Below are 144,179 nucleotides of genomic sequence, written 5' to 3'. Positions count from 1 at the left end.
GCCAGTTGGAATGATTTTCACACTTAAATTATCAACAAAATGAGTCACCTCTGTTATTCTGCAGTCATGCACCGTACCTGCACAGGTGTGTGTATGGTCTGGCACACACTCTCCCTCCCAGCCATGCGAGGCAAACAGACTTATGCTTTGAGAATGAAAGGATATGGATTGCAGACCATTTTCAGACACCAACTCCTAGGCCGTGTTGTTTGCTTCAGGTAGAAGAAGACAACAGGTGCCAGTGAGGGATATGGCAAAGCCTCACCACCTCCTTCGACCGAAGCTGCTTCCTCGGCCACTGGGCCTTCTGTGCTTTCCCTCCTCTCTGTTTCCTCATGAGCTTCATCGTCAGCTCCTTGCTCTCCTCCACCAGACAGATCATTCAGTCGGATGAAGGTCCTGGGAAGAGAAGATGTAGCATCTCCCTCCCTTGCTGTGTTTTCCTCAGAAATATTTCCTTCATCCTCGGCCATCATTCACCTCCTTGAAAGATGATGGTGTGAATTAAAAAATAAATAAACATAAATGATTTGGCAAATGACTTGGTGTTGGTGCATCTAGTATTATGCAACTCGTGTAAAAGTCTTTCCTTGAGGGAAAACAATACTTGACAATAGATGAACTTTTTAACTAAATGGGAAACAGATTGTTTTTTGTTCTGTGTTTAATATATGAAGTGTTTTCCTGTTAATATAATCTGTAACTACGACATTTCTCTGACTTGCAAACATTAGTGGGAGTATTCTTTAAGCCTATATGTAACCTGTTATAATAATCGGAGGGTTTTCAGTGTGAGAAGCAGCAGCAAACAATTCAGTCATTATTTTATAATAACCACTGCCAGTAAGTTAATGGAACCTCACTGAGAAAAATGCTGGTAAACAAAGACATTTGTGTACACTCAATGCAAGTCGACAGTCGGTCGTTTATAAAGTGCAGCAATAAGCAATCCTTAAACAAGAAGTCCAACAATGTTACACTGAACCAACACACAGATCTTAACGCTGTGTGTTTTTTACATATATACCAGTGATATAAACCAGTGCTCATACTAATGATGAATGAACAAGACGGGCACCGCGCGCCTCGCACACAACCGGGTGTCAAATGGCGCAACGTTTTCTTACCTGTAAGGCTAAATGCTTCTGGTATTAACCCCAGACGAAACTCACTCATCGCATGATCATTTCCAATGACAGGAAAAAAAAAAAAGTAGCCCGAAGACAGAAAGCTGGCGAAAGTCAGGCTCGCGCGCGGAGCTTCCAGGTGATGCTTGGAGCGCAGGCGCGTTTCCGAGCGTCGCGCGACAGCCACATGCCCTCTAAAGTGCGCAGAGCTCAGCGATGCCTCAGCGCGAGAAGCTAGTCTTCAGCAGAACGCCGAGAACCCGACAAAGAAGACAGCAACTCCTCGGGAAATATTGAGAAAACGACGAGGAAAGCAACTGTCCGAAAACTGTTGGTTCCTCCAGTGCGAGATCCACTGTTTCTCCGCCGAGCGCGCGCGCTTTCATGGAACATCAGGTAAAACTGACACTAAGTTTTGAATTTTTCTTTCTTTTTTGTAAAAAAAAAAAAAATTATTTGTTCTCCTGAAACATCGATGTCCTACAATCCAAAGTGTGCACTATGTTTAAAAAATACATACATCTTTATGTGCGGATATCAATTTTAAGAGGCTACACATAGCCCTCTAAAGTGTGGCGACGCAAACGGAAAAAGGGGGGTAAAATGCTTGTTTTCTTGTTGTCCATTATTGCGAAAATACGCACAAAACTAAATCTCAACGTTCCCTCCGAGTCGGCAACAACGGTCTAGAGCACGAAAGCGCCCATCCAAACGCATTCACAGCTGGATTTGGGTTCAGTTTTTAGTCCCCGCCCCTTCAGTAGCGCGTCAGCCAAGCAAAAGCCCCCAAAAATCAGCGTGCGCTTTAATGGGTTGAAGTAAGTGTCAGTCAAAACTCGAGTCGCAGAGGGAAGGAAACACATCTGGAATTGTATTGTTTACCGTTAGCCAATAAAAAGCGGGGAATTCTAATTGGACTTGGACACACTTTTATGATTGGACAACGCTTATTATATATGCAAGGGAGTCCCTGTATCTACACAGAGGGAAATTAAATAAGTGTGACTGGAACACTAAAATGTTGTGTCTTTACTTTCTGGGGTGAAAGGCTCAGCTGAACGGTATGAGAAGTTATTATGCAACACAGAAATTTATTATATAAGCTACAGTTAATTTTTTGTACCAAATTAGATGAATAAATTGCATACAGATGTGCACTTGATTGTACTGACATGTACAATATATGTTACATATTTTACTGTATATATTGCGTGTATATATAATGTATGTATAATGTACTGACAGGGAATTAAAAAAAAAAAAACCCTCAACAGCAAAAACTCACTGTTTGGAATGTTATTTGATGCAGTCAAGCAGTCTACTGTCTTTGGGCATCTGGTGAAAATATGTCGTGACAGCACACATACCATAATAACACAAGGGAAAAGAGAGGTAATCCCAACAAACAAGTCTGATGGAGCTGGAATAAACAGAATATTCCAAACATACCAAAACATACCCTGAAAGCTAAATGAACAGAAACAGTTTTATGATTCATTTCACACCGGCACTGAAACTTTCAAGTTGATGGAGCATGACACTGTACTTACCAGTAGAGCAGGACCACCACACTGAGGTTTTACCACACTGCCACCTATGGTGAAAGACATATATGCAAGTATAATAGGGAAAGAAATGATTAAAAAAGAATCATATATATTGAAGAAAGAGAAAGAGGTGAGCTGTGGTTGGAAATTATGTCTTTTGTTACAGAATAAAACATCATAAAACATCACAGTACTTCAGACTGCAGAAGCAATGTGAAATATAAGCTATGGACATTCTTTCCCTCAACTGAACTGAAAAGTTAATGCTCATTGTAATTATCTGCAATTTAATATGACTTGAAAGGCACATTCCAGTTTGGCTGTTAATCACCTATTGTACTTTCAACAAAAACACAGGGATGTATTCTTTATAAATACTGCATTAAATGGAAGGGAATTATAATAAGGCAAATATCCACTTAAATATTCCTGCATTTCTTTGCCAATGGTTGCTCAACATGTTCAAGCACTTTATCTGTATAGAACAAGACATTATTATTACCAGCGATATTTAATATACTGTAAATGACAGGCTGTGACTGCACAAAACATTGACTTTATTCTGTGCAAACTGATGCAACATATTTAAAATGACTCTCAGGAACATTACACATCTTAGAACCATGATTAATATTCTTATTATTATCAAATGACTAAGTCAGTATGCATTTACCACGGCCAGTGTCACGTGGCTGAGTCAGGATCAACAAAAATACAGCCATAAAACATAAACATACTCATGCCATCTGTATTGGACAGCTGATGGTGTCGCCCATCTGCACGATTTGTTCTAAGATGAGCTATATAGTAGTCAGCCAATACAAATCAATTCTGGCACAAAACAGATCTCTAACAATCTGTAAAAATGTTTCCATTTCAGAATCGCAAGTCCTGTTTTTATGCCTGGCTGTTTGTTGACATTTAAATAAGTGAGCAGTACTATTGCCTGCTGTATATAAGGTGATTTTTTTTTTTTTTTTTGCTTTTAGTAAAGCAATTAATTATTAGATTCTGCTATAGCCAGAGTTCAACATATAGTTATCCAGTTGGTGTATCTAAATTTTTCTGTGTTGTATCTTTGGAGTCTGAGCACAGTGACCCAAAGGTCCAGTCTAAAAGCCAAAGAGCCTTTTAGGGATCTCCTGATTACCGTGCCATGCTACAGGGAACTGCAGTGGTAGACTCATTCTCTGAAAAGAGCAGATAAGAGCATGATCCAAAGGCAATAGCTATAGGTCACCTGGAGGTGGATTTAGTCATGCAACTGCATTGGATACACTTACTCCAAAGTAACACAGCAGCAAATAAGATTTACTTTAGCTTCGGGGTCTGCTATTAGATATTGAAGAACATAATCTAAGTATTGAACGTGAAACTTTTTATTCTTCCTACTATAATGCATGTTGCTCTTGGGTTGTAGTTGTTGTTTTTTTGTTTTGCTGTTGTTGGGGTTTTTTTTGCATGCATTGTACAGTTTTAAAAAATTAAAAGTCCCAGAAAGGTTTTTTAGAGCAATGTTTTGCTGGTTCCCTAAATAAATATTTTAGGTTGCTTTCAGGTCATAACTGTTTATTGTTGCCACAAAATTTCTTACATATAATTGTAACATTTATGGTGGGAATCGTTTTTTGTCTGGCACCAACAAAAATATTTAAAGATCCATCAATCAAATGTTCATAAGGGGTTAAAAAACTCTTCTATGGCATCTTTTTTTTTAAAGAATCTTTTGTGGCACCAAGTGTATGCTTTCATGTATTGTATTTTTAAAAGGGGTTTTAGCTTAAGTATGATTTAAACGAGATGCACTTTAATTAATTGAATTAATTTAAAAATCCATGATTTATTAGCCATAGTTAAAAGTACCCAGAAAAAATATACCATAATGCAAACTATAGTAGTTTAAAGACATTTTACTAAGTTTTATAATACACACACACACACACACACACACATATATATATATATATATATATATATATATATATATATATATATATATATATATATATATATATATATATATATACACACACACACACACACACACACACACACACATATAATTAAAGGATTCAATGTAGAACCTTGCAACAATGCATTTCCTTTTCAAATGTTCCAAGCAGAACCGATTTAGTAAGCTAGAACAGTTAGACATTCATGAACCCATAAGGAACCAATTTTTACAAGACTGTACTTTACTAGATTTACTCTAAATCAACTACATCTACAACTTTTTTCAGCATTGTTCCACAACTATATTTGTTTGGTGCATCACCTTGGAGGCGGGATGCCCTGTGTTGTATGATTTCCTCTGTTAATTAGGATGATATGTTTGAGAACAAACAGTCTGGCAGAGTTTTGGTTGTGGCACAGAAAGGAAGAAACAGAGCAGAGGCGCCTCAAAGCACCATCTTTCATCTTTCTTTGTGAGTTTCCTCCAGATCCCTTTAGTCAATGCTCTGTGAATCCACTCCTCTGTGGAATATGGTAGGCTACGCTGCTGCGGTTAAATCCTCCTCTCAGGGGTAGGAAACATCACAGAGCCACGCTCAGAAGGCAGGAATTCACTGTGCAAACAACCGTGAACAGCAACATCTATTTAGTTAATATATGAAATTATTTAGAATTTCCAATATATTTCACATTTTAGATGCTCCAGATGGTCATATTATCCTTACAGAGACAGCTTCATTTCAGAGCCTTCACTCTTCGAATAAAAGGTTAAATGTAGAATGCTTAAGCGCGCTTTGTTTTCCCTCTTTGGGGAACTCTTAAACGTTTTGCGTAGGACTCAAAAACAGTGTTTCAAGTGCTCCACATTTGGTAAGCTAAGAATCCTTAACTAATCCTAAACGAGAAGAGCCCTTGAGAATCCTTTTTTTCTTTCTAAAAGCCTACAGGAGAGTCAAAGGTTATTCTGCTTGTTGGCATTCTAGCCACAGTTGTTATTAAACAATACGTTGCTACTACATTACTCAACATAATAGCCTATAAATATCTAAATATAGATTTTAAAAATGTACAGCCAAGAAGATTAGCCTTTTAAGAAACATGGCAGTTACATCACACATTGTTCATTAATTTCTCTTTACTTCAGGATCGTTCAATTATGCAAGATGCTGTGAATAATAGACATCAGTGGACGTTTCTTTGGAAGCAAGGAGGTGTGGTGACACCAGACAGTGTTGGTGCCTTATTGCTCCAGGGTTCAGTGCTGAGTTCAGGATACTGTCTGTGCAGTTTTTTTTAAGGATGTCCTTAATGGTGTCTGCATAGGTCACTCTGGGTACTCCAGTTTTCTCCCACCTCCTTAAAACCTGGGTAGACTGGCTACTGAAACTACCCCTAGATATGAGTCATTGTTCAATATCCTGTGATGTACTTGTGTCCCATCCAGGGTGTATTCCTGAACTTGTGTAGATGTTCCTGGAATGGTCTCAGGATCCAACATCAACCTGAACACCCTGAACTTAGCACATTTGCCTAGCACCACATGTTTGAGTGTTCAAATCACGCCTCCGCCCTGTGTTCCTGAAACTTGCATGTATTCAGCAAGCATTGCATTCAGGAGTTTCCTCCAGGTACTCTGATTTCCTCCACCAGTCCAAAGACCTGTGGTATAGGCTGATTGACATTTCCAATTGAGACCCCATCCAGGGTGCCCCCCGCCTTGTGCCCCGAGTTCCCTGGGATAGGCTCCAGGCTCCCCAGCGACCGTGTGTAGGATAAGTGGTATGGAAAATGGATGGATGTATAGATGATTATGTTATTGTAATTCTGGCCTTACAGTGACACAATCCTACCTTTATCTTCAATGTACCCTTTGGAACAATCCGATGTAACAATCGGAATACCACCACAATAAAAATGACGAGTAAGTGGGGTTTATGGATCATCATTTGTGTGCCCATGTATGTAGCCACCCCTCATAATGGAAGTAAGAACAAATAGATCCAGGGAATACTGCAAAGTAACATAATAAACATGTTATTGAAATATTTTATGCAAAATGATGGCTGGTCACTAAAGCCTTTGTCATTTCCATTCATAAAGAAAAAAAATGTGTCTACTCTTCATGGCACATTATTAAGGGATGCAGATAAGTGTAACCCTTCTACTTAAAATATCCTGAACAAAGCAAGCAGTCTATGAGAAAAAGCCATTTTCAGGGAGCAAGAAGAAAAAGACTTCCTGTCTCACAGGGACATAAGCTCACCTTAACTAGATAAGAATTTTTTACAGGCTTGTCAGAGTCACATTAAGTCACCATTAAACAGATCACCTTGAACAAAGCACCGGACTGACCAAACCATCAGGGTCTTACACAGGGACATGGCCAGGATTAATTAATCATTCTTGCATTCTACCTTTTTTTTTGTTTGTTTGTTTTTTTTGGTTTTTTTTGACACACATTATTCTATGTATTATTATTATTTTTTAAAATCGACACAGTATCAATGGGTTTTGTCTGCTGAATGATTAACATTGCATTGAAGTTAAATTAAACAATTGTTCATTGTTATGGCAGTTTAATGTATTTAAGTTATTCATAAAAATAATTATATAATTATTTTAATGCTTTAAACAGTCACTATTACAGTCATTATTTTCACTACTATCAGCAAATATATTTCCCATTTTTACTCAACTGTAGCCAGACATTAGCAGCAACTGAACAATCTGCTCTTTAACCAAATGCAATTAATAATAATAATTACAAAAAAAAAATCATAACCCAGCTTCACAATTTAATATAGCCTACTTGCGTTTTTTGTCTTTGTAACATGGAACCTCCTACCCACCTACTCCACACGTCATTATATTATGTACTGGAATTACAAATGTGGATAGGAAGTAGCATTTCTTTGGTTGTGGATTGTGGGTCTTTTTTTCTGGGATATTTATATTTTCAGGTGACCCTGAAAAGGATAAGCGGTATAGAAGATGGATGGATGGATGGATGGATAATATAATAACAGAAATTTAAAGTATTGTTTAATTTCCACACATGAAAACTGGTATGTGCTATGATATAAAGAATAATGAAATTATTTCAGTTAGCTTCTTGGTTTCAGTTCTACTTAGGCTGCTTTAATATTAGATATTTTGAAATGAACACAAAAAGAGGGTTTTAAAAAAACACTACAAGGAAAAGAATGTTGAGTAAAAAAAAAGAAGACTTTTTTTTCCAAAGGTGGCTGTGTAATTTCCTTATAGCATGTCTTTTAATAAAATATGCTTTACTTATTACTATACTAGACTGATAACATTATTAATAATCTCTTATTGTCATTATTAATTTATATATACAGTATATTATAATGTTCTCTCATTATCAGATTACTTTAACACAAAGGATTAATCATCCTGATTCCTGATTAATATTACTTATAGCTCTCTTTGGTCTTTCTGTTCTGCATTTCTCTTTCTCTGCAAAGGAAAACCAACGAAAGAAAAAAATACAAATTAAGTTTCCAAATCAATGGATGCATTTTTTTTGTTTGTTTTGTTTTGTCTGCAAATGTACAAGAAAATATAGGGAATTATTTAATGGTGCTTTGGTCTTTAACAATTTTCATTCATTCTCTCTTTCATTTATTTATTCATTTTCAGCAACCAGATTATCACTGTCAGGGTTGCTGTGGATTCAGCACCTATCCCGGGAACACTGGGCATGAGATGGGCATAATACACCCTGAATTTAATGCCAGTCCATCACATGGCATCATACGCACATATTCACACACATTCACACCTGGGGGCAATTCTGCATAGCTAATTCACCTCAAACATGTTTTTGGGAGGTGGAAGGAAACCGGAGAACCAAGAAACTCGTCACAAACTCCATACAGACTGTAACCTGTAACCAAATTATTTTTCCTTCAGAAAATCACATTTGTCTCCTGCTTCGCTGCTAATATGATGTCACATCTGTCTTCTGCAACTAGCAACTCAAACCCATTGTACTGAGCTCTGAACATGTATAGAGACTGTGATAGGCAGTGGGCTGTTCTGACCTTTGCCCCTTTGACTCTGCCTCTATCCTAACTCAGTGAGAAGGACAGGGCTCTATTGGTACTCAGCTGTGGATTTCTAAATGAGAGGAGAGAGGCCAACCCTGCTCCTTTTATAATCTTTCACTATATATATATATATATATATATATATATATATATATATATATATATATATATATATATATACTGTACAGATGGAGCTATGTTTTGTTTTTTTACCATTGTTCACCCCTAGCAAATAATTGTGCTGTTGGTCCCAATTGCATCTGTCACAGATCATGCACATCCTAAAGAGAATACATGCTCACACTAACTTCAGTTCTGCTGAATAGATATTTAATTATTTACATAAACATTACATGGCATTCAGACTGTGCTGTGAACAGGTGTGTCTGGTAAATTATGGGTAGGGGTGCTGTGTCTTTACTAGGGAGGTTTTCTTTTGATCATTTCTTTTCATAATGAATGTTAGGAGTAGCAGTAGGTGTAAAGTTGTTGTTGTTTTTTTTATGGCTATTTGTCATGATAGTTGTTCATGAGGCCCTTGTTTGTCCTGAGCAGTTAATCTGCCCATTGTTCTTCATAAAAATTCTCCAGGTCCTGCACATTCTTTGGTTTGCCAGCATCTTCTGCATATTTGACCCCTTTCCAACAGTAGCTATATGATGTTGAGATACATCTTTTCACACTGAGGACAACTGAGGGACTTGTACACAACTATTACATAAGGTGCAAATATTCACTGATGCTCAAGAATGCACCACGATACATTAAGAGCCAGGGGGTGTAAACTTTTGAACAAGAGTATTTGTGTAAATTATGGCCTCAACTGTAGGGGAATGCTATATATCCACTTACAACAGGCACAGACGAAGGAAAATTCAGGTAAAACATTCTCCTCTCTTTTACATAAGGTCTTGAATGTGTTTTTCGAATAAACAGATTAAATTAATATATTAATAAATTAATTAAATTAGTATAATATTGGTGCATTTAGTTTGATTTTGTGCTATACTGTAGCTGTGCTTACATGTTTAGCTCTTCTCAATAAAATTTGATTTGTTCTCACAAAATGATATATGATGTGTGAACATTTAAAACTAAAATTGCAGATAATTTTGTTTTTTGTGCCTGTGTGTGTGTGTGTGTGTGTGTGTGTGTGTGTGTGTGTGTGTGTGTGTGTGTGTGTGTGTGTGTGTGTGTGTGTGTGTGTGTGTGTGTGTGGTCTGTCTTGTAGTACATTCACAAAGTATGTTGCAACCCTTGACGTTACACATTTACAGTGGCCTTGTGTTAACCATGCAAAGAATCAAAGCAGATACAGAATATTAGAATGTTGAAAAAACAGAGGGAAGCACTTCCTCCCTTAGGAAAAGTTTAATGGTCAGGAAATTCATTCTTACACAGTCAAAACATAGCATTTTACACTGAATTAACCAAAAAATGAACAGAAAGTCTGACGTCTTTTGTGCAGTCTGCTGACCATAAGCTTCAAAATCCTATCACCTCAATGTTCTTTGGATTTCTGTGTATGTGCACATAGATACACTAGATTCCTGATAGGAAAACAAGCTTATGAACACCGTGACAAAGCAAGATATAGTCACAAATGAAAAACATTCACAGAATCATGTTTAGCAGAAGTTAGTAGAGTTTTGGTTAAAATAGTTAGGGGTGAAAAGAGTTAAATGTGGTTAGTCATATGCAATGATACCTCCCTATGACAAATTAAAATTGTCATAAAATCATTTAGTTTAGGCCTTGTATGAGTAATAGCCCTATGTCATCAAAGTCAGTATTAATTTTTACTGAAAGCTTAAACAACTCCTACTTGCTTTCTTCTTGATCACTAATGTCCATCAATCCCTGCACCTTCAGGCGTGTTGGTCTCCTAATCTCTTAATGTGACGATACAGACTCAGTCAGATAAAGAGTCATATACAGTCTCATATACAGAATCAGTTAGATAAAGAGTCATACAGAGTCATATACAGACTCAGTTAGATAAAGAGTCATATACAGAGTAATACAAAGATGCAATTAGATACAGAGTCATATACAGTCAGATACAGAGGCATATACAGACTCAATTAGATACAGAGACATAGACAAACTCAATCGGATGAAGAGTCATATACAGAGTCAAATACAGACTTGCTTATATAAAGAGTCATATACAGACTCAGTTAGATACAGAGACATATACAGACAGATACAGTTTGATAAACTCATAAACAACACAACAGTCTTTAAAATGGTATGAAAAACAAAATAGAAAAAAACCCATCCTGTGTGCTGAGGGTCTGCAGGCTGAAACACCTTGTTGACGAGAGAGCTCAGAGGAGAAGGTGTACAGATGTTCCTATTAAAGTGGACAGTATATTTCTATACATGGAAATTGTACATTAACACACATTTATTCTAGCACCAACAGAAGAAGCAATTATTTCAGTGTACAAAATAGCATGATCCTCTATACATATGGCATAAAAAACTGACTCTGAACACTGTGTTTTCTTCCCTGCTATATTACGCACAGTCAATAATAACTGCCTTCAGTCATTATTGTTCACTTGCTGACTGATGTTTCATAACAGTATCACTATACATTAAATATTCAGGATTCTAACTTCAATTTAGTTCCATTTAAATTTTTCATGCCGATTTTTCGACTCGGTTACAGTGGTGGAAGAGAATGCGTGTGTCAGCCCTTCATTCTTTCTTGCTTGTCTGTTCTTTTCGAGCTGCCGTGCCCATCTGTTCTCATTCTGCTGGACCACAAGCCAGCCGCGGTCACTAGGCTTGCGTGACTGTGTGGTTCTATGCGTGGGCCTGCCTTTATGTAAATTGTTGTATGATTTATCAAAGTGCACTGATTGAAATCACCATGCAGGAATGTAAATTGGAAGCAGTTCAGAGAACTGGGACCAGGCTGAGCAGATGTTATAGGTGCTGCATATAATCTGCATTACACACACGCACATACACCTGCTCTGTCACATCATCTGCCAGCTTCGTCTCACTGTCACAGTAGTGAAATTAAGGCCATAAAAAATTATTTTTATGTTGTTTTGTGTGTGTGTGTGGTCTGTCTTCTAGTGCATGACGCTACACATTTACAGTTGCCTTGTGGTTAACATGCAAAGTATCAAAGCAGATAGGTGCAAGTAAAGTATCAAAGCAGATACAGAACATTAGAATGTTAATGAAACATCAAAAAAATAAACACAAAAAAGCATCAACTTTCTCACTCCCATTGGGAAATGTTTATTGGTCAGGAAATTCATGCTTACACAGAGTGATAGCTTAGCACTAAATTAACCAAAAAATGAACTGAAACATATCTTTTGTACAGTCTGTGACAATAAGCTTCAAAATCTTATAATTTCAATGCTCTTTGCATTTCTATCCATGTGCACATACATACACTGGATTCCTGACAGGAAAACAAGTTTATGAACACAGACATGATGAGCTTTTCAAAGCAAGATATAATCATGAAGCAGAAGTTAGTAGAGTTTTGTTTAAAATAGTTTGAGGTGAATGAACATGGTTGGACATTTGCAATGTCAGTCAAATGGCTTCTTTCAGACAAAGTAGGTGGAGCTTGGCAATGTTTAGTGATGAAAAGTACCAGATAGACTCTGTACTGAAAGCTGAAATGAGTCCTGAATATTCAATAATTCCATAAATTGTGTTGTAAATCATTATATACATTATATATTCATTATCATAGTTTGATAAATGCACAAATTTTGTGGTTAATATAAGGAGTTTGTGGTGATCTTTCTCACAAAACTGCACTCATCTACTGTAGATATTCAGTATGTAAATCAACACTGAGGGTAATCCATTATTATTCTCAACATAAGCCTGTCAAAACTGAAAGATTAAGGAAGTCTAATGTAACCTGTTTGGTTACTGGTTAGCCAGAGAATATAAATTGATTTTCAAAGCTTAACTGTGTCACGTAATAAGCAGATCATAGTCATCAGTCATCCCTCATGCAACACTAAGCAGGAAATCTTCTTGAGGAAGTTATAGCTTGTCTTAATAGGTGACACAATCAATCATTTGAAATACAAAAGCAAGATCATATCTAGCTCATCTAACACACTAGCATATCTTTGTGAATCTAAAAAAAGAATCTTGTATATGTGGTTGACTTTGGCACTGCCTCTAAATCAGGAAGAACACTAGTGAGAAATTGTGACCACTTGTGAAAATGCATTGCATCCACAGCTTAATCTCTAACACTTCTCTAGGCTCTGATGTTATCGATAAAGATAATTCTCTTTGCGTCTAACTTGGTGAAGTAGCTGGCAGGCAAAGGTTCAGACAAAAGTGATATGAGAAGTGAAGTGTTTCCAAAAGAAGTGATTTTCTCCCTGAGATTACTGCACTCGATTAGCTCGAGCCGTTTTTAACCATATCTTCAGATCCCGTCTCACAGACAAGCCGGTTCTCTGGGGAGTCGAACACATGCACGCATTTCGGCTATACATCCAACGAGAAGGAATGAGTCATAACATTTGCTAACAATAATGAGTTTCGCCAGATTAAAGTCTCTGAAATGATTTCAATCACATTCATGCAGGAGCAAGGTTTTAATTTCAGCAACATAATGACTAGAGCACATGCAAGAAGAATGTCTGGCCTTCTCTTTGCACAAAGCGTTAGATAAGGTCTTCATTTCTGGGTTCTGCTGTATGGAGCAGGTTTTGGAGTATACAGTTATACGACCTTGAGGTGAACAGATCCATGTCATCTGCTCAACCTTCCTGAGCCAGACCAGGCAGATGGTGCTGCATGTTGACATTTGGGCATCAATATTCTTGCCGAGTTTTGATTAACTTCTCATTTCTCCCATTTACATGTGTCCAGAAATGTCAACAAATGTCAAGGAAATGTCAAGGGCTAGTGTGGCCAGGCCATTGTTGTAGTATAACAAGCTCTCTGACCACTATTTGACTGTGTGTCAGTGGTCTGGAATCCCCTCAGACAATAATGTCCTCATCTAATTAAAGTGGTGCAAAAATTACAACAAAGTGATACATAAGCGACAGCATTAATATTATGTAAATGGTCTGCACTTATATAGTGTTTTACACTGTGTCTCATTCACCCATTCACACACACCAGTGGTAGCTCTGCAATGTGCTAGCTTGCCATCAGAAGCAATTTGGCGTTCAGTGTCTTGCCCAAGGACACTTCGGTATGTGGAGTCGTGTGGGCCAGGAATCGAACTGCCTACCCTACGATTAGTGGACAAAATGACTCATATTTCATATTGAAGATTCTGCTGTATTTCTAGGTCCCTATTTAAATGTAAGCAAATTTGTGTTATTGATATTTTAACTGTACAAATGGTCTGATTTTCTTCATGCCTAATATCTTCTATTGAAGCATGTGTTCAAATGACACTCTGATGGATTTGATCTAAAATGGATAATAAGGTTTTGCACAAACTTCTGGAGTCCATGGCAGCTCAATTGCTCACTGTAATTAAAGTAAAAAGGGGATATACCAAATACTAAGAAATTCTGAAATTTATGTAAATATTTCAAAGATTCTATGTTTCACTCATGTTTTTGTCAGTAAGATAATTTGTAATGAAAATTGTTGTATTAATTTAACAACAATTACAATACTTCCTTTTTTATTTTTTTGCATTCGGATAATTGGAAGTCAGATCTTTTTTTTTTTTTTTTTTTACATCACTCAGCTCACCTTGTAACTTAACTGCTTTAAAGTGTACAAATTTCACAATAATACTGTCACAGACAAAAATATTGATTTACATAGTATGGGCTCACAATAATAGAAATAGTTTAGCAGCCCACCACTAGTGGTGTTGACTGACATTGCAAATGTCCAACCATGTTTACTCACCTCGAGCTATTTTAAACAAAACTCTACTAACTTCTGCTTTGTGACTATATCTTGCTTTGAAAAGCTCATCATGTCTGTGTTCATACGCTACAAGGTAAACATGCTATGTGTGATTTACAGATTTACAGAATTACAGTAATAAATCATATTTTAAACCCAAGGAGCTAATAATTGTTAAACAGTCCCTCCGGTGAAAAGGTCAGGAGGTGTACTTGCAAATGATATCCACAGAACTGCAAGGTGTGTGCAAAAACTGAAATAGAAATGTGTCAGTGGGAAACAGGGTCAAGCTCTGTATGTAGTCTGCCGACAAGTGTGCTGGCTTATAAACAATGACAGTGTACATGTGTAGTGTGCCCAGAACTCCAGTGCTACATATGAAGGGGAGCATTGCTTTTACATATATAAAATGATGAACTAGACCCTTTATTCACCAAAATCTCCCACTGCTCTAGATAGCAAGGGCAGCAGATTCAAAACCTGCTCCGGAGACTCAATAAATTCTACAAACAAAGCTGCAAACAAATCAAGGCACATCTGCTACATGACTAATATAACACATTCTTATGGTATTTGTTTTTTGTTTGTTTGTTTGTTTTTTGCATACATTAGTGCTAGAAATAAAAAAATATGGAAATGTACCTAATGAATTCTAAATGACAAAAAATTATCTACTGAAAAGCTTACAGTGTGAAAGGTAATAAACCTGATATACAATGATAGCATTCTCATTTAATTTCCAGTGCATCTGGAATGGGACACACTTGATATAGCATCTACTAATAAAGCATTTGCTCATCTCATCTTCCAATTTGATTGTTGTTCTTTGACACAGTGCAAAATAAATAGCAATTAAATCATGATCAAAAGCGATACAACTAAATGAATCAGGATGCCACCAACCATGATGATGAGAAAACCATCCAACCAAAAAGACTGGCTAAGTGCCTTTAGTATGTAATTGTATGTAACTATTATTGTGGGTTTTCTTTCTCTGTATCTTTGTCTTGTGTATTATTATATTGATTACTTCTGGGAGCTGTGATGCACAGTCTTTTTGCTATGCTTTGTTTAGTTAATATTTTATGTGTAGTTTTTGATCAGACTGGATTACTTTTTGTCCTTGGAAGACTTTCATTTATATAAATACAGTGAACAGGTAAGAGATGTAGACCTGACCATTTGTCTCAGTTGTGAGACACTTTGGCTTTGATCTGCACTTTGATACTATTTCACTAGTGAGATAATATCTGATACTGCCATAGAGATGAAAAGACAAATATGGAGAAAACACAGAAAGCTAGGAAGGATACAAACACAGCCATGATGAAAAGCATACAAGACTTCTACTACCATCAAGCCTCTCACCAACTTGCATTCTTTGAATAACAAAGTGGATGTGTTCTGCATATACACAAGGTATTGTTCTGAGTTTTGAAAGACATCACTAATGTGTTTCATAGAGAATTTTGTCATGTTCCACTCTACATGACTCCTTGACTGAAAATAAACAGGGATGCCCAAATCCAGCCTGGTAATTTTCTGTTCAGGGACACCTGATTCACTTCCCTCATTAAATACTAGCTTTAGTAGGTGTGTTAGAACAGAAAAGTCACCAGACCCTGGATCTGGGAATCCTTGCATTAATGTATGTGCACTGACATAGACAGACAGAAATGAAACTCTCAGGCCATACTACTTGCCAAGAGTGTTGGGCTGCATTATGTTATTTGTAGTGTCTCCAAGCGTGTAAATCTACCGAGACAGCTTTTTGTTTTGCTAACTGCATCCAGCCTGAGGCCCTGGCTATTGTGCTGGAAGATTTAAATCAGTGTAATCAATCATACACGTTGCCTGGATTTTGTCAAGTTGTTAACGGCTACAATACTGGACAAGTGCTTTGTTAATCTTTAAGGAGAATGTGGCTCTCAGATAGGACCACCTATTGTCAGCTCAGATCACTATGTGGTGTACTTGAGACCAATAATATATGAAGAAATTGAAGAGTAAACACAATAGAAACAGGATGGAAAGGATGAGCATAAGGTGTGAGAGATTTAAGTGGACATACTGGGTAGTGGTTCATGAAGGATCCTTATAAGATATAATCATGTTATAGCTGACTGCTTGTGCCTAGATGTTCAATCAAATAAATTCAAATCTATTTGAAAAAGAAGACTTCTATATGTATGGACTTCTGTGTATATGCATTAAGCACATAATGAACTTGCATTATGCAGGGACACGAATCTGGCCTGTGCTATAATCTGCATAACACCATCCATCTACTGTTGCAGTTTCTTAAATCCAGCTTTGCATGAAGAGTGTCATAGCTACATATTGTATATTATTTATCATAGACGACTCTTGAGAGAAACGTCTAACATATAGGATTTGGCCACTGCCATGCATCCCAATTGGATTAATTTGGTCCAGAGTGTACCTCCATTTCAGCATGTGAAATAGTAATGCTCAAAGCAAACAGTACAACTAAACAATTAATTCACCTGAACAGAATCAGTTAACTTGATTCACTGAATATTTTCAATAACTTTAGTCACGGCAGACACAAGCATCTAAAGGTAGCCTGCTGCCTTAAATTTACAGTTGTTTTTGAACAGAAGGACGCTATGATCTAGTGCATCCTCATCCTGTGCACCAGAGACCTGTGGCAGATGGCGCAGTGTGTTTGTACCAAGCTTCCTTTATCATCTGCATTAACATTTCCAAGGATCTAAAGCACTTCACTGTTACATCTCATTGCTTGGTTAGCATTTCCTGCAAGATTTCTGTACCCATCCTGCCTGCACTTATGGGTATTATCTTTTTAAGAGCCAAGACCAACTGTGCTCTGGTTTAGGGATAAATCCCATATTTGCTATGGCATCATAGACTCTGTGAACCAATACACTTATACTAGTGTTATGCATTTATATATGGCTGCACGTCACACGGATTTATGCACAAGAATTCATCAGTCTGTACCACTACTGAGACCATCAGTGTCTATACTGGAGGCATTAATGTCAAATATAGTGCTTCTGCATCTACTACTGCAGTCTGTACGTGTTCCCTCTTCTTAGGCTGCAGCTACAATGTAGTTTTGAGTGTGCATGAGGGCTTTATAATGAATTCGATACATTGTTGATAGCCCGGTCACATTTGGCTTCACATCAAGAGTTGGATTAGGCCTTCGAACAACTGTTACAAGTGGAAGCTCTGGCTTCAGATCATAAGGCCAGCCAACAGGGCACTCATTACTGGTGCTGAACTACATGCCTGCATTATAATCTGATCATCAAGGTCTGTCACTATATATGAGGACGTAATATGAAGGAAAACATCCACAAGTTCTTAGGTTTCTCACTACATTATGTACCATTTGCTTACAAACAGGTGACAAATTAGGGAAAAACCAGTGGCTGGTATGCTGTGGGCAGCATTTTGCTACATGGCTTTAGTTCATTTGTCGTTTCAGAGGGAAGGGTTCACTGGAAATCAATACACAGTTATTCTGATTGATCACCTTTGTCCTGTGATGATGCATTTATATCCTGATGGGAGTGGTCTATTCCAGGATGTCAATTTCCCCATTCACAGGGCACGATGGCTCACTGAGGTAGTTGATGCATATGAAAATGATATAAATCAAATGCTCTGACCTTTGCAGTCATCAGATCTCAAACAAAGGAAACAATTAGGGAAGATTTTAGACTGACGTGAGACAATGCTTTCTACCACCAACATCGAAGCCAATTGGGGGACTATCTTGTGGAGGAATGGTGTTCATCCCTCTTTTACAGATCCAGAGGCTTGTATAATCTGTGCCAAGGTGCGTTTAAGCTGTTCTGGCAGGTTATCGTGGCCCAACACCTTATTAGGACACGTTATATTAGTTTGATTTAGCTATCATTTGTAATCTGTGTATATTGTATGTATGCAAGGAAAACAACTGTTCCAGATCATTTTAGTGTATACGCAATGTACAAACTTTGCATGAATACTGGTTGCCAAACTGCCAGCTCTCAAAGACACAGGTGATACTCAGATAAACTCAGACATTATGGTCATCCCATGTTATAGTTTCCACAGATGTCTAACCTTAAAACATATTTTAGACCTACTGCCCTGAACTGCATTTTAATAATTTAAGAGTTGGTGAACAAATTAACCAAGCTTTTTCCTATACAAAATTTGGAGATGTTGGTTCTACATTAACCTTGTATGTGTTTGTTTTGTTTTAGCTAAATAAAACAGCAGACTTATTCAGGCTCAGGTCCACCGAAACTGGACAGTTGAAAATTGGAAAAAGATCAAATAATTGTTTTTCTAATTGTCAACTGTCTAATTTCAGTGCACCTGTGACACTGAAACAACCTTTCCATAGTCAAAGTCACTGAGAGCACATTTGATTCCCAATCTGATGTTTGATGTGAACATTACCATTAACGGGCGGCTGTGGCTCAGGTGGTAGAGCAGGTCGTCCACTAATCGTAGGGTTGGCAGTTCGATTCCCGGCCCACATGACTCTACATGCTGACGTGTCCTTGGGCAGGACACTGAACCCCAAGTTGCTCCTGATGGCAACTTAGCGCCTTGCATGGCAGCTCTGCTACGGTCAGTGTGAGTGAATGGGTGAATGAGACATGCTTTGGATAAAAGAGCTATATAAGTGCGCCATCTACATTAATTGAAACTTGTATGTGCATGATTTTGTTACATGACTGGCTGATTGGACAGCTGCATGAATGAGCAGGGGTACATGTTTTCCTTTTAGAATATTTGTTGTACTCCCTCTCCCACCATCTTTTTTAAATACAGTTTACTGGTATATTGGGGAACAGTCTAGTACAATAGTCTCTCTGTTCATCTTAGAAGCTAACAGATTAGATCATTGAGAATATGCTCAAAAATTGTAAATTGACTGTTAGAGTTGACAGTCAGCCCACACTAAGGACATATTGCGATACTAGAAGTATTTATTTGAATTCAACATGCATATTAGAATTTCAGTCAAGATGGTGTTTTTATAAAATCTTATTTTATGTCTAAAAGATTTATGCAGACTGTTACTCTTGCGTCAGTACGATTATTCAAACATCAGGGGATTTAGAAGGAGAAATATAACTTTGATTATGTCATTGAGGAGTTAAAGGGTATTATGTTCCTGGATGTGTAAAAATAATAATTAAATATTACATATTATTATAATTACAGATTAATAATTATACTGTATAAACATTTGTGGACATTATTCTTGAAGATTTTATGCACTTACTGCAGCAAAACAAAACTACATTACAAACAGTAATTTGTAGCCAATCTTGCACTGACAGAGCTCTGTCAGTTTAATTTTTCATCTTCAGTAGCCGCTTCATCCTGATCAGGGACGTGGTGGATCCGAAGCCTATCTTGGGAACACTGCGCAGGAAGCATGGATACATTCTGGATGGGATGTCAGTCCATCACAATGGACAATGCACACATATTCATATATTTATCACACCTAGGAGCAATTCACCTACCAGCATGTTTTTGACAGTGGGAGGAAACCAGAGAACCAGGAGGAAACCCACAAAGATGTAAGGAGAACATGTAAAACTCTGCACAGAGAGTAACCTGAGCTCAGGATTGAACCAGGGACCCTGGAACTGTAAGGCAGCAATGCTACCCACTATCCATATTTGCTTTATTCTTACTACAACTATATAGTACGTATTTTCCATTAGATGAACTGTACTTGCTGAATAACAGACGTTACTGCATATTATACTAAAAACTAAATAACATATGTTGAGATTTCTAAGCTCGTAAAGATTTTAAGATCTTCAAATGTCATAAATAATTGGAAAAATCTAATTGTTTTAACCATGATATATCCCACTGTCCTTCCTTTAAGGTTTAAAATGTCCCCTTTAAGATCAGTTTCTAATTAAGGACAGCCGCCCCACGCATGGAGCTAGCATCAAGAAGTTAAAACTAATGGATGACAAGAAATTAAAACAATTGTTTAGCTGCACCTGATTTGCAGAATCATGTAATACAACATAGGTGGCCATAAAATGCTGACTGGGTTAAGTGTCAACTATGATTTGTGTGCACATAACCCTACTCGACCATCCAATCAGCGACTAGTTATTCACATGTACAGCATTAAGCAGTTGGGACCGTGCTAAAATGATAGATAGCTCCCCTCTGGGTGCTAAGAAATGTCACATCTTATACAGGCAGCTCAGTGAAGTGAATTTACCACTTAAGCACAGTCCCTCGTGTTTGTGCTCTCCTCTTTTCCTCTGACCTTCTCCAATTTTGAATATTGATGGGTAAGTCCTGCCCTCTGCAGCAGTATCAGCTCCATCAGCTCCATCTCTGAATAAGGCAACTGAGAATACTAAAATCAGATCAGTGTTGCAGGGTAAAACACGCACTCCACCTGCTGTAGTTTCCTGACATTGGGTCAGCAACAATGGGGCCAGAGGGAAATGAGCTGCCCCAGAGCATTTAGCTGGTTACAGAGGAAACCACATTACTGGTACTTTAACACATTACAAGTTGTGTAATGGTCAGCAAGTACATACATGACTTAGAGGAAACTCTGAGGAAAATTTTCCAGAAAAGCATTGGAGAGCATTCTTCCTTCAGACTTCTGATTTCTCCATTCTGGGTATTCTTTATGTAAATCACAAAAATGACAAAATAATATGTCATGTACAATACGCCTCTGATGTTAACCATATTATGGTGATAAGATGTAAGGTAGTGGGCCTCAGGGTTCACAAATAAGCTTGTCTCAAGGGGTTTGGACACATGTGGGCAATCAAAAATACCTAGAGTAGTGACACTGACATTAAATTCAAAGTGACTTTTCTCTATTGATCCTAGCCATTAGCTGGTTAGCTACATGCAGTGGAGTGTGATCTTGTACCAAAGAACAAGACAGAAGGATGGCTAATTGCATTTCCTGGGAAGAACAGATCTGGTATAGAAACATTCCTCTGTGAATGTTCGGGTAGCTTAATGGACCAGCAAAAACTAACTCTGAGGTAGAGCAGTACATGAAAATGACTCAGGCGATTAAACCTTTGAATGGTCATATTAAATGGTACTGAAACTCTTCAGGGCACACGGTGGCTTAGCGGTTAGCACGTTTGCCTCACACCTCTCTGTGTGTGCGGAGTTTGCATGTTCTCCCCGTTCTGCGTCGTTTCCTCCGGCTACTCCGGTTTCCTCCCCCAGTCCAAAGACATGCATGGTAGGCGGACTGGCATTTCCAAAGTGTCCATAGTGTATGAATGGGTGAGTGAATGTATATATGTGATTGTGCCCTGTCCAGGGTGTACCCTGACTTGTGCCTGGGATAGGCTCCAGGTTTCCCTATGACCCTGAGAAGGATAAGCGGTATAGAAGATGGATGGATGGATGGATGAAACTCTTTGAAGCATTGTCAGCAGTGCATTACTTTTCTCCAGTCATTGTGTAACCTTCCCATAAAAAAGCAATTCACAAGAGGGTTTATACATGCAACGTTTTGGTTAAAATGTGTCTGATCTAAAGTTTCTTTCATGACTCAGAGGTCATAAAACATGATGCCCATTTGTTTGTGAGAGAGTTACCTTCCCGCTCATATGATCAATAGAGAATGGATCTATAAGCAACATGGCATGAGCAGTGGGTTCCACTGCCTCCTTATGGGTATCTGACCCTACCGATCATCAGCCAATATCCCACAAGACACACACAGGAAGAAATCAATGGCTGCCTAAGCTCCTGAGCAGTCCTCCAGCCTGCTTTAGTCAAAGTCTCATGAAGGCTTGGCGCTGCTGGAAACATTCCTTTTATAAGACTGACTCACTCATTAACAAGTCTTCAAAAAGTCAGAATGCTGACGAATAAGAAAGGTTCTTGTGTTGTCAGAGTGACAAAATAAATAGCATTACAAGAACATATAGCATTTTGAGAAAGGAAAGATACATCTAGCACCCTATAAGAAATTTTTAGATTGTCCTTCTGGGGGACAAATTCTTTTGAGAACCATATAAAAGAGTGGGTGAGTTTCATTTCTTTAATCGCACATGTTAGTTTTCTTTCCTCCCATAATTGATCCTGTTTCTAAGGTTACATTTATGGCATTTGGCAGATGCCCTTATCCAGACTTACGTTTATCTAATTTATACAACTGTGCAATTGAGGGTTAAGGGTCAAAGGGCCCAACAGTGGTAGCTTGGCTGGGGCAAGAACTCCTGTTCAGTAACCCAGAGCCTTTAACCACTGAGCCACCACTGCCCCTAAGGATACAATGAAAGGCTACAGGTACAAAGAATTGACAGCAAATTGACCATGGTGAGTAGAAAAGCATCCCAGAACAAACATGCCATCATCAGGTTCCACTCCTGGTCAGCTGGGCAGGTGAAGATTGGACAACCCTTGGTTTTGATAAGGCTGTGTAGCCTCAGATTCCTGTTATTGTCTGAGAGATGTGGAACACTGATGTGGTGTTCTGCTGTTTCAGACCATCCAAGTGCTAGATCCAAGTTGCTGTGCTCAAGGTTTGATTTACTTTGCATTATGAAATTCTTTTCCGTTCTCCACAGTTGTAAAGAGTAGTTATTTGTTACTGTAGCTTTCCAGTCAGTTCGAACCACTTTGGCCATTCTCCTCTGACCTCTCTCATCAACAATGTGTTTCCACATGCCGTTCACTGGAAGATTTTGTTTCTGTACTATTTTGTATAAATCCTAGTGAGTGAAATATGATTGGCTGATGTACAGGAGTTCCAAATAAAGTATATATGTATACACTATATTCTATATATAGTGTCCTCTACTAATATTGGCACCCTTGGTAAATATGAGCAAAGAAGGCTGTGAAAAATTGTCTTTATTGTTTAACCTTTTGATTTTTTGTTAAAAGAAATCACTTCAATCAAAAGATGGATATCAAAGAACTTCAACAAAACACAGGTTTATCAAAAAACAATATATTTGTTAAATGTAGGTATGTAACAGTTATTGGCACCCTTTTAGTCAATACTTTTTGCTATCTCCCTTTGCCTTTGAAACCCTCCAAACAACTTGTGGTGATGTGGATTTTGGATTGTAATTATGGAGACTTTCTGACCCCAAGACGCAACTAACTTATGCAATTCTCCAGCTGTGATCCTTGGAGATTTTTTGGCCACTCGAACCGTCCTTTTCACAGTGCGTTGAGACTATTCAATTTTCCAAGTTGATTTATAACATTTCCAGACTGGAACTGCTTACTTATTGCCCTGATGGTAGAAATGGGCATTTTCAATGCTGTTGCTATATGCATATAGCCACTTCCCCTTTTGTGAAACTGAACAACTTTTGCTGCACATCACAGCTATATTCCTTGGTCTTACCCATTGTTATGAATGACAAAAGGAATTTGGCATATGTGTTACCTCATATTTATACCCCTGCGAAACAGGAAGTCATGGTTGAACAATTTCCTGTTCGTAGTCACCCAGTTGTACAAAAAAAATGCCAAATATCAATGAGATATACTTCAATATACTTAAATGGAAATATACTTCAATATTTTTTCACATATGAATTCATAGGGTTGCCAATAATTGTTGCACACCTATATTTAACAAAGATATTGTATTTTATAAACCTGTATTGTGTTTGCAATTGTTTGAAATCCATGAGAGCAGAGTATTTGTATGATTTTTTATGATTCTCCTATTTACCAAGGGTCCAAATATTAATGGAGGGCACTGTATGGTTAGACAGTTCCGTGATCTACATTGCTTCATCCTGCAATGGTCAATCAGCACAGAATTTGGCTCAGAAATGGTGCAAGAAAAAAAATAACCATAACCAACATCCAAAGGCTATTTTCAGCAAGGCTGTACAATAAACACATGGGAAGCATAGATATCATTCTGCATTTGAAGGTATTTGTAGACTGTGCATTTATTAGACACACAAAAGAGGAAGACCTAGTGGGACCAAACCGCCTAAAAAACGCAGAGCAGTGTCCAAGGCACCTCCTGAGCTCAGGTTTGGCCATGGAAACCTCTAGTCCCAGCTCACTGAAGCAAAAAATGAAAACAGATGCCATGGTGCTGATCGCACAAGGAAAATACATCTGCATCTAGCTTGAAATATTTTTTAAAAAGTGGAGTGTTGTTGCACCTCCATCTGTGCTCTTTTCCCCATGTGCAATTTTATTCATGATGTTAACAGCATAGTGTTTATAATTGAAGCTAACAATCCTTGGGAACATGTTTCCAGCCTATTACGTCTACCTTTTATAAGCACCCCCCTGCAGTCATCAAACTTCTGACTCAAGTCTGACTGGAATAGTTAGTTTGCTAAACATGGGTGAATTAGTGACAAGTCAGGCCTTGCATCTAAAAAGGGAGCATAATTAGTGAAAGCTTTAAGCAAAAACAATAGAATAAGGTAAGACACACACAGCTCCTTCCTGTACTTTCAGCTTTGCTCTGCGTGGCTAGTGTCCTGCTAAATGTGCTACTGACAATATCATAGCTAATATTTGTGGTTAAGATGCTAATGCTAATTATTAATTGCTGAGTAACAAAATATAAAATATGTAATCATTTTAAATTATTACACAATCTGCATTTTCACTGGCTATTTTTTCATAGCTGTGGAATTTAATATTCTTTCACAGGAGCTCCAAGGAGTAAACAGGCATCCCATGCTCAGTCTCTCAGTGCTGCTGCATTCCCACACTTGGATGTTGGAATGACCCCAGGTACACAGGGCCTCATGTGGCCTTATTATACAGGCAGCTGCTAAAGATAAGGATGCACTGATCTAAAACCCACTCACAGTAATGATCTCCAAGGGGACCTGTGCTTCCACAGCTCCAAGGCTGGGTGGAAGATGATGGATCTTGGACTTTCCTGGCAGAGATTGGTTACTCGATTTAGGGATGTTGACTCAAGTCACACTTGACTCACGACTCAAACTTAAACACTAAAGGGAAAAAAATAATGCATTAGGAAAATAAAGACAACAAACGAATAAAAATGCTCTTTTTACCTGACATTTGCAGCTTTGTCTGTCAGTTCTGTAATTGCCACACACAGTAATTTGTTACAGTATTATTAGCGTACAGCTCAAAGTGGTAAATAATTGCAACACTGGAAAAAAAATTAAGTGCAGCACAGTGTTGTTAGCTGAGATGTTTTATTAATATATATTTGTTAATAGTGCAGTTAAAGTCACTAAAATGTAAGTAAGCAAACCCGTACAGTCTATGCTTAGTTACAGAAGATTAGAAAAGATAACTAAAATATGTAACTAAAACTATATTCAGAATGTGCTCTGAAGGGGGTTTTGTTTATCCTCATTCAATAAATTGGGTAAATGCATTATTAGAAAGCTAAGTTTGACACAGATACTAAAGTGGTCGTTATTATTACGATGTCTTTCTGGATACACACACTACAAGTTGGAACTGTTATTGTTGTATCTCTTCCCAGGACAGTGTGGGAAGCATTTCAATGAATCGTGATAGAAATAGATTACTATATTGAATCATAATAAAGATGTGACTATAGAAGACTGTTTGTTGAATGTCCAAAATATTCATATCTATCTATCTATCTATCTATCTATCTATATTTATAAATATACGTGCACACACACACACACAAACACACACACACACACACATACACACAAAGAGTAATGTAAAGAAATAAGTGCACCTCATGGAAACTGTCTGATTTTTTAAACATATTTGGAGCAAACATTTTTGAAACTATTAAAAAAATTGATACACTCTATCACCTGACACACAAAATTGACATTTTGTAGTAATTACAAAAGTACATACACCCCTACATTTATCACACCTTCAAATCCATAAAATTAGAATCAGGTGTTCAAGATTGGGTGCCAGTGATTAGAACCTGCTTATGGAGTGCATATCTTATTTAAACTCTTCTCATATCTAGTGTCTGGTGTTCAATTTGCTATTGAGGTGTGTGGTGTCATCATGCCAAGATCTAAAAAGTTCTGTAAGGCCTTCAGAAAAAGGTTGTGGATGCCTATGAGTCTGGAAAGGGATTTAAAAAGATCTCCAAATTATTTGAAATTCATCATTCCACTGTAAGGAAAATAATCGACAAATGGCACAGATTTCAAACGACTGCCAATTTGTCCAAGACTGGCCATCCCAGTAAATTCAGTTCAAGAGCAGGCCATCTGATGCAAAAAGAAGTCTCCAAGAACCCCAAAATTTCATCACAGGATCTGCAAGTACGTCTTTCAACTGTTGGTGTTGAAAGATGCACAAACTTTGCAAGATTAGAGTTTGCCAATGAACATATAGCAATGGGCAAAGACCAGGCCTTTTGGAATATTGTGTTCCGGACCGACGAATTAAAGATACAGTTGTTTGGTCACAGCAACAGCAGACATGCTTGGTGCAGACCAAAACAGCTTTTCAGGAGAAACACCTCATACCCACTGTGAAGCACGGTGGTGGAAATGTTAGGGTTTGGGGTTGCTTTGCTGCCTCAGGGACTGGATAGTTTGCATGCATTGATTCAACGATGAATTCTGCATCATATCAAAGAGTGCTTGAACATAATTTGAGGCCATCTGTCCAAAAGTTGAGGGGGGGTTGAAATGGGCCATACATGCAAGAAAATCCTCAAACATCTTGCAACTGAAAGCATATTGCATGGAAGAGTGGTCAAAAATTCCACCAAGTCTGGTGGACAAGTTATTTCTGCTAAAGGGGGCAATACTAGCTTCTGAGGCCAAGGGTGCACTTACTTTGCTATTGATATTTCTGTTGAATAAATGATTGAAAAAGACAGTTTTCCTAGTGGTTTTGTTCAAATATATCGACTTCATTAATAGGCACTGTTTAAAGATGATAAAATGTTTACTTGCCCAAATCTGTCAAAGAAGCCTATCATTTCCATGAAATTCAAGAAGATTTGACCTTTTCACACTAGGTACATTTGCTGCAGTCTGAATGCGAAACTCTTCTGTGTGCAGCAACATTTCCCTGGCACTCATGGTACAAGTTTTGTGGAATTTAATGATGTTGTCATCAGCTAAAACACATGCACAGGTTACTTTACTTCCTGAACAAGTATGGACCCGAGTACAAGTTGCGTTTAGGTTCACAGGAATATCAGCACAGTTCCAGTGCAACTGAACTCAGACCACCTCCTACACTTAGGCCCTGTTTACACTAGTGCGTTTTCATTTTTAAAACAGCGTTTTAAAATGAAAACGATCCTCGTACGCACTGGCGTTTCCGCTGTGTTTCAGAAACGATCTCCGTCCACACTACACGACTGAATACGCATGCCACATGACGTTCATGCTCACTGGGCATACAAGTGTAAATGGGAAGCTGGATGCTAGTCACCGGCAGGCACAAAAAATGGTGTTCCATGTAGGGCTTACGCCGATTGAAATGAGAAACGTTTGCTGTAATCATAGCTCGCCTCTTGCGCATGTAGGCAGCTGCAGTATTATAAAATACAGAATTTAACTGCACAATGGCTGTTAAGAATGACAACAAGGCTAGCAAAGCTTGCGGTTCAGTCTCCGTGTTGTTGTGTACAAGATCAAGGTAGTGTGATGGTCATATGGTAGGGGCTTGATGAATCAAGGAAGGATACGCAATGATCCAGAAGAGCCAATCAAGGGACGAATGTGGGCAGCCATGCCTTCGTTTTCAAAAGTCTTCATTTTGGTCTGTTTACAATGAAACGCGAGGCCAGAATTTTCAACCTAAAACTGGGTCTTCGGCGTTTCCAAAAGTCTCCGTTTTCAAGGGTCGAAAACACTGGAGTGTAACAACAAGCATAACCGTGGCAAAAGTTATGCATTTAAAAATAGAACACGCTAGTGTAAACAGAACCTTAGTGTCGGGTTCGGTGTTGCTATGCGCTTCCTGGTCCATATTCACATTACCATTTTTTCTTGCAAACCGTGCCCTGTTTCAGACTAAACTGCCACTGTGAAAGCCCCCTTAGACTCAGAGACTTGGTCTTGACTCAGGCTTGCATCTCAGTGACTTGAGACTTGACTCGGACACTTGTTCCAGGTTGAAGGGACAGATTAAAAGTAGAATCATATACTAAATATGTGTTTCCATGCCATGCTTTATTAAAACAGTGAACCCATTTCTTTATAAAAAGGAAAAAGTAGATAAACTTAGGGATAAAAAGAATGTATTACAAAGTGTGGTCTATGTTCCCCCTTATCCTCTGTGGAATATATTTAGAGTGACATTTTCAGTGTTTTATACATTTCTAAAGGAATGGGCATCAATGAAAGCACTGCACTTTATCAAACCAGCTGAGGAACTGTGCTAGAAAAAAACTGATGTGGAAGATGTGAGTAAAGCTGAGCTGTACTGACTCTTGATGAGCATTGACTGAAAAGACGACAGGACAGAACTAGAACACAGCCCCTCCTTACCTGCTTCCTTTGTGGAAGCTTGCTTGCCAGCTCACATTTACTGGGAAACGTGGCTCCCAGCGGATTCTGAGATGCCAGGGAGGGAGTTGGCAGTGACAATCAGCACCCACTGATGGCAAATTTGTCTGGTTCTACTCTCTGTGCTATTATTCATGGGTAGGGCAGATTTTCTGCCTGCCTCTTGTTCTGTTTCTATGGAGAAAAGATTGTGGCAGAGACATAATGCCAGAGTTTTATTCATTGTTTTCTATGTCCTTGCATTTGTTTACTCACAGCTGTTGCTGTCTGACATTCACATCACACTAAAGCCCTAAGCTCATATTAACCACATGAAGTCCAGATCAGACATCAGATGAGAAAAATTATGAGAATGGCCTTAATATAGAGAAAGAATGAGATTGAACAAAATACTTAATTCTGTCTTTCCATATTACACAACACTTGCGTCAGTGCAAAGAAACTGGAACTGTATCAGAGTAATGTGAGTTATGCTCCTGAGGCACCTTTTAAATTATGAATCCCAGCCATACTAATAGAATGTCTTCATGTTAAATTCTATCCATCAATAGATAATAAGCAGCAGGCACACACAAAACACAGAATGCATGCTAGAAGAATGCTATTCAGTGAGATTTTTCAGTATTCTTTCAAGCTAGACCTCAGTTTATGCATGCATTGTATCATTCACTGCTTTAAATATTGATCGCGAAATCTTGTGTGGAAGAGTAGAATGGGATTGAACAAGAGTTGGATCAGGTTTATTGTACAGACAGGTCGAATACAACATGCTGGTGTATTAAGAGCATTTAGCTGATATATTCCCTGTCACACTCAATGCATTTACTTGGTTTGGTTATTAAATCTCAGAGCACTTTCTGCTAATAATTGGGTATAGGGTATGTTTACGTGTGAGAAGGCAATAGAGAGCAGTTTTTCTAATGAACCCATTTTTTCATTATAATCTCAGTATTTCGCCACTGTTTCTTGACCGGTGTCCTTATGACACACGTGAAAAAAAAAGTGACTGTCCCCACCAGCGACAACCTATAATGCCACTTCAGCTGATCATTCATTAATCTAGCAGGAGTCTCCTGAGCTCCTGTGGGCATGTGACAGGCAAGGCGCAGGTGAAGTCCTGGCACACATACGCTGTGGCTTTACCCTCTTGCTGAATCAATGAGTAGAGGACAGGCAGCTTCTCGTAGAGGAAACCTTCTGTATTACCGTCTGCCAGTATCAAAACCTGGAGAGAGCATAAGAGATGAACAGCACTAAGAAAAGGCTTACACATAGATTTCATTAGTTAGAAATAAGAGGGGTTAGACATAATGACTGTTATGTAATATAAACTGAATACGCCTGTGGTTGGTAATAAACCATGATAGACCATAGCAAAGGAGGGCTGTGATCACAACGGTAGTTCCATCAAGCTGAGTGCACACTACACATGGTTCAGAATGTCAGTATCATTGACCCACTCACACTATAGGACCTACAATAAAGCAATTGAAATTTGGTGGATGCAGGGGTGTGCATACTACACGGGCGTTCGCGCACAAGGCCCACACACTATAGTGTGCTGCAGGCGTGTGCGCTGAATGCCCATATTCCAATTTCTCACAAGAATAAACGTGAGAACATTCCATAATGTAACTTACGAAAAATTTGGAGGAAGGATTGGCTGGGGAGATGCAGGCCACATGGATTGCAGAGGTATAGTACAAAAAGTATACTAAACATAATAAGACAAAATAAAACAGAAGAACTTTGTTTCCTATTGGATTTTCACTGGCTTTTGCTGAGCTGGTAGTCAACAAAAATTAGTCAACGGCTGGGAAATCATGGCTAAAATAGTGCAGAGTGAGTGCACTAGGCCTTAGTGGATCCTCTGTAGTTGTCAATGTAAAACAACTAGTGAAGACACTACTACAGAGATGAACATGACCGGTCTTTAACTATCCATGCATATAAGAAAAATATTTGAGTTTTAACTAGACAACATACAGTCACTGTATAACAATGTGGCCTTTGTAGCGTTGGTGTGCTAAACAACACAATATGAAATCCAACCGTTCATAATTCAGTTTTATTGATTCTCAAGGTTTGGGCTCTGTCTGTGGCTTCACTTCCCACCATTTTTATTGAGAGAGAAAAGCCTGAAATAACTCAATCAAGGATGAAGCCAGTCAGGGGGCTGACTTCCAGTCAATGCTTTGCTGCAGGTCCAGTTAGCACAGCAGCAGGGATGGCCAGTGGGGTAGTCACACTGAGCTTTCACTCCTATAACAGAAGGGAAAACTTATTGGCATTCACCTTCCACCCAATACAAAAGCAGCAGGAGGGAAACAAGCATGCTTAGGCACAGAGAGGAAGTTGGAGCTATCCAAAACAGTGACTGGAGGGAAATCTATTTTTTCAGTAAAAAACAGATCCACTTATGGAAACATATTGCAGAATATGACAGGGGTTACTTCAGAGAAAATGCTGTGAGTTGAAGCATCTAGTCAGCTATAAAGCAACAAATCCATTTGCCTTCTCTTCATCTCTCTTGGCCAAGAAAAGAAATTCCATATTGTGATCTTTTGACAGTCATGGTAACAACTCAACCTTGTAAAAGCTGTTTTTTTCCCCAGTTACCCAAGCAACAAAGCTTGTGCCTTGTGTTAAGGATTTTCACTTTATTGCAACTCAGAGGTCATGGAGAATTCTATGACCTCTTAGCAGCGGGAAGAAGCTTCATGTCAGAAGTGTGGGGACATCACATGGGCTGTCAGGAGCCAGAATCGGAGTGTAATGACACTCCACCAAGGCGACACGTCAAAAAAAAAAACACACAAAAAAAAACATGCAGACCAAACACAGAACGTGTGGAGACACTCTAGGGTTACAGAAGAGGACCTTTTCCCAAACATCTCAGAGATCGGCATAATCTCAGAGATGTGCATAGACGGTCAAAAGCCATGTCTCACACAAGCCCTTGTTTTAATATATGCTGGGTGTATGTACCTCTGTCAGTGATTCACCAAATGATTAAAAAAAAGAAGTTACGGGAAGAACTTGAGTCAGAAGAAACAATTCTGTAATCCTCTAAATGTAAACAATTCCAAACAAATATAATTCAATTAGTTCTAAATCTTAGTTCTCTTACCAACCAGAAGCCCACCGAACAAATGCAATAATAACCACCAGTTGAATTGCCTTATGACTCATTCAGTTTTCCATTACTGATGGAGAACTGGAATCTACCCCATTCTTACACCTCACTCCCTGTCTAACCTCTCACTAATGCTGATCTTTTAAAGTGATTCCCATCTCCAAACTGTCACGATCTCCACACAAAACACCTAGTAGTGCCCCTCAATTCCCTTATCTAACCCATGATTTCCATCACTACAATCACACTGCGATATCCATCTTAAAGTCTGTCAGCTCATTCTCCTGCACGCGCACACACACACACACACACACACACACACACACATACAGACACCGTCGATTAGTCTGGGGAATTTCATCAGGTTTGTCTCCTAGCAGACTAGAACTGCTTTAGAGAGCTTGAAGCTGTCAGCACACACAGGTGGAGCACATGGCCATTACTCATTTCATTATCTGCTGTTAGTTTACTTCTGAGTGCATGAGGCATGGAGCATGTCAACCGCTTTCCACTGTCTCCATTAACCTCTCCAGGGATAGAAGGCTAATGTGTAATTATTTGGGTAACTTTAACATGGATTGCATTAGATATAAGGATATATTATATAAAATACAGTAATATAGACTCACCGGCTACTTTAATAGCCACACCTGTACACCTACTCATTCATGCAATTATCCAATAAACCAATCATTTGGCAGCAGTACAATGCATAAAATCATGCAGATACAGGTCAAGAACTTCAGCTAATGTTCACATCAAACATCAGAATGGGGGAGACATATGATCTCAAAAAAGACCAGGCATGTTTTTCCAATCTTCTGTCCAGTTTTGAGCCTGTGCCCACTGTAGACTCTTGTAGATTCTTGTTCTTGGCTGACAGAAGTGTAACCTGATGTCTTCTTGATTGTAGCCCATCCATCTCAATGTGTGATGTGTTGTGCATTCTGAGATGCTTTTCTGCTCAGCATGGTTGTAAACAGTGGTTATTTGAGTTACAATTGTCTTCCTGTCAGCTCAAACAGTCTGGTAGTTCTCCTTTGATCTACCTCATCAACAAGGAATTTTCATTTTCAACTACTGCTCATTGGATGTTTTTTGTTTGTTTGTTTTTGTTCACAGCATTCTGTATAGACTCTAGAGACTGTACTGGGTGAAAATCAGAGGAGATCAGTTTCTGGAATTTCAGTTTCAGTTTCTGAAATACTAATATTGGCCCATCTAGCACCAACAATCATGCCATGGTCTAAGGCACAAAGATCAAATTTATTCTTCATCAGGTATTTCCTCAGGTAAAATAAAATTTCTCTTTAATTAAAGAGGGCTTTGTATCTTTTTCTTTTATGCCTGACATGCAGCACAATTTCCCTAAACGTTGTTCATCCCAGACAGCCATACTGAATTCCACAGAGTCTAAAAATGTGGAAATATTAAAAATCAACACAAAACACAAAAGGTTGTTTAAGGGGTTCTTTAGATAGTTAAGGGGGCCTGGCAACATAAAAGGGTATTATTTGGGACCCTTGATAGATCTCCTGAACTGGCACAGAATACCATAACATACTGTATTTAGAAAAGGTCGTCCATGTCCTGGCTGCTTTTCAGTGTTTGCAGACACTTTAGCTACTCTATTCTCTTTACTACTTTACTACTCTATTCTCTCCAGGGTTTCTTCTTAATTGCTGACTAGATTTCATACAGCATTCGCATTCGCGACCCGAGACACAGGTCATGATGAGGGTACCTTGGTCCAGCTGGGTGAAGACCTCACTCCTGGGCAAAGACGGGAGTTATCACAGATGGTGGGTCAATTCAAGTATGTGTTCTCTACCTCCCCAGGGATGACGCAACTGGTTCACCACGAAATCAAGACCCAGCCGGGAGTGGTGGTGCGACAGCAACCCTATTGTGTCCCAGAGGGCCACCGCCAGGCTATCGAGGAGGAGATCGGTGGAATTCTGCGAGACAATATCATCAAGGAATCCAATAGCCCCTGGACCAGCCCCATCATAGTCGTACCGAAACCCGATGGAAGAATGTGGCTATGCAATGACTTCCGGAAGCTGAACCAGGTCTCAGAATTTGACAGCTATCCCCTCCCCTGAGTGGACGACCTAGTGGAGCGACTGGGGAGGGCCCGATTCATATACACCCTGGACCTAACCAAGGGATACTGGCAAGTGGCCCTGGCCCCAGAGGCAAGACCGAAGACAGCCTTCAGCATGGCAAACGGCCACTGGCAATACCGGGTACTCCCCTTCGGGCTCCACGGGGTGCCCGCAATGTTCCAGCAACTAATGGACATTGTCCTGCTTCCACATCGTTCCTTCGCAGCTGCCTACCTGGACGATGTGGTTATCCACTCCTCCACGTGGTCGGACCACCTATTCCACCTGGGGGAGGTCCTGAAGGAGCTCTGGAAAGCCGGGCTGACAGCCAACCCCAAAAAGTGCCACTTGGGACTAACAGAGGCATAGTACCTCGGGTACCATATCGGCTGGGGCCTACTAAAGCCCCAGATGAAGAAAATTGAGGCAGTAAAACACTATCCATGGCCTACATCAAAAAAACAGGGGTGCCTTTTTGGGGTTGGCAGGGTACTATCACTGATTTGTGCCTAGCTTCTCCTCTGTAGCTTCCCCTCTCTCAGATCTCACGAAAAAGGGCCAGTCAGACCGGGTGAAGTGGTCAGCTGAAGCGGAAAGGGTCTTCCAAGCCCTGACAGACACCCTCACCAGCGCTCCAGTGCTACGCAACCCAGACTTCACCCTTCCATACACTGTGCACACAGATGCCTCCGAAACCAGGCTGGGCGCAGTTCTCTCACAGACTTTCGACGGAGAGGAACACCCGGTCCTCTACATCAGTCGGAAGTTGTCCCCCGCTGAGAAGAAATATGCAACCGTGGAAAGAGAGGCCCTGGTGATAAAATGGGCCATCGAAGAACTATGATATTACCTGGCCGGTTGGCACTTCGTCCTGGTGACAGACCACACCCCACTACAGTGGATGGCCAAGGCCAAAGAAACTAACGCCAGGGTAACCCGATGGTTCCTGGCATTACAGGACTTCTCTTTCCAGGTCCAGCACCGGGCGGGAACCCACCATGGGAATGCAGATAGGCTTTCGCGATGGGATGCACTGTGGGCCCGACACGCAGCAGCAGTAGGCTCGGAGCTGAGGGCGGATACTGTCATGAGAGACCGACAGCCGGCGCACAAGAAACTAAAATCGCTCCTCCTGCGACTGCCGCGGTGGTGCTGAAGAGACAGCCCTGCTTCAACACCACCAATGTTTTGGACAGTCGGAAAGCACATGGCGGTGGGGCGGAGCCGCCGACACACCCTTGGCTGATGAATGGCGCGTGGCACGGGAAAATTCCACCATCCAGCAGACGAGGGGAGAGTATAAAAGGCCGCTCTTCTGCTCGAAAGGAGAGACACCTCTCACATGACATGTGCGCGTGGCTTCCTGTCAGTTATAAGTGTTGTTGGCATTGCGTGTGCTTTACTAATCGGTGTTGTGTGTGTTTGTTTTCTTTCAGACGACTCAGACCCGAGCGAAGCCTCCTCTCCCTGGCTTCAAACGCGGCGTTGCCTGACGGCCAAGAAGAACCCCCGTTTCTCCAGAAAGCCTCGGCGCGACACCGGCAACCCCGCAAATGACTGACCCCTCACCAAACGCTTTCACACCCACACGCGAGCACACACATACACACTCGCACTCCCTCACACCCTCCAGACCGTCCTAACTAAAGATCTCAGTTGGCAGCGCTAAAACGGCCCGTGTGTCTGTGTCTGTGCTCCACCCACCGCTGGCTAGTTTCCCTACACATTGTAGACACTTGTCTGAAAAATGCAATGCAGTCAATGGTTTTCTTGAAAAAACAGCTTAACTTGATAAATCATTTTTATATTTCCAATGGGTTATATTGTACATCACTATATTTATAGAGGATTTTAAGAATGTCTGATTTAACAGCTTCCTCTTCCTGTCACTAAGTATGAATTGTTATGATGTGAATTTTAAAATAGGAGATAACACTATGAACAGATATCAACATGAATTACATAATTAAAACAGATACATCTGGATATTCTGTGTCTTTTTTGTATAAGAGTCAATCATCTATAAAATGCTGAGTAGTACTACTTGTGTCACTCTTAGTGAATCAGTCAAACAGAGCATGAATATTAACAGCAGTGTTTCTGGTTTAGTAAATCTTTGTTGAGTTGTTTCAGAGTCTGTAAGCCCTGCTTGGAGCATGGCTGTGTTTGATTGCCCTCACCCTTTCTCTTGCTAACACTGGTTGTGCTCAGGATTCCTCCCTAAACCTCTCTGGCTACTGTCATGTCTCTAAAGTCTTGTTAGAGAATCACATCCATTCATCTCTATAATTATTAGTTTAACACTCTTTGCATCCTTAAAAGTCAAGCCTGCAAGTCAAGTCCTATGCGCCTGGTTTATGCCCAACAAAGCCACAAAATTAAAAAGAAACACATTAGTCTTCTAGTGAAAAACCTTTGAAACCCTATGACTGCGCTCAGTAGATATTAATAAAATAGTTATAATGGATACTTTTCTAACAGAGTTGACATTGTTCTGTTTTCTCTTTCTTGGCTTAGAGCAGTGACACCAGGAGTGTATGAAGCATAGCCAGCAGGTTTATTTGTTCAATTTTGATCAAGTTTGTACAGCTATTGTTCTCTTTGACTCATCAGTTTATTGAATGGGTTTAATCCAAACCTCAATAACCCACAAACAAGTAATGTCAACATGAACCAAATGTGCTCCATCAGTGGAAAGTTCAGTAATATAAAGCTCTATAACTAAACTAGAAAAAATATTTACACATTTAATTAACGCTCATTAAAAACTAAATCTGTGGTCCGTGGAAATTATTTTACAGTTAAAGAGGTTCATGGCTCTAAATAGTTTGAGAACCCCTAGCCTAAAGGACATAAGCATTAGAAGTTTCAAATGCACAAAGCCTAACTTCAATGTGTGCTATTATAATATCAGGTCATAAATGAAAGCTTGTCCTGTCTGTCTCTGGACAAGTCAAATTACTGCAGCCAACAGCTGGCTGCCATTATCAGAGAGATAATAAGCAGAGCGTGCTGCTTCCAAAATATTCAACATATCAGAACCTTTCTCATGAGGTTTCGGCCATGTAATCACCATACACTCAGCCTGATCACAGCGTAGAGAGATTCGTCCCAGCAATTTTAATCAATCTTAATTTTCTACACTGTGATTTGTGATAAATTGATTTAGTGCTGGTTGGTCTGGATTCAAGAGTCTTGCTGAAAATCTGAATTAAATAAAAAAGCGCACTATATTAAACAGGCTGGGGATTCATACTGTAGTTCATTCCTCACAATTACACCCTACGCCTGAAAATGAATGAACAGATGATACAATAATTAGATTTAAATTAAAAAGCATTCTCAAATATGTCTGGTAATATATCAAGCAAAATCCACTTTCAGTTCTCTCCATCAAAAACATTTAGTCAATGTTCTAAAGGTTTAGCTTCATAAAACTTCAATACACTTGGGCCAAGAGTTCACCAGGGTTGAACAAGCAATTAGCACATGGAGGGAATTTTACACTCTTATCTGTGCTAACTCAATTAAGTCCATAGTAGTAATTAGGCCAAACATTTTAGTCTTTAAAATTACCATGAATGTGTATGCTGATTATAATTTAAGTAGACAAATTTTAATGTGTCAAAATGTAAATGCAGGGCTTCACAAAAGGAAAAGTCTAGCATGGGATGCCAGTTTAATAATGTTCATGGTCCAGTTCCTCAAAAGTATTGAACATTTCATCTAAACTGGTAGAGAGAGAGAGTTAAATGTGATGCTCGCTCTAACACTGAACAATAATCTTTGTGCTGCAATGCTTTTGGAATCAGCCCATTAAGTTCAAGTTTAGTCCATCATGCACATAATCCAAATGACAGTTTGGCAATGGAGTGCTTCAGAGAATGTGATATAAAAGGTCTCAGGTCACTGCTGCCCAGCTGTTTGTGTGGTGGAGAATCCAGTGGTATTCGAAATTCAGTTTGTGAGGAGAAATATCTACTACAGTCTCTGGGCTTCTGATTATAAAATTCAATTTCCTATTTTGCACATGGAAGCAGATCTCTATTGCTTTAGGAAGTGTGTGAGTTTTTAGATTTCAGAGATATTGTTGACATATAGCTCCCTTGTGAGGAAATATATGACAGAATTGAGATGATATGATAGAAATATAGTATGTATTGTTTAGAGAATTTCTCTAGCACTGTAGAAACTGGAGCCACTCCTTGCAGAACTCCTTCAGCTCAGGATTCCTTTATTAAAGTCAATGACTTCCATTACACTGGATTCGAGTACTGACTCTGCACATGAAAAGCATCAGTAATTGTATTTATCTTTCCTTGCTTATACCCTTCCAACATGGAATTAAATGAGGCTTCTATTTCTATTTACATACAGTATGCATTAAGTCTTGCTAGAGGTTTCTGTATTTTTTTTTTAACCCAAACAACAATTTTTATTACTATACAGATCATGTCATGCCACTGTGCTACACCAAAAGACACCAATATATAACAGCATTTTCCCAGGGTCTCTAAGAATAGCTCCATACCCAGAGGATTTAAGATAAGGATGATGATTTGCCTGCAGGTTCAGCTCAATAAGAGAAAGTCATCTATTTTTCAAAAGGGTCTTCCAACTGTGCAATCAACAGGGTGATGAGATTGACGGTCATATCTCAGTCAATTAAACAAACAATTCAGGCCCGGAACCCATCTGAGGCTTAGCCTCTGCAGAACAGGCACCTGTGTGGGCTGCCCGATTTCTTTATCATCACCTGGGCAGATGAAATTCTATTCAGTCTCCTTTTAACTAGCATCACTAACTCATTACTGCCGGCTTCCACAACCTTATGCTCAGCTGTGTCTAGGCAACAGTCTGAGGTCTCCCCATTATCAAAATCCAATGGAACCGTGAGACCTGTTAACATTCTGAGCACATGAGAATGCACAATTGAATTTAGGCCAAAATATAAATCTCTACATTTCACAAGAGTTTATCCGTGGACTGCATCTAAAAAAAAGACTGGGAGCCAGGTGAATCTCAGAAACATCTGTATCCTTCTAGATGGCAGATCTACTTGAGTCCATATGCACCCAAAACAAGTGAACAGATCCCTCCTGACTTACCATGCACTGCATTCAGAGCTGAGATAGGTGGGAATAGTGAGGAGGGTTTTTTTTTTGGCCATTTGAGGCCAATATGAAATAAATAAATATTATAACACTCACTATTAATTAATTAATTAATTAATAGCATCACCCTTTTTTCACACAGAGGACATCAGAGGAGACAGCATCTTAATTAGAAACATTACTTAAATTTATGATTTAACATTAAGTGAGAATAGCACAGGAGTGCTTGGTCAGCTTATCCTTTAAACTGCAGCCATGTTTCCTTAATAAAATAGCCTACATCTCTCTCTCTCTCTCTCTCTCTCTCTCTCTCTCACACACACACACACACACACACACACACACACACACACACAATCGCATAGCTACTTTTAGTTGTGAAAAAAATTATATGTCAGTGCACAGTGTGCCAAAACAAGTCATACTTCATAAGTTTGCAAATGCTGCGTGTAGTAGCATTATTGTTAAAACAAACTTGCCATTATTAATGTGATCATTTCAATTACGAGTATTCAATATTCTATATATTGGTAATAGTGTATACTAGGCATCTATTAGATTTTTATTTCAATGCTTTATTTGAATCTTCACAATAAAATATAGTATCATTATATTAATCTTTTTTTTTTCATTTTTAAATCATCTTCAGTCTGCATATTCTATCCTTGCTTTTTGGACTTAAAGGTAAGTTTTAAAGGTGGTGATCTAAATGCTAGTACTCAAGAAAAAGAGAGGTGTGAACTAATCTGAATGGGGAGCTCAGAAAATTATGCTTATTCGGTTTGTAGTCTTCATGCTGTTTGTGACCATTTAGATTATGTATACAACAAAATAATAACATCTTAAACGTATTCTTACCTTACAGTCAGAGTGTTTTGTAGTGACAAGACCAGTAGAGACAGACGAGGCTAATCAGAATGACGGCAACAGGACAGTGGAACAGGGGACAGCTCTGTGTTTCTGTCACTACAACACAACCAGCTTATAGGAGCTGACACTCTGTGTCCCACATAGTGAACACTGACAGCTATGAGTCAAGTCAAAACCAGGGTCTGATGTTAACAACCTGGAGACAGTGGCTGGCTGAGGACACATTAAATTCAGTGCAAGGCAAAACTGAAGTCGTTTTTAATCTGTCATGCTATATGACAGACATGCTATAAGTTCAGATCACTCGTAAAAACTCTTGTAGGGATCTCAGTGCAACAGGGCAAGACGCATTAACAATACAGCACACTACAAACTCAGTGTGAAGTCATTTACCATTCAAGTGACAAAATAAGTTAAACGGAACTCAGACTATGAAGACTTGTATGGCTTTTTAGATGAACGCTGGCATCTGCTATATAAATCCGCTACACAAAAACACTATAGATGTCAGTTTAAAATAAATAAATAAATCTTTGCACTCGTAGGCCAGAATTGCTGTGTATGTCGCAATGCATTCTGGGTAGTGATGTCAAATGTTTGCAACAGTATTGATTCTCCAGCGACCCTACAGCGATATCAATACATCTTCAGCCTTTTCAATTTGAACCCGAGCGTAACTTAAGTGAGGAGGTTAATATGGAAGACATTACTCAAAATGTACATCAAAATGAAGACGATCAGAGAGGTGAGGAGGCGAGAGTGGGGCAAAATCCATGGTGTCTCTGTAGCAACTACACGTCTATGCCAACCGAGTGCGTTTTTTGTTCAAGGTAAGCATATGGATTAAACTATGTTTTATGATAAAACATATTCTAAGATCATAATTTTAGAGATTATAAACCATCTCGCTGTCGTATAATTTATCCTGTTAAAATTCCGATGGCCAGCGTGCTGTCGCCATGTTATGAACAATTCTATTCTATCTACACAGCTGCTGTGTGTAAGAAGGTACATATTTCTTTGGAAAGCTAAGATTCTTGTGATTCAATTGATATAAATCGTTTTGAGATACAATCACAACAGCAGCTACAATCAATGCCTCTGTGAGACCACCGATATACAAACAAACACTTATGAAACGGAGGCACCTCACCTCATATGAAGTCTCATAGTAATCCACTGATCCAGAACATCCTGACAAAAACAGACTTGTTACACTGGCAAAGGTCCAAACAATCCAATTATATAAAATATTTAGTCCACCTTTCAAAAGACACCAAAACTATGCATGTACTCCAAATGGTTCAAGAACAGCTTTAATTTTACTTTGGGTATGCCTTGGCTAGGCGTTTTAGGCTAATTTTACAGGAGCCTTCCGTTATGAGAATATACAGAAAAAATGCACTAACAAGATCTTACTGGTTTGGTTATATTTACAGATATCCCCTGTATCACAGTACACAAGAGCTAGTTATAGCCAAAAGCACCACAGTGTGGCATTCTTTTCCTGCTCTGGGGGCTAGTAGCTAATGCTTTTGTGTGCTCAAGTGCAACCATTTTATGTCATCGACTGCGCACTGCGCATGTCACATAATGGCGGCCTCCGTAGGTTAAAATATGTACTGAATATCAAGGATTTTTAAGGTAATTAACATATTTCATGTGTTTCTAACAACATATTTTAATAGGAGCAGGAAATTACTACGTGTTAAGGCCTACAAGTCTTCATAGTCGGGGTTCCTTTTAATAAAGACACTGTCTGTTAAGTTACTACATTGTAAAAAGATAGGACAGGGATAAACACAAAAGCAGTGATGCCTAACTTCTGCTGATCATCTTCCTCACCACTGTAACTGTCTACTTTACATCTCTAATGCACTTCACTTCATCTATTTCCCTTAAATCTCTTTGTTTCACTAATAAAGAGGATGAATGTCTACTTAACAGTTTTACTGACATCAATATCGGTATTAGATTTCCCTGGCTTTCCAGCTTCAATCCCATGAGAAGGGTAAACAGATTAGAAATAAATGAACAAAAGCAACGCCCCTGGTGGGGATTCCCCCTCGAGTACATTAGGTAGCAGTAAAAGCCCAAAAGGCCAGGCTTATTCTGTGTGTGCATGAGTTTACTCTTCGTCAGAGCTATTGAGTGAGGGGCCTCATGTGCAGAGCAGGGGAAAAGGGCAGAAAGAGTGAAAATGAAAAAAATAGTATCTCTGAGCTATGATGACCTTTATATTAAAGAAAAAATGCACAAAGCCAGGCCTCTGGCTGCTTCCTACAGTAACCACAAGATATTTACTAATTATTCCCAAATCATTCTTCACATGTTGCACTGTGCAGCGATTGTCCCAACTCCGTCTTTACAGTGCGTGCATTAAATTTAACAACTTGACCTTTGTGCGTGATTACTTTTGCTCACTCATTAACATTAGTGCCCTGACTATGCATTAATTCATATAGCATTCTGATCAGTGAGTCATTCAGAAAGCAAAAAAGGGAGCAGCATTCTCATATAACATCACAAGCTTGTGAGCTCAGCGAAATGAAAAAGTGACAAATGTGCAACTTTGGAAAGAAAGCATGATGGCTACTGAAAGACACTCCCTGTTCAATATGCTTTTAAACCTAGCATGTGGTTGAGGGATGGCATCCAGGCCACTGCAGCCACAAGCTCCAGCCAGTAGGGACTCAATTAAAGTGGCATGAAAACTGGCCTGCCAGGGGCATAAAACGAGAAGCAACTAGCCAGGCTCCTGAAAGGTGAACTGCTCTATACCCACTCTCTTTCTCTCTACACAGACTCTATGGACCACCCTGAGCAGATTTCAGCGATGCTGATCTGTCCCACATATCCATGGGAAAGTACTTCATTTAAAAAATTTATATTACGTAAGTTTATATCTACTTTCATTCAAATACTTCCACCTCTGCTGTTGACAATTAAGAAACCTATCTGGGTTTTTCTCCTCAACCTTACAAAGAAAATAAAACAAAAACTCAAAGAAGGCTTACTTTATAGGGAAGAAATAGGGAGTTGACACAGGCAATGAGACTGGCTGTGTCCTCTGCATCAGGCTGGCCACAGATGATTATCTAAGAAAGAAAGGAGGAAAAACAAGAAAGAAAGAAATGGAAAGGGGTTAGGTCTGTCTCTTACAGTAATGAGGTGGGCAGGTGTGCTGAGGTTCAGACTGCCCTTGCCTGGACCTTCAGTTTGTTATGTGTCTCCCTCAGATGATTTCTTCTGTCCAGGTAAGCTCTGATGGGTTGATAAATCTTCACAAGTTTGAACTGTTTGGCAAAGGAGGAAACTTTGGAAGATCTACTTCATGGAAACTGATGTTGTGTATTTTCAGTTCAGTACTTTCTGTCACTAATTATTCACAAGCTGACTTTGACCCAGGATTCAGTAGGTAGTAGCTATACTGACAAGTTTAATTAACTGACAAGACATGTCACAAGCCTGTGGTAGAGAAGAAGAAAAAAAAAAAAAAAAAGAAAAAAAAAAAAAAAAGAGGAGAGAATCTTTTTATACTTGCACTTGTTTATATTGGCACCAAATTTTAGACACAGTTGACTGGGAACAGCCAACATCGTTTGCCACACCCCATGTCAGATTTCCTTTTTGAAGGAGTTTTATAATCCTTTCAATTTTTTCAATTGAGAACTCTTGTTGGAGCCATGTTTCATTTCAATTAGCCAAGTCCAACAGCTTGTTAAGGTTTTTAAGCATGCTTTCAAGGTCTTTAAGCACTCTCTTTTAACAGCAGACTAATTTGCAATTTTAGACTTGTGCTGGTATTTGTTTTAAAAATACATATTTCTTTTACAAATGTACTTCTCCTACAGTATAATACCCAATGAGGTTGGAGAATACATGGCAAGAGATCTGAGACCATTCCTCCATACAGAATCTCTCCACAAGTTATCTATGAGTTTCAAGTCAAGGGGCTGGAGTGGCCATTGCAGGACCTTGATTTTGTGGTCAGTAAACCATTTTTGTGTTGATTTTGATGTATGTTTTGAATCATTGTCCCAGCCCCAAAACATTAAAGAGCCACCACCATATTGAACCGTGAGCATGAGGTACTTTTCCATATGGCTACCTCTCTGTGTGTGCCAAAACCACCTCTGGTGTTTATTGCCAAAAAACTCTATTTTGGTTTCATCTGACCATAGAAACCGATCCCATTTGAAGTTCCAGTAGTGTATGGCAAAATGAAGACGCTTGAGTTTGTTTTTGGATGATAGTAGAGGCTTTTTTTCTTGAAACCCTTCCAAACAACTTGTGGTGATGTAGGTGACTTTGGATTGTAGTTTTGGAGACTTTTTCTGACCCCAAGACACAACTAACTTCTGCAGTTCTCCAGCTGTGATCCTTGGAGATTTTTTTTTTGAAAAAAAAAAACCTCCAAAAGACATTTGAACCATCTTCTGCACAGTGCATTGAGACAATATAGATACACATCATCTTCCAGATTGATTCATAACACTTTCAGTTGACAGGAATTTCATAATTATTGCCCTGATGGTAGAAATGGGCATTTTCAATGCTTTTACTATATTCTTATAGCCACTTCCCATTTTGCTGCACATCACAGCTATAATTATAATTATAATTAATTATTCCTTGGTCTTACCCACTGTTATGAATGACTAAGGGAATTTGGCTTATGTGTTACCTAATATTTATACCCCTGTGAAACAGGAAGTCATGGTTGGACAGTTTCCTCTTCTTAGTCACCAAACATTACAAAAATGTAAAATATCAATGGAATATACCAATATATTTTTCTCATATGAGAATAAGAGAAAAATAACTATAACAATATTTTTTTTTTTGATAAACCTGTGTTGTGTTTGCAATTGTTTGATATCCATGAGAGCATTTTTGTGCCACTCAGAACAGCTGTCTCATTGTAAGACCTTTATGGTTATACAGTTTTTAAATGTTACACGTTTTTAAATGTGTTTTATGTATTTGAAGGTTTATTGACATAAATAAACAACTGACCTTAGGCTTACATTGTAAGTGTGTAACAAGTCAAGTTTTTAAAAAAAATTTATTTATTTTTTAAATAAAATTATTTTCTCAATACGTGGAAACAGCTTTTATTGCTCTGTGGGTAATAAAGTTGTGATGCTGTATACATGCTCACTCAGGCCAACACCAGCTTCAGCACTTATTACCTGTTTAAACGTGTAATGATGTGCCATGAGGCCACGGACCATGTCAGGCAGGGCAATTGGCACCTTCAATAGCCTATCACAGAAGGCAGTCAGCAGTTGCTGAGAGCGCTGCATCCACTCTTGTCGGCCCGTCAGGTGGGAGAGGCGCAGCAGGTTCATTGCAGAGACAGAGTTTCCACTGGGTTCTGCACCATCCTGATCTGAACAGAAAGACATCACTATGAATAAACACACAGTAACCATGACAAATCCCAAACAGAAACTGGGCTATTTTCACAGTCTGATATAAATGTTCCTGTTTTGGGAAAGTAAGTGTCTTTGCACTGATGCATTATTCAAATTATCTTTTTGACCTTTGCCTATTTATCAGGCTGCACAGGGCTTAAAGTGCCTGATATTGCAGGTGAAGTGTTTGAACAGCCATGAGAATGGTTTTATCTCTTTTGTGTGATTGTGTGTGTGTTGTGTGATCTAACCTCATGCAGACAGATCTATGGATGAGCTGGTGGCACCTTGAACTGAGGTGATGACTGATACATAACACAGCACAGTGCCCAAGTGGATGCTACTATATTATTAACACACTCTCCATTTGAGACACGTTTTTTGTTTACGAATGTACAGTTGGAAAAAATTATAATAAGTAAATGGCAAATGGTCTGCACTTATATAGCACTTTTTTAACCTTAGCAGTTCTACAAAGTGCTTTACACTGTTTCTCATTCACACACACCAATGGTAGCAGAGCTGCCATGCAAGGCGCTAGCTTGACATCGGTATGGATGTAAGGACACGTCGGTATGTGGAGTCATATGGGCCGGGAATCAAACCGTCTACCTTACGATTAGTGAACAACCTGCTATACCACCTGAGCCACAGCTGTCCCACATGAAAAGTATAGTAAGTGTAAAATATGATTAGTTTACTCTAGAAATACTACTATCTGAATATACATAAAAGTGCCAATGAAACTATTTTTTGTTTTGTTTTGTGGTTTTTAGTTTATTTTGTAATATATAGTTTACTTTCAAGGAATAAGTGTCTGGAGCGTGTACCATCAGACAATTTGACTAATTTAGAATAAACTGTAATAAGTGCACTTATATTTTGTATGCTTTTATATTTACTTTTTGTCCAAATAAATCTAGTACATGGATAGTATATAAAAGAGAAAACCTTAAGCATTTGTTTAGTACTTTATTACTTTGAAAATGTATACTATATTTTTGTAAGGAGAATAACTAGTACACATTAACTGTGACCAACATAAAAACCCTCAACCAAGATGTGGCTCATACACAGGAATAAAACAAAACTGTATCTGAGTTACTGTATGTTCCCGGAATGAGAACAGAGGATTCTACATGATTGGGTTTGGACAGTGCATAAAATAGAGACTGGCATTTGCTCAGTGAAGTAATCCATCTTCCAGTGACAGTGTGGTGGAGGAACAATGTCCTGACACACTACTGCTCCACACAGCTCCTAATGGAACTTTACATGCTGGGATCACTACATAATGGCACAGTCACTCAGAAAAGGTGACAAATCCGTCTTACGTCCCCATTAATTTATCAGTGCCAGCAACAAAAGCATCAGACACCCCCTCCCTTCATCCATATCTCGCTGGTGTCAGTGTCATTTTTCACAGTGCCATTAGTCGCAGGCCAAGGCAAGGTGGCATGTCTGTGTGTTAGTGTCAGCATGTTCGTCCAATTCTTGTGACAAAATATGGAACTGAGTCATTCAGGACATCAGACCCAGGCTCTAATATACCCCAGCAATTTTTTTTTTTGTCTAAAAGCAGCTGAAGAAATATACTCATAGCATTTTTATTAAAAAAATAAATAAACAACAAAAAAAAACCTGAGGCACAACATGTACAAGAAATAGGAATTATTTAAATCAATTTAACATGAGAGAAAGATGAAAGCAAGAGAGAGCTCCAAAATAAGAGGTAAGAATGGGGGCATTAGAAAAGGTGGTAGCCGAGTACTGAAGGGTTCTCTGACTTTGCTAGCATGCTATCAGCAGTGGCATGATTGGAGTGCTATGCAGTGGAGTGATGTTGAACACTGAGTGACAGCAGGAGATCTGCATCACCCTGTCCAAATGACTCACTCCCTCATACTCCCACACCCACCCGCAGCAATCAGCCCATGTGAAAGACCACAGCCTATGCACATTACAGACTACACATCATGCAAGATATGTCATCAACAAAAGTCTTATTATATTGCTAACTTATTATGTCTCATATCCCCAAGAAAAATTCAATTAAAAAAAGTAATGTTAACCTAGTAGTCCTACTGTAATATTACAAATAACAAATAGAACAGATAAATTATAAATGCTCATAACAATTCAGCACAGGGCTCCGGAGGGTAAAGCAACTCGTTTTTACTATCATCAACAATCATCTCGGTTTGTTCCACTCCACTCTGTCTCTGTTATGCTGCATGGATGGTGTAATATACATTATATAAGAAGAAGTGTATCTAACCCTGTTTGAGGAACAGCATTATAAGAAAGAGTGTGAATTTTCTCACCCTGTTTGAGGGACAGGAGTATGGTGGGGTCTAAAGGGTCACTGCAAAAGTAGCCATTTCCCTGGGCATCCCAGAAGAGCTGGTCCTGCCTGTTCTGTAGCTTCTCAGCCCATTGAAGCCACTGAACTGTGTGTGTAGCTTCAAACAAATCCAGGAGACCACTCACCACGAAAGCGTAGTCATCCAGGAACCCAGAAATTGGCGAGGCACTGAAGAGAAGGTCAAGGAAAATTTACAAACATGTAGAAGACAAGTTAACAAGAAATTTCTGTCTGCAATTGTAGTTCTAATATCTTTATCTGTTAAGGACAAACATTTACAAATACATTATTCAACAATGTGTTCTGAACAGATACAAATACAGATACAAAGAGGATGTGCACATTTGTAGAAAGCTTCTTATCCACACGACATAACGTAAAAGTTGCATGAGATGGATATTTGTACTTTTATGCAGGTGAGAGTGAGCAGTTAGATATGAAGCTTGTGAAACAAATCTCACTTTCTTTAACATGAACGTGCAGCACTGCGGGATGCATTTACAGCATTTATTCATTCATTCACAAATAAAAATAATAACTGTGTGAGCAAGATCATTTATGAACTTCAGTGATGTAGCTGAGGTTGAAGAACTGAGACAGAATTCACAGGTCATGCTTATGGTATTAGCATTTCTACTTCTGAGTTCTTTTCCAGTGATTTTCAGTGTTTCTGAGGACAAAGTAATAGGGTTTTTAAAAATAATAATAATAATTATATATATATATATATATATATATATATATATATATATATATATATATATATATATATATATATATATATATTTTTTTTTTGAAATTCTGTTCAGGTTTAAATACGAATACAAATACAGATATGAATTTTTGTAACACTAAACTGATAGAGGTACAGGTGGTGACATTGTGTTACATCTCTATATATTACATATAGCAAAGTTGAGGAAAGAGTTTGGTTAGTGTGGACTCTTATGGACTGTCGTGTGTTTTACTTAACAGCATGGTCCTTTACTTAACAGCTCAGTTTCAGAGCCAGTGGTAATAAAGTGTATATTCAGGCTTAAATTGAATAGTTTTATGAAAAAACAATTTGAATTTAAAAGTTCTGAGATCATGAGGTTCTGAGATCAAAAAGATATGATAATGTTTAATATGATTCTTGCCCCAGTCTGACTATTTTGCTTGTTTGTTTCTGTAAAGAAAATGAAAATTCCTTGGAAGAAAGAGAAATGCCTGAATCGTTAAACTTTGTGAAGAAAAAGTAGAGCTTTGCAGCACAAGATCATTCACAGCTTCTTTGTTCTTGTGCATGCTGTTCTCCTGGACCATCTGTGCAGTCGTCTAAATTTCAAGTGTTGATCATTGCATTGGTCCTAATATGCTAAAAGTGTAATGTGATATAAATCTTGCTTTATATTGTTGAAGCAGACTCTAATGTGATGAGCACACATATCAACGCCATACCCGTTACCCATTTTGATATCAGTACAAATGAAAAGATATAAGATTAGCTTTCTTTTACATGGTCACTCATTCAAAGATAACGTTCATTATTACAGCTCCATAATTAAAGGCACCTTAAATGATTGAATAAAATATTTTAAACTGAAACGCAAATGAAGAAACAAAATCGTTCATATTAAGTTGTACTGTATGTGTACTGTCATTCTTAAAAAATATTTGAAATAAAACACAAGCAAATTCTTATCCTTGATAGACTCCAGGAACTTTGTTGATGTCATGTTCCCTGGGGTGTAAACCTGAACTTCAGAAAGCATTACTGACACGACAGTTATAAATCAAATATTCTGACCATACACACCATTGTCATGTTCGGTAAAAAAAAGGAGATTACATACCAGGAAAAGCAGCTGATACTCATGTGTTAGATGATTGATGCTTTTGGGATGTTTTGAAGCTAGGTCAAAATTTTAAGCCAAAACCCGGTTACCTCTACCAGGAGGTTAAGACTCAGCTACAGACGGACCAAGATAATGATTACAAACATACTGAATCAACACAGAAATGGAGACAGGACAGGAAATCAATATTTAACAATATCCATCTCTGTCTCCAGATCTGAATCCTATTAAAACATGTGGTCTAAATTGAAGAGGGCAATCCAACTGATGAATATAAAGGAGTTTGATAAGTTCTGCATGAAGGATGGGTGTATCATTTCTTTACTACCTTGTTAGATCTTGTTAGACAGTTCTTGAGAGGAAGGTTCACCAAACATCAATTGTGGACATGCCAATAATATTGAAACTAGTGTTTTCTAGACTGAAATGCTTATGGAAATCTTTTATGTTTCAAAATAACCATTTTCCCTTTAGGTTTCTTATGACCATCTGTGAAGCCTTCAGTCAGTATTACTAACTACCATTAATATGGAGAGAAGATGCCAAGCAATTTAGATATTCTTTTAAAAATAAAATAAAAAGGAAGAACAGAATTTCTATAAGAAAAATAATCGCAGTCCTGCAAATCTACTGGCAAATCTACCAAAATATTATCTGGCCAGTCTGACTATAGACTAAATTGAATTGAGTCCTTTGTTTTAAAACAAGACACAATTCAACAATTATGTCCAGATACAGTAAGAAAATACACTTCACATTTCTATGAAAAGAAACCTGTAACATTGGTACAAGTTCTTCTTTAGGAGGTTGAACTATACAAGGACATCTACAGGACTTTGATAGTGGTAAGAGCTGTAGAGGTGCACTTGAATCACAAAGCCAGATATCTAATAATATTCCTTGAAGCACTTTGTTGATTTAACTGAATATATCAGGAACCTTTCATCCGCAGTTCTCAAGCATGTCCACAGAGGTGGCACTGTAGCTAGCTGAGTGTGGGAGAAATTATACAGACTGAACTGAAGATAAAACTCTGTTATTAGGAAGTAAAGAGGAGGAGGTCTAGTACTTGGGTTACCTCCATTTGCTTTGTCACATACAAGTTATATTTAAACAACTTAGATTTATTTTACATCGATGAACAACGATGTATGAAAATCCTTTGCATCCAGTAATGAAATTCAAAATTCCATTAAATTGTAATCTACAAAAAAGTAAACAAAATAAATTTATATGCGAGGTTAGTCTCACTGCACAGTGAAGGAGAATATGCCTCAGGTTCTCTCTGTTCACAGGCAGGGCTCTGTGACCAACAGAAACCATGGTTTTTCTTGTAGTGTTTCTGTAGCTTACTCAAAGTGGATGTTGTTCCTTAACTGCAAAAAATTACACAAAGCCTTTCCAGTCAAGCTTTAACTAAGCATTTTATGCCATGATTGTCCATTCTTTTCTGCCTCTGGTGATGTAACTTCCTCAAAACACAAAAATTCTGTCTCTCCTATGGAAACTATAACCAATTATTCAAAGTCAATATACATACAGTACATGATTTTATATAATGTCTGAGGTAAGGTACATAAATGCAAATAAATATCATGGAGCATGTGGTAAATTCCTATTGATGCAATAACATGCTAAATAAAAGGAACAGATACAGTATGTCAAGAACGACTTACAACTTCCCATCACTGTATCTGATCCAAACATTACAGCCTATTATTACTGTCATAAATTGGACACTAATTTCATTCCACCCATACTATCAAGAAAAACTGCCTCCTGCCTATCAAATAATCACCTATTTGACTCTGGAGAATGGACTTTGATTTGCCACGTAAAATATTCACAAGGATGAGCAGAGAAGGGAAACGATTCCTTGCAAGGAAGAAATTAAGTGGAGCAGCTACACAATCAAAAAATGTGCTCCAGTGTCTCCTCTCATGTAATTTAATCACCTGCCTCTGCTTTCAGATTCAGAGAAGGAAAGTCTTCCAGCAGCAGAACAGGCCAAATTAAGAGCAGCTTGACATGCTGAGTTTCAGCTTCTGGACTCTAGAAACAAAGAGCAGTGTGTGTAGTGGCTCCTGAGAGCACAACAGCATGTTGATTGTTTCAACTGGATTTAAACTCTAAAGATACTTTTGATTTCTGTGATGCAATGACAATGAAAATCCGTAATGTACAAAAAAAAATTAAATACACAAGTGTTTTGTACATTAAGGGCCGTAGAGAGTTATATCAAAGATAATACAGCAGATATGAAGGGAACGTTCTCCGCGTCCAGACTTACGCAGGTACTTAACTTGATTTTCTGGGTTGCCCGTTTAGATTATTAAAATTACTTGCTTCCCTCTGAGATTGCCATGCATTTTTTTTTTTTAAAGTAGAACTCCTTCTGCGGAAGATTTCAATGGGATCCATTTAAAAGAAGCACTTGCCTTTTATTTTAATTCCAAACAAATCAAGCAATAGAAAATGCAGCGTAATAAAGCAGACCTCTGTTCATGGCTGTCAGTTTCAGCACAATGTCACATAAAAGCAGGAGACAATTTTTTAAACTGTTTTGACTTTTGAGAGACAATAAGTAGTCCAAATTCTACAGCATCCTGACACATTGAAAATATATTAAAGTTCATTGTCATGAGCAGTCCTAGTCCTGATAAATACATTCCTTTTCTATATCTACACATTTATCTCAATTTAGTGATATGGCATTCATCCACATGATTTGACTGCTGGTCTGTAATAGACCCAAAAAAGAGACTAAGATAAATTATTTTGTATGTAGATAAATGAATTTTTCATATCATGAACTAGATGAGTTCACCTCTGAGATCTCTAGTAAACACACAGACAGCACCAGTGAGACATTTATAGGAAACTTTTTGACTACTTTTGGACAATTTATATGATTATTTAGTTCATATTTCATAATATGAAGTATATATATTTAATATTACCCTCAAGTGGTACTCTGGCACTCTTGGCCAGTGTTAATACTGCATATGGGGGGGGACTCTTAAATTTAATGTCGGAATAGCAAATAACTTGGTCTCTGTTTTGGACAAACAGGCACAACTGCCTGAGTAGCTCCCATAATAAATAATAAATAATAATTAATCATTCTGAAGCCTGGCAAATCTGCTATTATCTCCTCACTACATGCACTTCATTCTGTATACCAATTTTGGAAAAGGCAAAATATAAACCACACATGGAATGGTAAATCAATGGTGTTCAAGTCTACACTCACTCACCACTTTATTAGGAACACCTGTACATCTGCACATTCATGCTATTATCTAATCAGCCAATCATGTATTAGCAACACAGTGCATAAAACCATGTAGATAGAGGTCAAGAGCTTCAGTTAATGTTTACATCAGACATGAGAATGGGGAAAAATGTGATCTCTGTGACTTTAATCATGGCATGGTTGTTGGTGCCAATTGGGCTGGTTTAAGTATTTCAAAAACTGCTGATAATTGGGTTCCACTCCTGTTAGCCTAGAACAAGAATTTGTGGGTGGACAGCTGAAGACTGTCAAAAGATCAGGTCTTTTTTTATTAATCTTCAGCTGTCCAGTTTGGGTGAGCCAGTGCCCATGATAGCCTCGAATTCCTGTTCTTGGCTCACAGGAGTGGAACCTGATGTGGTCTTCTGCTGTAGCTCATCCACCTCAAGTTTCAATGTTGTGTGCATGATGAGATGCTTTTCTGCTCACCACGGTTGTAAAGCGTGATTATATGAGTTACTATATCCTTCCTGGCAGCTCGAACCAATCTGGCCATTTTCCTCTGACCTCTCTTAACCAACAAGACATTTCCACCCACACAACTGTCGCCCACTCAATGTTTTTCTGTGCAAACTCTAGAGACTGTTGTGTGTGAAGATCCCAGGAGATCAGCAATTTCTGAGATACTCAAACCAGCCCATCTGGTACCAACAACCATGCCACAGTCAAAATCACCAAGTTCACACTTGTTCTTCATTCTGATGTTTGATGTGAACATTAACTGAAGACCTTTGCCTGTATTTGCATTATTTATTCTTTTTTTTTTTTTTTTTTTTTTGCATTGTGCTGCTGCTACATGATTGGTTGATTCAATAACTGCATGAATGTGCAGGTATACAGATGTTCCTAATTAAGTGGATGGTGGGTGTATATATTTACAATCCAATATGCTTAATTGCTATCAGGCAGTATTTTTATGAGCAATTTATTTATAACCTGGAATTACAAATTACATGTAGTCATATTTGCAACATTTGCTACTTGTTTGCATATAACCTTGTTTGGGGCTTCCTTGATGTATACCCTTAAACTAAGCACATCATTTTTTAAAAAAAACAACACACAATTTAAATGCATTAGAGACACAATATCTTCTTACTTTCATGCATTTTTGTACTATTGCCAAGTGTCTATGAAACACATGGACCTTTTTACTCTGAAAATCATGCTTATATATTTGAATAGGGTGCAGAAGAGAGTGCCTCTTCGCCTCTCCAGCTCTGCTTATATTCACTGAGAATGCCCATTATTCTTGAATGTTCATAAACAGACACCCAGTGTCCATAAAAATCAATTTGTTTACTTGAATAAGCTCCAAAATATGGCTGGCTCAAAATACCAGAATATGAAAAAGAAATATTCACCATTGAGAGCAGCAAGATGTTTCCGAGTAGTACATTTATACTACTGTGTAGTAACAGTAATCAGTTTAATCTTCAGACTCAGGGTGTAAATTAGTTAGCTTATAGCATGCTCAGCCAAGACATCTTTGAAATCAGTGCTATTTGTTGCTATTCCAAACAATAACAAAAATATGCTGATTCATTATTTATTGGCATGAAACCCTGAGAAAAACTGAATGATTACAATCGCACTGCCCCTTGTTCTCCTTGACTGTCCTGAGATAAAAGCAGGACACGAGTGTAAAGAGCTGGGAGAGTAGATGAAAAATGAATTTCAACTACAGGTTATGAAGTGTTTTGTGTTTGGGGAAGAAATGAAGGGATGTACTTAGTATACTAGCATACTACATAGTATGTCAAAACAGTATTGTTACTTCAGATAGTGGAGTACTATTTAGTAGGCACATGTTTCTCAAGGGAGTTCTAAGCTGATTGTAAGCAAGGCCTATTGCAGCAGTGTGTTAAATATATGTTTCTTGTAAAATATATTTTATTTCACATTTCCCCACTGTTTCCCCAAGTATTCCTACTCTAAAATGACCAAAATGCCAGGCTACAGGAAAATACAGTAATTTTATAATATAAATAAAATGTATTGTCAGTTGTATACCAAGACGTAGAGTTTAAACAAAACTGTGCATAATACAACCCCAATTCTGAAAGAGTTGTAAAATGTTAATAAAAACAAAGAGGAGTGATTTGTCAATGTACTTTGACTTGTATTTAAACAGAAAATGAATAAAGATAAGGTATTTGATGTTTTACCTAATCAACTGCATAGTTGTTTTTAAGGTAAACATTTATTTTGAAACTGATGCATGCAACACTTTCCAAAAAAGTTGGGACAGGGGCAATTTAGGACTAATAGTGATGTGACAAGTTGAAATAAGAAGGTGAGGAAATAATCTAATCATAGTATATAAGGAGCCTCCAAAAAAGGCCTAGTCCTTCAAGAGCAAGGATGGGTCGCTAATCTGCCACCAGATTTGTCAGCGAATAATCCAACACTTTGCGAACAACATTCCCCAGAGACAAATCGGTAGGATTTTGGGCATTTCAGCTTGGACACTGCACAATAAAATTAAAAGATTCAAGGAATCCGGTCAAATCTCGGTGTGTAAAGGGCAAGACTGAAAACTGAATGCGCGTGATCTCGGATCCCTCAGATGCCACGGTCTTAAAAACTGTCATGTGTCTGTAATGGATATCCTCACTTGGGCTCGGGAATACTTTGGTAAATCTTTGTCAGTCAACACCATTCGCCGCTGCATCCACAGATGCAAGTTAAGGCTTTACTATGCAAAGCAGAAGCTATACATCAACACTGTCAAGAAGCACCGCCGAATTCTCTGGGCTCGGTCTCATCTGAGATGGATGGTAGCACAGTGGAATCGTGTTTTGTGGTCCAATAAGTGAACATTTCAAATAGTTTTTGGAAAAACAGCCGTCATGTTCTCCGGACCAAAGAGGAGAAGGACCATCCAAGCTGTTATCAGCATCAGGTCCAGCATCTGTCATGGTATGGGGGTGTGTCAATGTCCACGGCATGGGCAACTTACACATCTGTGAGGGTACAATTAATGCAGAAAAATATGTACACATTTTGGAGAAACATATGCTGCCATCCAGAGCAGGACAATGCCAAACCACATTCTACCCAGATTACAAACACCTGGTTGAATAACAGACTGTGCGGGTGCTAGGAAGGCCTGCCTGCAGTCCTGACCTGTCTCCGATTGAGAATACATTATTGTTATATAATATATAATATTATGAAGCACAAAATAAGGCAACGAAGGCATTGTACAGTTGCATACGTATGGGGGAAAATTCCGCTTTCTAAACTTAACCAACTGGTGTCTTCAGCACCCAAACACTTAATAAGTGTTATTAAAAGAAAAGGTGATGTTACACAGTGTTAAACATTCGACTGTCCCAACTTTTTTAGAGTGTGTTGCAGTCATCAGATTTGAAATGAGTGTATATTTTCAAAAATAAACTAAATTCAGAAAGTAAAAACATCAAATAATGTGTTAATAATGTGTTTTCAATATAGTACAGTGTGAACTGAATTTTCAAATGACTCTTTGTTTGTTTTTTTGTATTTTCCATACTGTCCCATCTTTTTCAGAAATGGGGTTGTACATAGTTCACAGATCTCATTCCAAGATAATATTATGCCTTGTGTTAAGAAACCTCTTTTTTTAAAAAAAAAATTATTCTGTGAGCAGCATCATTATTATGTATATTAAATGTATCTTGATATTCAATACGTGAGGAAGCACGAGAAATCGTTCAAATTGAATTGACCAGTGTTGTCCATCATCTGATAACATTACTGAGCCCTGGTCTGGGACAAATGGCAAATTAAATAGATATAAATGTTATTTGTGTGTGCTCCTATGAAACTATTCAAAATCAGTGCTCTTACATAACCCTTTGAGGAGCATTAAGCTGAAGGCACAGAAAAACAAGGGAGAAATACTGAAAATAAAGTCAAGGCCCATGTGCATTTGTTTTCTACAAAATCTGGGTTATTTCTACCTCTACTAAGGCAATTATGAGTAGTGAGTGTAATTGGAAACAGTATGGAATGTGTGCTAGTTTTCTTGTATAAATGAAAACACATTTGGTGTGCTACAACCTGCACTCACTACATACTACCATAACAGATCAATACAAAAACGGTTCCTTTATAATGAGCATTAAACAGTTGGAGAAATGTCTGCTGTGATACACGTTCACAAACTGAATATAAATGAAACCATTTTTGCAAAAGTCATCCAATTGTGTAAAAGAACACAGCAGTCACATGCCTGTTTGCATCTACTTATTTCTGTAAGTGTGTAATCTAGTCTTGAGGGAGACTGAAGGAATGTTCCTTACGTTTGCTCGACCTCCATGTTGTCGCCTCGGTAACACGAGTGCAGCATGTGCTGTCCCTCTTCATCCCACAGGTGCTTTCGGAGAAACTGTGCAGTCTGTTCTGCTCTCTGAAGCAGAGTCTGGTCTCCTAATACTGCCCCCACTCGGGCAAATCCTGACAGCATCAGCCCTATTAAAATATGTAAAGCTAAATGATCCATTCTGCATATAGAGCCATATTCAGAGTTAAGCTCACACAGTGAGGGTTTATTACAGACATTTCACACTCCAATATTCAGACCTTACTTGTAACTACTTAGACTTAAGTGATTCTGAACTTAAACTTTTTATTGTATGTTTGGAAGGCCAGTCAATGCTCTATAAAAACCCACAAAAAGGTTTTAAGAGCATCTTAATCTAAGATGTTGTTTGTCCCAAAAATGTATTTATTTATTTATTTACGGATAAAAAATTGTTGAAATAAAATGAGCCATAATTGTATCAAATGTGTGCTGGGTCAGCTGGGTCCTACTTACTAAAAAAAAATCACTGCCATTATTTTATTATTCCACAACTCAGAATAGCTAATTAAGAGTGTGACAAAATAGCTTACAACCCACACATTACGATTTTCACCTTGACTGATTATCTTGCGGCTTCACAAGAGTAAGTGCTGGGGCACAATAAATAAATAAATAAATAAATTAGAATAATAAGATATGCCAGATCAAGTGCTATTTTATAGTGATTAATGTGATAATTACATCAAGGACTTTTTATGCAGCAATATACAGGCAATTTACCAGACACCAATTAAATTAATTTTATTTTATTAAGATTTATTCATTTTAATGTTTGCTATCTTCTCATTCATATATCACCATATTACACTTTTATTTCTAATTGTCCCTTGTTTTTATGTTATATCATATCACATTTGATAGCAAAGAAAAACAATATTTCCTTCTACAGTCCTCATTTTCTCTCCCTGATTTTTTTCAGGCTTAAAGGCAATGTCTAGATGCTAATGAAAAATCCCAGCTCGGACACTCAAGGAAAATTTGCCAACTTCAGATGCCTGAACTGAACTGCAGGCATATTTTTAATATTTTCAGAAAATCAGCTCCTGTTTAGCCCATCTCTGAACACTCTTAAATTCCCCCCCACATTAATCCTGATGTAAATTTTTAACTTTGTGACTCATAGAAGCTGATAAATAGCTCATCTGTAAATACCTTTGCATGCCTTTGCCTCATCTATAAATAAGCTTATTAAAATTTCTCTAGACCAATAATTGTAAAGACAAGGCTCAAAGAATTATCCCCAATGCTGAGGGACGCTTGATCTCTCACTGAAGCAACACTGGCACCAAAAACACAGAATCACTAACAATATACCCATCAGATCTTCATTTACTCACAGAAGTGGTTAAGAAGCCCTGGCATCATTGATTATTAAGTTCCTTTGGAGGTACAGATACAGTGATGGACAGTATTGTACCAAGGACTGCTGTCCTTGTTGATGTCTTATATTTCTTCAGTTAAAAAAAATCACTTCATTAATCACTATGGGAGCTGAAATCACACGCAGAGCTCTGAAAGGACCAGGATCCCCTGTAAAGGTTTGGATAGCCTTTCATTAACTCAGCATCTACACAGAACAGAATGTGCTGTAAAAAAAAATGTGGCACCGCATTAATCAATCTCAAGAAAATATACATAGTTGTGGTGACGTTAGGAAACATAATGGTGGAATCTTCCATTTAAAAAACATGACCAGTAACGTAAACAGGTTAGATTTCTGTTTTATTCATGCATCTGAGTCACTGTAAGTGAATATGGATAATTCTTTACAGCAATAGATATCACAATCAAACTTCAATAGCTAATTGCTGATATTCTTACAAGTATATTTTTTGGATCTTTTTCAAAAATGTACATTTATTTATGCAAATATGGCTTTATCTAATTAAATTTGCATACTTAATAAAACTAGAGTCTATTATTTGAATTTAAATGTGTGTTAGAATTAAAACGTGTATTTCACAGTGACAATAATTTCTCTTGGTATGTGATGTAAATCCAATGGTAATCAACATTTCTGATAATTAGTCATTTTTACTCATCTTTGACGATAAAAATCGTAAAAGTAATGAATATGTATGTATATATATATATATATATATATATATATATATCTATATATATATATATATATATATATATATATATATATATATGTATATATATGTGTGTGTGTGTGTATATATTCATTAATGAAGGTTACCTAGAATTATTTAGATTTCTGGGTCTGAATATAGGGGGGTAAAGATTTTGAGGAATATTTTTTTTAAAAATACAATGTGACTTCATATGTTCCCACTCTAGTAAATATGGTTTATAGGGTTTATAAGGGAAACTGAAATATATATCATGTATATTATGAAACAAGCTTTTCAGGCATGTATTACATGATGTGATTGCACCAAGTGGACGGTGCTTAAAGCCTTCTCTGAAGTTTTTAAGTTTTAGAATATGTGGTGGTTGCAAGTAGATGAAAACAATGAAATGAACACTTTTGATATTTTTTTTATATGTTTTTAAAAATCTGCAAAAATCTGAAAAAGGATTGAGATTACTAAAGTTGCTATACCTGAAGTGTCATGCCTTTACTAAATCTGGTTACCTTGATTAATCACAGCATAAGCCTCAGTAAATAGACTAAAATAGAAAATACTTAAGGAGCATATGGATCATACCATTCCATGAGGCCAACATCTTAGTGTCCAGGTGAGGTGGAGGCCGTGATCCGCGCACATCGGCCAGTTTGGCTCTGGCACTGGCCAGCACTTCAGTCAGCTTGTTCACACTCAGGCCAAAGTGCGCAGCAGTGAGCTCCACTGAATAACGCACGATCAGCACATTCTGACCCTGCAGCTCTCCATGTGGATCCTACAGGTACACAAAACCAAAAGACAAAAGTCCATATGATGCAGGCATATTACAAACTAGTAAACAAACCTGGAATATAACAATACAAACAAATATTAAGATTTTTTACAAACTGGCTCCCAAGTGGCACAACAGCAAAGCATTCCCCCTATTGTCAGGAGACTGCGAGTTTTAATCCCAAAGACGCCATAGACATCCATGGCCAGGAGCCAAGGAAGCAAAATCGACCATGCTCTCTGGTTGGGAAGATTGGAGTACTTTCTCTCTCCTGTCAATCACCGTGACACTAGACAACCGTGGGCGTTTATGCTTACCTTACTCTGCCCTGTGATGCAGCATGAGCAGCAGTTTAAAAAGATGTGGTTGGCTGTTTTCATGTGTCTTGGAGGGAGCACATTTTAGCCTTCACTCTCCCTGTTTGGTAGCTGTTTGAGGAGTGATTTTTAAAAATACTTTGACTTGTATTTAAACAAAAAATGTATAAAGACAAGGTATTTGATGTTTTACCTAATCAACTGCATAGGTTTTTGAAGACAAATGTTTATTTGGCCAAAGTGGGGTTGTAGAATGATCTAATTTATGAATGAGTCTAATGATGATTTTAGGGAAAAACATCCATCCATCCATTTTCTGTAACGCTTATCCTACACAGGGTCCCATGTAGCCTGTCCCAAGGGACTCGGGGCACGAGGCAGGAGGACACCCTGGACGAGGGTGCCAACCAATTGCGCGGCACAGTCGCGCACATGTTCACACACTACAGACAATTTAGAGATGCCAATCAGCCTACACCGCATGTCTTTGGACTGGGGGAGGAAACCAGAGTACCTAGAGGAAACCCCTGAAGCACAGGGAGAACATGCAACCTCCGCGCACACAGGGCAGAGGCGGGATTCGACCCCCCAACCCTTGAGGTGTGAGACAAACGTGCCCCCAGGGGGAGGAAAAAATCTAAATACACAGACAAGTAGACATATTCATAGGAAAGACTATATGAAAAGTATAGTTTGATGTAAGGAGGTACTGAATATGACATTTCCAAATAATTAACTAAAAAAACAAATTAATAAAATCTTTCTGCAAAATGATAACACATTTTGGAATTTTAACACAAACATTTATCAATAAATTAATAACCATGTGACTTTCTCTATACTGGTCCCATGTCAATAACCCATAACAGAGGTACTGAGATCCAATACTGTATATTGCACAGAAATCTGGGACTGGTAAAGAGTCACAGATTTCCTTGCTCTGTTCGAGGACCTCATCAATGTTGCATGTTTTCCAACATCAACTAGACATTTCACCCACAGTGATGAGTGATTTATGAGTATGTATGACTGTATGACTAATTAACTTAAACAGCTATTAATAATACCTCTGTCTCTGTAGTTGTGCCTGGTCACATGATTTTAAAATGATAATGCAATTAATGAACAGGCTGAATTGATGATTTAAAAATCGCTCATATAAACTTTTAAGAGATAAATCTTTTACATTTAGGATTATAGTATGTCTCTATAACTGAGTCCCCTGCACTATATAAACTCTTATGAGTAATATATATTTGTCTTGTGCTCATGTATTTATTTCAATGCATTTTATTTTCCTTTCTGTATCTAGGTTGATTTTTTTTTCTCACCACACATCATGCTGCAGAACTTTTTATAAATAAATTCTAAATCAACTTGACCTGCTCTGGCTGTACGTTGCCTTGGTCTTTAACACCGTAATGATGCATGAAGATGTCAGCTTGTGTTGCACCCCCAGTGGCCTCCACCACCGTGTTTGAGAGCAGCTCCCTGATCTCCGCAGCTGTCCACACACAGAACGCTCCCTCTCTCTTCTCGGTGGACTCAGCCGTGGGCAAAGAGTCTGCATCCTCAGCGCTGTAGAAGCCACCAGACTGCAGGGGGCAGCACAGTGTTGTAAAAGAAATTCAAGTTCTTTATTACATAATTCATGTTTAAAATACACGATTACCTATGTTAACACAAAAATATAAATTCATCTATATTATTCTTTCCAGAATAAATAACTATGGCAACATACATGTGGATTAATTATAGATCAATTATGCAGAGAGCTCTAGACAGTCCCAGGATGCCTTATTAATATAATCCTGAGAGACTGAGGTTCACAGTCAGTACGAGAAAAGGTTCTGCTGACCCTTGTGATGTAACCTTGTCTTTTTAGTGTCAATGCATGGAATCTGATCTATGCTACTAGAGCTCATGTAGAAATAATACACATTAGGGTGAGGAATTCTTCATAATAGAAATATACTGTATAAAACTAATTCAAAGGATTTTAATTGTCTTTCATTCACTGACAGTGGACCATTTATTATTACAAGTGCATGACCTCAAAATGTGTGAAGATTTTCCCCCATCTGCTTACTGTAACTCAGCAAGGCAATGGCAAGTAAGAACTAATAAGAAGAATGATGCCGCACCTGGTGGCTAAGATCTCTGGAGACGTAGTGCAACACATCGCGGGACATATCTGCGAATAAGCGCTCACCGGACACCTGTTTTAAAAAGCAGCAACAGTACCATCTGAATGCTGAGCTAAGTCAAAGGAGTTCCAAACTTTACAAAATCACTGGATCATCCATGAAAATAAATCTGCATTAACAAACAAACCCAAGATGATTAACTTAAAAGGTTATAACAAACATACATAGCATGATAAGAAAGGAATAAAACATAGTGGGATGTGCTGTTATAGGACAATAATCAACAACGAGGTTGCATGATGAAGTTGATTTTCCTATAACACATTTGGATTTTCTTAGATCACAACAACTTCCCAATGCTAACAACTGTTTATTTATTAAAGGAACAACTTCATGCTTTTTAACTATTTATAGGTACTTTTATTATTTTATTATTTATTTTTATTTTATTTAAAAATTTGTAGAAGTTCAAATTTATTTATTATTTTATTATTGTATTATTTTATTGTTGTAGAAGTTCCTTTTATCAATTGTTGTAACATCTTTATACCACAGTGCTGCTGAATTCTTGAATCAGAATGTGAATATTAATTTCCTGAAATAGCATGGCTCTGAGTGTAGTTCTGGCTGTAACATAAAAGATGCGCTCATTCTAAACATGTTATTGTTCCTATAGTAACAGCTCATTCACAGGACTTGTATGGTAGGCACTACACATAATCTAAAGCTAATAATAAACATGTTATTTAACAAAGAAAAACATGTAATAATTGAATGGTGAAGTCTCAGGTGTCAGCCCGTTGTAACAGTCAGTAAGTTTTCTGCCACAGAAGAGTCTTCAGGACAGAGGACTTTGCATTTTCCAGTTTCTCTGTAATATGAAAAGCTGCCTTTTTTGTTTTGCTTTGTTTTTTAAACTTCAACAAAGTAAAAAAGGAGAGGCTGGTGAGGGAATGACTGTTTACTGCTGCTATGATGTAAGTGATCACAGGAACCAACTTGCCTTGCAGACGTTCCACTAGTACGACAGGTCATTCATTAATAAATTAAAAATGCAAAATGGCAAAATGCTGTGGCAAAAGAGGAATAAAACACTTCTGGCCGTATTGTTATAGGAATATAATCCACTTCGCTTTGCATCAGGCAGTATTACAACTCCCCTTTGTGGATAATTTTCTTATAATAGCACACTTTAACCCTTCATGGTTTTTTTTCCTTATATAAACAGCCACTTCCAAACCATCCTCTTTTTTCTCTTTCTTGAAATTAGTAAGAGAAAAATAAAAAACAGTTTCTTATGATACCAAAACCAAATTTATGCTACTGCCATTGCTTCTGACAGTTACAAAACTGGAGCCTTTTTCCAAAAAATGCTAAACAAACAACTCCTCACAGGAGTGTTTCAACAATCACTCAATACACCAATCACAAATATCAACAATTACATGGTTTTCAAAACATTTTATGTGGAGTTTCTGGTAAACAGGTCCCTATGAAAGCTGTTACATAAAATGACGTATGTAGTTATTCAATAGAAACTATAACATTCTGTATTAGAACAAACACATTAATATAACGCTTGCAACCATCACTACTGTCAGAGCTGCTGTTACAGAAATGAACAGTGCTATGGTATAAAGAACAATTACATTGGTATTATATGGTACTAATCAATTACATTGATAGAATGGAAAACAGACTTAATGAATGAATGAATGAATGAATTCAATTCATTCATTCATTCATGTTCGTCATAAACACATACACATGCACAGACCCACCTGATATGCAGTGATGTAGGCCACTGCCAGCTGGGCCTGATCATACAGCATCTTCTCAAAGTGGGGCACATGCCAAGACGAGTCCGTAGAGTATCTGTGAAAACCCTGAGACAGACAGAAGAAAGGAAGGAAGACAGATCACAGGGCTTGATGCAGTTTTACGTTCTAGTTTTTTGCGCATTCATCACCGCAGGTTTGACAAAGCCTGTAAATTACCTGAGCCACGTGGTCATAAATTCCCCCTAAAGCCATCATTCGGAGGCTGTGGAGAGTCATCTGCAGTGCCTCTGCTCCCTCCGAGGAGGCACGATTTACAGACCAGTATGACATCAGGAACATTAGGTTCACTGGAACGCAGAAACAGTGCCACTGTGTATGTAATTGCAATCAGGATATCCATTAAAAACGCCACAGCCGGATTCACTTGGTGAAAACCCACTATATCTACATACCAAAACCATGTTAATCGACAGCAGCTCTTGGGGTTTGTATCTATTCACTTATGGATCTGAACAGCATCTGTTTACCTGGCGTGGGGAACTTGGGTGCATCATTGAATCCTCCATACTCCTCCTCATATGAGTGAGCCAGCTGTTGGAAACATCTGTGAGCCACATCTAGAGCTGAGGGTAGAGTTTCTTCTGCATGAGCAGAAATGGCTGTGGCCTTCTGCAGAGCATCCATCACCCGTTCCCCACTGGACTCAAGCACTTCTCTGTTTTCCTGCCACTGAAACAGGTACAAGCATAAATTTGGATGTCCACCGCAGATGCCTAACATCTATCTTCTCTTTGTTATGTTTACTTAAATCTGTAAATCTGACATGGTGCTACATGATTATTCTGCTGCTACTTGTGGTGTGTGCATAGTAAAATAATCAGTCATTTGCAGTTATTTCCTCAGCTTCGCACACTTATGTGTACTCGTCAACTCAGTGCTGCTTCTGCTGTGCTCACTGTGCAATTTACAGTATGCTGGACTATGCTTTTATGATTAAATATACACTATATATATATAACTGCAGAATAAATAACAGAGCACCACATAGTTATTTATAATTTTTTGTTTTTCTGAATCAGTGTAGTTTTGTTCAAGTCCTATGCCTATGTGATTTGGTCTGTGTGTGGTTATTTGCCCTGTATTGTCTTCATGTACTGTATATTTGTATATGGAAAGGATGCTAAATAATACTGTATACTACTCCTGACCTAACATTAGCTAACCGTTAAGCATGAAAAACAGACAGCTATGACTTGTCACTAAATGCAGCATACTACAGTAAGTGTGCAGTACACAATGGTCAATTTAATCTGTACCTGCTCCATAATACGCATAAGCACGGTTTTAAATCCAGGTCTCCTCCCCAGGTCTTTTGGAGGGAAGTATGTGCCCCCAATAAATGGTCTCAGATCTGGAGTAAGCCAAACACTCATTGGCCAGCCACCGCCTTGACTAGTCGCCTAATGAGGAAGAGAGGAAAAATTGGCACTTGACATCTCTGAAGTATATTTCACTTACACATAATACCAAGGGAATAAAAGGAATAAAACATTATAGGGCATGCTGTTATAGGAAAGTAATCAATAATGTGTGGTGTGATGCAGCCTGTTACCACCCTGAATTGATTATTTTCCTTTAAAAGCATGTCCTGAAGTGTTTAATTCTTCATAATGTTATTGTTAAATGTTAAAACACATACATTGTTTGATAAAACACATACATTTGCCAACAATTACATATTTTATTTCATTAACTAAACAATAATGTCACTTTTTAACCATTTATAAGTAATGTTATGAAATATCTATTATCCCATTGTCACTGTTGTTACAACATTTATGAACAGTTGTTCCCTCATCAGCCTCTTTTCTCTCTCTTGAAGTTAATAAAACAACAACAACAAAAATGCAGCTTCTCATGTTACAGACAAACTGAAAAGCAAAACCTACTGATTGCTACAAAATACTGACAGAATACTTCATCATATCAACAACAATACATATTTTTGTGAAACATATTTTTGTTTAAAAATATTTTTTTTAAACATTGATTATTGGTTTTAGATTAAGCTATAGAAATAATAACATTAGAAGAAGTGCATGAATATAAACCTGTGATTTGAACAGCAGTACTGTCTGAGGTGTGCTATTGTAATTAATCAACACCTTCTGACCAATTACAAATGGGAATTCAACAGTGCTGTGGTATAACGCCAAAAAAAAAAAAAAAAATTTAACCTCATTATACTTTCTTTCACTAGTTTTCTGGTGAGGTGGAGTAAACAAAATCAATATTGGGTTCAGAAAAATATTAAAGATGTCAAAGAATAGGTTACTTCAAAATATTACATTTAACATTCAATCAGTTTCTCATATTACACTGAGGGTAACACTTAGGTTTGTCATGCATATTACAAAGCATATTGTGGCTTTATTTGTTAGAATATCAGTATCATACTGCCCAGTACTACTACACTGTAAATTAGAACAGATTATTTCCAGAGTTAACCAAACCTGTACAAATGTCATGTAGACTTTGTCCACATCAGGTCTCTCCTCTCTGTCAACCTTTATACAAACAAAATTGTCACTGAGGATCTTGCCAATCTCCTCATCCTCAAATGACTCTCTCTCCATGACGTGGCACCAGTGACAAGTCGAGTAGCCCACTGTGACAACAAAAATACCCTGAATGTGAAAATGGACAAGATTACAGAAATGGTACACTACAGGGTGTCCCAACAGTCTCCACACATAGGGGAAATGAAAAAAATGTCATACTTATATATATATACCAAAACCACTACTGTGGTCATCACTATCCACTTGCAATAGGACCAGCTGGGTGGCAAAGACAGTGCTAGCAGTACCTGAAAAGTAATTGGAATCAAAAAATAACTACTGACCATACCAAAAGAGTTGAAAAGGAAAGTTTTGAGTGAGGAAAAGAAGGTTTCAATTCTGGCTTCACTGGCAGAGGGATACAGTCAGTGTTGAGTTGTTCCATCCTTAAAATTTCAAAGATGGCGGTTCATAAGCACAAGGTCAAGCAGTAGGCATTGGAGACAACAAAGCTACAGACTGGCAGAGAATCAAAACAACTCTCCACTGACTGGGGTGACCACGAACTCATTCGAATGCCACTCAACAACCGTAGGATGGCATCAAGTGACCTACAAAAAGAATGGCAAACGCCAGCTGGGGTAAAGTGCACGGCGAGGACAGTTCGAAACAGGCTCCTAGGAGCAGGGTTGAAATCGTGCAAAGCCAGAAAAAAAACCTTCATCAATGAGAAGCAAAGAAAAGCCAGGCTGAGGTTTGCAAAAGACCATAAGGATTGGACCGGAGAGGACTGGAGTAAGGTCAGCTTCTCTGTTAAGTCCAATTTTCAGCTTTGCCCAACACCTCGTCAAAGGGTGTGGTTAGACAGAGACCTGGAGAGGCCTAAAAGCCACAGTGTCTCGCACCCACTGTGACATTTGGTGGAGGATTGGTGATGATTTGTGGGTGCTTCAGCAAGGCTGGAAACAGGCAGATTTGTCTTTGTGAAAGACGCATTAATCAAGCCATGTACAAGGATGTCCCGGAAGAAAGCTTGCTTCCCCCTGCCCTGACAATGTTCCCCAACTCTGAAGATTGGATTTTCCAGCAGGACAATGCTAAATGCCACACAGCCAGGTCTATCAAGGTGTGGATGGAGGACCACCAGATCAAGACCTTGTCATGGCCAGCCCAATCTCCAGACCTGAACTCCACTGAAAACCTCTGGAATGTCATCAAGAGGAAGACGGATGGTCACAAGCCATCAAACAAAGCCTATGGAGTGGCATAAAGTTACCCAACATCAATGTGAAAGTCTGGTGGAGAGAATGCCAAGACACATGAAAACTGTGATTGAAAATCAGGGTTATTTCACCAAATATTGATTTCCAAACTCTTCCTAAGTTAAAACATTACTACTGTGTTGTTTACAAATGAATATGAATTTATTTTCTTTGCATTATTTGATGTCTGACAACACTGCATCTGTTTTTGCTATTTTGATTAGTAGTAATTTTCTGCAAATAAATGCTCTAAATGACAATATTTTAATTTGGAATTTGGGAGAAATTGTGTCAGAGGTCTATACAATAAAACAAAAATTTTCATTTTACCTGAAAACATACCTATAAATAACCTGAGAAACTGATCATTTTGAAGTGGTCTCAATTTTTTCCATATACATATATAGATGTAACTAATATTGATAAGTATGAGCAAAGAAGGCTGTGAAAAATTGTCTTTATTGCTTATCATTTTGATCTTTTGTTAAAAAAATACACATTTTCTCCATGGCTGGATCAGAAAGCTTTAACCAGACTTTAACAGGAAACATGGCAAGCACGTCACGCACACCACTGTTACCAAACTTAGTAACAAATTCAAAAAGACTGGAAGTGTTGCGGACAAACCAAGAAGTTAACGTCCACGAACATCCACTAATGAAGGCACAACTGACATGGTGCTGGCCATAGTCCCTTATGCAAGGAGACTTTTGGGACACCTTGTATTTGCTGTGTGCTTACCTGATAAAAAAATGGGTTTATCTTCACTTTTTGCTTTGTCGAAGGCCTCTTGACCCCAGGGAAACCTGAAAGTAAAAAAAAGCAAAGGATACAGACATTTGTATGCTAATGGTAGATGTAAAGACATGCCACACACTATTCACCACACTAAAATATAAAATGGGTGTATTAGCAACATATGGAAGAAATGTTTGTTTCCTCTATATTTTTTTCTCGTTTAAAAGCATTTCCTCACCAGTCCACAGGGTTATGGGCATGCTGCTGTAGGTATGGGGATTTCTCTTTGTTCAGGCGATTTGTGTGTTTTGGTGGGTGCAAACTCTCTCGTCCATTGCTACCGGACGCCATACTGAAACGGGCTGCTGCACAAATCCTAGGTTCAAACAGATAGAGGTCTTCAGACTGTGAATTTAGGTACAGTATTTACAGTCATGTGAAAAAATAATATACCCCATGGAAATTGTTGGCTTTTTTGACATACTTGGACAAGCAAATCATCTTCGAAACAGTGCCTTTTATTAAAGTTGATATACTTGAACAAAACAACAAGGAAAAATAGCATTTTCAATCATGTATTCAAAAGAAATATCCACAAATGTGATATCCTTCTGTGGAAAAAGTAAGTACAACCTTGGCCTCAGAGGCTAGTATTGCCGCCTTTAGCAGAAATAACTTCTTGTAGGCATTTTAGGTGTTTTCTTGCATTTCAGATACTTCCCATTTCAAATCCCTGAAAACATTTCAATGGGATTCAAATCTGGCTTTGACTAGGCCATTCCATAACCCTCAATTTCTTCTTTTTGAGCCATTCATTGGTGGATTTGTGCTTAGGATCATTATCCTGCTGAAAGGTACACCAACGGTTCACCTTCAGCTTTCGTACAGATGGCCTCACATTATCTTCAAGCACTCTTTGATATGATGCAGAATACATAGTTGAAACATTGAATGCAAGTTGTCCAGTCCCTGAGTCAGCGAAGCAACCCTAACCATAACATTTCCACCACCATGCTTCACAGTTGGTATGAAGTGCTTCTCCTAAAAAGCTGTCTTTGGTCTGCACCAAACATGTCTGCTGTTACTGTGGCCAAATATCTCTATCTTTGATTCATCTGTCCAGAGCAAATTATTCCAAAAGGCCTGGTCCTTGCCTATATGCTCATTGGCAAACTGTAGTCTTGCAACGGCTTTTTCCTGGCACGCCTCCCATGCAGGTCAAATTTGTGCAATCTCTTTATGATTTTAGAAGCATACACTTTAACACCAACAGTTGTAAGACTTACTAGCAGATCATGTGATGAGATTTGGGGGTTCTTGGAGACTTCTTTTTTGCATCAGACGACCTGCTCTTGGGCTGAGGACTAAGGATTTGCTAGGACGGCCAGTCCTGCACAAATTGGCAGTTTTTTAAAAATCTCTGCCACTTGTAAATGATTTTCCTTACAGTGGAGTGATGTATTTCAGATAATTTGGAGATCTTTTCAAATCCCTTGCCAGACTCATATGCATCAACAACATTTTTTTTCTGAAGGCCTTTTAGAACTTTTTAGATCTTGGCATGATGACACCACACACCTCGATAGCAAGGGGAAAACCAGACAGTAGATATGAAAGGGTTATAAATAAGACCAGTTCCACCTGCACTCTCTAAGCAAGTTCAAATCACTGGCTCCCAATCTTGAACACCTGTTTCTAATTTTATGGATTTGAAGGTGTGATTAATGTAGGGGTGTACTTACTTTTGCAGTCACTGATCTGTTTTTTTATTTTATTATATTTTTTGTTATTTAAATTGTGAAAATTATTACACAATATAGATTTTGTGTCATTTGATAGTGTATCAATTTTATTAATAGGCTCTGTTTCAAAGAGGATCAAATGTTTGCTTTTTCAAATATCTAAAAAAATAATAATAATGATGAAAAATAAAAACAATAATAATAATAATAATAATAATTTCCATGGGTTGTACTTATTATTTTTTTTACATGACTGTATATGAGTAATACTGTACAGTATGTTCTGGTGTGTCCTCAGTGTTCAAGCTTGTTTGCCACATGTCAGTGTGTTGGTGTTACTTGTAAGGAGCTGAAGCTTAGCAGAACCTGCAGTGTCAAACTAAACAAATGGCAAATTATAAGCATTCATTATGTTGGGAATTAAGGCTGTGTTAGTGCAGAGATTAAGGGACAATCTAAAGACAACACATTTAGGGCCTTATCATTATTGTATATCATTTTCATAACAGAATATTCATACCCTTTCAAAACGAATTCTTAATCTTCTGAAAATTGTAAGGCTTTCTGTACCTCTACAAGAACCATGTGAGCCAATATCTGTCTATATCTGTGTCTAGCTTGCAGTATGCACCTTTTCCCCCGTCCAACCAGCCAGACTGCCATTTTGACATGGTGTTTGATGTAAACAACTCTGTTAGACAGCTGGAAAAGCAGTTTGTTTACATCAGTTAGCTTGCTGACTGGGACAAAGTGACATTCAGTATATGTGACATAGCATGAAGAAGTTCTGTATCAAACCCTGTGAGTAGGGAGCTCTTAAGTGTTTCCAGCTGCGAGCTTGTTACCTGATTCTGTCCTGGGACGCAGTGCAGTGTAGAAGTCTATAGTAGCTGTCAGTGTGTGTAGGTGTGTGTCCACAATCCCGCCCTACAGAGACAGTGAAACTCGAAGTTCTGTCTTTTTTAAAGAAAGCTCCACTGAGCAGACTGCAGTTTGCAGGTATAGTAGCAGACGCCAGAGATCGAATCCAGCAGGATCTGAGCATCTTAACGTCCGCAAACACAACAGTTCTGGCTGGAATCCGGAGTCCAGTCAATGTGAACTTCACAAATCAGCCACAAGATGTCACTGTATAACCCTTTACTCATAACACACTGGTTGGATGGAATTTTATACTGATGTTTACATGAAGTTTTAATCTGTCGAATTACCATAATCAGGGCGCAACCAAAATCATGAGCTGATAAACTCGGATATTCTGATGTGCGCTTGTGTTCTAATTTTTGTATTATTTCCATTGAGGTCAAAATCTGTGCTGTCCACAAGAGGGCGACATATTCGTAGTGCTGCAAATACCCGGAAGTAATAGTCCTTGCGAGCGGCGGAAGTGGAACGCTTTTACTTCCTGTGGTTCGTGAAAACAAAATAGATAGTGTAACATGGCCGACCTCGGTGAAGATGAGCTCAAACAGCTCGAGTATTTGTCTTTAGTGTCTAAAGTTTGTACCGAGCTTGACAACCACTTGGGAATCAGCGACAAGGACCTTGGTGAGTTTAAATATTTAATAACTGCGAGCTGTAAACTTTAATAATCTGCAGTACCTGCTTAGCCAACTAGCTGCTGTGGCTGATGAATACTAAACAGCTTTATATCGCACATGTAGTGTAACACACACACACACACACACACACACACACACACACACACACATACATACATACATACATATGCATGTGCATATATATGTATATGTAATGTATGTATGTATGTATGTATGTATATATATATATATATAAATATATAAAATGTCGCCGTTATTATTATTATTTCATACCACATATACTGTGTTTATACAAGTAGTAAGGAGCCGTTTGGGATTCATTATCTGCCTAGGCTAGCTAGATTTTATGTAACAGAATGTACTGGAATAAAATTCATTTGAAGTTGGACGTTCGATATTAGCAGAAATGCAGAAATTAAGGGACTGTCTCTAAAGTTACATACAACATTGTTAAACAAGATTCTAACTTCAACAGCATTTGAAGGGAATGATGTACAGTCACACAACCAACTGTAAAGTGTTCGACTAGGTGTCGCATATAACGCACACCTTTTAGATTTTTGATATTTAACCCTACAATGCATGAACCAAAAAAACATTCACAAATACATAAAGGGGTCAAAATGACCCGTACTGGATTGAATGGTTTTCTTAAAATATATAGATGTCCTATTAATGAAATAATTTTATATAGTATCTCACAAAAGTGAGTACACCCCTCACAGTTTTGTAAATATTTGATTATAACTTTTCATGTGACAACACTGAAGAAATGACACTTTGCTACAATGTAAAGTAGTGAGTGTACAGCTTGTATACCAGTATAAATTTGCTGTCCCCTCAAAATAACACACAGCCATTAATGTCTAAACCGCTGACAACAAAAGTGAGTACACCCCTAAGTGAAAATGTCCAAATTGGGCCCAATTAGCCATTTTCCCTCTTGGGTGTCATGTGACTTGTTACTGTTACAAGGTCTCAGGTGTGAATAGGGAGCAGGTGTGTTAAATTTGGTGTCATCGCTCTCACACTCCCTTATACTGGTCACTGGAAGTTCAACATGGTACTTCATGGCAAAGAACTCTCTGAGGATCTGAAAAAAAAAAATGTTGCTCTACATAAAGATGGCCTAGGCTATAAGAAGATTGCCAAGACCCTGACACTGAGCTGCAGCACGGTGGCCAAGACCATACAGCAGTTTAACAGGACAGGTTCCACTCAGAACAGGCCTCGCCATGGTCGACCAAAGAAGTTGAGTGCACGTGCTCAGCATCATATCCAGAGGTTGTCTTTGGGAAATAGACATATGAGTGCTGCCAGCATTACTACAGAGGTTGAAGATGTGGGGGGTCAGCCTGTCAGTGCTCAGACCATACGCCACACACTGCATCAAATTGGTCTGCGTGGCTGTCGTCCCAGAAGGAAGCCTCTTCTAAAGATGATACACAAGAGAGCCAGCAAACAGTTTGCTGAAGACAAGCAGACTAAGGACATGGATTACTGGAAACATGTCCTGTGGTCTGATGAGACCAAGATAAACTTATTTGGTTCAGATGGTGTCAAGCGTGTGTGGCAGCAACCAGGTGAGGAGTACAAAGACAAGTGTGTCTTGCCTACAATCAAGCATGGTGGTGGGAGTGTCATGGTCTGGGGCTGCATGAGTGCTGCCGGCACTGGGGAGCTACAGTTCATTGAGGGAACCATGAATGCCAACATGTACTGTGACATACTGAAGCAGAGCATGATCCCCTCCCTTCAGAGACTGGGCCGCAGGGCAGTATTCCAGCATGATAACACACCCTTCAAACACACCTCCAAGACAACCACTGCCTTGCTAAAGAAGCGAGGGTGAAGGTGATTGACTAAACCTTATTGAGCATCTGTGGGGCATCCTCAAACGGAAGGTGGAGGAGCACAAGGTCTCTAACATCCACCAGCTCCGTGATGTCGTGAGTGGAAGAGGACTCCAGTGGCAACCTGCGAAGCTCTGGTGAACTTCATGCCCAAGAGGGTTAAGGCAGTGCTGGAAAATAATGGTGCCACACAAAATATTGACACTTTGAGCCCAATTTGGACATTTTCACTTAGGTGTGTACTCACTTTTGTTGCTAGCGGTTTAGACATTAATGGCTGTGTGTCGAGTTATTTTGAGGGGACAGCAAATTTACACTGTTACACAAGCTGTACACTCACTACTTTACATTGCAGCAAAGTGTCATGTCTTCGGTGTTGTCACATGAAAACATATAATCAAATATTTACTAAAATGTGAGGGGTGTACTCACTTTTGTGAGATACTGTATGTGTGTGTGTGTAATTAAAATATATATAATAAATATATTATTTTATTAATAATACATCTATTTTTTTGAAGAAAACAATTCAATCCAGTACGGGTCATTTTGATCCCCTTTATGCATTTGTGAAGGTTTTTTTTTGGTTCATGCATTGCAGGGGTTAAATATCAAAAATCTAAAAGGTGTGCGTTATACCTGACACCTAGTCGAACACTTTACAGTTGGGTGTGTGACTTTACATCATTCCCTTCAAATGCTATTGAGCTTTAAATTATGGTATATTTTGTGTATGTAAAAAAAAAAAATAAATAAAGTAATAAAACACATGGCAATATTTATATATGATTTAATAGTTTATTTTGTTAAATATCAAAAATCTAAAAGGTGTGCGTCATACCTGACATCTAGATTAACACTTTACAGTCGGTTATATGACTGCAAGTCATTCCTTTCAAATGCTATTGAAGTTAGAAACGTGTTTAACAATGTCATATGTAACTTTAGAGATAGTCCCCTAATTTCCGCATATCCGCGAATATCGAAAGTCCAGCGTCAAATCAACTTTATACCAGTCAGAATGTGTCTTTGTTTTGGTCATAACTTAAATGACCATCACCTGGTAAAGAGTAACAGAGTGTACTCGTGTTTATAAGTAATATGTTGATGTATCACTCTGTAAATAAATGTAAACAAATCTTCCAAATGCTCATTAAGGCTGTAGCACTTTCTCCGCTCTGCCTTGTAGAACAGTAGTGATTTTTACCACCTTATAACTTGCAGGTAATGTGACCATTTGTCTTTGTATCTCATATACTCATACCCCTTCCTGTTGTTGTTTACAGCGGAGTTTGTCATCAGCCTTGCAGAAAAGAACCCAATGTTTGATAGTTTTAAGTCGGCGCTGATCAAAAATGGAGCAGAGTTTACAGTAAGTCATGTTTTAGTTGGGTTTTTTTTTTAACATGACTAACTAATTCATGTAAATAAGTGGTTTCTGCATATGATGTGAATTAGTATTTGAGATAGGCGATATAAACATAAAACTATTCCACGAAATTCCATGGTGTTTTGCGGTGATGATATGGAAAATAGTAACGTTCGATACTATCTTTTTGGCCACACATCAGCATACAGTGTTTGGTGTTTTTGCTTGAGTTGGTGGAACACATTTGAAGTGTTTCCTTCCTTTTTCGCTACAGGGTTTTGACACACTTTGCAAATCACAGCCGTTTGATTCACATCTGATCTTCTGTATCTGATCCACTTCTATATTATGGAGGAAGCTCCTTTTTGGGGGATTTATTCTTCTTCCTCATTTAGGGTTTCAATAGTGTCTCGCTCAAACTAGTTCTTATTCTACGTGTGAGGTGCCCACGCTGCGGTGTGCAAACACGTCATCAACTATATCAACAATATAGGCCGGAATTGTACCGGTATACCATGAACGATACGATATGGCACAGCCCTAATTGGTATAATAATCATAAATTGGCAATGTGGTAAAAAAATAATAATAATAATAACATAGAACAGTATGTATTTTTCTGTTTGTTTATTTTTTCATTATGTTTTGCAAATAAAAGACCAGTAAAACAGTGGCGCAATATTATTAAAAGCTATAAGTTCTATAAAGCAGTTATAGTAATCAAGGAGGGAAGTTACCAGTGGTACTCGCATGCGGATTATGTTTTGTCCTCTGCAGTACAGTTTTCTTTTTCTTCTTTTTTTTTTTATTCATATTGTAGATATTGGCTCATATTCATGTTTTACTCCCTACAGGACTCACTCATTAGCAACTTACTCCGTCTCATTCAAACAATGCAACCACCTGCTAAATCATCCACTAGTAAAGGTAAATAGTCCAATGGTGTGTGCTTAGTATGAAAACTGTCAATTTCCAGACAGATTTTTTATTTTGATCTTTCTTTTTTTTTTTTTACTATCGTTTTGCCTTTTGATCATTTCTGCAGGGAGTGAGCCTGTTGTCAAGTCGAAGAGTGAAAAAGACCGGTTAAAGGAGTTGTTTCCTGCCTTGTGCAGAGCTGACAATCCCAACACCAGAGTGAGTCGTTCTTGCTTGCTTTCCTTTTGTATGCATGTGTTTATAAAATGAAAAATACTATTTTTTAAATAAAATAATTAAAGTGCTGATGAGAACATCTGTTCTTCATTGCCCAGACCATGCTAGACGAAGACGATGTAAAGGTTGCGGCTGATGCTATGAAAGAGCTGGAGATGTTTATGCCCAGTGTCAAGGCCACAGACTCTAAGAGCAGCAAACAGAGGTGTGATTCCTGCTGCTCACTGCAGAAATTCAATGTAGATGAAATTGGTCTTTCTTGTTCTTACGTAGTATTCTATTTGGCTTAATTTTACCAGAGAAGGTTTGGTAATGACTGAATAGATCAGACATGGTAAAGCACAGTGGCCTCCACTAATATTGGCATCCTTGGTAAATATGAGCAAAGAAGGCTGTGAAAATTGTTTTTATTATTTAACCTTTTGATCTTTTGTACAAAAATACAAATCTGCTCTCATGGATATCAAACAATTGCAAACACAACACAGATTTAGCAAAAAAAAATAATTGTTAAATATGTGTGCCACAATTATTGGCACCCTTTTAGTCGATACTTTGTGCTACCTCCCTTTGCCATAACATCTCTGTGTCTTCTCCGATAATACCTGATGAGGTTGGAGAATACATGGCAAAGGATCTGAGACCATTCTTCCATATAGAATCTCTCCAGATCCTTCAAATTTCAAAGTCCATCCTGGTGGACCATATTTTTTGTACAGGTTTTAAGTCACGGGACTGGGATGGCCATTGCAGGACCTTGATTTTGTGGTCAGTAAACCATTTTTGTGTAGATTTTGTTGTATGTTTTGGATCATTGTCCCAGCCTCAAAACATTAAAAAGCCACCACCACCATATTGAACCGTGGGCGTGTGCTCCAGAACCACCTCTGGTGTTTATTGCCCAAAAGCTCTATTTGGGTTTCATCTGACCATAGAACCTGATCCATTTGAAGTTCCAGTAGTGTATGGCAAAATGAAGACGCTTGAGTTTGTTTTTGGATGAGAGTAGAGGCTTTTTTCTTGAAACCTTTCCAAATAACTTGTGGTGATGTAGGTGACTTCGGATTGTAGTTTTGGAGACTTTCTGACCCCAAGATGGAACTAACTTCTGCAGTTCTCCAGTTGTGATCCTTGGAGATTTTTTGGCCACTTGAACCAGCCTCATCACAGTGCGTCGAGACAATATAGACACACGTCCAATTCCAGGTTGATTCACAACATTTCCAGTTGACTGGAACTAATTATTTTCCTGATCGTGGAAATGGGCATTTTCAATGCTTTTATTATATTTGTATAGCCACTTCCCATTTTGTGTAGCTCAACAACCTTTTGCTGCACATCACAGCTATATTACTTGGTCTATCCATTGTTATGAATGACTAAGGAAATTTGTCCTATGTCTTACCTCATATTTATACCCCTGCGAAAAAAGAAGTCATGGTTGAACAATTTCCTGTTCCTAGTCACCCAGGTGTACTAAAAATATTTAAAATATCAATGGGAATATACTTCAAATATATTTTTCCTCATTCATGGGGTGCCAATAATTGTGCCATACATATATTTAACAGTTTTTTTTTTATATAAGCCTGTGTTTTGTTTGCAATTGTTTGATATCCATGAGAGCAGAGTATTTTTGTGAATTTTTTGAACAAAGATCAAAAGCTTAAACAGTAAAGGCCATTTTTTTAAAGCCGCCTTTGCTTATATTTACCAAGAGTGCCAATATTATTGGAGGCCACTGTATGTGTGATAATTTGCTCAGATTACAGCTGGTAGTTCAGATGTACAAGTACTGTGCTCAATAAAGCAACAGACTGCCATGTGTATGCTAATATTAATACGTTATACAAATCTGTATTCAGATAAATAGAGAAAATAATTTGCTATCATGTGATTGTGTTTCAGTTTTCCAGATTCATGCTGATTAAAATCGTGGATGTTGTTGGTAATAGATTAATTAAAGAACCTTCTCAAGTAAAACTAATCCAGCACAGAAAAGGGATTTAATGTATAACAGTATAATAATAGTATAATTAAGCAATTATTTATTTGTGAAAAGATTGTCACATTTTGAATAAAATCAAAATCCGCACTGTTCAGATCCGAAGCCAGCAGCAGCAAGAAGAGTCGAAGAAGTAGGAGCCGCAGTCGAAGTCGAGACAGAGACCGGGACAGGAAGAGACGCCACCGCTCTCGTTCTCGCTCGCGCTCTAGATCTCGCTCTCCTGACCGGGAGAGGAGGAAGCGCAGGAGTCGCTGGCATTCCCGTAGCAGATCCAGGAGTCCAGGCCGAGTGGACCGAGAGAAAGGTTCAGACCGCTGGAGGGACAAACATGTAGACCGGCCGCCCCCAGAGGAGCCTGCTGTGGGTGACATCTACAATGGCAAAGTCACCAGTATCATGCAGTTTGGTTGCTTTGTACAGCTTGAAGGGTTGAGGTTCGTTCCAGTACTGTGTTTCTTTCCCCTTATGTCTGCATTTTATTCACTTTGCACTTGATTTCTCCTTGTGAAATCAGTTGAGATGAATGTACTCTTGACTTAACTGAGTTTGCTCTTATGAGTGTTCTGTATTTGCATATAGTGCACTCAAGGAACTTTTTTGTCATCTGTTGAATATACTTGTTTGTGAATATAGGAAACGTTGGGAGGGCTTGGTTCATATCTCGGAGCTTAGAAGAGAGGGCAGAGTGGCAAATGTGGCAGATGTGGTCAGCAAAGGTCAGAGGGTGAAGGTCAAGGTGTTGTCTTTCACAGGCTCTAAGACCAGCCTGAGCATGAAGGTAAGTGGGCAAACAGCTCATCCACTGTATGCATACACGGCACTCTAAACCCCTCGATAATTACTCCAATACTTTAAAAAATAAAAAATAAAAAAAAAAAACACATTCTCTCTCGTCGACACTACTCAACTTTTAATAATTCCACAATCTGTAGGTGTCCTGCTTATGTCGGTTATCTTCTCAACATAACACTGTGCTCATGCACAATATGACCTTTTACCCGTAAGGATCCCGAACAAAGAGCTCCTGATCCCAAAATCCCATTGTTGCATGAAATGTCTCCTGTTACATTTCCAAATTTTTTGCTGGCAACAAAAAAATCTGGGCTTAAAATGTGCAGTCTGTAGTACTGAAGGTAAATAAATAAAACTGTACACACATTCATTTATTCACCTCAAATTGACAATCAACACAAAATTAATCACTTTGTAATAAGTAAATTGGATGCTCAAACTGGCCATAGAAGGACATAATTGAATTATATATGAGTATATGAAAGAGATTACAAAGTATTGAAAAAGGTTAATCAAATTGTTCTTAGACAATCTTACAATAATTAATTCTATAATGCCTATAATATTAAAATTTTTGAATTATACTTATATAATATTTTCTAGCCGTGCTTTACACTTGATTTTCGGACATCAAAAACATGAAAAGTTATTCAGAAGCCGTCTACTAATACTTATATTTGTGTATGCATAAATTATAAAATAACAGTTTATATAAGGTATATAGGATTAAACTCTAAAGAAATATTTTTAAATAAAAAAAAAATCATAGGGAAATTTTTATTTAATAGCAAGTGGGTAATATTTAAAGGCATTAACATTATCCTATCATTAGCACTCCTCTGTTGTTTCTCTGTGCAAGAGTGATGTTTGCTTTTACATGTGTCAGGATGTTGACCAGGAAACAGGTGAGGACTTGAATCCCAACAGAAGGAAGAATGTTGGTGGCGATGGTCCGGAGGAGTCAGCCATGAGGAATCCAGACAGGCCCACCAACCTCAACCTGGGTCACGCTCCTGAGGTGGAGGATGACACGCTAGAGCGCAAAAGACTGACCAAGATCTCTGATCCTGAGAAGTGGGAGATCAAACAAGTATGCTTTCCTGCACAACTGGTTTTGTGGAAGAACTGCATTACTGCTACTTGTTTAGTCCTTTTTGAATTGGCCACCTGTGTACCAACAAATTCCTGAGTAATGACTTGTCCATTAGATGGCAGCATTGCTTTTACTAGTGAAAATTGTGCTGCTGCAATAAAGACCTGTTGAATGTTATGTTAATTGTGTGTAGATATTTATTTATTATTCATTATTGTCTCCAGATGATTGCTGCCAATGTGCTGTCCAAAGAGGAATTTCCAGACTTTGATGAGGAAACGGGGATCCTGCCTAAAGTAGACGATGAAGAGGGTATGCCAAAGTGACTTGTGCTTTCTTGAACATGAGAGCCCATTCGCATGTATTGTTCTTAAGCAGTACAACCATTTATGTCCATTCAGTGTGTTTGACATTCTCTAATTGTCCTTTGCTCAGATGAGGATCTGGAGATCGAACTGGTGGAAGAGGAGCCGCCTTTCCTGAGAGGACACACCAAACAGAGCATGGATATGAGCCCTGTGAAAATAGTGAAGGTCATTAAACATTCTGATTAGAAGATGTAAGGTGCCACAGGGTTGTGCCTGTAACTCATAGTCTGTTTGTTTTTAGAACCCTGATGGCTCGCTGTCTCAGGCAGCCATGATGCAGAGCGCACTGGCTAAAGAGAGGCGGGAAGTGAAGCAGGCTCAGCGTGAGGCTGAGATGGACTCCATTCCTATGGGCCTCAATAAGCACTGGGTGGACCCTCTACCTGACGGTATGATCTAACGGTATTATTTTGAGAATTGTAGTCTGAATTATATCAGTTGTAGCTTTAGGTAGAAGCCTGGAGTACTAGATTGGTTCAGTACTGTTTACTAATCCCCAATCAAGATCTTCCTATCTACGTGATGCATCTAGAATGCTCTTTGCCAATTTTATTCTTTTCAAAGAATTAGTAGCCTTTTCTGTGCAGTTACTGAGCTTAAAAGATGCCGTGAAGGTTGCATAATTTTAAGCACTGGCCCACCAGGCAGGAAAGGCTATTATATGACTACACAGTGGGCTTGATGGCCATTTGATTTCCTGCCGCCTTTTAAAAGGGTAGATGAAGGCTGATCTGCAGCTATCTCAGATATCAATATGCCCTCTGGCCTGGCATGAGTCCATCCTGTTTGTCCCTATTTCAATAAGTGCACTCCTCTGTTCCTCCATGCTCTCCTCTCACCCTTATTTACATGCACACAGTTGATGGCAGGCAGATCGCCGCTAACATGCGGGGTATTGGCATGATGCCCAATGACATCCCAGAGTGGAAGAAGCACGCTTTTGGTGGCAACAAGGCTTCATACGGAAAGAAGACGCAGCTATCCATCATCGAGCAGCGAGAGAGTCTGCCAATCTACAAGCTCAAAGAACAGCTCGTTCAGGTCTGTGTTTTACATTCCTGTTGCAGTTACTTAATTACGACCCGATTTATGGTTATAATGACACAGGCCTTTGTTTAGAATGTGCTGTTCCTTTGTGTATAATTTCCAATAATATGGATTGGAAGGATCTACTTGGAACATGTGAAATCATTATGCTTTGGTATTGTCATATTGTTACAGGCTGTTCATGATAACCAGATCCTGATTGTGATTGGAGAGACAGGCTCAGGGAAGACCACACAGATCACTCAGTACCTGGCTGAGGCTGGATACACAGCACGTGGGAAGATTGGCTGCACACAGCCCAGAAGAGTGGCTGCCATGTCTGTGGCTAAGAGAGTGTCTGAAGAATATGGTTGTTGTTTGGGACAGGAGGTAAATAAGCTGTATTACTATTATACAGTTAGGATGTCTAACACACATAATGCTGAATCCATTTGTTGCCTTTAGTTAGTTAAGTCTTGCACTGCATGGGATAGAGTAATATTCATAACTATGGCTGCAACAACTAATCGATAATAATCAATTATGAAAATCGTTTTCAACTAATCTCATCAATTAGTTGGTCTGTGCGGCACAGGGCATGTTTACTAATTACATTACTTCTGTTCAGAAAACACACTTCGGAGAGTAAATACTAAAGTTGTGTCCCAAATGAAGTACTGTACACTTACACTATGCACTCTGCACTACTGTCTAGTGTGTGGATTTTAGGAAGGTAATATCATCTCAAATATAACACTTGCTATATTTTTTTTTTATTTTTATTTTTTTTTTTTATTTTTTTTTTTTTTTATAAATAAACTAACCGGAAGTATAAGCCACGACGGCGCATGACGTCATACGCACACTAGCATTAGCAGACACCCAGAGTCACCAATAATGACTTTCTTCAGTTTACTTTCTGTCAGCGTTACCTTTTATTCCCAACATGACCTCAGTCACCATCAGACGGAGGCGAAATCGTCACGTGACTGAGGAAGAAAGTATGTAACCTTCAAGTCCTCTAAGGGGAGCATTTTAAATACCGTGGAAATCAAACTGATGCACGAGGACAAACTCATGTTTATATCCAAAATCCCCTGTGTGTAAGGGGTTGGGGAAACTGGTGCAAGCTGCTTAAAAGGTTTAGTTTAATTTAAGTTTATTGTCATTATACGCTGTATTTGCACGCTTGCAGTGTAAATTCTGTTGTTTATTATAACGGAAGTGATGTGTTAGTAATGAGGCCGCATTGCTGATCACGTGCTGTGCAGACGCGCTGATACACAGTGGGAGTGCGAGTAACATCTGTAATGTCTAATTAAAACATTATGATCAAAAGTAAACACAAGTAAAATATGTCTAAAGGCAGTGAGTAACAGAAACCACAAGGTGCAGTGAAGGTGAGTTTTTATTATTCATTTAGGACTGTAGTTTAATTGGTTGCTTTTTGTGCATCCATAAAAATAATGTATAAATACTATAAAATTATTTTATAGTATTTATGCATTATTTTTATGGATGCACAAAAAGCACCCAATTAAACTACAGTCCTACATTAATAATATATATTCTGGTGTGTGTGTGTGTGTGTTGGGTTATTTTCCGTTTTGGACAAATAGTTGTGTAAAGTTTTTGTCTGAAGTTTATATTTGTAACACTCAGTTTGTCGATTTTATTTTAAATAAACAAAAAAATGGTACTGAAAGCTTGCCCCACCCTGTCCGATTAATCGGAATAATCATAATAATAATAATAATAATAATAATAAATAATCGGCCAACTAATCGATTATGAAAATAATCGTTAGTTGCAGCCCTAATCATAACATCTTTCTTCTGGTTTTCACAGGTGGGCTACACTATCCGTTTTGAGGACTGCACGAGTCCAGACACGGTCATCAAGTACATGACAGACGGTATGCTGCTCAGAGAGTGTCTGATTGACCCTGATCTGGGCCAGTATGCTATCATTATGCTGGATGAGGCTCACGAGAGGACCATCCACACAGATGTGCTCTTTGGCCTGCTCAAGAAGGTAGGGCCATTAGGATAAGCTAATGCCTGTTGGAAATTAAAGGAGGGGTTTATACTTTTTTTTTTTTTTTTTTTTTTTTTTTTTTTTTTTTTTTTTTAAAAGCACTCTGTTGCCTGTAGAACATACCTGTCAGTCCAATTAGTATACTGTAGCAAGATTGAGATAACTTAGTACTCCTGTTTACTCATTAACAGTTGGCTAATGAAAATGTCACCGAAGCATATGCACCATGTAGTAAAACGTTTTATGTTAATGTGGCTACATTGAATTGATAAGGTTACTTTAACTTTATAGCCATCACATTGTTTTTGGGCTCTTCTTATGTAGACTGTACAGAAGCGCCCAGACATGAAGCTGATTGTGACGTCTGCTACACTGGATGCTGTGAAATTCTCCCAATATTTCTACGAGGCCCCTATTTTCACCATCCCAGGTCGTACGTATCCAGTAGAGGTGCTATACACTAAAGAGCCTGAGACAGATTACCTGGATGCCAGTCTGATCACAGTCATGCAGATCCACCTCACTGAGCCACCAGGTAAAGCAGCAGTATTTAATACTGAAAGATCAAAACTCTGTGTTATAATTGCACTAAATGTTCAGAATCTTATCTAGGAATGGTTCAAGTTGTGCAAAGCGACCTCCAGGAATCTGTCTAACTGAATGGTCAGTTTCATTGAATAGATATACAGTAATGTGTTTCTTTTAGGACGTCTAAAGCTTGTTACTTTTATACAAGTAAAATGCGTGCAAAGATCATCATCAAGGGGTTAATAGTAATAAGTAAACATGGATAGAGTTCCCAGGATGTAAACAGTTTGACACTTTCTGATATAAGGGGCGGTGTAAGAGAATATTTGGTTATAATCTAATTAGTCATAATCATGTCATGTCAATAATTATCACATCATTAACTTTTGTTTGAATCTGTAGGTGATATTCTGGTATTCTTGACGGGTCAAGAGGAGATCGACACAGCCTGTGAGATCCTGTATGAGCGAATGAAATCACTAGGCCCTGATGTGCCAGAGCTGATTATCCTACCTGTGTACTCTGCGCTGCCCAGTGAGATGCAGACCAGGATCTTTGACCCAGCTCCACCTGGCAGCAGAAAGGTAGCAGCTTTTGTTCTGTCCTGTAGTAGCCATGTACTGCAGCCTTCCAACATATAACAATTATTTAACCAGGACTCTGTACTTCACTTATTTATGTAGGTGGTCATTGCTACAAACATTGCTGAGACTTCTCTGACCATTGATGGAATCTACTATGTCGTGGATCCAGGTTTTGTCAAGCAGAAAGTGTACAACTCAAAAACTGGCATTGACCAGCTTGTGGTGACCCCCATCTCTCAGGTACATACACACATGCATATAGCTGAAGGCTAAAAAATGAAGTGCTATCGCTCTGTAAAGACTTAACTGTCTTTGTTGTGGTGTTTTAGGCCCAGGCTAAGCAGCGAGCAGGCCGAGCAGGTAGGACAGGGCCCGGCAAGTGCTACAGACTGTACACAGAACGTGCATATAGAGATGAGATGCTCACCACCAATGTGCCTGAGATCCAAAGAACTAACCTGGCCAGCACTGTACTCTCCCTGAAGGTGTGTGTGTGTGTGTTTAAATAGTCACACACTTCTTAACTTTTAATTCTAGAATATCTTGTATGTTTTTGTGCTATTTTTGCTAACCAATTTTTGTCTCTGATTAGGCCATGGGAATTAATGACCTGTTATCCTTTGACTTCATGGACGCTCCTCCTATGGAGACGCTGATCACAGCAATGGAACAGCTGTACACGTTAGGAGCTCTGGACGATGAGGGACTACTCACTCGTCTCGGGCGTAGGGTATGACTTATTAAATACTGGGTCTATGTTCTGTTGTGTTTACAAGTATTGAAATGGTGCTTAAGTGCAATAGGATGAATGCTGAAGCATTTCCTCATTTCTGTTCATCTCAGATGGCCGAGTTTCCTCTAGAGCCCATGCTGTGTAAGATGCTCATCATGTCTGTCCACCTGGGCTGCAGTGAAGAGATGCTAACAATAGTGTCCATGCTCTCTGTGCAGAACGTCTTCTATAGGCCAAAGGTAACACTCCTTGATAGCACTCGCTCACACAGGTCATACCCATGGCCAGTGGTAATGTTCCTGTTTTCTTTTTTAATTCCTGTCTCTAGTTGTTTTATCTCCCCATTTCTATAACTCATGCTTCAGTATGTATTCTAAAATGTACATAAGTGAAATAAATTTAAATATAGTGTAATTAACAGTGGCTACATATTTAGCTGAAGCTTTGTACTTCTAACTGCCAGTGGTAATGAAAATAACCTGGATGACATCTTGTGCGTGTGAGCATGCATGCTAAAACCTTTCAACATAGTGAAGTATGACTCAGTATTTGCAATAAATACCTCTGTCATACAACCATCTTTGCTTTTCTACTATATTGTCTCACACGTTTCTGATTACATAAACATTATAAACACTTCTTACTATGGTCAGAGCTACAGAATTTGTGTCCTCCAAAAGTAGCTATAAGCCTTCAATCATCTCATACTTTCAGCCTCTGTTAGTGTATGTTTTTTATACACTAACAGCTCCTTCGTCTTCATAGAACACTATGGAACCCCTAGGCACCTTTTAGTTTTGAGTCAGTCCTGCTGTGTTAGCATTTCTAGCCTTATTAGCGCTCATTCTCCCTGTTTGTTGGAAGCAGTGTTTCTTCAAATATTTGTATAGCTGACTAGAAGGCCTTTAGTGGCTATGTGCCACTAGTATGGTTGAGTGGTGTGCACTCACCATAGCACGCACTGTTGCTGAGTGTGCTTAGTTGGCTGTCTCCATATCCCCTGCCGTCTAGCAGACTAGACATTGCCACTTGCCACTAGTTTAATTAAGTGTTTTTCCCGTGTCATACCATATACACTATTCAGTGCCGAATTTACTGGATTTACACTAATACATAGCTCTGGGAGTGGAGTTGTTTTTTCTTCCACACAACAGACCCCTCATTGTGTCCCACCCCCCCAACTAAGGAGCAGGACATTCAGGACCTTGTTTGCTTAAAGGCATTATCCAGGTGATTCTCTTCACCACTGCCATTTAGGAAGTGTGAACCTGTTATGGACTTAGCTGTAGTTCTTCGAAGCCCAAATAACTGCCAGTAAGAACTCTCAAAGACGAAAAGATGGCTGTATGCCAATGGTATTTATTGCTAATACTATGGTTTCAGCATGCACATGGTCAAGAAGGTATCCAGGTGATTCCCGCCAGCCCTGATTATCTGGGGTTCACTGTTATTAGATATGGTCAGAATTCTAATCAGATACAGAAACACCCTGACAAAGAACAGTATTATGTTTCTAAATCAATACACATGAATGTTCTTCATCATCTGTATGCTGAATTTCAGGACAAACAGGCTCTAGCTGACCAGAAGAAGGCTAAGTTCCACCAGCCTGAGGGAGACCACCTCACTTTACTGGCTGTGTACAACTCTTGGAAGAACAACAAGTTCTCCAATCCCTGGTGCTATGAGAATTTCATCCAGGCTCGCTCATTACGCCGCGCACAGGATATCCGCAAGCAAATGCTGGGCATCATGGACCGGTAAGGAATTTTTATTAAACTTATTTTACAGCTGGTCCAAAATATAGTTTGCCTTTAGTTTACTCTGTGGGAATTTTAAGTGCATTCAAATGAGTAGGTTTTGAACAGGTACCTTATCCCTCTCATTCTTTTAGACACAAGTTGGATGTGGTATCATGTGGTAAGGCCACGGTACGTGTTCAGAAGGCAATCTGCAGCGGTTTCTTCCGTAACGCTGCTAAGAAAGACCCTCAGGAAGGCTACAGGACACTCATAGACCAGCAGGTGGTTTACATTCACCCCTCGAGTGCCCTCTTCAACCGACAACCTGAGTGGTATGTCTGCATCAACAGCAACAGCTCATCAGCCTGTAGCATTGTGTTCTTTGTTCTTCTCTTTCCCTCTGTCCTCTGTGTAACATGGTTTTTTTCATCTTCCTTCAGGGTGGTATACCATGAACTGGTGTTGACCACCAAAGAGTACATGCGAGAGGTGACGACAATCGACCCACGTTGGCTGGTGGAGTTTGCGCCGGCCTTCTTCAAAGTATCTGACCCGACTCGCCTCAGCAAGCAGAAGAAACAGCAGCGTCTTGAGCCTCTCTATAACCGTTACGAGGAACCCAATGCCTGGAGAATTTCCAGAGCTTTCCGCAGACGCTAGAATGTGCTTACAGTGTACCTACAGTCTGGCAGTATCCTCTAATGCTGCTGGTGACACTTTGAAAACGTTGTGGACAGATTTTGAATCCTTTTTTTTTTTTTTTTTTTTTTTTCTTTTATATATATATATTCATTTGTAAGTAGTTATATTATTGGCATTTGGAATGCTCCTCCTTAAATCTCTAGCTGAATAACAAAGGGGACCTTTTTGTCAGTTTAAAGACAAAACGTTGTTTTTGAATGAATAAACGTACAACTTTGTTGTATTGTCTTTTTTATGCATATTTTTTGTTTCTGATTTCCTGGCATGACTTAATGTCATGTACAAAGATTATATTTGGCTTTGCAGCTTGTATGCATTGAAACAAAACTGATTTAGTTTTAACAGACTGTCAGTGATTAAAAGTGCTAAAAAAAAAATGTATTCAAAGTTTGTTTTTAGTTTCTTTTGTTTTTGTCTCTCTGCATCAGGACTTATTTGTTAACCATTATGAACGATGATTAAATACAGGAATGAGTTCCCAGCTTAATTTCGTTTCATAGCAGGAAGTGATTAGAAATGTGTACAAGCTTTTTATATTAATCCTCAGCTGTATATTATATTGGATCCTTCGTGCTGTGTAATAAACTTCGATCAGAAACGCCAGATCAGTATCATTTCCTCTGTTTTGTCCTAGTCCAAGAAATGGATTATATTATTTCAAGTTTCCTCATAAACAGGAGTCCAATCACTTAACTTGAAGAAATCCCTGTAAAGCCAAGAGTTTATTTCAATAAATGAAACAGACCAGGTGATGATTGATATGAATATATAAGCTTATGAAAATATAAAACATTTAAAAGGAAAACACTGGAGTATGGTTGATAAACATAATTGTAGTATTTATTTATAGTTTTATTCAGGTTATTTGGATTATAATGTTACTGCTTAGAGAAATGCCCTCCAGGACTCCAGGTCCAACACATCATTCAGGTCACAAGTCAAAGGTCATGAGTAGTCATGCGACAGGAATATTTACACCCTGGAAGGCAATTCTAGTTTTAGTTGTCTATATCAAACAAGACTTCAAGAACAATGGGAAATATTTGCATGAAAGTGGTGTATTTAGTGAAGAGTTTATGCTGCTCACATTTTTGTGAGCTGATATATTAGAGGATTTGCAATATGGCTTGTTTACATATTAAGTTTGTTCATAAAAGAGCCCTTTGTGACTAATTGATCACTGGTTTCTTCCAGCAGGTCGCATCCCTAAATCATACATAATCTCCTCACCTTTGCATCCTGAACACCTATATCACTGAGCTAATGTTCAATACCAAAGTGGGAAAACAGTCTCAGGGTATGGCAGGAATAATAACTGGGTCTTTTTATTAAGCACTTTGCTGAACCACAGGCACGTGTTTGTACTGAATAGGCCGCAGAGATGGGAGGAGGTCCCTAATGATATTAATTTAAACAAACCAAGAAAGAACACCATAGCCTTATATATACAAGTGGATGGGGTTGACATGTGCAATAGGTGCATGGGGGAATATCAGGCCTGTAGGTGGCATTAGTACATGTAGCCTTTGGAGTAGGGCTGAGGGCCCAAGTTGGTGGCAGCGGGATCAGAGGGGTAAGACACTCCTTCGTCCAAGTGAGACAGTGGCACTGTGTCTTCCTCATTGACATAACGCTCAAACTCGGCCTTCACGCTAGGCCGCTGATTGTCAGGGAACGCCAGGGAGATCAATGCCTCCGGCTCACACACGAATTTGTAAACGTAGCGCTCACCCGCCACCTGAACACAAGAACAACGTCGTGATTAGTTACCTGATACTTTATACATATATAGGGAAATATATTATGTAATAAAAATTGTTACTTTGAATCCTACTTTTTGCATAATTCCTTTCTCATAGTAGTAGCGTAGGGAGCGACTCAGTTTGTCATAATTCATGGCTGGACGGTTCTTCTGCATCCCCCAGAGCCTGGCGACCTAAAATAAAGAGAAGAACAAATTAATGGTTTTAGATGAGCTTTTACCGTGGGAAATTCTTCACACATGTAGCTTTAAAGTTATTACAAACTTATATGTGCTCTGCCTTTTTTTTCTATGCATGAATGAAAATGGTATTGCAAGTCAATAGTGAGAATACAAGATTCTGCAGAGCATTGTCTCTCACTGCTAATTACTAGCTGTAAGGTTTTCAGAGTAGTCTCAGTCTGTAGGAAGCACAAGTGAGTAGCAGCAACAAGTGAATGAACCATGATTAGTTCCAGTATTAACCAAATTTCCAAGAAAAGCTACCACTACCACCACCCACACCTAATCCCAATGTTGATCATTCATTATTAGATTTCTTATGAATCTGCATTTAAATGACATTTTCCTTTACATACATTTCTATAATGTTTAAATATTACACTGTTACAAGTATGCAATCCTAATGACACCCGCAGCGACAAGTGCTGTGATATCATCCCATCACTAGAGGGCATTACTGACTGTGTCTTATTTTAAACTCCATTTTTAAATGTCCATCTAAGGAAGTTTGGACATTTCTAGATGCTTCTTTTTTCCGTCACCAAACTGACCCTTATGTTACCCAGAAATCCGACAGTGTGGGAAAACCCTCACTTTCTCTGTACAACCCGACCCGCCAATGCAATACTGTAGCAGACTTAAGCATCTGTCAATTATCTCGTCATACATTAGTAAAACATACTCTAAAGTCTTAACTGTTCAACGAATGCTACTCGAGACTTATGAGGCTGTCCCCGAGGTGATTGTTTTGTCTCATTTCTATGAGAGCTCCCAGGTCTAATTGGCATAGTAATACCCCAGAACTAATGAATGATTAATGCAGTACAGTAGAGCTGGCCTGATGGAGGCATCTCTGTGTGACCGTCTGCTGACTCATGCTATTTAGCTGTCTACTGATCACAGACAATGGGAGGTTAACATTCATGCCTCAACCACAACAGCTTGCTTTGACTCGGCCAAAGTGGAGGTCTGTAATATTTGGTAATGGAGCCACACTCCATTTTGTTTCCCTCTGTCGTTAAGTGAAGTAAATAATGCATGGCTGCTAATGGAGGCAGGCTTTGCGTGGGTGGGTAGGCCCTGGGGAATAGCATGCTGAACACAGGAAAAATGTCTTCATTTTCAGATGAACAGCTGAAGTAAATTTACTTACAAACACAATATCTATAAGATGCGCATGAAGATTTCAGTGATAAATCCATTTAAAAAAAAAAAAATCTAACAATATTTTAAAACCAATAATATTTTAATAGACTTTTTAAAAACCAAGGCAACTGAAGACGTTTGCATATTTTACTGCATCAAGTCCAGGAGTCTTGGCCTGTCACTTTGAGACATTGCGAAATAACAGTATCTGTACTAGGTCATATCATTCGTTCATCTTCAGTAATTGCTGTATTCTGGCATCAAATTCAGTTTACATCAAATCAAAGGCACAGGTGAGCAAGCCCTCACCTCTTCTGGCTCAATGAGTTTGAACTCCATGCCACGACCGGTCCAGGCAATAAAGTGTGCATTGCCAGGATCATCCAAGAGAGCTACCAGAAACTGCCAGAGCTGCAGAGAGCCACGCCGCTGATAGGGGGCGCCATCACGGAACACACTGCTGCCCTCCTGTTTCACCTCACCTAAGCAAAGAGAGATATGATAATTAACCCAGTGGACAATGTTGCTTACTGGCCATCTATCACCATGTCTTTATGTGGCTGAAGTTTTTTTTAATATAATCTCACCTATAAAGTTCTAGGATATTCATCAGGATTTGTTCAGAATGAAAACTTATTTTCTATCATTTTTTAACACTACTTCTGTTCACTTAACCGACATTGTTTAATATAGTACATTGACATGAACAAATGATGTACTTTAACACCAAATGTAACATCTTCAGCATCTTCATCCTCTTCATTAACAAAGTAAAACGTATATTAATAGATTTTTTTTAATAAACCACATAATCAACACAAAGTGTTGTATTTTTTTTTTAGCTAGACTTCTTTCAGACCTAATAACTAATGTATGCTAAGCACAGTGTAGCCAGTCGCGATAATAAGAGTTCATTTTTACATTTAAAACATTTCAGATGTCTAGAAAATCTCCAGACATCAAGCAGGAAGGACAATACTGACAATTTTTGTTCCCATGACACATTCACTTCTTCTTGATATCAATAATACTGTGCTTAAGAAAATCAGACCGTGAGAACTAAGGCTAAATGACAACTTGATGGTGCTTCTACCAGTTTAGCCAGTGAAATGATCTACAGCTATTTAAGACCCATCAATCACCCAGACCATGGGAACTGGCAGCTCTGTTTCCTTCAACAGGTCACAAGAGCCTAGGACATCATCAAGCATGAGAAACTATAGTGTGTGACCCAGTTCAAGATAACACAGACCGCTTATTGTGTAGGAGAGTATTGAATGCTTTTAAACAGTAGATGATGTTACAGAGAAAGAACTAGAATGATTCTTGTCAGTGTAAAGGGTTGTGGTTACTTTCCCATAGTATTAGGCTGCATTGTCTTCTACTGTGATGCAAATGTCAGTGATAGTGTGAAATGGAGAAGTTTTAAATTAATGTGACGTGCATATGCTTGACGTACCTTCAAATTTCTCTGGAACAACGCGGGCGTCACTTTCAAACATGTAGCCTAAAAACAGGACAAAGGAGAGTGTGATTTCACTGGATTGAGTAATGTTTTTGTAGCAGTTCAGAGTTGAAGACAAACTAAACAGAAAATAAAATATTTAATGGCAGTCATTAGAAGAAACCATTTCTGTCTGCCTTCTAAAAACACGCAAGATAATGACATAATTGTACAGTTTCATAGCCATTCAACTACTACTGGGCATGTCAAAAGATGGAGCAATTACATTATCATTAGCTTTTAATGTACTAGGCTTTCAGTAAAGGAAGTGACTAAATGTCTATAATTAATTCCCTATATAAATCCCTCATTAAGGAGTTGCTTGGGACTGAAATGACTCAAAATGGTGCGACAAATGTTCTGGGTGAGCAAAGAAGTGGGTTATTTTTCTTTGCTGCAGGAAAAATACTGGCCTTGTCCAGTAGTAATATTTACCCTGGACTTCATCAAGCAGCAGAGAGACGTGTGCTGGTGCCAGTGGAAACACCGACCCGCTGACTTGGTTAGCCAATGACCGCACAGCACTGGCCAATCTAAGCCAACTATGACTGATGAGTGTGAGACACACACCTCCTAAACATGAAATTTTGTCTGTGCCTTCAGTGAAGATAGGCACTAAAATTCTTCAAATAGTAAGCAGTGATGGCCATACATTACCTTCGTTGTTGTGCTGGGTACTGGGGTAGCCTTCATTGTGGTGGTACATGGAGGTGCAACCAGGCACATCTGTAAGGCATAATAAAGGGACATGGCCTTGAATTACAACCTTAGGCCTCATATTGCTCATCTCAAAATAAAATCTGCACCCATATCATTCTGTTGGAATGAGGTTTGTGAATCTGTTGATGTGATAACATCCATCTCTGAATGCATCAAGGACAAAGGCTAGATTTATCATATCACCTGTCAACCATGATCTTTCCATGACCAACAGAAGCATAATGACACATCAATATCATTATTATTGTTGTTGTTATTATGGCAATTGATTTCCTCCCAAGCTTAGAGCCTATTAAACCACTAAACAATCAAAACAAGCTCTGTCTCTGTCTCAGCATGAGTAAATAAGTACTAGGGAGGGTGTAAGGTGGAGCAGCCTTGCGTCTATATAGTTACTCATGCCTGGGGAATGTAGTGGCACAGGCCAAGATAAGATGCCACAGGGGAAAACAGAGTTCTTGCTTCAGAGGTTAAAGAGCTATGTCTCTTGTGAAGCTAGCAGCTTTGCTACTGTGTATGCTCCTCTGTTGCTTTCTTCATTTGAATGAATGCTATGTGAGAACATTTATCATATTGAGGAGAGCTTTCTGATTGTTTGAAGACAAATTTTGAAAATTAGACAGTTTTACCCACTCCTCTTGGGCAGTTATGCTGCACTGCAGCCACAACAGCTGGCTAGATCAGGACTGGTGTTTCTACTGATAAAGTGTGGGGCATCATCCTAGATAGCACATAATATCCATGGATAAACATCCTTCTTCTGATGCCTCATGCTTCCCAATTTGACAGAATTCTTCGATTTCAAATCATGACTCATTCATTCAAATCATAATCATAAATTCATTCTCAAAATTGGAAACATTGAAGAGAGCTACAATGACACCAATTCATATGTTCCTTAGTTATTGTTAGAGTTATGACTGTAAGTTTGTTTGTTTGAATGCACCCTGTGGTGTTCTGGAGAAGAACAAAGAAGCTAAAACACTGCTGGTTGTGATCTGTCCCCAATAAGTGTATGTCCATGCAGTGTCAGTGACACAGCACGGAGACTGCACTGGCTTACATGGTGCAGTAAACGCTAAAGCTGCATGTGGATGGTCTACTTTTTCCTGCATCTACCTCACTCTGCCCTGCCCCCTGGCCTCATACTCATGCCCCCTTCCCACCACCATTGCAGCTCACATTACCACCGCTACGCTTGTTTTTCCATTATGAGTTCATCTGCCTGCAGAAAAAGGAAGCTGCTGCTGCAACCTAACACCATGAAGCACTCCAATGGGGATTCTAGTCTTTCCAGTGCCCTCCATTTTCTCAATGAAATTCCTATGCCTTACTGCCTTTCACGAAGTTGAGGAGAGGCGGCGTGGTGAAAAGACGGAAAGGAGAATAAATAGACAAATACAGTTGAGACCTTTACAAAATATCATGGATGTGGAAAAGAGAAATGAAAAATTAAAAAAGATACAGAGAGAAAAGGGGAAAATGGCTTTGAATTTATTGCTTACAGTAGTGGTCTCAAACATCTTTACTCTTAGAGAGCGATGAGATACACAATGCTTTTAATGGATCTCAGCATGGTAAGGTTAATGCATGAGTAATACTTAGTTAAGGCTTTCTGGTCCGTTTGCTTTTCTTCCAGTAATGTGTTTTGTGAATTATACCCATTCCTCCATACTGTACCACATGATACACTCACCAGGCTCATAAGTGTAGTCAGTGGGTTCCTGCTTGACCATCATATGGGCTGGAGGGAACCTCTGTGGGGCCACTGTGCCCATGTGGGCTGCTCGCTCGTACAGTGGGTCCAAAAATTCCTGCTTGAAGCTCTGCTGGAGGTAGGGCATGCAGGGGTCTGAGTGCTGTCTGTGGTACCCACTGTTACCCCCAGTGCCTGCACCTCCTGCAGGGGTAGAGGGCATACGCTGCAGAGTTTGACCTGGAGGTCCAAACGGGGCACACATCTCCCCTGAGCCTGTTGGAAAGCTGGAGCTAGAACGAGTAAACCAAGGCAAATCTTGAGCCATACGTATATGTAGCAATTGGATTAACACTATAAATATCTCAAGCCATTGGGTATAAGAGGTCTAAAAACATTTCTATTGACTGGTGTAGTTTTTTGTTATTTCGCATCATAATTCGCATAACAATAACTTATAATTCGCATATTCTGGGATTTGAACACAAAACCTTAGCTGTTGAGCTACCACTACCAACAGAGGTAGATAGTAGTGTGTTGGTACCAGACAATGCTGTATCATACAGCTATTCATCAAAATCCACCAGTATCCGTACCCTGCTCAAGTAACTATGTCTTTTCCCCGAAACAATAACATACCCATCAATTTAGGTGACATTCTTTTAAACTGTCAGATAGGGAAATAAATAGATAAATATTCCAGGGAAATTCATGGAAAGCTAGTGTTCCATAACACAAAACATTAATGATTGTCACAAAATAGAGGATATTTAAGATATGAGGTTTATTTGGTTTTATTTGACCACACATAAAGAAATTGACCAAAATGCTGTTGGCGTTACCTGGGATTTATGGGGTAAGTCTGGCCATGGCTGGGGTGTGACTGACTGACAGAGGGAGAGTTCATGTACCCCGTTTCAGGTCGGGTGCCCACCAGTGGTTTTGGGGAGTAATGCTGCATGGGGGACATGGGAGTCCCAGGGCAGGAGCTTTTGGGTCCTGCTGCTGATGTTGCTGCTGCTCTCTTCTGTTCATAGGCACTGTTAAGGCACGCAGCATCACACACCATCCAAACACATCAATACTATACAATAATCCAGCTGTCTGGCATTAGCCTATTTGAAAGTGAACTTCCTTTAGCACAGTCTTAACATGTGAATGCCTGCTGACCTGGCATAAAGGCACTGCTCTCCACTGGGATAGCTAAAGCTCTGCTTGTGACTGCAGGACTGGCTGGGGTCTGAGCCTGGGCTCTGAGGCTCCTTCTTAATCTTCACTGGTGGGCTGTGGAATGCCACTGCTGTAACACAGACAAACAGGTTCATTAATATAGACACATTCCATCTCGGTCCTCTTAAGCTCAAGGAACAGCCCTGGGACAAATACTTTTGTCTGCATTGGAAATACCAGACTAGTTCAATGACTCCCCAGACCAAAACAGGACCAGAGACATGTGACACATACATGCGTTCAAACTTCTGTTTAGTTGCTGCTTAGGTACTCATTCCTATATCACAGCACACACAAAGACACACAAAAAACTTATGGCACTCCTTGTGTTGAGTGACACATTCATCGTCTAACTTCTACATCAGACACAACACAGCTATTAACATTTCATAAATATTCACTGTCCTCACAAAACTCCAGTAATGGACAGAATTCGTGTGCCTGCCTTTTAATAATGGTTATAACATTGAAACTCAGGTGCGTCATTACCTGTTTTCCGTGTTAAGCTTTAGAAAGTATGCTCAACCTCAACAAACATTTTGCTCAAAACACTGGGTCTTTTAAGCTTTTTAAACAACACAACACACACAAAAATTTACTGATAAAAAAAAAAAAAAATTGCAAAATAAAAGGCATTCCTTAGTTTGCCTCATTATCCAAATTACGCCATTATGTACTGTAACTTACTCCCAATGTCGCCTCCTGTGATTTGTCATGATTTGCTCAACTTATCTGTGTAAGATCTGTGTCCTTTATATATCCAAACATTCACATACAACAAAGGGTTGAATTTTGTGCGCAATAAGCCAACATGCTTCAGAAACAGAAACAACACTTCCCTTGATTTTTTTAAGCATCTTGTTCATCACTTTACTTACTTCATTTTTTTTTTTTTTTTAAAAACCAACAAAAAACAGCCAACTGTGTTTTTTCACCATATCTCTGATATGACTGATAAAGAGAGTATGCAATGATTACCAATGGGTCATCATGGAAATGAGCTGATTACATTTTGTAAGGGTAGTGACACAAAGAATGAACACTGATTAAAATATTTTAGTATTATATTACTTAAATGAATTGTGTTTTTATTAAAACAAATAAACTGCAGTGGTGCAGGATCCACATAAATAATTCCCAAGACTCAGACTTTTCACATCTGAGATTCTGCAAAGTAACATTTCACTCGACTAAACTAAACTAAAATGCAACTAAAAACATAGAATATCTGACTTCCAGCTTGAAACAACAAACTAAACTCTGAATTCCTGTTTGAAAAGTCATCAAGGTTTCCTCAACTCCAAGTTCAACATGTGATGTCATATCAACATGGCTGCTCATAGCATCCTCAGTAAACACCTTCTTATTTTTTTACATTGGTCATACTGTAGTATATACTAGTATTGCTGTAGCTCAATCAGCATACAGACATATTAGCCTGTTAAATCCATAATACTGGTTATACAGTTCACTGTTTTGAGGAGGTAAATATACATCATTTAACACAGTTAGCTTGGTAGATTTTTGCTAACAAAAGACAAACATGTTTTTCCCACTTGGTAGCTCGAAAGCATGAAGGTCAAAATTGACATAATTCCAACTTGAATGCAGCATTAGTACTGCTTACATATGATGATATCATTGCAAAAAAAATTATTTTTTTTTAAAAGTCAACACATTGGTGCTAAGCAGGGAGTCACTGAGACAATTTGTAATACTTCGTTTTGGAGCTTGTCAAAGCATATCACTGATGACAAATTAATAATGTTAGTAACAGTCCATATTCAAGTAAGTATACTTTTCATGGGCAGACCTAACAGATAGCCATTAAAAGCTGTATTTCCTTCCAAGAGTAACCTGTCCATCTTGTGTTAAAATAGTCTTGTCAGTGGAACAGCCACTGAGCAGGCTCAGCATGCGTGGGGCCTGGGTCTGCACAGCAGCACTGCACTGCTGTTTATTATTGGAGTGGAGCAGACACAGCTCTCAGACTGTGCGGTACAGGATGTTTTTACTGGGCTGCTCAGAGTAAACAGCAGCAGTTGTGCTCCTCCAGCTGAGCCCCAGCCTGTGTTTATAGTTGTTTATGTGTTGATTGTCGTGGGCGCAGACCTGACCGAACAGGCACGGCTCAGGTAATTACACATTACCACTAACGGACAGAAAGAGGAAGCGCGAAAAGGCCTATTCTTACTATAATACTGCAACAAAATTAACAGCCCTCCCACATGCATCAGACAGAGAGAGAGAGAGAGAGAGAGAGAGAGAGAGAGAGAGAGAGAGAGAGAGAGAGAGAAAGAGAAAGAGAGAGAGATGGGTGACGGAGATAAATGAGTGCCATCTCCCTATTTTCCCATGCTGGGCAGGGTGACGAGGAAATGTTGGCTTAGGATAGAGCTCAGAATGGATTACAGAGTATTTAAAATGGCTTTTCAGACAGGGATACAATGGGTTAAGCATTTTAATCTACTCAGCCCATAAAAATGTGCCATAAAGTCTACAACTTTCATAGGGCTAACAAACCAAGAGACATATTCTGATAGAAATAAACTTACAAATATACATAAAGGTATTTCAGCAACTCTCAAAGCAGTTGAAATTTAGGATGAAAGTTGTTCAGGATTTAAATTGTTTTTACCCCTGTTCTGAGCTATTGTGTACTCCTTTTTGACAAAATCAGAAACAATTTTATGCATTTAAAAAAATGCATATAAAAAAATTACATGCATAGAACTTACAATAAGAATTATACTACATTTTGTACCTGTAAAATGTCAAACCGTGGCCGATCAATCTAAACAAGTGTCATGGTTGGAAGAAATCCTCGAGAAAATATAACATTATCAAGACGTTTCCTGCTGCCATTAAACCTGCACTGAGTTTACAGACCAGTGGCAGAAGAGTAAACAGAGATGTGACACTAAAGGTACTTTGTGTTATACTTTTCCTGTCCTTTTTGGTGGTAATTTGACGAAAGCAGCCAGTCTCTGGTTTCTCTCTTTTTGATTCATTTAGAAGTTACATCACATTTCCTCAAATCCACTCATATTTCATGGGTTTTGTTTCTTGTAAGAGAGGAAGGAGGGTCATGAACTTGAATGCAGTGTGTAACATCTGTGTGAGGTGTTTAGATATTCTTGATCGTATACTGTACACCGTACATACATAGAATGTATTGCAGATTTGCTGCAGGTTAATTTTTCCCAAATACACATAAAAATTTGAATCTATGAAGTACATGGGCAGCATTTTTAGATATATTTTATTATTTACTCAGTCTCGATCTTCCGATTAAAGTTACAAACTCAACAGTTGACATGACAATTTTGTCGTTACTTAGCATTGACACCTCTCTCCAAGAACCACACATATGTGTGAAAAACCAGTAGCATTGTGCGTAAATGACAAGAGTGGTTCTCCGTTCAGAATGGCTCTAAAGAGGACCTGGACTTTACATATGTAAATAGCATGCTTCAGAGGAGAGGAACAGGGAGGTAAAGGGGGATGGTCATGGTTGAGTACTTTAGGAAGTGAGGATCATTATGGAAAGCCATTCAGACAACTCCCACCACAAACAAATCTCAGGACCTCGATACCCCCACTCCCACTGCAGACAAAAAGACAGCCACCAGCTGTGACAGATGGAGGCATCATTGGCTCCACGAAAAAGCCTTGCGGTTCTGACTTGTGGAATTGTCCCAACATGAATTCTATTACTGATTGAGCGTCCAAAAATCATACAATGTTTGGCCAGTTTTTGAAATTTGTATAGTAGCATCCTGGTGTATCGTTCCCTTAGTGGGATGTATTTAGAAATTCTAAATACTCTCATTACCATACTCTCGTTTGTGGTAAGTTTGAATAGGATGCTAAACTCTAGAACTGTGCACTAAAACTTTTCTAAGCCAAAAATATTTTTGCTCTATGCTGAACCTCAACACCAGTGAAGATCTGGACAGTTTTAAAACATTGTATATTCATGTCAGGATTACTTCCTGCACGTTTTCAGTTCATGACAGCTGCAGACAAGGCCAACTCCTAAATATCTCAACAGGTACAGTGATTCACCGATTATGGTACGTTTATATCACAGGGACTATAAACACATTGCAGTGCACAGAGCACGGGCCAGAACATGTGACAGCTGCAGGCTGTAATTTGTTACAGCGAAGGAGCCTGAAAAAAACAAGAGCAAATGAATAAGTAAACATGGTGTTTGATAAGATATAATTCAGTCCAGCATTTGTAATGGACTGTGACTTTGTGTTTGAACCAATATTCGTAGAGTGAATATTCCTTTCCCCATGTTGGTGTGTTTGAGGTATTGTTATGATACAGCCATTAGTCTGAGGTGACAGGCTGGCTGGTTAAGCTATCTGCCTTGTACCCCACTGGGCAGCTCCAGTTAACAGTGATGAATCAATGAAACCGACCAGGCTACCAAATGTGAAAGAAGGACTTTAAATGATAAAATGGAGCTATTGATTTTTGGTATCCCACTTAACACAGTGACCCATCTCTCTGGAAACTGTGGCTGTCAAAGCCTAAACACCAGGCTGTGAATATAATGGTGATCTGAGTGTGTTATGGGTGACAATCACAGCTGTCACAACTTGTCTAGGCAAAACACTTTCAATGGAAAGACAGCAACTTGCCAAGATGAAGATTTAGATATGAATAGAAGATTTGAAGCATATTGTTCATCATGCTGTTCATTAGATTGGGGCTTGGGAAATACTTCAAATATGAGTCAAGCACTGGCGGAAAAACTCTATTTCTAGATTGGGGTCTGGAAACATTGTTTGATTTTACTTAGGTTTTTTTGTATATTCATTGTGTTTTTGTATGTAACTCAATCTTCAACAACACAATCAGTGGAAAAGTCGCGTAAAGAAAGAGGCACGAAGAAAATGAGTGGGCTTCAGAGCTTTTAGGGAAACAAGTCTGCCATTTCCACAGAGCACAGGAACATGTGCTGGACATGTGGTGCTCAGGTCAACAAGCGGAAACAGAGCTCATCTCTCAGTCAGAGAGAGCATAAGATCTGGCTCACCTTTAAACTGTACACTGTTTTTTTCTCCACCACAAGGTTTGTATATCACTTTCACTGGTCTGCTGATATTGAGGTTCTCACTGAGAACACTACCATATTGTATATACCATGTGCTATTTATAAGATTGTAGAAAAAATGACTGTAGTAGAAAACAGCGAGCAGTGCTAGCAAAAATCAACATCGACCCGTCATTTACTTCGTAAACTCACTTTTCTTCATTGGTAAAAATGTTCATAAGTTAATTTCACAAACAATAAGTGTGAAAGTAATTTGATGCAATGTCCCAGCAATTGTGCGGCCATGGGTTTTATAGTCATTGTGTGCATGTGACGAGAGTGATGCATGTTGCCAAACTCAACAGTTTCACTTCTCTTTACAGAGGATGAATGAGCCAGATGGACTTGGATTACTAGAATACAGAACTTTTTCCACCACCATCTCATATGTACTCATTAAGATATGAATAAAATTAAACATGGGAAAATGTTTGACCTTTTAGAAGAATACTAAGATTAAACAGAAGGAAAAAAAACAAGAGCAAGAAAGGTTAGTGTGGAATGAAGTAATCTTACGCAATATGGGTGTTGTAATGGATGAATGTGTGTGTGTGTGTGTGTGTGAGAGAGAGAGAGAGAGAGAGAGAGAGAGAGAGAGAGGGCAAGAAATAGAATGTGTGAAGGTATATGTAGAAGGAGTAATTAATCTCCCTTCCCCCTATCCCAAAGCTGTCCTCTTTAAATGTTTAATGCACTTATTGATTTCTCTCTCATTGCAGAAATTATATAATGAACCACATTGTAGAGATATCCATTCAGAGCAGTGATGTGCAGCAGGGAAAAATGGTCTCCTTATCTCCTGAGAGAGATAACACATGCCCATCGAATTCCTGTCAAACTCATGAGAAATACATTTCTACCAAGACCCTGCTCACTCTCTCTTCCAGTCGGGTTTGTAGTCTTAATTCTAATAGTTTGCATAACAGAGACACTGAGCCTGATTCCAGCTGTCGCTCATCTACACTTAGGATCGACTAATCCATCATTGTTTTTCCAATATATGACCTGGCCTGTGTCAGCAGAAACGTGAAGGCCTGCCTAAATAAATGGGAAGGACAAAACAGAGTCAGAGGAAGTATCCCATCTGGATTTTAACACACTTTAACAAAGCCTGTCCATCTTCTGCATCAATATGACCTGTCAAAACACAGAAATACAGCTTCCAAATGGTGGTCATGACAGTGGTTTGATTCCCCAGCAAAGGCCTCCTGTTCTCCTCACTCCTCTCCTGTGTGCTGTTAGATATACGGCCGCCTTGTTATCATTAGTACTCCCCCACCATTTCTTTTTTCTTTCAGCAGCAGAAAGGAGGGGAACGGGAGGGGGGTGAGCAGTGAGCAGACTACGTCCTGGGCTGGTTTGGGGTTTGCATTCTCCTCGCTCTGTGCCCTCCCTTCCTCCAGCCCTCTCCTTCTGGCCCAGTGAACACACACACACACACACACACACACACACACACACACACACACACACACACACACACACACACACACACACACACACACACACACACACACACACACACACCACTGTCCATTCAGCGTGCTATACCTCTGCTCGACTGAGCTTGAGGAGGATGTTCCAGCCAAAGCTATGTCCACAACAGTTACAGGAAATATTTTTCATCCAAACATGGGGATTACAGTTTGTTACAGTTTACAGTTCCTAGTGTAAGCATTTTTTTTTTTTAGATTTATAGATTCATTTAACTTTACATTTATTGGCAAAAATAGTAACTAGAAATATTTTAGCTACTTTTTTAGTGTAAAACCAAAGGAAGGCAAAAGGAAAGAAGGTATAATAGAAAGCAGAAAGAAAGAAAGAAAGAAAGAAAGAAAGAAAGAAAGAAAGAAAACATTACTTGCTTTCGGTCACTACTTATTTTTGGCAGCTGGATTCATGAATGGTGATCCCAATTTCCCTCAGTGTGCTGCCTCAGCCAGTCCACACAACCAGCTCATTCATACAAATGTGGGGCTTAAGCATGCATCGTGTGTGTGTGTGTGTGTGTGTGTGTGTGTGTGTGTGTGTGTGTGTGTGTGCATGTGTGCGTGTGTGTTCGTGTGCCTGTAAATGAGTTGTTTCTCTGCAAAAAGTAAGGGAAGTGGGGGGGGGGGGGGGGGGGGGGACCAGCCCTCTCTATGGGATCGGACGAGTGCTTTCTGCACAGTTCTGCCAGTTGTGAGGATGTTTTTGCAGACTTGTTGCATAGCAGCTGTATTTTGGAAAGTTGAGCGCCTTCTAGCAGTACATTTTCTTAGAGGAGGAACCAGGGGATCGTATGACATGAAGATTCAGTGACATGACCAATACTACAGGAGAGCAAACAAATGGCAACACAACTTTTATACTGTACAAAAAGCCACATTCAGAGAACTATGCTCACTGCACTGACCAAATTCTCAGTCTTTCTCTCCATGGTTCCATTTTGATCAAACTCCTTTCTTTGCAAATCTGGATTTATAGCCACAACTGCCTATATAATTACTCCAAGGCACAAAACCAAACAATCGCCCCCACAACACTGCAATTGCAGGATTAGATCACATCTTGGAACATTCAGAGAGACAGAGAGAGAGACAGAGAGGGGGGGGGAGCAGGAGAGAGCAAAACAGATTTTAGCATTTCAACTTGGTAGAGAAACAGGAAAAGGGAGGGGTTAAACCTCCATTCAGAAAAAGGAACCATGAGGGTGGAGCCTTCTGTAGGACATTTTCATGAATGGAGAATGTAGTCTCTGAGTGAAAGCCTTGTTTTTATAAGCACCAGGGTTATATTACATAGTCCAAATAAAGGTTAAAAAAAAACAACAACAACATTTTAAGAGTTAAAAACAAATACGACTATTTTTCTAGTCTACTTTTCTAAAATATTTTCGAGAATCCCCCCCCCCACACACACACCCCCCCAAAAAAACTAACACCTAGAAAATATGACCCAAATTCTTTAACTTATTTGTAAATTTGACAAGCATCTAAAAGAGAACTTCCCTGCTATCATCCTACTTGGTAAACAAATATATCATGTGACATTTCAAAAGTAACTTAAAGCTATTTAGAAACTTGTATAGCTTGGGTCATACCTTGCTGAGTTCTAGTATGTCTCTAAAAGGAGATTTCCTGGTAAACCTGCTGGTAGATTTTCTGCTAAATTGCTCTCTACAGACCCAGTCAGTGGAATGTGCATCTGGAATAAACAAGTGTACACTAATGCAGCAAGCAACACATTTGCAGCACCTATCTTGTCTTTTAAAGGATAACTTTCATCTGCTGTGGAGTTCATTCCAAAACATGATAGCAAGAGGTCACAGATGCTTCATATCAAAGCATGGATAAAGCTGCATTGGATAATTGTAAAAACAAAATGGAGAAGAAATGGTGACCATTTTTTTCAGCAGTATGGCATATTGCACAAGACCATACCCTGCACAGAAAAAAAGCACATTCTGGCTTTCTCAGTGAACTATGTGATCACAGTTTCTCAGTTCCATTTTTATGCCAACAACCTGAATGAAAAAAAAGTAAATTGGTAAACATATGATTTGATCACAGAGTGTTTTGATGTGCTTACAGACAAAGACACAAGGAGACTGTACCGAAACATAGTTGACTGACATTATGTCCCAAAAAGATAGGTCTTAAATGTCAGGCTGCCTTCCGCCATATATGTCACTACAGTACTACCGTACAGTGTACAGTTTCATATCTCTTAAACTGGTGGTTTCAATATACCTCCACCACAGTGACCACAAACATGAGGGAACCCAAGGTTATGTTCACAGACTGGCAAGCATACATATGTTATTACTGCATTATAAGAGTATCAAAGAGTGGGTGTAGCTGTCAATCAAAGCTTTGCTCCACTTAGTTAATATGACGGGACTGACAAGCTGAGCTTCCACTGCCTTCGCTAGTAGCTGTCACTGACACACCACACTGTGACAATTGGTTTTTCCCTTAATGGGGTTAAGTAGACATGACCTCTCAATGCCCCAGAGTTCATCTTGACTTCCTCCTTCGCATTGTGGGAAAACAGACAAAAACAATATGTTGTGGGAGCATCTGTCACCACAGGTCAGGTGCATGATGGGGTTAAATAGCAATGTTTGCATACACCAAATCTGCACTCACGAGACACTGAGATTCCATGCTCAATCCTTTAATGAGCCACGGCTCATTTCAAGTTACAATTTCTGTTACAGGGGAAAAAAGATTGTTTGTGTGACTCATGCCTTGAACTCTTTAACCTCTTTAAAAAATGCCAGCAGTGTTTCCACAACAGGACTTACAGACCTGCCAACGTGGTGAAGGCCCAACCCATAAGTTTGTGAATGGCTTCGACAAAAGGTCCAGGAGAACTATTTACAGAGTGCACACCCCTCCACAAAACCTGGCACGCCATTGTGTGGAGACACAACAAAAAAGGAAACCAGCTAAAAAAGCAGCCTTGGTGTTGTGTGGTACAGGAATTTGCTTTCCCATTTACACCTCTGACACACACAAAAGGGAATCTTTGTGTGCGACTTCTGAATGATCTTTTACCGGTTTCCTGAGCTATTCAATTGAGCCTTTGAAGCACATGCAAATGGAAGGTGCTGTTTAATACGAGCATCCATATGTATATGTTAGAGTAGAAGGTTGTGGATAAAGTGTTTCTCACAGTGGTTCTTACACAGAGTTTCTGGGACAGTCCTATTATATCGCTGATAAACACAACAACCACACCTAAGCCTCAAGCAGCTTCTGAATCAGTCACTCCCTATCTCTCAATGCAGTGCACTAACGCTCTCTCTCTCTCTCTCTCTCTCTCTCTCTCTCTCTCTCTTTGCCCCCCGCCCCTCACTCGCCTTCTCACAGCAATACAAACCTACCCTTTTATTATATTTACATACTGCCAAAGCTTAGCAAAGTTTTAAATGTGGGTTTACTTACAGTTTTCTGAGATGAAGTCAGGAACAAACTGCTCATCACTGTCAGGTACTTGAGCTGTAGTTTTTTTTTTTTTAAAACGGGAAAAAAAAGAGAAAAGACATGCTTAGTACCTGGACCAAGATGGGTACATGCTACAAAAGACAAACATGCATTTGTGAGACTGAGAATGTTATGGTTCTACAAATTATTCTTCAATGCATTGTCCTTACAGTGCAGGTGGAGGACCAGAGTCATAATTTGTCTTTACACAGAGCCATTTGTTGAGTATGAGCAGTAGCAGTATTAGCAGAGGAATAGACTAAGTGTGTCCATTAGGCTGGCCTTTCTCTCCCTTCATCTTCATCTGGGTGAAACCTGAGTTACTGCCTCTGGACAGCCATGTGACCTTCAATTCTACTTTCCTCTGTGCCAGCACTTTTCCATCAGCGGCAGATCAATACCTCAGTTGAATGTTGCATGTGCGTGTGTGTGAATAGTTTGATTAGTACTCAATTCCATCAAATGTACAGTGCACCTTGTTTCATCTTTGAACACATCTTTGAATATTTGCTACAAGAGTGCTAAATGAGATACTAATGGGAAAATGGTGTATTCCACTGAGTTATAATTTGCTCACCGGACATTTTACAACACATCCTATTTTGTTTTTAGTCGTATTGTAACATTTTTACATAGTTCACTCATTAGAGGACCCACATGTGACTGTCTCTGTGGTAATCTATCATTTACAGGCATTCAGAAGCTGTCAAGCTATGTGTCGCTGACTGATAGTCATGCTCTTGCAGCTTACTGAACCAAACTGATAGTGAATCAATACTGGAGCATAGGAACTGATGGCCAAGCTGCCTAACACCATCTGTTTTGGTCAACATCAATAGTGTCTGGTCTTATCTGGCTGATGGACTTTCATAGCTGACTGATGTGGCTAATGTATGGGCAAATCTTATTCAGCATGTGTTCAGCTAAAATAAGAAGTGAAGAGATGTGCTGAGCTTGTGTTCATGTCTAATGTCTCGCTCCGCTCACGCCCACACTGAGGCATTTCTCTGACAATGTTGATGTGGTCAGTTCGATGAAGGGATTCTGGAATTCATCATTGCTTTAAGCCCTACGAAGGCTGACTCCTCATGTCAATTAAGAAGTGCTTAAAGAGAGAAGCTTTACAATGAGAGTGAAGATGTGTTCAAGAAAGTGGTCATCTGACTTTTTTCATATGATTGCAATGGCATTAGAAAATACATCCTTTATTTCATATAATTCTTGCAAAAGAAATTGTACACATTATTATTTAGTATGTAAAATCATGCTTTAGTAGAAGAAAAATTTACATGTGTAAATAAGAATATTGGACATCCTTAAATCTCTGATTCTTCAAAGGTCATATTAAATTCAACACACAATTCGAGCTGGAGTTTTATATTGCACAATGAAACTTTTTTAAATGAATGTGCGATGAAATGTCACAACGTATCAGTAGCATCTGCATATCAGTAGTATCTGCAGTGGTGCTAAGTTTGCATTTCATGAACTTGCAAAAGAAAATACTGGATCAATAAATGACCATTATTTCAAGGATGGAGAATTGTCTAAAATAATTCCTGCTCCACCTCCCAAAGTGACCTTCAATCACATTTGTTCCAGCACTAGAACAGTAACTGGAGTCTTTCCATGACTTGGATGACTTTAATGAATGATGACTGTGTTCTTTTTACTGGGACAAAATCATCATTCATGGTGATTTACTTTTTGCCAATTAGAAACCTGAATAGATGCGAGCTGCAGACATACTTGTTATGCAAAAGAATCTTTTGTGGTTGCAGGTGCACCATTGCCATTATCACAGTCTACATGCCTTTCTATGGACACAACACACTCTTTTACTCTCCAGTGAGTCTGAAAGAGGAGTGGGGGACACAGAGAACTCCTGGCAGTCGCCCTCTGTTGACAAGCAGCCCAGGTAGGACTAAGATTAGACCTCACATTTAGCCAGAATTTCTTCAGAAATGTAATAAACCTTAATAATATTGACCGTTAGCCATAGTCAATATCATAAAAACACAAATTAAAAAACGACATCCTTTATCAGTACAAAAGATTTCCAGACACAAATTTGCATAAGGCGTGACATAGGCTTACATTTACGGTCACTGCTGCCACAGTTATCCAGAATCCAAAGAAAAGTAAGTCAGTGTTATAAAATTGTACAGCAACAATCTTATTTAACAGAAAAGACAAGGGGTCTTACTGATCAAGTGTAACTGTACAAAAGTACAAGTGGAATTATACTGTATTACAAAATGTCTTAAATACGCCCTCAATTTAGAAGTCTATACCGTTAAATATACAGCAAAAGCTGATTTTCCTGGACTACTGACTTACTTCCCATTAAAAGAAATAGTTAATGAACAGGCCCAGTACACGTACAGTAAGAAGGAGAAGCCTGACTGTCATACAGACCTCATGCCATCTTTACTTTCTTCTTAGAAACCGGACTATAAAAACGGCCACAAAAAGAGTAATACTGAAACTAAAGCTTATTCGACAACATCCTGTTTGACGAAAATTGCGCAGTTTCTCCTTTGAGCATGCTCAGACAAATTACATTAATTTCCTACATATTGCCCCATCCTACTGCTATACTGTAATTCTATTAGACCCACTCAAGTTTTCTTCTTTTCTGCCCTGAGGAGGAGCATAAAGCAGTTTTTCATGAGTCAGAGCCAATATTTGGTCTTCCAGATCAAACAATAAATCATTCAAGCTAGTTTCAACATGCCTTAAAAGGAAAACATGCAACATGTGTAAATAAAAAAATAAAATAAAAAAAAAAGCATTAAGAATTGTCTGGACATCAGTGCCTCTGGCTCACTAGTTTCTGGAGCTAAACCGGATACTAACCCGATCTTCCCTCTCCTTCTCTCTCTCTCTGTATGTGTGTGTCTCAAGTCAGTTCGCTTCCAGGAACGACTTGTCAGCTTTGAAATGCAAGTCAGCACAAGACTGGAAGTGTGTCTGCGCAAGCATGGAGACATGTTTCCTTTTTCTCTGAGGGAGGCTGAATGACTTTTTTTTTTTCGGTCAGGCAGATCCTGGGAGGAGCCAGGTTTTTCTGAAAGAGTAAAGGCTAATGACAAGATTCAACAAGCTTACCCATTCACAAATTTCTTGACCTCATTCTCGCTCTTCCTCTCACCATTTGAGAAAAAGCCCTAAAGCTGCTGTTTTCACAGTGTGGTGAATCATCTACAACCACCTGATAGTAAGCTGTTCACCGAATCCAGTTAAAAAAAAAAAAAGCAAATAAAATCTCCCTGGGAGGAGTAATAGACTCAAGAAAATCCAACTACCGTTTTGTCTTTTTCTAAATAAGTTTAATCAATCTGTTAACTTGTTGAAATTTTCAGTATAGTTTATATACATTTAAAACTCTTCCAGTGAGTACCGATGGTGCAATTTATATGTAGTTCCCTGTCTCTCTCCTAAATGATGTGCCAACTTCACTGTTAGATCCTGTATAATAATTCACATTTGTACACAGCAAGATAACTCCTCTGATTACTATATAATAACTTTGATGTTACTACATCTTATCTTGTTTCAATTAAATCTGGCTGCATCTTTGTGTAGAATTGAGAGAAGATGTCAAACACAACAAGAGTGCATATATTAAATGCTTTTCTCATAACAACAGAAAGTGAAAGTAAAGATGGTAAGAAAGAACTGTGAGGCATAAGTTGCCATAAAGCCCTTTAGCAAAAATCACTCCAAGCATTAATTACAGATTCACGTTGACATGTGGACATTGACCTTGAACTACAATAGCACACTGTCTGTGTCCCCTTCTCATCCCCTTATCTTCATGCAAATAAGCTGTCCTGAAGAACCTGATATCTTAACATTAAAACAAAGTTTGGTTTGTTCTTTTTGCTCTATTTGGAACTTTACATTCACAAAGTTCATGCTAATGCATAATATCCATACATTTTTAGATTGTGAAAGTTAGGTGATTATTACAATGTCTAAATTCCCTTTAGGTAATTTTTTATGCATTAAATAAATACAGGGTCAAAAAAGAAAAAAAAGTGCAGTATCAGAGAAGTTAACAAATTAAATAATTCACATAACATGCTGTTGTGTTCATCACTAACATAAATACTGTAAACTGTTTCTGCCAAGCCACATTTCACCTATTTGTCTCCTGACCATGCAGCTGTGATGCTATTTATTTGCATTAACTGTAATCACCCACTACTGTTTGGACATTTGGTTAACTTAGACTATAGTCTAAGTACCAGATCCATGTATAAGAACCAGATATTGTATAAAGAGAAAAACAGCTTTAAAAAACTATGTAGAACCAAACATTAGCTAAACACTACCAACTGTCCATTAATAATGAAATAAGCTGGGTAAGATGTACTACGGTATCAGATTCATACCCGAGTTAAAATCCCATTTTCTCTCAGATAAAATAGACACTAGACACTGGCCGACAGTCAAGGAGATCACGTTTCAATCTATGTGGAACTATCCAGCCATTCATCTAATCAAAGGAGCCATTCCTTCTTGGTATATAATTTATGCCGTCTTTGCCCCAAAGCAAACAGACACGGCTATACCCAGGTTATACTTGACAATTCCTAATTGCCAGCAGAAGCTTTATATTTGATACACAAAGAAAATGCCGATCTCACCTTCTGTGAGCCATGTCTCCTGAAGCTGACTTAAATCTTGAAAGAGATCTACGGGTGTAAAAACAAACAAACAAACAATATATATATATATATATATATATATATATATATATATATATATATATATATATATATATATATATATATATATAAATTAGTACTTTGGAGCAGACTCTTCAATGAGTGGAAAATATCAACTTGTTTAAATGTTACTTGAGTATTGTTGAGTTACAATTATTCTTTGGAAACAATAAAACAAACATGTATATTTCCTGAGTCTAATACCCAAATAAAGGCCACAGTAAGTTTCCTAAACTCGCTTGTTACTTTACCTTCAGATTCCTGAGGGGGTAATTCGGTGTCCATGTATTTCCTTTTTGCTGCCACCAACAGTCTATTTAGGGGCCCATTTCCTTGCGACCTCTGGAAAACACCAGGAATATTATGTAAGCGGAAATGTATACACGTGGAAAAAATATATTGTCATTACGGCAAACATACATGAAGGTCAGTGTGTACTTGTAGACAAACATGTAACATTTGAATACAGTAGATAATACTTTTTACATATCAATGTTAAACATTTAAGTCTGCCATAATGTAGGTTGTATTGATACCCAAACTGATTCTTATTAGGTAGACCATGAGGTGCTTTCAACAGCAATACCACCAACTATCAATATCTAAGTGTTCAGTTTAGTTATAATAATTGAGTCAGGTCAATTATTATTTGAATTGATTCAATTCCTGTAGTTCAAAGATCCCTGAATTTTCATACTGACCATCAACGAAGCTAATGAAGAGACAGTTTCTCTGGAGAGTCGTCATCATGCACGCGCACCATAATTCCAATTATAAACAACAACTTTTTGAACTAACTGCAACAGCTAAGCTATAACTATACACAAAACAAACCGCAGATTCAAAAAAAATACTGTAATTAATAAGTAATACATTCGTTTCAGTGAGTTATTTAGGTTCAAACTCCGAGCAGTTTTCCATGGAAGTGCTGCGTAGCACACACAGACTAGCACCAAAAAGGAGCGCAGCAGTAGCAGCGCGCGCATTCCGCAAAGCTTTACACTAATAAAGCCGTACTTACATTTGCTAAAGTGTAAGGCACTTGCTGATCTAAATATCCATCCATGTTACAGTCCATGCGTTAACCGTTCGCGCTCATTGAGGCGGTGTGGAGAAAAATCGGAGCAGCCTGCACGGAGAGAAGGCAGTGGGACACACGCGCACACACATGCACACACACATACACTACACACACATGCACATACACACACACACACACACACACACACACACACACACACACACACACACACACAGACAGCGGGAGTTGTGAATGGGGCGTCCAGAAGGCTGCATGCGTAATGAGCTCCATTCACAAAACACACTCACACACACGCAGCGCTTGCAAACCCCTAGCCTACTGTAGTTAGCTTAGCGACATGCAGCCAGATAATATAAACATGTCGTTCTTATCATGCTTCTGTTGAAGCAAAACGTCCTTTCTACTTAGTTGTTGTTGTTGTTGTTGTTGTTTTTGTCGTTGTTGTTGTTGTTTTGGAATATTACGATGTTGTGTAGAATTGTTTTGCAAAAGTGCATAAAGGATAATCCTGCTCACTAAAGCAGGAAAAAATAACGAAGAAACATTCCTGAACTGTTTATATTTAAGTGTGAAAGCAAAGCGTGCCTAGATAATTCAGTTTACATGATGGAAACTGTATTAACAGTTTTAACCGTAACATGTTTTATTTACGTGTCCGGGTGGCACACGTAGACCTAAATAATTTAATGAAAAACTTTACTGTTTTCTTTACTGTTGATTTGGATAGGAGCTACTTCTCTGGCTTTCGGATGTCCGCTCAGTCGTAAAGGTTCCTGATTGGTGGATTTCCTCTTTCAGGAGCTCAGATTTCTCTCTTTGTCCTAATGAATGGTCTTACTTGTGAATGAAACCTCGACGCCTTCCTTTGCACCAATCAGATTCGAAACTGTACGAAAGCCTAGCAACGGTGGGGCGGGGTCTGTATCTACCTGACCAATCCACGATCAGGAACCCAAGAGTTTTCCTTCTAGATTTTGCAGTTGTTTTTCATTCACAAAAAGGAAGGAGAAAGTGGAGGGAGGGGGGAAAAAACTCCATTCATAAAAAAAACTTGCCCTGGCATGAATGTACGGAGTTGTTTTCGCTCTATTAACAACAGACACGGCTGGGGGAAAAACAGCACGAAGTCCCACTTCCACAAGAATGTACTGCATTAACTAATCTGAACGCTCTCGAGTTACTGACAAGAGTTTAGGGCCAGTAGAGATTAAGATATTTTCGCAATGAATTCAAAAATTTTCAAGTTTCATTTAGACTTTTTTTTCGCTTTTAATTAGCTCGAGGTGCTGGGAAAGAAGTGTTTACAATAAGTGTTTCTTGTATATAATTGCTGAACGTAGGATTTCTACTTTATATTTGCGTCTCAAATTGACTCAGACTAAAAAGAAGAGTAGAGCTGGGGTAAATGATTGAATTATATAGCCCTAATAGATTTTTTGTCAGATATATATTGATATATATTGTTGCCATACATATTAAAAATATGTAAATATAGTATATCAACAGTATACTGTAGTATAGTTATTTACTGTGAAAGTACCCATTCAGAGTACTTGCATTTTCTTTATATATATATATATATATATATATATATATATATATATATATATATATATATATATATATATAGAGAGAGAGAGAGAGAGAGAGAGAGAGAGAGAGAGAGAGAGAGAGAATATATTAGCTTTAAGCATTATGTTATGTTATTGTGCTTAGTTAAACACCGTTAAACTTAGTCACAACACATGACTAAACGACTTGAGGCAAGCACTGTATTTAAACACGAAAGTTAATGTGACTACATTGAAAATGATGTCGGCCATTTTGACAAAATCACATGAAAGGGCTATTATCCCGTTTGTTTTATTTAGGAAGAACACTGATGCAACCTAATAGTGTAGGTCTCACATTATCTTATAAGTTCTGCAAATTTCACTTAAAACTGCTGACAAAGATGGGGATGTTGAAACTCATGCCATATATTTTTTAAAGATTTAATGGTTAAAGCATTAAAGCAGAAGAGTGCATAGGTTAGCATTGTGCACTTTGACTTCCCAAAGAGATTCCCATTATCTTCCACAGCTGAGCCATTTGTGCAAGGCATGAAGCATATGTTCACTTCTTATCCTGCCAAATAACCACTTCATTGAAAATAAAAATTTAGATGGACAACTTATCTTTGTTGCAGCCTCTTCCTTTTATCATCCATTTCACTCTTTTACTCGTTCACTAGGGGTTAAGTCTGCAAATCCACTATAACATAACATGTACTGTGAACATCACTTTAAATTTCTATTCTATTCTATTCTATCAGTTCTGGTCAGTGCCGTATAGAAGCTTACTTGTTAATTTCCTAGCATAATGATAAAAAATATGTTAAAAATAAAGATGCAGTGTATTGTCATTTTTTTTATCATATTTATCATATTTAACACAAATATGTGTTAAATTTTAATCCAGTACCAAAGGCTAATTTTCCTAACTTGCATAACACTCATCTAACTAACTGGTTAAAAAACAAACAAAAAAAAACATGTATAAGGGTAAATTAAGGACAGTCTATAGTGTGATTTCTTGATGAGTACATGCTGGCAATTTTTCTCTTTTATTTTAAGACATAATTATATTATATTATATTATATTATATTATATTATATTATATTATATTATATTATATTATATTATATTATATTAGTAGTATTATGTGAACAAGTTTTCAGAGAAATGAGAAATATCAGAGCTTTAACTGTCTAAGACCAATCTATATACACTGGATAAAGTGTTGAAGCTGGGATGTTAAGTGTCCGTGGTTCTACGTCACCAGGAAGTTCCACTTCAAACTGACATTGTGTGAAACGGGGAACAGGCCATGTGCACTAGGGTGGGTGAAGAACCTTTCCTTCAAAACTCACTACATACAATGACTAAAAATAATCCCTGAAAAACGTTTGGCCACAGACTTATCTGACATCCTTTTTATGCCAGGTTGCCAAATTAGGCCTTGTATCCTGCACTGTACTGGTCCATATGCATGCCCATGTCTACTCTGATTTCCTTCAGTTGTCATAGTCAAGGAATGGGTTTCACCCAAGTATAATCTTATACAAAGCCTGTTGTTTTTGAATTAAAAACTATGGTTTTATGTTTAGACTTGCATATGAAAAACACACAAGAAATTGAAAGTAAAAGTTCGGGACAAGATGACTATTTGTAGCCTGATATTTAAAATGCCTTAGACATCATGTGAAAACATTTGCACCTCATTTTGCTTTATTAGTGAAAATAGATTTTATATTTATAGCCATTATTAATAACACTACAATATATATGCTGGCACTTCCAAATGTTCAATGTGGCTCTCCATAATTGGAGAGCAAATCATTTTATTACAACTATTCCTTTCATCTAATTTACAAGCCAGCAGTTTACTAAGAAAATAGTAGCCCTAAATAATGACCACAGTCAAGTGCACAGTTAGTGTAGTCTGTAGCTGTGGCTGAATGTGGCAAGCTGTAAGTCATTGTCAGGCACTGTCAGATTTATACCCCTTGGCCCCGAGCCTGTGTGTCACATTGTGTTTGCCTACACCCACCCATATTAAACGATTTCTCACCAACCCCCATGGAATGCCTGGCACTGTGTAACACATAACCAGATGAGTATGAGGCCTCTTTATATCAGCTGCCACTCTATGTTTTTGTCTGAGCCTGTGCGTGTGTGAATGTGTCTGGCTGTGTGTGTAGTTTTTGTCTATTGTATAATTATTTCTCGGCCTTTTGTTCTCTTTGTGTTTTGAATGCCTTCCTAAACGTGCTAGTTCATATGTAGGTATTTGTTGTGCTGACAGTTGTTTGTGTGTGCTTTGATATCGCAGCCTGCCTGTTAGTCATTCCTGCTGTGTGTTTTGTCGTTGCCTGGATGCCTGTGTGTGTGTGTGTGTGTGTGTGTGTGTGTGTGTGTGTGTGTGTGTGTGTGTGTGTGTGTGTGTAGGACTGGGCAGGAAATGTCTCTGCTGGCATTTGAGAAACCCTACACGAATCAGTCCAAGCGTGGCATGAGCACCTGCAGCCCAGCATCCTGCTACACACAGAGGCCTGCTTGTTTGTCAACAGGCCTTTTCCCTGTTAAAGTCAGGGTCTCTCCGTAAGCTCTGCGGTATGGGAGATCAGTCAGACTGGCACAATGGACTCCTGCTTTACATGCCCACCCTTCAGCAAAGGCTTTCTCATGCCCACACAGCTGCACCAACCCAGCTGAGACTATATATCAGAAACAATGCCCCTACTTTTAATTCACCATCACAGTTTATCTCTGGCTACCAGACACACATCAGAAGATCATAAAGAATAACTTTTTTATTCTAAATCAAGAGATATTACAGTACTGGGGCGAACAGTAGGGTGTTCTTAGAGTCCCTAACACTGCTCATTTTGTTTAAAACTCAGTTGTTAGTTCTGCCAAAGTGCTGACATACACTTAGGCACATTCTGTTTTCCTGTTCATTTCTAAGTCAATATAAGGACAAAGCATAACCACGTGTATGTCAGATATAATAATCCTCTTGTATTTATCTGCCTAAGGTACAAATGTGATTTGCCAGAGGATAATTATAAATATGGGGGTCTTCAGTCAATGCTAAAAAGTGAAGGGAAAAAAACAGAACACACGCTATACACCATTTAAATATTTAGATATGATGTCTACCATAATTGCTATATTGATCCAGCTATGGCATTGCAATCACTAAAAATATCCAACCTAAGAGATTAAATACAAAGTTTACCTAATTAGTTAACACACATGCCTGCCCAGAAAAGCTACAATAGCAGCATATTAGTGATGTAACTGTATGAGAATACATTATTCTTAATAAACAGACAAATAGTTCTAAACAGATACAGATACCAAAAATATTTGTCTAGTTTTTTCCAAGCTGTTTTTTTTTTAAGTTAGAAAGCTTGCCAGAAAGGATTGCAGGGCATGTGGTTGCGATTAGATGTGTGTATTGTAACACGACAAAAAAAGGATTTTACCTTCATGCAGGCACAAGCAAGTTGTCAAAGATGAAGCTTAAGGGACAAGCAAAAATCATGTTAATGAATGCAGTGCATTTACAGCATTCATTCATTCATCCTTTGTAACTGCCTGGGTCACTGCAGGTTTGCAGTGGCTTAAATTAGGCTACTAGTTTAGTTTGGTTTGGCTAACCGCTGATATAGGACACCAGAACTTCAGATTTAACTATGAATACATGTGCAGTTATAGATATTTGGAGCAGTAAATATATACAGAGAGTGTCACTGCATTACACATCTAGAGTATACTTAAGCCTGAAGGAAATGGTTGAAAATAGTTGCTTAGTAAATGGTTCTTACTACAGGTTTGGAGCATATCAGTGGACATATTTATTATGCAGTTATAGTCTATAATGTTCCTTAGAGAATCTCGGATAATTTAAAATTTTTTTATTTCTTTGGATAGTAAAAGGTTCTTAGATTCCTTCTTGGGACCCTCTGGTAGGGAAATATACATATAACATTTAAGAGTTCCCCCAGTGGGATAAGCAGGAAAACATTTGCTGGTTATAGATGTAAAATTTTTCTTCTAAGAGACTACTGTTATTGTATAGGTATAGGTATAGAATTAGCATACTGTATAAGTGATTCTATAACACCTGTGTGGAAAATATTTTGTTTTGTTCTAAAAGTTATATTACGCTCTTTACGCTAATCACATAGAAGGATTTCCTTTCCTTTCTTGTATTTTTTTTTATGTTTTCTGAGTGGATTACTGCTAAATCAGTCCAATTGCAAGTTGTAATTAGTCTGAAGCCCTATAAACCTGGCTATATAAACAAAGAAGAGAGTTTCCTCTAAAGCAGTATGGGGGCGTTTGAGAGCCCAAACAAATCGGCCTTCATGTTTAGCTTGGATTTATTCAGTTATGTGTTACCTGATTAGCTTCAGCTTGAGCACAGATGTTCTAACTCTTTAAAATGAATGGAGATGGATTCGGTGTAACTGATTTTGCATTTTTACATTTTGATCCATATTTCCCATGTTTTGTACTTATAATTAAACTCTTAACAAAGAAACTAAGTATGGAACTTACTCATAAATCTCTCAGTTGCATTGATTTTGATGGCTTGTCCATGTTCTTGCAGTAGCTTGTAAAGAATAGACCTTAACTTTCTGTGAACCCTGTAAATCATAGTGCAGGGAACGTGTGAACATTGGTGTGAATCCCTCATCACGTTACACGCAGGTCTGTAAAAAGCTGATGGCGGAGATGAGAGGCAGCTGGAATGTACACTGATCTTTGTGATCAGAGAGGCATGTGGAACCTGTGCTCTGTGAGTGTTCAGATAATCAAAAGTGCTATATGTGCATCCAAGGCTTAGTATGCTTTTATACTTCAAGCCATCCACAGTAATAAAATATATCCATTGATAGTGACCACTGGAAGTAGAAGCACAGTGGCATAATCTGAAGTCATTGGCTTATTATGTGACTAGGAGAAAAACGTTTGTAGTGTTTCTGAAATATTTCTGTATTAACTAGTAAGAAAGAAATCTATCTCCTAACCATTTACAGTGCTGTGAAAAAGTATTGCTTCTGTTTTTGTGTATATCTCATACTAAATTTTTTCAGAAATTAAAACAAAATCTAAGATAATACAAAGGCAACCTGAGTAAACACAAAATACAGTTTTTAAATGATAATGTTATTTATTGAAGCAAAAAAGTTATCCAATACCAGCTGGGCTTGTGTGAAACTGTATTTTCCCCTGTAGTTACTAATTCTCCAAATCTATTAAACTGCATTCATAATGGGGTTCAGCTGGACTAGACACAACCCGGACTGATTACTGCAAACCCAGTTCAATCAAATCAACACTTAAATATAACTTTTTCAACAGCATGAAGTTTGTTAAAAAGGTCTTACCCAGTAACACACTATGCCAAAACTGAAAGAAATTCCAGAAATGATAAGGAAGGAGGTGATTGAAATACATCAGTCTGGGAAGGGTTACAAAGCTATTTCAAAGGCTCTGGGACTCCAAATGACCACAGTGAGAGCCTTTATCAACAAATGGAAAAACTCGGCACACTAGAGAACCTTCCCAGAAGTAGCCGACCTTCCAAAATTCCTCAAAGAGCACAGCAACGACTCATCCACTACAGGAACTACGAACCAAGGAACTTGGTTGCAGTTATTGCTGCACAACCAGATTTTAAGTTTAAGGGGCAATTAGTTTTTCACATGGGTGATGGTTGTTGGATAACTTTTTGTTGCTTCAAAAAAATAATAAAATAACAAAAACTGTATTGTGTGTTTACTCGGGTTGCCTTCATTTTATGTTGTATTTTGCTTGAAGATCTAAAACTCTTTAGTATGACATATACACAAATACAGATGAAAAAAGGGTGGGGCAAATACTTTTTTCACTGCACAGCATTAACCTTTTTGATTTTGTAGTCAAATTACCACACAAACAAACAGACCTGTTGTGACACATAAAAATGTCCCCCGAGGAAAACACACACATATGCAACCCCTGAGTAAACAGCTGTAGCACTTAATCAAATTATAACTCATTCTAATGAAATATTCAGTACTTCTTTAATAGTCCTTCTTCCTCTCTTTTATTTTTTTTCATTTTTTGTGCCTGACGTGTGTGGCATCTTAGCAAATTAACATGAAAGAAAATAACTAATACTCCTTTAAACAATGAAAAAATGTCTGTAATTAATCATAAAAGTTTCAGTGGACTGGGAAGCAGACCACACCATTTTACAAAATAGTTGCAAATTATGATTGATCTATATTTTTGACCATCATATTTTGAGCAAATAGCTGTATTTCAGACAGGTTAATTTGGCATGTCAGCAGATTACTAAACCCTCTTTGGCCTCCTACTTGTCCTTGACCTGGTGACAACTTCCTCACTAAACTAGATATATAATTGTTTACTGTAAAACCTCCTTAAGTAGGAGAGTAATAACTAATTGTCCAGGAAAAAGAAGTACCGCTGTCTATCAGTAATCTAAGGCTTTATTCATTGGTCTTATTTGAACATTGTGTGTGCTCCAATATTTGACCTATCATAAATAAAATGAGGCTACATTTACCATTAAAATGTGCTTTTTATGCTAATGAATACTTTGAATATTTTCTTTTCAGAGCAACATGCTCTGTTTCCACTCTGCTTTTCATACCATTACAAATTATTTAAAAGAAACATGGCCCTCCACCTCAAGACTGAATGCACTGAATGCAGGTACACTGTGATGTCAGACTTCTGCCCAATGTCACTGGATGAAGTCAGTAGGATGAGATCATTTTTCCACTCACCCTGCACAGTGGACCAGTGTAAGGGACACCTTCAGCCCAGAGTAAGTAACAGAGACTCATCAGGTTCAACTTAGATGAGCACGCTCTATCATGTTTTGTCACCTACCTGAAACCTCATGTTAAAGCTTATCACACTACTCAATATGCAGTTCTGATTATAGAGCCTCTTTCTATATATCTACATTACAATATAAGCTGCTTTTTTTAAGAAGTGACATGGGCCAACACCATGGAGAATCATATAATATCCAAACCCAATCATCATCTCATTCTGGTCTGCCCCTAGTTTATCTATCACAACATGACATCAGCCTTTGTCTCAGTTACACATCCTCCCTAGTGTCCTGATGGCTGAGATAACACAGGAAAGTCACTGATTAGCTGGGAATCTCGTTACATTAGAGCAATGGATCCCTCCCTTCCTCTTTGCCCTAATTGAGATCAACAGAGGCAAAAAAGCAAGCAGGTGAGTAGAAATGCATCTCTCTCTCTCTCTCTCTCTCTCTCTCTCTCTCTCTCTCTCTCTCTCTCTCTCTCACTCTCACTCTTTCTCTCTGTTCCATGTCTTATAGTCTTCCTGTCTCTCAGATACTCACTCTGCACAGGCTCTAATTTTAGAGTTTTCTTGACCTTGCCAATCACTCTATCCCCAGCCATCTTCGAGGCACAAATGAGTTACCTATATGTTGCAAATCAGTTTGAGGGGACCTCTGAATGGCCCAATACATTAGTAGTGTTCAGTGACCCAGAAAATGGGTTTACACCAAAGAGGAAATGATGTCCAGTCATTTGTGACTAGTGTGTGATGTTCTTATTGAAGTTCTTGAACAATCTACAGAAAAAAACTTTTCCTCTTCCATCAATCACGCCTATGTGGCGCTGGTGTAGACTGGGTGAATTCATCCTTGGATAAATGAAGGATCATAGCATGTGTCTTTCTTCTTTGATCTCTCTGAGGTGCTGATGAGTTTGAATTATAGTGCTCATTATATAGCCTTCCACATTTAGCCATAACACATAAGTCATAAAGAGATGACACCTGTTATGCTCATCTGCTTTAACCCATCTGAGCAACATCTAGCTTGTTTGTTTCTATTGTCTATAATTGAGATTGCTTGAGTTTATACATTGGCTTGTTGATTGTGATTCTTATTAAGTATTTAAGAAAATTCACGTGTTTTTTTTTTTGGTAGAGCAGCCTAACCTGAACATATTATGTTCCCCATGCTATTCATTTACAACTGTCATTGTTTTTATCTTACCTTGACTATTGTAATGTATTGCTCACAGGAATTCTGGCAACTTCCACAAACAAGTTACAACTTGCAGAATGCAGCAGCACACATATTATAACATACAAAAAAACAAGATCATATTAAACCAGTTTTTAGATCACTCCACCGGCTTCCTGTTTCCTTTAGAATTGATTCTACAATGTTATTACTAGTTTGCAAATTTCTTAATGGTAATAAAATGTTGTTTTCCAAATTGTGTTGTAAGATCATATAGTGATAGCCTTGAATATTTGTTAAGCTATATTTATCACTGATATTTTTGTAAAAAAAAAAAAAAAAATTAAACTTTTTCACATTAGCTTTTAACTAGCTTTGCTTTACTTTTACTGGTGTATTACTTTTACATTACTTTTATAGTATTATAATTTTTATTGTAGTTGTATTTTGTTTGCAGACACTTTTTATTATATAGTTTTATAATTTTTATTGTTATAAATTTGTTCTTTCTGTCACTGATATTATTTATTTCATTATAATTATTTGCCTATTTTAATATTATACTACCTTTTGTTTATTTATTTTTTTCTACTTCACACTGTAAAGCACATAGCTCTGTATTTTCATGATTTATTAATTATTATTATTATTATTATTATTATTATTATTATTATTATTATTATTATTGTTATTATTATTATTATTATTATTATTATTATTATTATTATTATTATTATTACACAGAGGACATTTAGACTTTTTGTTTGCTATTAAGTGGTCACCTTGCTATGAGAGCTGGTATGTACAGGAATTGTCAGATATTTAACAACTGACTACATCATGTGATGAAACATGGCACAGCTCAAGTGAATTGTATTCGTTCCACATAAAGCTCTGGGTGTCAGGTTGCTCTTGTTCTGCAGTATCATACTCCGGGACATGGTGCCAAGGTGAATCTCAGTCACTGTATCCAGTGACCCTTGATCAGAATAGTGGAGTGTATCACCTTTACACCAACCCATCGCATCTCATTCAGCTCTGGGCCATCTATGAGGCGGGAAGATCTCTAGTTACCTATAGCCACACAATATGTCCATGCAATGGGGAAAGTCAACAATACCCTTTTAACAGACACAGCAGTAAAGGACAAGTATCATCAGGTCAACAGTAGTGTGAACACAGTTATATAAGGACATCATAAAAGTTCTGCACATATGTCATCAGACAATATTTACTGCTGCAATCAAAATTATTCAACATCCATTGCAAATCAGGCTTATTGGCAAACTGTACAGACTTTCAGCTGTTTGCAATGAACAAATCAAACAAAATCAATTGAAATAGTTCAGCACAATGAATGCTTCAAGTGGTTTCCCCAAATTCAACTGAAAATGCAATTTATAATGATTTCTCCAGTTTCAAAATTATTCAACCCCCCGAATAGAATCCCTCACAACAGCACAAATATGCAAAACAGGTGTTGTCTCAAGCACACCTGATGCAACTAATCAAAGGCTTCATTAGTTGAACCAGGTGTACTTGAGCTGGAACACATAAAACTGGCTAGGGGCAAAAAATTTATGAAATACCTGAACGGGGCAGAAAAAGGAAGCTATCAACAGCTGCAACCAGATTCCAGCTTGTGAAAAACCCTCGAGTGCCTCAAAAGACCTGCAGCAAGACTTGGTGGCAACAGGCTCTGAGGTTTCAGTGAGCACAGTAAGGCGCATACTAAATGCAGAAGGTTTCCATGCCAGAACTTCAAGACGTATACCACTACTGACCCAAAAGCACAAGAAAAGTTGGCTCAAAATCCTATAAATAAGTCACAGAAGTTTTGGGATTCTGTTCTGTGGAACAAAGCTGGAACGTTTCGGCACGATGCCTCAGCGGTATGAAGAAAGAACACTCTGTCCACAGTCAAGCATGGTGGTGGCTCAGTGATGCTCTGGAGCTGCTTTGCATCCTCTGGCACTGGAAACCTGCAGCATTTAGAAGGCAAGATGGATTCCCTGAAGTATCAGGAAATCTTAGAAGAAAGCGGAATGCTGTATGTGAGGAAGCTGAAGATGGGGCGTCAACAGGACAATGATCCCAAACATACCTCAAATTCCACCAAGGCTTAGTTGCAGAAGAAGCCCTGGAAGATTCTACGGGGCCATCACAGTCACCTGACTTAAACTCCATAGAAAATCTCTGGTGGGATTTGAAGAAGGCCAAGAATATTACTGAACTGGAGGCCATTGCTCATGAGGAATGGGCTAAGATTCCTCAGGAATGCTGCCAGAAGCTATGCAGCTCGTTTGCAGCAGGTCATAACAAAAGGGTGCTCTACTAAGTACTACAGATGTTTGCCATGAAGGGATTGAATAATTTTGAAACTGGAGAAATCCTTATAAGTTGCATTTTCAGTTGAATTTGGGGAAACCACTCAAAGCATTTGTTGTGTATTTCAATTGCTTTTGTTTGATTTGCTCATTGCAAACAGCTGAAAATCTGTAAATTTCTACAATAAACCTGATTTGCAATGGGGGGTTGAATAATTCTGAATACAACTGTTGTGTGTTATGGATGTCAGGCAAAGTTTGTTTGAGGCAAACTTCTCTGACTTCTTTCTAGCTTTCCAGGTAGATATACTGCATGTGGTTTTAGTGTGACAAGCATCAAGAGAGTATCAAATTTATCTGGATTTATTGATACAAAAACTAGCATGTCCAGATTAAGGTAAGCATAAATGTGATTAAAATCATGGTAATTAAACATATTGATTCTTGAGAATTCTTCCAAGCCTAGTATTAGATTCTTTAGTGCAGTGGTCACCAACCCTGTTCCTGGAGATCTACCTTCCTGGAGACTTTAGCTCCAACCATAATCCTACCCATCTGACCATCTAATCATTGCCTTAAGAAGTTCATGATCAACTAAAACAGGGGTGTTAGACTTGGGTGAGAGATGAAACCTGCAGGAAGGGAAATCTCATATAAGAGGGTTGGTGGCCGCTGATTTAGTGGTATCAGACGCCACCAAGTGCTCAGAACTGGGATAAATTTACATACAGAAAATTCACATTCCAATGGAATGCTACATGTTATGCTGAGATAATTTCTGAACATTGCACTACTGACTCTGTGTAACCAAGAACTGCACAACTTTTATTTTGTTGTCTATGATGTAGAAAGCCCACAATAAATCAGAGAGGTTCAATTAATCAAATGGTATTAGTTATTAGTATTGAAGTACAGTACTGTGCAAAAGTTTTAGGCACCCTATTTTTTTAGAACAAACTTTGTTTGTATTAAACAAAAAAAATTATATATATACATAGTACATTACATATATTTTATGTATTGTATATACATAAAAATTATGTTTTTTTATTTTATGACTTCTACATTATCAAATCCATACAAAAAAAAACAAACAAAAAAAAAACATTTTAGATTCCCAAATTTAGTTTTCTAGCACAAAATTAAATGTTACAGAAAAATGTTTGTATGTCAGTAAAGAAAGCAGTATATTACTTAAGAGACCACTTTTCAGACAAAAAAAACACAAGGATTGCTGCTGGGTTTTGCTGCAAAAATAAGAAGCAAGTGCGATAGTCAAAGTCTCCATAAGAACTGTGACTGGTTATGCAAATGCTCAATAAAACTTACAGCTCATTTCCTTATAAAACTGTGGAAAGTGTACCTGAGACTACTATTTTTATTTTTACTCACACCAACCATTGACTTTGTTTCATTTACTACTGTTTACTGCTCTGTATGGTATTTTTTAAAATGTAGAAACATTTAATTTCATTATTTTGAAGGCATCTTTCCTCTACAGCAGGGGTGTCCAATCCTATCTGCAAAGGTCCGGTGTGGGTGCAGGTTTTCATTCCAACCAAGCAGGAGGCCCACCTGATTCCACCAGTTTAATCAGTTGATCTTGTCTTTCAATAGACTCAGGTGTGGGTTCTGCTTGGTTGGAATGAAAACCTGCACCCACACCGTCGGCCCTTTCCGGATAAGACTGCTTATCCCCTGCTCTACAGCATTTCTTTGAATGTGCCTAAAACATTTACACAATACTGTTTATATCTATATGACAAGAATGTTAGTAATGTTAGTTAGCTGTTACTGTATGGCTTTATTGGTGATAATTACCTCACAATTAGTGTGTTCAGATTAAAATTTTGGTTAAGAAGAGGTTCCACTAGATGGCAGAAAAGCTCTCAGATCACACTGATATAACTGTTGAGCTTCAAGAGGAATTACATTGTTAATTACTGTTTATTACTAAAATAACAACACCAGATGTACAGAGATCAAAGTAACCTGGGTTACTGTTGTACAGTTTTCAGTTTTTAAATGATGATTATGAATATGATAATTCCGTTGATGATGATGACGACTACCATGATGATGATGATTTTTATTATTTGTTGTTGTTTTTAACAGTAGTAGTAACAACAACACAAATAATAATTTTATCTTGTTTGTGCTGTTGTTAACTGTGATGATACTTTGTAGTATCGCTTTAACATATTTGTAATATAAATATTTTGTCTTTTTGAAAATGTGAAGCCAAATTGTGTGGATAGAGTAGGAGTTTGTGTAATAAGACACTCCCACCTCATGGGATTTAGTGGGATTTAGAACTATTTTATAAGCGTGAGTGGTGAAATCCAGAGAGACTGGAATTACTTCATCCTTTCCAAATCTATCAGAACCAATTATAGCTCCGTATGGTGTGAATATACACACACATGCACAGACAAACATATATGCACGCACTCATGCAGACACACACACACACACACACACACACACACACACACACACACACACACCACACATTTTTCATAATACTCTCATGTAAACATCTCACTAAATCTTCTTAAACATTATATCTTTCATATTTTCCAAGATCTAAAGTAAACAACGAAAGAATCTCTCTGAATATCTGAAGAAAATATCTTTATCATCTGCTCCACCACACACAATTCTCTTCATCACCTCCTCTTCACCACTCATTTTCCACCCTTTCTCTTAACTTTTTCTTTTCTATCCAGACTGTCTGCCTTTTCCCTTCCTTCCTCTTGTTCTCTGCCTCCTCCACAGCTTGTCTCGGGTGAAATACGGGCCAGAAAGATGAGTGAAAGTTTGGCTGGAGAGAAACACATGGGCTTAGTGTGACGTGTCGAAGGCCAGCAGGTAATACCAGGAGCTTTCTTTTTGGAGTAGGCAGCAGGATTTCAGCAGCATTTTGTTTTTCTGTTGCTGAACACTGCATAGGCAGCAGAAGCCATCTCATTTCTTGTCTGTTTGCCCTGTGGAACATTCCGCTATTCTAGTTATAGTTGTTTTCAATATTATTTATTTTTCCTGTTAAGGTAACTTTAGGTAAAAAAAAAAAATCAGAAAGAAAGTTCCACACAGAAGTATCAATACTCTGTGTATTGATAAACATCAACTCACTGGCTCATTTGTCATTTTATCATTTTGATTGACTTTCTCAAAGCTACTTGAGTTACAGTAGCTGTATTTTTAAGGTTTGTTTGTTGTCACAGGTGATGCTTCTCCATAAACCTGTTGTGCTTGTGATTAGCCAAAAACTGCAATTCCTCACCCCCTGAATGTGCTGTGTTTTCATTACTACAGTATAAAGTAGCATTTCATTACACATGAAATGTTTTAGAGTCATGGTTCTCAAGTTGGATCTCTGCCATACAACCAGGGTTCCTGGTAATATTTATACTTATAAAAAAAGTGTTTTTTTTGTTGTTTATTTTTTAAAGTGGTCCCAGATTTAAAGCATTTTAAGTCACCTTTTAGAAGCATTCAAGCTTTTTCCAAAGTAACCAGAAATCTATCCATATCCAATCTATCCATTATTATTCTCAGAGTAGTGGGAAGAGATCTTGCTCCCCCTGTGCCCCCATCTCCCCTTGTACCCTCAGGCCAGGCCAGAGTGTCAGCACCCCTGCTGGGTCCTAGCTGTTTATCTCTTCCGAAGTGGCTGTGATTAATGAGACCCTGAACACATCCTCTTTCCCCTGAACCAGCTGAGTAAACAGGCCACGTTATTCCAAGTCAGGGCGCTTTGGGAGCACAGCTACAGGTAGCCAAAACGCTGCAACACAGACCAAAGTCCTGCCCCCAAATCTCTTGGGTGGGGGGTGGGGGGTTGGTTGTGTGAGGAGGGAAAACAGTTCACCCTAACACACTGCAGTTCAGGTCAATACTTCTGAGTTAGTATATACTGTTTTAAAATATACAGCTGTCTGATAAATTCGAAATAAAAAAAAATTAATAAATCAGTGGGAAAACATAATGAGTGCAGATGTTTCCAGGCTTGCTCTAGTTAAGCAATTAACATCCTACAATGATCTTTGGCATGTATAAATATGTTGAGCTGGCCTAGTCTACATCGATACTGGAGACAGCAAGGGGAAAGATGCTGTATTTCAATAGGAACTGTGATTAAAGTGATATCTGCATTTGGCAGGGTGGTACAGCAGTTAGCATCGCCACCATTCTTCTGGTGTCTGTGTGGATTTCTTCCACATTATCATGTTTCTTCCCATCTCCCAAAAAAAACATGCATGTAGGTGGATTGTCTAACCAAATTTTTCCATAAGTGCAAATGAGTGTGTGGAAGTGTGGGTGTATGATGCCCTGTGATGGACTGATGTCCCATCTAGGGTGTACTCCCACCTCACGCCCAGTGTTCCTGGGATAAGCTCTGGCTAAACCATGAGGATGAAGTGGTTTCTGAAGATTAATAAATGATGAAGGAAACAGCATTTACTTCTATGGGAAAGACATCCATGCATAGGGTTGGAAAGTACACATTGAAATATGTAAGGAAAACCAGAAAAGCTGTTCTTAAGGTGACTGACAATGTCAATGTAGAGTTCTCACTTTCAGCAAGAACAGGGCATCCACAACTACATAGAGAGAGATATAGTAGAGCTGCAGTGCATAAGCCTTTCATTAGAAAGACAAATGTATATTTGAGAGTTTAGTGGTGCAAAAACCACAAGCACTGGCTACAGAGATGTGGAAGAAGTGAGATGATCAGGTAAGTCATCTTTTGTTATATTTTCGATAAGTGAGCGAGTCCATGTATGGAATACACCAAGAGAATGATCTAGGCCTGAATACAGGATTGTCCCCTACAGTGATGGGGTCTAGTGACACTGTTATCCTGTGGGAGAAATTTTGCTGGGTTCACTTGTCCCTTTACAATTGTCACTGTATATCAATACATATCAACATTATTCTGACTGATCATATTTATCCAATGATGAAACATTTCTATCTCTATGGTAGTGGTCTTTTCCAGAATGTCAGTACACAGGGTGCGAGGGCTCACTGAGGGGTATTTGTATGAAAGTGATGTAAGTCATATGTTATGGCCTTGACAGTTGCCACAACTCAACTCATTGAATGTTTATAGGAGCTTGTGGATTTATGTGTTGGACAGTGCTCTCCACCACCATCATCAAAACAACAATTTAGCGAATATTGTTTACAAGAATAGTGCTCATCCCTTCAGTACAGATACAGAGATGTATAGAATCTATGCCAAGGAATATTGAAGCTGTTCTGGCAATCTGTGGTGGCCCAACAGCTTATTAAACACTTTATATTGGTTTTGCCTTTAATTTGTAACATGTCTTATGTTCAAATAAGGCTGTTTTTCTTTTTGGCAGTTTATTACTGCCAAAAATTACATTTATTAATTATATTTATTATAATGTAACTACAGTGAACTTGACAACATGGCCTTCTGACATGTCCTGCAAGAATAAGGGTTAACAATTGGAATAATTTTCTGCTTAATTTCTTTTTTCAGCATAAGTATTGAGCTGTACCATGCTGCCTACCTTGCTAACATTTCATTATTAAGGTGATGAAACTTCAACCACATAGTGATTGGATGCACTCACTGCAGACAGAAGAAAAAGTAAATAAATAATTTCTTCTTACAGCTATGTTATTATTTGATTTACCAGTATGTATTGAAATCATTCAGCTCTTCTCCAGGCAGGACAGCTGAAGGCCACAGGCCTGAAACTTCACTGACACATATAAACTAATGTAGCTGTTTTTATTTATTTATTTATTTATTTTGAGGTTAATGGAGTGAAATGTTTATTTCTTGTCCAAAGCCCTGTGTTCAATATTGTACTCTTCACTTAATAGGGGACTTCTCACAGTGACAATGTGAGTGTTATGGCGGTTGTTCCTTCTCTCCTATTCTCAGGTAACATGGCAGGGTTTTATGTTCTGTCTGTCATCTCACGTTCAGGCCATTTGTCTATAGGCATTTCCTCCTTCATCTGTTTGTGTTTCTGCTTTTGGTGTTTGGCCTCACACCTTTTAAACTGAGGCTGATCTTAGAGTTTGAATGAGGGCAGAACGTTTTTACCCACAGATGTGTGGGAGACTGCTCAAAAAGCCATGCTCACTCCCTTTCCCCATCATGATCAATTGCACTTGCTGTTTTTGAGAAGTTTAACAGTTGGCCACTTGAGTGTGAACTTTGCTAACTGATACAAATGCTAAGTAAAATTCTCCTTTCCCACTCATTTCTGTTAGATAACTGTATTTGCGAGTCTGCAAATTTGCTCAAGTAATTTCTTGACGAAGCCAGCACATCCTGCTTGATGATGTTGCTGGTTCAGGTTTAAGTGGTCAGGATGAGGACAGAGCTTTGCACTAAGTCTATGTGGCTGGGTGAAGGCCTGTGCAATAGGAATATAATGGTATACTCTTATAAGTAAATTTGAAACAGTGATATGTCCAACATTATGCCATATATATGTAAATGATGTCCAGGAAGAAAAAGCAAATGCACAAGCTAAAGCTAAAAGACTGTAGGACCAGCTACATGACTGGCTAAAGCTAAAAGAAATCTTCATTCACAAACACCACAGTAGTTTTTACCAGTTGCTCTGCCACAGAATTATGTCATTTAATTTCATTTTCTTTGCAAGCAGATGCTGTAATATACCAGAAAAATGGTTATCATGATATTTTTCACACAACTCCACCCCTATTCTAAATGGAGGTGTGGGCTGAGTGATAGGGAGTGGGCTGAAAGGCTGGATAATTACTGGTGACAGGGACTGGAAACATTGGCAGACACATCTCAGAGGCACGCTCTTGTTCTCACAATAACCAAGACTGGGATTTGGAGTATAAGAAACACGTGTAGCCTGCTGTTCCATAGTGTGATCATTATAGTTATTATTATAGTGACAAGAAATACTTAACATAGGCTTCTGTGGGCAATATATCTGATGAGGTGTTGAGACAGAAGCAGTTTTAAGTGCTAACCAAATAAAAATTCACACTTGTACTATATATATATATATATATATATATATATATATATATATATATATATATATATATATATATATATATATATATATATATATGTCGAAATGTGATGTTTTCCTCAGTGAATAAAAACAACATGAAAAGGCCAGATGTGGTCAGTTGGACCTTTTCTTCTCCCATCTTCCCACTATTACTTTGCAAAGATTATTACACTAGGGAATTAGTTGAGATGCACTACATGTTGCTTATGCACTTGGCTGCATGCAGCGAAAGGGTGTGTCAGTAGTCGCAGGCACTGCTAGATAGACTCCAGACACATCTGTATACAGTATGTATGCTAATACTAAAGTTGTGTGGTTTCAGAAACATGCTGTCATACTCGTAAGTTGTTTGGCAACGTTACCAACCCCTTCAGCTACAGCGTCACAGCATCTTACCCTCTAAAAAACTGCAAGGTTAATATAATACTAGTCAAAATCAATTAAATGAATTTACCCTCAGATCTATGCAGTGTAATACGTGTGCTCATTATTATTACTTATTATTAAATGTGCTTAATTCCCTTTAAAGGAGCTGTTGTGTTAGACATAGTCATAGACATAGCTGTGTGACAGTTTCAGCCACTAGAAAAAGAGAAATACAAAAAAATGCATTTGCATTTTAGAAAATTAAATTTTTTAAGCTTGGTAATTATCACAAACAAAATACTGTTTATATTGACTAAAACTCTTCAGTTTTGTTTTACTAAAATTGTTTTTCCACAAATAAATCTAGAATAAAACTAAAATAACCATGGCAGACTCCATGGACTAACATGTAGACAAAGTGTGCTATTGAAGCATTCATACACAACAGTCAAAATGAAACTGCAGAGAGTAGCAAACTTGTGAAGGTGGGTTCAGTTTATCACAACGCTTGCTAACTTTTAGATGAAAGAATACCAAATCCAAATTAGCCCTTAAAAATTACATGTTTAATTCATATAGTAAAATTAACAGAGTAAATTAAAAAGGCAAACATAGAACCACAGGAGGTTATTGGAGATTACAAGAACTAGTAGAGCTCAAATGAAGTCAAAACATTGGTTATATTTTGAGGTTTAGAATTTTTATTTGATATCATTCTGTGATTATAAAGTGAATGTGCTTGAGTATGTTAGCATTCCATTGCTGAATTCATGTTTATGTATGTTTATGTGCGTTTGTGTCCATGCCGGTGTATATGTTGAGGTGTGTGTAAATGGGGTGGAGGTGGACAGACTGTGGCCTGCGTGTCGCCGCTGTGTATTCTCCTGAGGCTGTGGGTTGATCTGTGGAAAAGTGCTTGACGTTCTTCCTCATAGTGGCCTGAGAGGAGTCAGTCCAGGAGAACACAAACAGAGGTGCTGCGTGAGCCACAAATCCCTGCTTCCTCTGAAACTTCCAACCCACTTTTTTCCTGTCCAAATTCCAAAGCCATTAAACTTTCCTGGCAGCCGTTCAGAAAACAGCGGTGTAAACCTCACCCAGACCCCCCACCCCCACCCTGCCACTCCTGTCATGACACCCCCCCCCCCCCCCCCCACACACACACACATATACCAGCACTCGGGATATCAGAGATCTGCCGCCCCACTCCTTAAATAAAGATCTGACTTCATAGTTGTTTTTGCTGAAGATCAAGTTTCCTCCAAAGTGTCTACTGGTTTTTACAAAGGGTCAAGATGAGGTGTGGGTGAATGGGGGCTCCCTTTCCACATGTTTAGTCTCAGACATGTCTGACTGCATGCCCTAAGAGAACAGAGATGACATAAAACATGGTCATATTAATGCCAAGTAAATACTCAGCTTTATGATTTCAGTGCTGTTCCACCAGCAGTCCTTCAAATAAGTGGTGGCTATTAAATCAGCACCTCAGTTCATTTACGGATGCTCCTGTACTGTGCAGAATGTGGATTGAATATATTCATCATTTTTATATCCAGTGTATTGATGTTTGATGGTTATGTATTAGTTTTATGTAGTAGTTTTATGTATTAAACATAACAGATGACATGACTTTTTTCATTTTCAAAAATTAATAAAAACCAATGTAAAAAATATATATCATGTTATACTTTTCAGGAATACATTATTATTATTATTATTATTATTATTATTATTATTATTATTATTATTATTATTATTATTATTATTATTATGTCACACAAGAAGTGAAAATATATAGACAATATATAGTATATAGGCAATATAGGCTATTTATCTAATATTTTTAATAATGAATATAAATATAAATGTTTTAAACACATTTCTAGACGTTTAAACTAATTCCAAGCCTGAAACTGTTTTGTCTATTGGTAGAATCGTTTTTGCTAAAGCTATTTCCCCAGTGGAATAATAGTTTAATGTTATAAAGAGATATACAACCCCAATTCCAAAAAAGTTGTGATGCTGTGTGAAATGTAAATAAAAACAGAATGCAATGATTTGCAAATCTCATAAAGCCATATGTTATTCACAATCATATGAACATATTAAATGATTAAACTGAGGAAATGTACCATTTAAAAAAAAAAAAAAAGGACATGAATTTGATGGCCGCAACGTCTCAAAAAATTAAGTGTTAATTAAAAGAAACAGCTGGAGGTAAAATGGCTGTTGCATCCACAAATGATAGTTAAAGCTCTATCATGCAAAGAAGAAGCCATATGTGAACATGATCCAGAAAAGCTGCCATCTTCTCTGGGTCAAAGCTCATTTAAAATGGCAAAGTGGAAAACTGTTCTGTGGTTAGCCGAATAAAAATTCTAAATTCTTTTTGGAAACCATGGACTCCGTGTCCTATGGACTAAAGAGGACTAAAGAGGAGAGGGACCATCCAGCTTTTTCGTCAGCACTCAGTTCAAAAGCCTGCATCTCTGATGGTATGGTGATGCATTAGTGCCTATGGAATGCGCAACTTTCACATCTGGAAAGGCACCATCAATGCTGTGAGGTATATACAGGTTTTAGAGCAACATATGGTTCCATCCAGATACCATCCCATCTTTACTTCTGACAGACTCTGCCTCTCTAAGACTCTCTTTCTATTCCCAATAATGTTACTGACCTGTTGGCAATTAACCTAATTTGTTGCAAAATATTCCTCCAGCTGTTTCTTTTCAGTAACCCTTACTTTTCCAGCCTTTTGTTGCCCCCCTCCCAACTTTTCTGAGACATTTTGTGGCCATCAAATTCAAAATGACCTTATTTTTTCATTAAAATGGTACATTTCCTCAGTTTAAGCATTTGATATGCTTTCTATGTTCTATTGTGAATAGCATATTGGTTTATGAGATCGGTAAATCATTGCATTCTGTTTTTATTTACATTTTACACAGCAAACATTTTTGGAATTGGGGTTGTATTTGCACAATTTGCATGTACACAAAATTTTGTTTTCACTTGCTATGATATCATTTGTTGCATTATTTAACTGACATTTTCATTATATACTCAAATATCTTAACATTATATTTTTATAGTCGAATAGTAAATCGTGTTAAAGTACTGTCTTTTGATGAAAACACTAATAGTCCCTGCACAATATGCATTATCATTCCTACTGCTGTCAGTAAATAATAGCCCCACATTTATTCTTCCATTAGTGAGAAAGATATTACAAATATAACTGATGATACAAAAAATTTGGGGGATTTTTGGCCCTGAACTCAGATTTGAGTTGGATATTTGGACATTACTGCATGAATACTGGTTAAACAATGTGTCACAGATCAAACTTTCATTTGTACCCTTTAATGATCCTTTCTATCTCTTATATTCTTATAAGTCTTATATTCCTTTTACCTCTTCAAAAGCTCAGTGGAGTTGGTGGCTAGGCCAGCTGCTGGGAGCTGTAAAAATCTGGGTGAGAGTGATGAAAAGGAAAGAGTAGATTGAGAGCGTTCAGGGCCAGAATCATATAGCTAAATAGGCATACTGTCTGTAAGCTGAGAGACAAACAAAAAGATTTCGAATGAGAGACAAAGGAGAGAGAACAACTCTCTTTGTGAAAAGGGAGAATGAGAGAAAGAGAAATCATTTCTGACACCTGCAGCGGAAGTTCAAGCCTGAATCTGAATCTTCTGGAGAGAGAAGCATGGTGCTGAGTATGGCTGGGCTCTGATGGGCTATGCTGTAATAACTCAGAGACTAGCTTGGAGCAAGCTAATAACCTACTAGGCATTGGTTTACAGTTATTCACCCTGAGATCTGGACTTCTGGATGAGACTTCCCACTCAGACGCCAGCAAATTTCATTGTAATCGCTGTGAGGGTAGACTTCTTGTCTTTCCCTTAGATGGATGGAGAAAATGAATGCTGGTGGCAGGTGCAAGTACGGCTGATGGCCTGGCCATTGGAGTAAGGCAAAGTTCAACCCAGACAACTGGCTAGTATTGTTCCTCACTATGGTTTTGGGGGAGCTCCTGATTTTTGAATCAAAGGCTAGTTCATATCAAAGGCAAGTTTTGTGTGGGATTAGGAGTGTAAGTCCATCAGCAGTTCATACAGCTGTTAGACGTTCCATCTCATGATCAGTATGTCTGCCTATTGATGTCTGCTGATGTGAACTGAACGTCTGAGAAATTTTACACCCATTGTGCAGGTGCATCAGTTCTGTCTCTTAGATTTATGGTATGGATAGGTTTATGTTTAATAACAAACAGAATTAATAATGTCTGGTACATTGTACGAAAAATTTCATTTCTGTACATTTACAATAGTTATTTTAAAGCAAAATGTGATTTTATTATTTTATTACAGGATTGCACTGTAAATGATTGAGAAATTAGAGAAGTGCATTGGTTTACAGTAAAATAGAAAACGCAATGTATAGTGGGATATTTAACATTTAGGCAGAACGAGAATAGTAAAGATTCTCTGCAAATTTGTGGATAATTTTTTCTTGTTGATGAATTTCTCACTTATTTCTGAAGCGAATATGTGAGTGTATGTCTTAGGAGCGCCCTAGTTTAAGCTGCAATATGTCTACTTAGTAAGCCTCCTGACTCCCTGTACAACCTTGGCCTCTTGTTTTTCCCAGTCTAGCTCCTCAGTGAATGCAGCTAAATGTTCTCAAATATCTCATTTCAAACAAGAGGAGGCGGTGGCTACAGAGTTAAAGCTCCTCTAAGTGATGCTAGAACAGAGGTCACCAGCACCTGGCATTTAACCTTGCTGTAGAATACAGTTTCACTAATCAGTGACTTGCTAGTTGGATCAGATCTCTATGATTTGGGTTGGAAGTGAATAGTGCGGGAAGGTAAATTAGCAAGAACGGGGCTGGTGGCCATGGTGCGAGAATGAGAGGCAGGCATGGAGCATGTTGGGGAGAAAGAGACACCGGAAAATTAGATTTATTCATTGGAAATTTTGTTTTTGCCAATGGGGAAAAACTTCAGGAGATTTCCACAACTTCATGCATCAGTACAGAACCACTTGTATAAATGATGGTATCACATTACTTTTGAAAAACTTCTGAATCTGGTTCATGCATACTTTAGTGGTTACCTGCTTACTGTGGTTATATGAGAGTTGAGTGCATTTTATTTTATAGCAAAACCAACTACCATAAATTTACTGATTAAACTAATTATTGAACTAAATTTATTGAACATCTTTATCACTATAGTAAAAATACAACTTTGCCTAATTTCCTCTATCAGAGGATAAATGCTTGGCTGTGTGCCAGGGTGGCTGTCCACATGACATCCGTGCCAGTTGGGTCAATGTGAAAACAAGGCCCTCTGTGTCTGCACCGCAGGGTTCAGTGTGCTGCAGACGTGAGAGAGACACTCAAGCAAGGCATTACTGTTGCTTCTACACTAATCCTTCCCAGACCAAGCAGCTTACTCAGGCCACAGAACACGCTTGTGAAAGCAGGTGCTAATTAGAGACAGCTTATTGCAGGGGTGGTATTGGTGATACTGGTGGCTGTAGAGTATATGTGTGTATAAAACAAATGAGTTGGCGTGCTGTGACATCAGCACTCCACAATCCCAGAGAGAGAACAAGAGAGAAGACAGACACTGACAGGACCTCCATTGTCTGATGAACACATAGGTCCATGTGTTAGAAATCATCCTCCCACGTGGCGGAGGCAGAGATGCAGACTGTAACTCAAGCCCAGGCCCAGGAACATGCCGTTGATGAAAGACAGTAGGGGAAGGAGAATATTAAAGCCAAGGCTCCAGAAATCCCAGCCTGTCACGCCACAGCTCAACCCTTCCCCCAGGGCCTTATGGGAGTTGGAGTCTGACCGTGGGCGCAGAAAAAAAGAAGGAATTGGAGGGAGGCTTGGAGGAGAGGAAATGAGGAAGCATGTGATCCATATCAGCTTTGGTCTTGTGGATAAACGTAGCTCTAATAATAAACGTTTTTTCATGATGTGGACAGGACCAGTACAGTATGGCTTATAATAATGTTTTCCAAAAAAAGTCCTCATTTTTACACTCTTCCAGCTCCAAGCACACCTGGACTAGTTATCCATTGTCTTATCTGTTGCAAGAACTAGTGAAAATTCATATTATTTGTTAATTTTTAATGCATATTTAAAAGGAGTAGGTTTATATATAACCTACTCCCTTCCAACAGGTATTACATATATATTCAGTCATTCATCTACAGTAACCACTTTATCCTGGTCAGGGTCACGATAGAGCTGGAATCAGTCCCAGTAACACTGGGCACAAGGCAGGAGAATTCATGCCGGATGAGATATTAGTCCATCACAGAGCATTAAATATATGGACTTACCTTTTACATCATAACTGTGTAATACAAATCTATGTTTATGTGACAGTATTTTAAGATCTAAACCTGATTTAAGTCTTCTAAACCCACTAAGCATACTAAATCCCTTTCAAAAATTATGTCAATTCTAGGCATTTTGTATTAACAGACAAAGGTTTTTAAAATAACTCAATAACATTCTTGCCAAATCACAACATCCGATTGCTCATATGACCTTTGAACACAGTGTGTGTTCAAATTGTGTGTGTGCACAATGGTCACACTGCTTTATTTTTAGATGCAGGTCTTGCATGACGGTCATTTCCCACAGCTGAAGTGTTCTCATGGATTTACTGAGCTGAGTGATAGTTCATGAGCTGACCCATAACTGAAGCTCCTTTGGTGGCCATTCACACTGGCATACATGCTCAAACCAGACCACTGACAAACCCTAAGCTCAAGTGTGTGTAAACCCACCACCTGTGAAACATGTATTGTGTCACAGAATATTTATCAGCAGATTTTTTTTTTCCATAAAATTGACTAATATGACTTGTAAAGAATATGGCATACAACCTCAGACAGTATCTTAAGACACAGTCACCCTGAATTTAAAGTCAGCTTGAAATAAACATCACTTGAAGTGGCCATAACTTTGAGAGTAATATGGAGCTTGCTGAGACATACATTTTGGCCTTTCAAAATATGTAGTGCAAAAGCCAAGTATGGTTTTTAATAGGGGCAGTAAAACAAAGCTAATGCACAGTAGTTTGTATTGATTAGCCATGGAATCTTCTGTAGAGAGCAATGCAATACTGTTATTTTTTCAGAGGCATTCTATTTAATTCTACTGAGTCTCTCATAAAGCAACACCTATACCTGCCAGTCCCAGTTGTTTTGGGAATTAAGACGATGGGGCAGACACTGGATCAGATGACCTGATCAGACAAGACTTAAGCAGAGAATTTCTGGCTGCTGGGGCACCTCTCAGAATGATACACAGAGAGACAAACATGGAGAGACAGACAGACACTCGTGAGAGGGCTTCTTGAAACAGTCCAGGAGCACTCAGTAGCAATCATTCCAGTAACACTCAGTGCTTAATAGAGTTTAGGGCTTGGTGTGAGTGATGCCTAGTATACAGAACTATAAACGTATGATATTATAAAACTCACTATGCTTTGCATTTTCTTGAAACTTGTTATGTGGACAGGACGACTGAGCAGAATGCTAGATTATTTCCCTTATTCTTCTCATTAGTTTGGTCACCTACCAATTCCCAAACACTTTTCTGTTGCTCCACTTGGGATCCGATAATTCCAGACATTTGTCTGTAAAGAGCAACTAAGTGAGTGTAGGTAACAGAGCAGAGCCGGTCGGATACTATACGTGGTCTATTTTTGTAAGAGTTTAAAGACCATTGGTCAGCATTGAGAGATGATTACAAGGCACAAATCATTATTCATATCCAAAACAGGTAGGCAAAGGTCATAAGCACAATTCACCAAAACAGTATCTCGGTACAGCAAGTGGGTAGAAGGAACTGGTAGGAACACTAGAAAACCTGAAAAATATTAAACGAATAAATAAATAAATGTAAAGACACCAGCTATTGAGTTTATTAAGGAATTAAGACTACTGGAAGAATATTACTTGCCTTTTTATAGAAAATAATGTATGTACAGTCATAACATTTAGGCTATGAACATTGCTTCTCTGTTTCTGTGACATAATGAACATACAGGTTCTTTCTTCTCTCTGAGTTCCAGTAATGTAAGAGCAGGTCATTTTCAGCAGGTAGAAATATTCAGTTTGTCCAGTCAGACTGACCTCATGCTTTCCTGCTCCTTTTGACTATAGGACCCATCAGAGGAGCTTTACAGGAAGCCTCGCATAATTTAAAACTGTGCTGTGCATCCCTGGCCCAACTTGACTGATTGTGCAATGGAACCTCAAGATTTATTTTTCCTGGGGGTCCCACTAATCATTATAGCTGCTTTTGGGGGGAGGGTGGCCTCAGACATTCACTGACCACATCCTACATGTACACACAGATACAAGCTGTTTAAACAGGCATGCACACACATACTCATACTTAAACAGGCAACATGCATTTACATACAGAGCTACACAAACCTGGAAGCACACAAATTTTCCTTGCATCCTCTTTTTAGTGCTACTGCTGCCTTGGGAGGCCATGCGGAAACCATAGCACATTTCCTCTGGGCTGCTTTCCTCCCATCCAGAAGTTTCTCCTGTGTGTGAGGGCAAAACTCAGACTGTAGTGTGGGGAAAGGGGAAATATATTTGTAGGTTGCTTAAAATAACACTGCAGATGAGAAGAATGAGAAACAGGCATGTGTCTGAGATGAACAATTAGGAAATCCTGTTTGCCTGATAAAGGCCAGTGTCCCTGGGTCTTCTTAACTAGATAGTTGAGGGAGATCTTTGGGGAGAAATGGGTGCCAAATGACTCTCTCCAACTGAAACAATGGAAAGAATATTGGGCAACAATCTATCTTTTATGAATTGACCAAGTCAGTGAAGTGTGCAGCCTATAAATTACTAGACAGTGGTTCAGTATTTCTTTATGTTATTCAGTACACCAACACACTGAAGTGAAATACTGACCATGATGTTGAAATGTAAAAAGACAGATTTCATATAAGAGTATATACATCTACAGTTGTAGAACCATAAAATTTTTATACATTCATTTAAGGAAATCATGAGAAACTGGATGAATTACAATTATTTTAAATAAAAGCTTTGTGTTTTATGACTGTGCAGGAATTGAGTATTTGCGGAAAAAAAAGAAAAAAAAAAACACCAACCAAACAGGTTGTTTCAAACAGGCCCAGAATTGTCCTTTTCACAGATTATTCAAGTAACAGATTCTGCACAAATACTAAACCATTTTTTTTTTAATGCATAAAATCAATGCTGATTATAAAAAGAAACTAAGAAAAGAGGCAAGAATACATTAATTTGATTGAAACAATAAAACATCAATAAAAACAAATATAAATGTAACTACTTCTGTGTGCTAACTCTCTTAAGTTCGGCTTTTCATTGTTCATTCTATCAGCCAAAAATGTATCTCTTGGGAAAATTACAACAATCATGAATATGGTCTTCCCTTCTCATTTGCTCCATGGCACATAAGAGACCTTAATTTATGCCATAAACATGACCCTGGATGTAACTGGCCATCCAATCAACTATTACACTACACCTTGGTTATGATAACTTGGATGAAAGCAAATGCCTATGGTTGATTAATAGAAACATTCATGATGGAGTAGGCTTACACAAAACTCTCTTTCAGGCCCATGAGGGGCATTTCTCTAAAGAATAACACATTACCTATAGTATACTTAGACATAAGTAAGAAAATCAAGAACAAATCTCACATCTTTCTGACATCTGAAACCAATAAATGTCACAGTGTTCTGCCAAATCTGTTTCTTGCTTTAGGGCCTTTTTGCCTGTGTGAAATTCATTGTCATGGAAGTTCAGGTCAGACAATTGTCTTGACTAGTAAAAAGTCATTGTCCAGCTGCAAGGTCAGACATTTGGCTGGATCTGAGGAGTTAAATGGGCATTGAATTAAAGGAGTTAAATGTAGATTTTGAGCTCTGACAGTTACAAGGTAAAATACAAAAACATTAGAAGAATGTTGACTTCTCAAACACACCTCCTAGAATCTGCAGTGGTTGATGGGGTTCATTCATGTTAGTTCAGGGGCTCATAAACTAATTTTCCACAATCTCCATCTACATAATCTACATAACTCTTCCATAATCTCTTCTACAGTTATGCCAAAGCTATGAAAACAATAGTGCAGTTATTAATGTGAACAGTTTACTAGATGCTATAATTACCTTAATGATCACATTACCTAGACAGAATTTATAGAGACATCCAGCTTCATACCATTTGTGTTCAGCTGGTTTCTCTATCTTGGAAAAGCAGCTCCCATATTTGCTTTTATTGAATTTATTGTGGAGTCATTAAAATGTGTTGCAACAGATATTGCTTTTCCTTACTACACTGTTTGCAATGTTGTCCATTTATTCCAACATGTTTGCATTTCTGAGCAGTAAAGATGGGGGCGTGTCTTTAATATGACTGACAGGAGTTATGTAACCACAATCGAGGAGACCAGCGCAGTAGCTGTTTTATCAAATGCTTTTTTGTCTTGTGTGTATAATAGTCTTGCATTGATCACATTGTTTCTACAATAATGTTTCATCATCTTCGCCAGATATTTCCATTTTATTTGTAATTATAAGAACAATAACCATATTGACCATAATTCACACATGCTTAGTTCTGTGCTTGGATTGGAATGAATAAATGTAATAATACTTTTATTTTTTGCCTTGCAATGGATTGGCATTCAATCCAGGGTGTATTCCCACCTCAAGCCCATTGCTCCTGGGATAGGCTCCAGATCCGCAAGGTATTACCAAGTTACTAAAGATGAATGAATGAATGAATGAATGAATGAATGAATGAATGAACACCCCTAGCATGTGCTGGCATGGCTGGGCATTGCAAAGTCACAGTGTGCTTTAATGAATCAGTGAATTGTTATAAACAATTATAGCCTGCAAATCTCACTGCTCAACCCACTAGAGGGTTATCTGCTGTTGAAAATATCTTCATATCAATTTAAACAATATAACTACTTTTTGCTTTTTTTATCTCATGCTTTTTTAATGACAGCATTTACCATTTATATAATTGCTACAAGATCAAAACAGGATAGTGTTTCCTCTCATCAGTATGTGGACATTTTTGTAAACAGAAAAACAGATAGAAGGTGCTTAATTTATCCCCCTTACATGGAAATGTCATGCAATGCTTAAAGTAAAGTCACCTGGTACTTACCCAACTATGACCAAAAGTGTTTTTGTGTGCATATTTATTTCAACAGCGACAGAAAACACATTCACAAATTGAAAGAATATAAATCACACTTTTAAAGTTATCTTCCTTATGTTGAGACTAACCCAATTCAGTGAATGATTATGCAATGTAAATCGCTAGTATATGCTATTGTTTATGTACCTTTGTTCGTTCTTCTCTTCAAATTCGTTTGCTAATGAAAAAACCTATCCCTTGTTTAAACGATCGATTTAACATCCTTGCAAAGGGAAATCTAATATATGTTTTCAGACAAGGCTATTTATTTTTGAAATGTCATAGGTGTAAATGAACTGCTACCCACTATATGTCCATTTTCATTAAGAGTTCTAATAGTATAATTATGCTTTATGTGTAGAGTTTATTTTGACAGCCATTACCTCTAATACAATAATAGTGCTCATAAGAGTGGAATGCAGAGGAAGTACAGAAGGATGGGCTAAGAGCAGCTGTGGTTGGCTGGGGTCAGGAGTGCTGGATGAGTTAGGGCCTGCTGTGGGTGCGTATGGAACCATTCCTACGCCAATCCAGCACAGAGGCCACTCACCTCTCCAGGTTTTGTTTGGTTGGACGGCTTTAGTGTAGGCCCACCATTGTAAAGCCACTGGATGCTGGATGCTTTACCACTGTTTTCTTTGGGAAGCAGGAAATTAGATGACTGGCTACCTGCTACAACAACATCCTGCACTTGAGAAGTCATCTTTGCGCCCATACCCACCTATTTTTTCCCTTCTCCTCAGCCCTACGCCAGTGGTCAGCCGCCAGACTTCTGGTGTGTGTCAGACTCCCACATGGGCTTGTCTGAATTCCAGTCAGGGCTCGGATCAATTCTTGTATCCAACCAGATGCTTCCGTTAAAACTAGAATCAGGGCCAAGTCTACATTTGATGCCAAATCTATGTAGAGATAATTTAACACACA

The 144,179-nt window shown here is 38.4% G+C and overlaps 3 protein-coding genes across 9 annotated transcripts; 1 reads left to right on the top strand and 2 right to left on the bottom strand.

The window, feature by feature from the left end:
• Positions 1 to 28,697: 28,697 nt before the first annotated feature.
• Positions 28,698 to 72,073, bottom strand: spata20 (spermatogenesis associated 20). 5 transcript variants are annotated; one of them, XM_017483918.3, is made up of 17 exons: positions 71,810 to 71,943; positions 71,596 to 71,666; positions 69,461 to 69,598; positions 69,226 to 69,290; positions 67,175 to 67,329; positions 65,978 to 66,121; positions 65,189 to 65,390; positions 64,878 to 65,008; positions 64,662 to 64,766; positions 62,878 to 62,952; positions 62,116 to 62,328; positions 60,227 to 60,419; positions 57,490 to 57,658; positions 48,027 to 48,235; positions 45,478 to 45,677; positions 43,300 to 43,380; positions 28,698 to 30,279 (listed from the first exon to the last, which is right to left on the bottom strand). In XM_017483918.3, exons 2-17 carry the CDS (start codon positions 71,625 to 71,627, stop codon positions 30,109 to 30,111), a joined length of 2,283 nt encoding a protein of 760 aa, XP_017339407.1. In that variant the 5' UTR covers positions 71,628 to 71,666; positions 71,810 to 71,943; the 3' UTR covers positions 28,698 to 30,108. The 5 variants fall into 5 exon arrangements, with proteins under 5 accessions (XP_017339407.1, XP_017339406.1, XP_053541368.1 ...); XM_017483917.3 differs by lacking the exon at positions 71,596 to 71,666 and having other exon boundaries at positions 71,810 to 72,073; XM_053685393.1 differs by lacking the exon at positions 71,810 to 71,943 and having other exon boundaries at positions 71,535 to 71,638.
• Positions 72,074 to 72,370: 297 nt separating this feature from the next.
• Positions 72,371 to 89,119, top strand: dhx8 (DEAH (Asp-Glu-Ala-His) box polypeptide 8). The gene is made up of 23 exons (XM_017483968.3): positions 72,371 to 72,512; positions 75,666 to 75,751; positions 76,603 to 76,675; positions 76,794 to 76,885; positions 77,002 to 77,108; positions 79,007 to 79,345; positions 79,545 to 79,689; positions 80,590 to 80,793; positions 81,021 to 81,108; positions 81,232 to 81,329; positions 81,406 to 81,553; positions 82,024 to 82,205; positions 82,386 to 82,580; positions 84,039 to 84,224; positions 84,552 to 84,762; positions 85,158 to 85,339; positions 85,439 to 85,579; positions 85,669 to 85,824; positions 85,932 to 86,069; positions 86,183 to 86,311; positions 87,636 to 87,832; positions 87,967 to 88,146; positions 88,255 to 89,119. Exons 1-23 carry the CDS (start codon positions 72,404 to 72,406, stop codon positions 88,472 to 88,474), a joined length of 3,606 nt encoding a protein of 1,201 aa, XP_017339457.1. The 5' UTR covers positions 72,371 to 72,403; the 3' UTR covers positions 88,475 to 89,119.
• Positions 89,120 to 89,334: 215 nt separating this feature from the next.
• On the bottom strand, positions 89,335 to 113,382 carry etv4 (ETS variant transcription factor 4). 3 transcript variants are annotated; one of them, XM_017483969.2, is made up of 13 exons: positions 113,367 to 113,382; positions 112,634 to 112,797; positions 111,864 to 111,954; positions 111,532 to 111,579; positions 106,838 to 106,891; positions 96,737 to 96,866; positions 96,409 to 96,606; positions 95,567 to 95,859; positions 93,808 to 93,876; positions 93,106 to 93,153; positions 91,956 to 92,128; positions 90,351 to 90,452; positions 89,335 to 90,254 (listed from the first exon to the last, which is right to left on the bottom strand). In XM_017483969.2, the coding sequence occupies exons 2-13, from the start codon at positions 112,688 to 112,690 to the stop codon at positions 90,027 to 90,029; spliced, it is 1,491 nt and encodes a 496-aa protein (XP_017339458.1). In that variant the 5' UTR covers positions 112,691 to 112,797; positions 113,367 to 113,382; the 3' UTR covers positions 89,335 to 90,026. The 3 variants fall into 3 exon arrangements, with proteins under 3 accessions (XP_017339458.1, XP_017339459.1, XP_017339460.1); XM_017483970.3 differs by lacking the exon at positions 113,367 to 113,382 and having other exon boundaries at positions 96,737 to 96,863; positions 112,634 to 112,932; XM_017483971.3 differs by lacking the exons at positions 112,634 to 112,797; positions 113,367 to 113,382 and adding an exon at positions 112,314 to 112,567.
• Positions 113,383 to 144,179: the final 30,797 nt, after the last annotated feature.

This window comes from Ictalurus punctatus, chromosome 13, assembly GCF_001660625.3.
Source record: "Ictalurus punctatus breed USDA103 chromosome 13, Coco_2.0, whole genome shotgun sequence".
Lineage (NCBI taxonomy): Eukaryota > Metazoa > Chordata > Actinopteri > Siluriformes > Ictaluridae > Ictalurus > Ictalurus punctatus.
The sequence above is the reverse complement of the archived record's forward strand: the minus strand, read 5'-3'. Positions and strand labels throughout refer to the sequence as shown.

Coding starts and splice junctions, on each gene's coding strand:
- spata20 (XM_017483917.3), bottom strand. CDS start 72,009: ATGCTCAGATCCTGCTGGATTCGATCTCTGGCGTCTGCTACTATACCT. Junction 69,599..71,809: donor GCGTCCCAGGACAGAATCAG/GTAACAAGCTCG, acceptor GTTTGAACCTAG/GATTTGTGCAGCAGCCCGTT. Junction 45,678..48,026: donor ACTCCTGTCCCTCAAACAGG/GTGAGAAAATTC, acceptor CTTTCTGTTCAG/ATCAGGATGGTGCAGAACCC.
- dhx8 (XM_017483968.3), top strand. CDS start 72,404: ATGGCCGACCTCGGTGAAGATGAGCTCAAACAGCTCGAGTATTTGTCT. Junction 81,109..81,231: donor TAAAGTAGACGATGAAGAGG/GTATGCCAAAGT, acceptor TCCTTTGCTCAG/ATGAGGATCTGGAGATCGAA. Junction 86,312..87,635: donor ACGTCTTCTATAGGCCAAAG/GTAACACTCCTT, acceptor GCTGAATTTCAG/GACAAACAGGCTCTAGCTGA.
- etv4 (XM_017483969.2), bottom strand. CDS start 112,690: ATGGACTGTAACATGGATGGATATTTAGATCAGCAAGTGCCTTACACT. Junction 106,892..111,531: donor GGAGACATGGCTCACAGAAG/GTGAGATCGGCA, acceptor AAAAAACTACAG/CTCAAGTACCTGACAGTGAT. Junction 92,129..93,105: donor TGTTCCAGAGAAATTTGAAG/GTACGTCAAGCA, acceptor CTCTTTGCTTAG/GTGAGGTGAAACAGGAGGGC.